The sequence below is a fragment of the Athene noctua genome, chromosome 2, assembly GCF_965140245.1.
Source record: "Athene noctua chromosome 2, bAthNoc1.hap1.1, whole genome shotgun sequence".
Lineage (NCBI taxonomy): Eukaryota > Metazoa > Chordata > Aves > Strigiformes > Strigidae > Athene > Athene noctua.
Genome location: NC_134038.1, coordinates 93,685,881 through 93,830,059, shown reverse-complemented (window position 1 = coordinate 93,830,059; position 144,179 = coordinate 93,685,881). Strand labels below are relative to the sequence as shown.

General features: G+C 39.2%; 2 protein-coding genes and 1 long non-coding RNA gene across 9 annotated transcripts; 2 read left to right on the top strand and 1 right to left on the bottom strand.

The window, feature by feature from the left end:
• The first annotated feature begins 35,954 nt into the window (after positions 1 to 35,954).
• Positions 35,955 to 71,411, top strand: ECI2 (enoyl-CoA delta isomerase 2). 3 transcript variants are annotated; one of them, XM_074899619.1, is made up of 11 exons: positions 35,994 to 36,061; positions 51,282 to 51,337; positions 55,494 to 55,656; positions 59,010 to 59,108; positions 60,715 to 60,906; positions 61,723 to 61,792; positions 63,619 to 63,721; positions 65,296 to 65,416; positions 68,481 to 68,570; positions 69,896 to 70,039; positions 70,865 to 71,411. In XM_074899619.1, exons 3-11 carry the CDS (start codon positions 55,534 to 55,536, stop codon positions 71,018 to 71,020), a joined length of 1,098 nt encoding a protein of 365 aa, XP_074755720.1. In that variant the 5' UTR covers positions 35,994 to 36,061; positions 51,282 to 51,337; positions 55,494 to 55,533; the 3' UTR covers positions 71,021 to 71,411. The 3 variants fall into 3 exon arrangements, with proteins under 3 accessions (XP_074755719.1, XP_074755720.1, XP_074755721.1); XM_074899618.1 differs by lacking the exon at positions 51,282 to 51,337 and having other exon boundaries at positions 35,955 to 36,061; XM_074899620.1 differs by lacking the exon at positions 51,282 to 51,337 and having other exon boundaries at positions 36,043 to 36,163.
• A 14,694-nt stretch (positions 71,412 to 86,105) lies between these two features.
• On the bottom strand, positions 86,106 to 112,069 carry PRP4K (pre-mRNA processing factor kinase PRP4K). 3 transcript variants are annotated; one of them, XR_012633150.1, is made up of 19 exons: positions 111,962 to 112,069; positions 106,939 to 108,132; positions 103,315 to 103,488; positions 102,885 to 103,040; positions 102,054 to 102,135; positions 100,359 to 100,569; positions 97,854 to 97,927; positions 96,306 to 96,396; positions 95,814 to 95,961; positions 94,455 to 94,592; positions 93,131 to 93,284; positions 92,053 to 92,167; positions 91,398 to 91,549; positions 90,837 to 90,923; positions 89,396 to 90,168; positions 88,837 to 88,882; positions 88,227 to 88,312; positions 87,360 to 87,405; positions 86,106 to 86,290 (listed from the first exon to the last, which is right to left on the bottom strand). XR_012633150.1 is itself a non-coding variant. In XM_074899617.1 (15 exons), the coding sequence occupies exons 1-15, from the start codon at positions 111,997 to 111,999 to the stop codon at positions 89,965 to 89,967; spliced, it is 3,018 nt and encodes a 1,005-aa protein (XP_074755718.1). In that variant the 5' UTR covers positions 112,000 to 112,069; the 3' UTR covers positions 88,631 to 89,964. The 3 variants fall into 3 exon arrangements, 1 of the variants encoding a protein (XP_074755718.1); XR_012633151.1 differs by having other exon boundaries at positions 88,837 to 89,530; positions 89,891 to 90,168; XM_074899617.1 differs by lacking the exons at positions 86,106 to 86,290; positions 87,360 to 87,405; positions 88,227 to 88,312 and having other exon boundaries at positions 88,631 to 90,168.
• Positions 112,070 to 112,175: 106 nt separating this feature from the next.
• Positions 112,176 to 137,084, top strand: LOC141957700 (uncharacterized). 3 transcript variants are annotated; one of them, XR_012633148.1, is made up of 9 exons: positions 112,176 to 112,448; positions 112,914 to 114,046; positions 117,185 to 117,302; positions 120,265 to 120,392; positions 120,523 to 120,625; positions 122,136 to 122,394; positions 129,320 to 129,452; positions 132,299 to 132,422; positions 136,126 to 137,084. It is a non-coding gene; the product is annotated as an uncharacterized LOC141957700 (long non-coding RNA). The 3 variants fall into 3 exon arrangements; XR_012633149.1 differs by lacking the exon at positions 120,523 to 120,625 and having other exon boundaries at positions 122,136 to 122,390; XR_012633147.1 differs by lacking the exon at positions 120,523 to 120,625.
• The last annotated feature ends 7,095 nt before the right edge of the window (positions 137,085 to 144,179 follow it).

Sequence of the window (144,179 nt, the reverse complement as noted above, 5' to 3'; positions counted from 1 at the left end):
TTTGCATTTAAACCCTTTCTTAAGAAAGGGAAGGAGTGGGGAGGAAAAAAAAAAAAAAAGAAAATAATTAAAAGGTAGAACAAAGAGATGTTTCCGTTGAATGAGAGCATATCACTTTTTCACAGCTTGGCATAATAACAATGATCCAGTTCTCAAGAAGACTGGAAGAGGCTTCATGCTGCTCCATAGCTCATTACCACAGCTGGAGGCCTCCAAACCCAGCCAGGTCTTCAGCACAGCAGTGCCCCAGCAGGAGCACTCCAGGCTCAGCCCACCACGGGAAAGACCCTGCAGAGCTCCAGGGGCTGAGGCCAGGGCTTCAGGGTGCATGAGCAATGAACATCTGTCTGATAAACACTGTCTTGGGTACATAAAAAACATGGTTGATGAACTCAGCCTCTACCAAATGAAATGTCTAGAGTCACAGAACTGTCATTTTTCGGGGGGGGGGGGGGGGGGGGGGGGAAGCTTCACAGGAAAATTTCCAATACGTTTTAACCAAAGATCCAGGGCATTTTGGTGACAAAAATCACCTGAATACTCTGGAATGTGATGTAGGAAAATGGTTCCCACTCTTCCAATTTTCTTTTCAAGACGGAGATATGCAGGAAAAAGCTAAACGGGTAACTAGATATTAGAGACCCACAAAATATTCCAGCAGGAGCATGAATAATACTGTGAGATGAAGTCAGCCAGAAATTTAAAGCATAATTTTGTTTTGTTAAAAATTTCTTCCAGGAAAATTGTTTTTCTTTACAAGGAATCAATTACCTGGAAAGACTATTCCCATTGTGTTACAGATACTTAAAGTGAAATAAAATAAAATAAAGCTATTAAAGTTGAGAGTACAGATTTGGGAGCAAGATTTTTGTAGTCTAACTGGTCAAAGCAACATTACTGAGAGGACTAGGTAAAAGTTTTCAAGAAGTGGCTCTTTGAAAGACTTATTAAGAACTGTACTTTCTAAATGATAGTAATAATAAAGATATACACCATGCCTAGGCATAAAGTTGTTTTCCTACTTTAAATCTGGAGATAATCACAATATGGCACAATGATTTCAATATGGCTGAAACAATCTGTTGTTCCCTGTGACAGCATTGCATATAATCACGTAAATTCCAAATAATTTCAGGTTTGGACAAAACCCAGTATTTCTGGCAGGTTTCACCTGATACAGAATGTATAAAACTCTGCATCTTCAGTCCATATTTAAAAAAAATCTACATTTAAGCTATATCCTTTTGCAGTTAAGTCCCAAAACATCAGTTCTCACATAACAGGATCAGGAGGCAATAAGATTGTGAAAGACCTCTTCTGTAGCACACAATCACTATCACAATGCAGGGCTCTGCAAGAGAAACTTCTGCAATTTGGCAAAGAGAAGGTGAGAAAAAGAGGAGAAAGACCTACTAAGCTGAAATGAATGGGATAAATGCGCAAACCAAATGCTCATTGCCAAACAAGTATGACCAAATTCAGGAAAGATGGAAACAGTTTCACAAATGGCAAAGCTCCAAAACAGTGATGCCTTACATAAGGTTCAGGGAATGTTTCCTTTGAAGATAAAAGGTACCCAAGTGTGAAATCTGTGATTAATATAGAAAGCAGAATGAAAAAGCAAACCAGCCACAAACAAAAATTCCTGATGGCATTTTAATTCCACATGCATTAGACAGCACCCAGGGAGAAGACCGATGGCTGCATATACTCTAAATAAACTGCATGTAAAATATACAAAGTGTTCATCTTTGATAGTATACATGTTTCCCTTATCAGTTAGGGACTCCTTCAGTTGCATTTTCTTTTTATTCTCTGAAGTCTTGAAAGAATGAGATTTTATAAAATTAAATGTCTACTCTTATTTGCTAAGTATGATTTTTTTATGAACATTCAGGAGCTTCATGTAGCTATAAATATTTGCTCTTGAAGCATTGAGCAACTTCAGGAAGAATCATCAGCAATTAGAAGAAAAAAGCATTAAATTTGTAATTAGATTAGACAAAACCTTGCACTATTCCCACTGAAATTTCTCAGGGTGAAATGTTTGCTGTGTGATTTCAAGAAGGTCTGGCTTCCACCAATACAAATAATCCAGTTAAGGAAAGCCTAGTGAATTGTCTGAAACAGCTTAAAACTGATTTTCCCACTGCTATATCTTTCAGAAATTAAATACTACCAGTCAGTCTCTTGGCTAGGGACAGACCTAAGGAACAAAGCCTGGCTCCAAAGATCAATTTTCCTCAAAACTTGGTGAACATTTGAGTTGGGTTTTCTGATTTTTTTTTCTGACGCCTGGAAATGAGATACAAAATTAGACATTTGAATATGATATATTTTAGCTCATGCCTGGTTTGTTGCCAGTTAGAAATGAGGGTGCTTCAGCACCTCAGCTGAACACATATTTAATACCCTGTCCTATTTTAAACATGTGAAGGGTCTGGTTGATTTTAATAGGACTACAGTCAAAATAGTATCTCGTGTGTCTTCTAACAAGACAGAGAACAAAAGAATGGCTGACGTGCCAGGGCAAACTCAAAACATAGAAAACAGTCCTTTCTGATGTTCATTAAGTCGAGTAGGCATGGCAGGAAGCTGTTTTGACAAATGTCATTCCCATTTGATGAAGAAAGATCTCGGAAGCTATGGACTGGTCAGTCTTATCTCAATCCCTGAGAAAAAAATGACGCAAATCTTCCTGAACACATTTCCAGACACATGAAAGAGATGAAGGTGATGACATGACTGGTTCAGTAAACATGGGGATGAAACTGGATGTCATTTACCTGGACTTTAGCAAGGCTTTTGCCACGGTCTCCCAAAGCATCTTTTCAGCCTATCAGGGAAGGTATGGCTTGTATGAGTAGAAAACTAGCTGGACTGCCAGCCTCAAAAAGCTCAATATCCAAAGGGCAGTCAGCTACTAACAATGTTTCTGAAGTGTTTATCTTGGTACTGGTATTGCTTAACATCTGCATTAACAAACAGCACACAACCAATCATCGTCTGTTACCTACACACTACTAGCAACAGGATGTGGTCTTGGTCATAGAGCGTCAAGGCTAGAGATGGACATAGTCCTGGTGCTATTACCTGGTGCCACTAGGAAGCATATAATAATTGCATAAACAACGTAACAATGCACATCCAATATGTAAAAAATTAATTTACTTGATATTGACATCACTTTATTTGCTGTTCATCTGCCTAGACACTTCAGAGCAGGGAAAAAAATCTACTACTTAGTTTTTTTGAGAACCAGCACCAAGAATCAGTAGTGACTGGGATCTCAGGGAACTATCACGCAGAGTACATTAAAGTACATACAGCCACAAATTAAGAATCCTTGCCGATTTCCAGAAAATGGTCTCCTTGGATATAATCTTAGAAATGCGATTTTTGATGGGTAGGTGAACTCATCAGAAATGTCTCTGACCTCTCAGATTTTTACTATGCAATTTAGGTGCCTAATTCAGATTGATTTCATGCACTGTTTTGATGTGCTTCTGTTCTAGAAGTAATTCCCAAATAACCTAGATGAAACTTGTTGCTTTCCCTTTGTCTTTCTTACTTGTCAGAGTATTCTCTGTGCCAATCTCTTGGGTCACTACAGATGTCCTGAAACTTTCTGAAATATGAGTTAGCACTGTGCTGTGCAAGTCAGGGCATCATGTTCCATTCTTTTTAACTTCTCTATTCCCAGCTCAAGTGACTATGCATATTTGTCTAAGAATGTATACTACATATACAAATATGAAGGATTTATTGCCATTTTTCCATTTATTTAAATATGTGAATAGTATTCTTAGAGATCCTATCAAATGTTAATATAAATGTTGGGAAGAAAATCTCTTTATCAAAATTCTTTTTTTAAAAACTAGAAAATAATTTGTCTGGAAATACTCTTTATTATTCCTAGGGGAGTATAAAGCATTTATAAAAACACCCAAACAACCAACCTGAAAAGATACTTCATGCCTCCTGTTAGTCACCGCCATGACTGAATAGAAGTTGTATGAGAGATTCCTGCATGATAGATGGCATTGTGCACACCTCTTGGCACATACCTCTTCATCTTCTGTCCACTGTAAGAGACCTGAACATACAAGGGCTTGTAGTCTATTCAGTTGTGTAGGTCTGTTTGATGGTACTGGACCATGGCAAGTTTTGCTTGTTCACTTTGTTTCTGCCCTAAGCCTACATGAAAAAACACATTGTGTGCATCAGATTAGCAACTCCTCTTATGCTACATGCATCTGGAAAGCCTTGAGGTGTATGCAACTCATCCCAGAGACACCTTTCAAGTCAAATACAGTCATCTACAATAAGACTTACAACAAATACCTTTTGATGATTTGAGGCTGATGGAAGGCTACTGTGGAGGGCACTCTGGATTAGAAGTATTGCATTCATATCCAATTTTAGGTCTGCTTGCTGACTTTGTATCTCAGGTATGTACTAATGCTCTTATAGATGAGATAAACCTTGGACACAAAACACTACCTGACTGAAACCATCTCTTTGATGCTGGATTATACTGGAATTCAGTTCCCTTAAACTATAAAATAACATCCCTCCTAGTTTTCCTATCTTGTCTGTAATTTGAACTCACTCATTCAGGAAGACATTGGCTCTGATAATAGTAAATGCAAATAAGACTCCTGCAACTTTCCACTAATAGCAAAACCAAAACAACTGCCCAGAAAAAGAAATTATAACAATCTTGAGGTGCACTGACTAATACATATACTGTAAACTACAGATTACCAAGATTGTGCAATGAATTTTAAGTCTATTTGAAGGACTGTGAAAAGCAGTTGCTGATCCCACCAACATCCATTGATTTCAACAAAAGTGTAATCAATCAGGACAAAGTGAAGAACATCTAAGCAAGTATACATTGTCTATCAGGAGCATGACTAGATCAAGACTAGAAATAACACACTGAGATTTTGTTCTAATCCAAAGAAAAAAGTATCATTTGTTACTGGTTTGCTCTTTTATAAGTAAATAATAAGTAGAACGACAGTCAAACAACACATATACTAAACACAATAGCTGCCAGGAATTGTTGGGGTTTTTTTTAAACTCCAACAGGGGAGGTTTGGGCTGGACATTAGGAAAAAAAATTTCACAGAAAGAATGGTTGGACAGTGGAGTGGGCTGCCCAGGGAGGTGGTGGAGTCACCACCCCTGGATGTGCTTAAGGGTCGTTTGGATGAGATGCTGGGGGATATGGTGTAGGGGAGAACTTTGTAGAGTAGGGCTGATGGTTGGACTTGATGATCCCAAGGGTCTTTTCTAACATGAATGGATGATTCCGAGTTCCCCTTAAAATGTGACTATATTTTGATCCATGCAAACCATATCTTATTATCAAACTTGCTAATTTAAGTGATATTCCATCAAAAAGAACACTTAAACTTCGGCTAGCAGAGTAAAATTTCCAGTAAAACTGAAGAGTATTGAATTTTGGATACTATATGAGGCTATGGATTTATCTTTAAAAATACTCAAGGACTGACTAAAGTAATCTCATTACTGAACATCAGGTTTTGTAATTATAGGTAGGAGATCTGTTCCAGCCTGTGGAGTTTGTTTTCAGAACAATGCCCTCTCAAATTAGTCCTGCAGTTTACAAAACATTAGTACACTTGACTTTTAATAACTGAAGTTCATAATATCTTTGTTAAAGGCATTCACTGCCAACTAATGGTTGGGGAGACAAAACAACATGCATTTGAAAAAGTAGTCGAGTTTACCATACTTTAAATATATCTGAAATTGACTTAAAGGAAGGCACAAATACCTTAACTTTTCAATATTCTGTTTTTCACTTGTTCAAAAGCTTGGAAGGGCAGAAATTGGTCTATGATTTGTTCATAAAACTATTCATATAAAATATAATTATTACAGATTTCAATAGCTGAGCTGAGTACAAGCCAGGTTCTATTTAGTTGCATTTATCTAATCCTTCTGGAGTTAAGGGCAAGTCAAAGAACAGGGGAAGTCAAAGAATTGGGCCTTAAATTTATCCAAAATATTAATAGTCCTGCAAAGCCAAACAACAAAGTAATCTGATTGAAACTATGGGATCATTTATAATAAAGTCTGCTGGCTCTCCAGATCTTGGCCCTGATTATGCTTCTACCAGCATCAGCGATGTGTAGTTCAACTGGAGGCCCTGTAAAATGAGTAGGCGAGACCACAGTCATGCCTTTTGAGTCTAGTATCAACTTCTTCACAACTTTTTATGTAAAACAAAAGTTTTTTTCCCTTGATTCATATTGCACTTTTCTTCCTAGAAATCCTGGCAGAAAAACAGTCTCTCTTATTCTTTCTCTCTCTTTCCTCTTTTCCTTTGAGGTACATAGAAATTACACAACACTTAGAGAAGCTGCCAAGGACAGCTCAGCTATAAGTGTCATAACAGGCATCCTATTTCACGCGTTTCTTAGCCAGCCTTGATGTAATGCAGGAAAGATCAGATGATCTTTGGCATGTGCAAGTGGAGGACAAACCAATCTGCCAGGTCAAAGCTACAGCAGGAGGAAGCTGGTATGAATGCAAGGAGTTTACTTCCCCGGAAATATTCCAGCCTTGAAACTCAGAGAAAGCCCTCAGGAAAAGTTTTAAAGCTTAGAAAGCTAGGCACGGAGCTGAATACTTGCATCTTTTGCACCTCCTGAATCTTTCTGTGGGCATTTACTGCCAAACTTGCACTGATTGCTTTATTACACATCAGGCTGACTCCTCACTTCTGTCTCCTGCATCCTCATGTACAGGCTGTAGAGTAGAACAAGGGTCGCCAGGAACCGGTAGGCCTGTAAAGAGGACAAGTCTATCAAAGGCCAGGCTGCTGGGAATCCTGGCAGGAACAGCAGAGAACCATGGTCAGTAACAAAAGGGAAACAGCAAAATGTCTGTGACCTCTGTTACAACTCGGATCACCTTCAACCTCTGCAATGCTGCATTACTGACAGCCAAAAGTGAGCATCTGGAGGAATCCTGATTAAAATAAAATACAAACTAGCTGAGCCCAGCCATATGCCTCATCACTCAGAAGGCTGGTCTGGATCCCTTACCCCATCGCTTCCTTTGTGCCTGTCAGACACAGTTCCATCATCAGGCTGTACCTGCTGTAAAGGCGGCTAAATCCCACATTTCAGGAAGTGGCAATTACTAGTGCCATGGGAACAACTGCAAAAATTTTGCAGAAAATTTGGAAGCCGAGTAGATAAGTTAAGAGAAGACAGTTTTTAAACTTTGGTCCGTAAGAACCTGAGCCAAAGCCCACCAAAGACAGTAGAAAAACCTGGTGCAAAAGCTCTGCTGGTGTTTTCAGATCTCAGCTAACATCTGTAATCCAGACTGAGCTACAGCCTACAGAGTGGCTCAGGGAACTAGTCTGTAGGTTGCTATGTTGTTATCTGTGACATAGGCAAGCTATGGGCACTGTTCTGAGATCGTACAGAGAGATTTCAAAGCAGCATTTGGCCACCACAGTGGTAGTCAGTTCAGCAGTTTTTTCCAGGAAACTATGAGAATTCAGGAGAAAAATAAGACTGTCCCTATATAGGTCTATTTGCAACACAAGTCCCACAGATTTTTTAGCATCTCCTTCCACTACAGATCTTAATTATTCATGTACCCAGCCTCATTTTACTGCATCTCAGACCCCTATAAAGGCTTTTGTACTCTTCTTAACTTATACTTTTAATAACAGTTTTCATGAAAAATAAGATTTTGGTCTGCTTACAAGGGTGTTCCTATGTGGAATAAGATTTTTAAAGCACTAAAAGTCATGCAAATTTTAAGTAAAATGTTGAGCAACTCACAATGAGTTCAGAGGTAGCCAGTTTCTGTTGTGACTCGCTCCTTTGCACAATCGTTGAGATAGATTGAGACAGGAAGGGCAAATTCTTACTGCACCAGGTAGAGCAGCACAGAGGCTCCAGGGCACATATGAAGTGATGGAGGGAAGAAAGGAAATGAAGACAGGGAGCACCTTTTTTCAAGACAGGAAAAGGACAATAACCTCTCATCTCCTTTGGAAGAGAAACACAGGTCTAGATGGAACATCATAAGTGTTGAAGTGTTCTGCTAAAGGCATTCCTGCTAACCTCAAGCTTATTCTATTGATGGCCAATTTATATCCATCTATTCTTGGGACAAGACTGGGAAGAGGCATATACCATTCCCTTACTTAAAACTCAGTGCTTGCTCGTTGATAATATAGGCAGATAAAACAAGATGTCTGTTTGATTCTTATTTAAGCAACCTTTTTATCTAATTAAATCCAGTTCTTATGCTTCTCTTCTTCCTTCCGCAAAAATCTTAAGAGAAAACCAAATAGTCAAGACCTTTTTTTCACTTTTACTTTGTTTTTTTAAAAAAACACAATTTTCTTCAAATGTCACTGAAAGCTAAAAATAGGAAGGTACCAGAAAAGCCTTTTATAGTGCAGTCATAACAGTACCACACCATTGTTGAGCACCACAATTAAAATGATACATTATGACAGTGATGTGATACATCTCTGCATTTGGTCTTTCAGGATGCAGCAAAAAATTAGTACAACTTTTGTTCTGTCTGCCAACCATTTTTCAAATGGTGTATTCATATACTCTGAGATGGTTAAGTATTCTCTCCTTTAGATGCTGTGATATGGGTATTTTTTTAACACATTTCTGAGGTGTTAAAGTACCATTATTGTACAGCCACCAAACCTGCTAAAACAAGAAAAGGACGACTAAGAAAAACTCTGGGATACATAATACTTTTAGCTGGACCCAAGAGCCACAGTTTGGAAGACTGTGGCCAGGATAGTTATGTTGCCTTTTGTGAATTAGATAACAGTTTCAGGTGTGAAAATACTTTTGATATTTAGATAATTAAATTAATTTTGGAGACAAATTCATGTTGACATTTGTAAATGTGGATGCTGCTACAGTTCAGATTGAAAATGAAATGTGAAAACCCTTTAAAGCTGAAGCCATATTTCTAAAGAGGTGTTTGTGAACTACATGAATACTGTTTTCTTTACAAAGAAGGACTGTCACAACAGAACTGTTTTCCTCAAAACCCAATTCTGTTCTAGAATGCATAAATGATGATAAGGGTCTACGGTACACTAAAATTTAAATCAATCTTAATTTATAACCAGTCTTATTAAGATGTTAATGAATATTTTGTTCCTTTTTACTATGTTAATTAAGCTCCGGGAAAACTGCAAAGTGAAATTAATTTTCAGATGCATTTATGAAGTAAATAAAAGGCAAAAAATTCACCATTGCACCAAATCTTGCACATGCAATAAATCACACCAATGAATATAAATCTAAGTTTAAGCACTCCTCAATATTTGCAGTACTGTGTTAAAAATCTATGAGAACCCCAGTGGCCAGCTGTCTTGGTTTCAGCTGGGATAGCATTAGTTTTCTTCCTGGTAACTGGTACAGTGCTGTGTTTTAGATTTAATGTGAGAACAATGTTGGTAACACAGTGATGTTTTAGTTGTTGCTAAGTCACACCCTAAATTAAGGATTTTTCAGTTTCCCATGCTCTGCTAGTAAGCAGGTGCACAAGAAGCTGGGAGGGAGCATGGCCAGGACACTGAACTAGCCAAAGGGATATTCCACACCACAGAATGTCATGCTTGGTATATAAACCGAGGGGGGTTCATAAGAAGGAGCAGATCACCACTCAGACATTGCTCAGTGGGTGGTGAGCAATTGCGCTGTGCATCACTTGTCTTCTCTTGGGTTTTATTTCTCTCTTTTTTTGTTACATTAACTTTCATTAAAATTCTTGTTATTATTATAATAATATATTATTATTATAATATTTTATCTTATATTATGTTAACACAACTATCTATCCTAAGTGAGGCCAGGAGTGAGGAGGGATGACTTGTTCTCCAGGACAGAGTAAGTTATTTCATAACATTATATCTGAAAAGGTACATTTATAGAAAAAAATATTTCCTGATGTTAATTGTAGCAGTAGAAACAGTTGAAATATGGGACACTGAAATATAAAGGCCATTTGTAGAAGCTGCACTAGTGGAAACACCCAAAAGTCAACTGAAGAATAAAGTGAAACTATTAGAATTGGCAGTTTTTCTATTACTTAGACTGTAACACCCCAGCCTAGGAAGAAGGACACTGTGCGAGACCTTCTCATCCTCCTGAAGTCAAAGTAGACAACATCCGCTGGTCCTTCCTCATCCATAGACCTAGTAATTTCATTATAACATGAATCAGGTTAGTCAAACATATTACCCTTGGCAAATCCACCCTATCTGTTCTCAGTGACCTTCTCCTTCATGTGCTGAGAATTGACTTCCAAGAGAACTTTCACCATAAATTTCTAGGAACATAAATGAGGTTGACCCATCTGATCCCACGAATATGTATGGGTTGAGATTTCTCAAGTGAACCCTGACTTGATCCTCCTCCACTACCAGTAGTTCCTCTCCTGTTTGAACCTGCTTCCAGGCACAAAGGCCTGGGAGATGCTGGTAAAGACAGAGGTAAAGAAGGTGTTGAGTACCTCAGTCATATTTGTATCTGCTACCACTAATTCACCCAGCACATTGAGCCATAGGCCTACATTTTCCTCATTTGTTCTTTTGTTGATAATGTAGTGGTAAGCGTGCCCTTGATATTTATTCTCAGTTTCAGCTCTAGCTGAACTTCTGCTTTCCTACTACCACCTAAGCCATCCTGGGCAACTTCTATATTCCTTCTTTGTAGTCTGTGCCGCCTTCTGCCTCTTCTATAAGTTCTTTTTTCACTGGAGCTCAGTCACACGTTCCCTGTTTGGTCAAGCCAGTCTTGTGATACGTATACTCATTTTCCCGAGTCCTGGCATGGACAACTCTTTATTCCTTAAGAACAATATCTTATGAGTCAGCTCTCTTGAGCTCCTTTGCCCTTCAGTGCTACCTTCTACAGGAACTCGCCTATAAGCTCCCTGAATAAGCCAAGTCTGTTGTTCTGAAGTCCAGAGTCTGTCCCCTGCCTACTTCAGCCCCCTCAGGATCTTGAACATCTCTGTTCCGTGGTTACTAGGGACAAGGGTGCCATTGATCCCATCAACAAACCACATAAACTCAGATTACAGCATTCGAAGGGCTGAAGTACTCAGACCTGTAATACACGTAGCAGACATCATTCCTCTAAGGCTGAAGTCCCAGGACTCAAAACACTTGCAGAGGAAGGTTCATTGTACAGCACAAAATGTGTTTATTTTCTTTTCCTTCCTAAAAAAAATTTAAGAAGTGGCAAAGGCTGTACTGTGATATGATAAGATTTTATTATTTAGGGGAATTTATATCAGCTTTTACAGGATACAGTTATCAATTCCAAGATGTCACATAAATACATTTTTTTATTTATAGAATAGGGTACTGGGGGATTTTGAAGCTGTGCTCTTATCCACTTTCCTTTAAATGCCCAGCAATGACAACTGTACCAGTCTCCTCTGAATTCAGAGGCAGCTGTTTATTTCTTTATGCTTCACTGTCTTTCTCCACCCTGTTGCCTCTTAAATTGTAAGCTCTTTGTGGCAGAAAAGCCTTTTGTTCATTGTTTTGTGGTGGGTTTTTTTGGGCAGCACCCAGCACAATGAGGAATGAGGTTCCTAATCATTACCATAATACTAAGCAACACATGTTCATCCTTTTTTTTTTTTTCCTTTTTTTTTCTTTCTGTTTTTATATCTATATAGATGATATTTTAGACCCTTTTTACCCAGCTCAGCCAAACTCCAGAAAGTGCTCCATACACATCTTCCCAAAGATAGTGGTTTCAGTTGCAGCAAGCAGAAGATTGTTCCAAATACTATTCTTCAAATACGTGTAATGTAAATACTGCCCAATATATCACCTACAGATATAATCAGCTTTCTGAAGAGAGAGACAGAGGCACAAAAAGATGACCAGTTATGAGCTGCTACTACCAGAGAGAGAAAAACAATCTTTGTTACAGTGAGTGGTTTTGTTCAAAAATAACTGAAAGACAAACTGGAAAGAACATTATATTGTTCTTCATGAGAGAGGAAGCGAGTTCTTATTAACTGCCACTGAAGAACTGGCATATTTGTACTTAAGTTTTTACAGTATGCACTTAGGCACAGAGGAAGGTTACTTTTTATTTCTGAAAGCTTTGGAACACCAGAACACCAGTGTTTCATCATGCCTTCAGTGACACACAGTCATGTAGAATAAACTTCACCTTTAAAAAAATTACACACTCCCCACAATCATAGGTGCATATTTCACAAATGATGAAGAAAGTAAAAAAAGTTTGTCTATAAAGGATTAGTTTTCTCTTTTAACAGGTATACACACTGCTACTTCTTCAATTAGTTGGTAAACTGAGTGTCTTCCAAAGTTTAGCAAGTGCTACCTAAAACTCCACTACCTGCTGGAGAGAGGCAACAAAATATATACGTCTTGCCTCCGGTCAACAGAGAGGTGGTCCAACTACCTGACACCTGACCCATGTTTTTCAGGCAGTTCAGTACTGACAGTGACTCTCATCCCAACAGCTGCAGTGTTTAAGAACAAAGTTTACAGTTAAATAGCCTATTCAACCATAATAAGAATAGCACAGGATTTCAGTAATACTGATGAATGACTCTATAGTCTCATTTGTATCTGTATGTCAGAACTGTTCCATTCTGGTGGTACTTTGGGTGGAAGACCTTTTTGTTCCAACAGTTAATATCTATTCTTAGCAAGATTTGAATAAATTAGTCTCTCCTTTCAGCTACTTGAATAAATTTCCCAACACTTTTAAGAAATGTAAAACAACAAAAAAAAAATTACCTTTCTTGAAGCCTGACTTGCATAATAATTTGTACTTTGTGTGTATTTTTCTTGAGACAGTCTCCCATGTTCTGAAACCCAGCTTTATGCCACATGAATCTGTTGAAATTTCAACTATTTAGGTCTGTAAACTCTATTTAATATGTCTGTAATAAACTCCTGAAACAAATTCACCACATTTACCATACACCATGCAATTCTATCAAAGGTCGAGGAACTAAGAAACAAGCCTTATGTCTGAAGTGCAGCTGTAAAGAAAGGTCTTGCAGCCTGCACATGCAAAACATTTAAGGTGTGCCGCTCAGAATTTGTTTCTTTTATCATTTAATATTTTGTTCCCAAGTCTAAGTTTTTCTGAGATGTTCATAATAATCACTTTAAGACATGACTTCCTTTTACTGCATGTGAAAAAGAAACAGCTAGATAATTTGAGCTCAATTTTAAGTGATTCTGCAAATTTCAAAGGATTCTCATATATTATCTTACAAAGCCGACTTTTCTCATTTGTTTTACACTGAAAATAGAGCCCTTCACATCTCTACTACCTTGCAGTACTCCAGGTATTTCAGCTGAGGACTCACAAGGGAAAAGAGACTAATGAAGAGACAGTTTTCTACCTCACCCCATCAGTACTGGCCATACCAGGACATCATTCAAGACAGAAGACTGCTGCCTTTTCCCAGCCAACATCAACTCCCTTAGAGTCACAAAAATGCAATGAACCACCAGTGGTGCCAAGTATATTTATAGGGGTTATCAGGATCTTATGGTATACAGGGTGGCTTTTCCATATGAGTAGCTTTTCTGAGATGGTCCCTGAAATCAATGCTGAATGCAGCAAACTCAGTGTTGTTCCTGCACCTATTGGTACTGCAATTATTTCCATAATGCTAGCAAGTAACTGATGCTGTTTACAATAATATTGAATGCATGTTTGAAGGACAAGTGCCAAAGGTATGGAAGTAGCAATAAAGGAGGATCTAGTGCATGCAATTCTAAATGAGAACATACAACATAAAATTCACACAGCTTCAGAAGATCCAGGTGTCCACCTAGTGTTACTCTAAAGCATTAATTTGTGGGATACTCTCCCAAAAACTCCCCAGAGTTTCAGTCATGTTGTAATTCCACATGTTGCTGGAACACCTGGACTAGACTTAAAACAGATTCAATGAAGTGCTGCACTCCTGTTCTCAGTGAAAAAGTGTTCAAATATCATTGTGTCAAAAGAGCAAGGCAGCTATAATTCCAGCTAGGAATAAATTTCTAGGAAGTGATGAATAAATTTCTAGGAAGTGATGAATAAATGTCATGTGAAACAACAGTACAGAGGGAGAATGTTGCTTCTATCAGACAAGAAACAAATGCTTCAAGGCATAAAGGAATCATGAAGGATTAATTACTTCACTGATATTGTCTACTTGAAGTGGGCACTTCAACCAATCAGCAGTACTTATGATGACATCTACCAAGAAAAATTTAATACCCTCTTTCAAACATATTCATTTTCACAAATCATACATTTACTGAAGCATTCTTTGCCTCCCCATGAGACTGTAGTAATGGAAACCTAATAGGTTTTTTGATGTTTCTCCTCAGTATAATGCCCATCACGTCCATATGAGTAGAGGCATCTAATAAAAGGAACTGGATACTACAAGTGTAATTATTAAGGGGTCAGAGATTCAAGGCACAGAGGGCCAGACAAACTGAACTATCCATGACATCCGTTTGTCTACAATGTATATACAATACCTTTGTCAGCTAGCCATGTGGTTGCATACAAACATATTGAAACAGAACATTTTTGTTCAGACTGCATTTCAAAGCCCTTTTGAAAGTACTGCTTTAATCCAGGTGGTAAATAATGCTTCTCAGACTTTAGGGGTTTTAAAAGGATTTAGTTTTATGAGAGGACTAGGTATCGCAGAATTGCTGACCACCAAAGCACTTGTAACAGACATTTGGATAAACACAGTACAATTGAATAATTAATCTGGACTCTTGCAGATGACAAAGGCCTGGGATTCAAAGAGATCAAGAGGATGTTTCGATCTTGCTCAAAATACTCAAGAACAACTGGATGGATCTAGCAAGCAGCGATCAGATGGCTGTTAGCCTGTGACACTAGGCCTGCCAGAAGTTTCTTTGGCTCAAAGAGAAGAGAGCTTCCAGATATGCCTTGAAAAAAAAACCCAGAAATGTCATAGTGACATGTCGACTAGAAATGTATATGGTTTTGGATCTCATCTGAAAGAAAAGGGTGCAGAGCTCTCTGGAAATGATGTTATAGTCAAACAAGACAGCTTTATTTGGACCAAGTTAAGTGCTGCTCTAATGTCCTATTTTTGCTCTGAGAACTGCCCTCCTCCTCCCATAGTAGGCTCAGTTTCTATAGATCACGATTCAAAAAACCAGAACGAAGCAATTTCATGAAAAGGAGCAGCAAAGAATGCAAGTCATGCTAAAACCAGCCCCAGACTGGGTTGGTATTATTGCTGGCATAAGTCTGAGCCAAAGAACAAACACTGCTAATAGTAATCTGCAGAGTTTGTGGAAAGTGCCTGGTCACCGGCAAAGCAAAACAGTGCAAAAACCTAGAACTGATGTGGTAATCCATACATGCTGGGGCATAGCAATAAAATGTGCTGACATGTACAACAGAAACTTAACAAAAATGTTTGAAGAACACAGCTGCAGACCACAATATGATAGATTAATACTTTTTTGCATAGCTTCATCAATGAACTGCCATTTATCAAATGCTTAACCAAAAGGACATTTAAAAATGTATTGCAAGCATAAGCATGATAAAGGTATCTACAATACTTCTATAATACTTAAAGTAGTTCGTCTCCTTTAAGCTAGCCAAAGATCATTGTGTAGGAGCCTAATTCCTCAAATTATCTGTGGAGGAGAGATTCACTCCTGTTATTTTGCTCTCAGTAGGTATAAATAAATTAGTCATTTCTGAAGACACAGATGTCCCTGTACTCCAGCCAGGGGAGTACAGCAAAGAAATCCTGCACAACATATCAGAAAAGGGGGGAGCAAGGGGAAAACCGAACCAAAGTTTACTAAGAGAGCATGGTCCCTTGGAATCAATACCTGCAAAACAGTGACCAGCCTTTGCAGGATTTCCGTTTACAACCTGCATCAGCAGTGCAAGGGAAAAATGAAAACACCGTAGTTTTTGTAAATGGGTGAATTTACCAGCAGACCTCTTTTGGGCTTGAGCAAGTCTGGAGTTTTCCCAGCTCTGTTTCAGAATTTGCAGGAATCCATATAGCATCTATATGTTCCTAAAAGTGCAGCAACTGATATTAGTGAAAACCATTAGCAATTCTTCTGCCCCAGAATGTTTCTATTCACTCCAGACAGCTCCTCCTGTGTACAGGCAGCTCTACCAGCTTGTACTCTATGTAAAAGTAAAGCTGGATTTGGGAGACTTCTGTAATATTGGCCCACGGTATCAGTTCCAGAAAACTAACTGGCTGGCTTGCAGGAAATGACCTAGAACACATTGCTGCATTACCTATAAACTTACACTGTTCAAAAGACCAGTGAAGTAAAGGGTGCTTAAGATCATTTTGAGGTGGACTGGTGGGAGGAGAATTATTAGGTTGTCTCAAGTTTACATTTAAGTCCTTATAATTAACTTACAGTACATCTAGTGATATTTCTTCATTAAGAAATATACTGTGTTTATTTATAAAACAATGGGTATGTCTCATATTACCTAGACTGTGTTAAGAAACTTTAATTACTAAAGCAGCATGGCTTAAGCATTTACAATTTGTGTTTGCTAGAAGAAGAGAGGGTAATGTCATCAAAAATACACATCAATGCTGCTATGTTCCAGGTTACCAAAGACTACTAAACCCTGGAGTAGAAATATATTTAAAAAAAAAAAAAATTATATTCCAAATGTAACCGATTGCAAATATTTCTGATCTTACTTCATTTACTTACTGGAGTTTCATTCAGCCCTGCATTTTCTAATATTTGCAACTTGCAATCTGAAAGCTATTCTAAAAGAAAGCAAGCATAAACAACACTCCTATTTCTCCACGCTCAGTTGCTTTAAGGATTTGACAGATTATTAATAATTTAATCAGCAGGGCTTTTTAAATATTGTATTCGATTATCTGTGCTCTTTCAGCGCGAAGGATACTGTCTTAACATCTATCTCGTCCTTATTTTGCAATGCTTTACCACCAGGAGGAGCTGTAAGGTGCCTTGTAACGAGGTAGAAAACGAAAATTTAGTTTTGAACACACACGTAGCAAGCGTTTGCTCCACACTCAGCCATTACTGGAACAAGTATTTCACCCAACTGCTTACAACAACATTTATAATCAGATTACTTAGCATGGCGGAAAATCAAAGGCTCTTGCTTCCTAAAATTATCCAATGTAATTCCTATTCTTAAAACAAAAAAACCCAAAAAAACCCCAACCAACCTAACAACAAAAAACAAAACAACCAAAACAACCCTCCCCCCAAACTTTTAAGTTACTAATAAAAAGTTAGCTATTATTCTTAGATTTCACTTCTCCCAAATGCAGGACGAGTGGAACCATCTGTTAGCACCAGGATTCATCCATAGGCACCTGTGTGTGTCTGTGCAAAGGACCCTTCTGTATAGGAGGTGGGTTTTTCAAGCAGGCAAGTCTACCACAAGCTGAAGCCTATATTAAACTGGCTGAGTTGTCTCCAGAGAAGAAGGGAAGATGGATTAGCATATATTACATTCTAATGTCTAAAAATTTAATGTACACATTATTTTTAAATCCTGGAGAATAAATTAGTAAAGAATTTTGTTTGAAGCCTATGGAATTTTATGTTATTTCCCACTCAGTTTTACAGCAGCTTTATTATTTAATTACTGAGATGTAAAACACCAATAGCATACTCTGAACATGCTATTCAAGGCAATAGTCATAACAAATATTTTACAAGCCAACCACATTTTGAAATGTTTTAACTTTTTTCCTAACTCAGATTAATGACACATTTCTTTATGAAGCAGAAAAGGATGAGAAAATTACCACAATCTTTTCCACCAAATAAAAGGAAATAAGTATATAAATGAAATAATAACACTATATCCCTCTTTTTTTTTTTTTTTTAACCTATTTTATGTGTTTCAGCATCTAGCCTTCTCTAACCTGAATCAGATACTTCAATCATTTGCTGGTATTTCTTCTGTCCCAACCTTTCCTTCACATTCTCTTTCTCCCTGTGTATAAGCAGTACAAATCAGTTGACTCTTCAGGTCTGTTCATGCATTTGCTTCTCTACTGCATGCTGTTGCCTATCAGCATGACAATTGGTGCTAGTGACTTGTATAATCTGGACACCTATTCGCTAGGATTTACAAGCAAGCTTGATCCAATTTCATCGTATGCCTCTTTAGGAACTGCATTTTACTGTGCAAAAGAAATCCCTAATTCGAAACTTGATGTGTTGTTCAAATACATCATCCCAAGACATTCAGTCAATAATTTCATTTTAATTGCAGGAACTTTAAAATTTTGCTTCAGTGATATAATGAACAGGATCATTTGGAGCACTGAGATGTTTCACTAATAGCTTTCATCATTTATGCTGAGGGTCTCTAGGCCCTCATATGAATTGGAGCTATACATAAAAAAGCTGCTGTCATGAATATAACTGCATACACCATGTACTCTTTCAATAAAATAACGCTGCATTTTCTTTGTGTATTGCAAAAACAAATCCAAAATCCACAACAAATATATTTAGGGTCTCCAAAGATAAATCAGATCAAATCTTCTGAGAGGCATGCTATGGCTCTGCACCTTCCAAATAAATTCTAGTTCAATGTTAAGGCAAATAGCTGGAAAACATTCTCCACACGTGACTAAAAGCACCTTTTAGGGCTGGGCAATGAAAGGGTATCCACTTTACATTGGAGGAAGAATGCTATTATCCTTTCCTCAACCAAGTGTTTCCACCATGACAAAGAGAGTAAGATTCTACTGACATTTCAACAACCCTAAATTCTTTGTCAGGCATGGTTTGCTCCTTTAAGAATAAGGCAACACTTATGGCTCACAGTGTTTATAGCACTGGTGGGATGCACAGATTGAGTGCATATGTGCAGGAAGGAGGCATTGTGTTTTTCACTAAACTTTACCTAGCTGTTTGAGAAACAGTCTTACTTATTGGAACAAAACGGGTGATGTTAGACTGAAAGATGCTAACAACTTCTACTCGCAGCTATGCTAAATCCATTTCATGCAGCTTGGGCTTCCTTTCTGAGCAGAAGCAGTCTTGCCTTTCATTTCACCTACAATTCAAGGCCATTTACTGGTGATGCTCAGGTTCTCTCAATGGGAAGTACAGTGCCCCAGGACTGCCCCAGTTCATTCAGTAAACAAGCTGGAGCCCAAGTTCTCACTTCATTCACAGTCATGAGATCCCCGATTTCATTAGTGGTGCTTCCATGCAATGGAAAGGAAAGTAGCAATGGAGGGTCAGATTATTGCCAAATGAATAAATGCAGGTAAATGCCTTGGTCTCCATTAGAACTACATGACTTAAAGGTTTTCTCCATGATCTTAGCAGCCAGAGATTTGCACCAAAACCAAAATATTCTTAAACATAATTGAAAAAAGGCATTTTCAGAAACAGTCCCCTCTAAGAAAAGCATCTTCATCATGTGGTTTACCCATGATGATTATAGATTACTATTGACTGCATTGATTCAAGCTACACAGGGGCAAGTCTGAAGTTGGAAGTGGGGTGGGGGGGAAAGTGGAGCACAAGAGAATAAAGACTGAGGGGATAATTTGAGAAAAGGAAACAGGATAAAGGGAAGAAAAATCTACAGGAAGAAAAGAGAGAAATTACTTAAGAGAAAGCAAAGGGAGACTAGTAAGTATTGAGATTTGAAAATTTTGACTAAGTATGGTAAGCTTTTACTTGAATTGACTCTGAAGTTACAGGATTCTTTAAAAGGGGGGGGTGGGGGGTGGGGTGTAGATTTCCCCTAGGAAAGTAGTGCTATTATTCTAATGATTAATAGAGTCTTTCTTTTATACAAACTGCTTATCAACCCAACTTAAAACATCAATAGTTTTAAAACAAATTTTAAAAATCCATAAGATTAGTTACACAATAGTTCAGAGTAACATCTCCCTAGTATCAAAGCATCTAGGTAGCAGGTATATTTCCTTAACCTCATAAGATGCATATGATGTAGAGGCATTTTGATCCATTCATACAGATGTGGAAGAAAGATGCATAGTGAACTGAGTGTTTTAATCACTGTTCAGCATAACACTGGTTATCATGGAAGTATCTATTATAACTATCTGACTCAGATTTTGACCCTGAGTAGAAATAAATACATTTGCATCTCTCTATTCAAACAAACTATTTTCTTCCTCACAGCTATATCACTTAACATTTATCTGGACTGAATTCACCTGCCTTTTTATCATCCAGTCACTCAATATCACTATGTCCTTCTGCACATCTTTGCCATTGGCACGCATTGTTCCTACTGTGAGTAACTCCATCAGGAGTTATCAGGTCAGTGGATGAGGAAAGAGCAGTGCATGTTTTTTATCTGGACTATAGTAAGGCTTTTGACACTCTTCTAACATCCTCATACACAAACTGATAAAGTACAGACTATATAAGTGAACAGGGGACTGAAAACTGTCTGAACCACTGGGCTTAAATGGTTGTGATCAGCTGCTTGACGCTCACCCGGAGTCCAGTCACTAGTGGTGTATCCCTAAGATCAATACTGAGACCTGTACCATTTAACCTGGATGACAGGACTGAGCGCACCCTCAGCAAGTTTGCAGATAATACAAAACTATGAGGAATAGCTGATACACCAGACAGTTGTGCTGCCAGTCAGAAGGACCTGGGACACCGGGGCTGGGACACTGGGCAGACAGGAATCTTATGAAGTTCAACTAGGTTCTGCACCTGGGACCATGCATCAAAGGAGACTGGAGGCTAAGTTTTGCAGAAGAGGACTTGGGGGTTCCTGGTGGACAAGTTGCCCATGAACCATGGATGTGCTCTTGTGGCAAAGGTGGCCAACAGCAATCTGGGCTGCATTAGAAAAAGTGTTGCCAGTAGGTTGAAGGAGATGATTCTTGCCCTCTGCTCAGCACTGGTGAGACACAGCTGGAGCTTGTGCCCAATTCTGGACTTCCCAGTACAAGAAAGACAGGGATATGCTGGAGAGAGTCCACCATCCAAGATGATTAAGGGATTGGGACATCAGATGTACAAGGAGACCCTGGGAGAAGAGGAAGAAGAGAAACCTCAGGGGGATCTTACCAAGGTGTGTAAATACGTGATGGAGAATGTAGAGATGATGGAGCCAGACTCTTCTCAGTGCCGGCCAGTGAGTGGACAAGTGGCAACGGACACAAATTAAAATACAGGAAAATCCATTTAAACATATGAAAAAACTTTTTTGCTATGATAATGGTCAAACACTGGCACAGGTTGCCCAAACATGGAGTCTCCATGCTTGTAGATATTCAAAAGCCAGTTTGACATGGTGCTCAGCAACCTACTCTAAATTTACCCTGCTTTATGCAGTGCAATTGAACTAGACGATCTCCAGAGGTCCCTTCCAAACTTAACAAATTCTGTGACTCCTTAGAAAAAGATATGCCAAAATAATATATCATATTTATCTGTGTCATTACAAATTCTATTACTTTTAAAATATTTCTATCAATCTCACATAATTAAGAGGTCTTTGTAATGTATACTGACTAAAATTGCATTTCAAACCTAAACTTGCCTTAAAGCAGAGACAATGCAAAGAATTACAAGGGGAAAATGTTACATATTAGGATAGCTTCCAAGAACATTTTCAACACCCCAAAAAAATCACGAGTTTAAAGAGGGGTGACCAGCCTCTGACCCCTCAACTTTGCAAGCAGTTCAAGCACAGCTGCTGTCAGGGACCTACATCAAACCCTTGTCAACAGGCTCGTGGTGGCTTGGAGCCTGCTAAGTCATCTAAGCCCTGGGCTGTGGGAGGAAATAAATGAGCAGGAGCCAGTCTCCAAATTACACTGGGTCCTAGCCAAATGCCCTGCCATGCTCACCTCCAACCCAGTTGTGATTTACTGCTAAAATTCCTTCTTTTCCTTGCTTGCTGATACATGTCTTCTAGCTTTCAGCTATATGAAGATTTTGATACATGACTATAATCATGGGAAGATCGATTATCCCTATACTAGAAGGTGATTCTTACACTTTTTGGATAACTATATAGAAAATATTAATTATTAAATATTTATATATTATGGTATTAATAGAAACAATAAGAATGAGAGAACATCATTACAAAACAGCACTTAAATAAACCTATACCAAGGTTGCTATGCTGCCAGCACACATGTATTTTATTTTGCTCAGCTGGACAGTCCCACTGAGATTAGCAAAAATTAGACAGCATGTTACAGTTCCATACCTTACAGGATTGATGATTTAGGAAAATTAATCAGTTGGAAATTATGAGCTATACAGCACAATTACAATCAAAAGAAAAAAATTGTAAACTTCAGTAAAAAAGGTTCAACCAAAATCTAGGGGTATTTTTGATTTTTTAAATGAATGCAGAAATCCTTACCTGGAAGGAAAACAAGTAACAGTTGTCTTCTCTTGAGCTTGCAATACAGGCCAAATCTGAACCAGCTATTACTGCCTGACAACTTGTTGCCATGGCCTCCAGCCAGCCCAGCTGTGGCTAATTTAATTTGTCACAGGTGCAGCAGAAATCAGCCAGCAGGAGCCAGGGCAGTAGCCACAGGCATCCTGCAAAAACCAGCCACTCACTGCAGGCAGGGAGCCTGAGGAAGTCAAGGCTGAAGGGACAGCTCAAAATGAATTTGCAGCTACCTCAAGGTACAAAGTTGCCTGGTTCTCTTTTCCATCTGCCCTATGCTAATTTTATTGCCATGAAAATTAGTGTAAGAGGACAGACTGTACATGACTTAAGTGCTGTGCAAACTGCAGAACACTAGTAAAGCAATACTTAAATACTTTTAAGACTCTTTTGTAAGACATTAAGGCTTGAACCCAAGCCTCTCAAGGCCTGGCTAGGTGCTTTCACCTGTAGGTATTGTGCAAGAAATGGGCAAAGCCTACATTTTCTGTTCCATCCCTTTCTCTGTTATTTTCTTTATTCCTATGTTAAAATAAGAACAAGCTCTTTAAAATTGAATCAGGAAATGAAGATAGGTACGTACCCTTGGGGGAATCTGATGGACACCATTCTTCATTGGAGGGTCATCCTGTCTGCAGCTTTAGAGAGAAATGGGACAGAAAGCATTCCCCTAAACTTAGCAATTCATGCTGGTGAGCTTTAGGAAGCTCCCTAAACAGCAGATAAATTTTAATCTCATCCTTCTGAGGTCTTTTTCTCTTGTATGAGTGCATGGGAAATTACAACATGGGCAACAGTAGGAGGCACTTCAATCCTTTTGAGATATATATCTCTTAAATAAAATGAAAGTATGTTATTATATATGTCACTTTTGGATACTGAACATATCAGCAGGTACATAGACCTGTATGTCACTGTGGATATAGAGACTGAGAAAAGTGAGAATGTTTTAGCAGATCGGGACCTACAATTTATTTTGTTGGGTTTTTTATTTTTCCATCTAGTTAAAAATTTGTGACATTTGTGTTCAGGTGTATCTACAACCACTTCCTCAGAACCTTTGTTTCACTAACCACTCCTAGTATCATCACGAGTACCTTTCAGAATGGATCTAGTTCTCAATGTAAAATAAATTGAGGCTACAAAAATAACAAAATGTACGTATTTTAATATTTGGTTTTGTACCTGACAAATATGAAGCACCTGACATGCCAAGACCATTGCCTGATCCTTTGACCAGTGTTTCGCTGCTATGTCTTGTCTCATTCATGCATATCTGTATGTTACCTCTTGATTTACAGTCTTATAAGACACTGTAAACCTTACTCCTTTTGATATGGAAAGTCTTCTTGTTTTGTGTCTGTACAAAACCTGTCACTATGGGGAGCAGGCCTTTAACTTGTGCTACCACAAGGCAAGTGTTAAAAAATGAAGAAAAAAAACTTGGGCTTAACAACCCTACAGAAGAGATGGATGCTCCACATAGTCCCCTTGAGAAATTCAGAGCTGTTCTGCGCTAAACGCAAACTAAACCATGCATATGTATTGACCATATGTATTGACTGATTCAAGCATGCACCTGAATAAATCCAGAATAATTAAAAATCACCTAAATCCAAATAAGTAAAAGAACTATGAGTGCTCATACTGTGTCATCTGGAAATGCCAGTTGCAATGCCAGTCCTCCTTTAAAAAACAATTAATTCCTTAACCTGAAATTCACTATCATTCAAGACCATTGCTAAGTAATAAATACGAAATTGGCTGGATTCCAATAAAGTGCACTGCACAAAACATTCTGACAAACATCCTTTCTGAAAAAAAATCCAAAATAACTCACACTAATAATTATTATTTTTCACAGATGTTGTTTGTGATTACTTTGGTTATCTAATTTAACCAAAAATATTTCTACAAGAAAGCGTGAGAGATGCTATCAAGGAAAGTGAATATCCTGGTGTAGACAAAAGCAGAGAGATTAAGGGTTGTGGAAGTGCAATGTAGATATCAACAAATAATCATCAGAGCACAGTATGAAACCTGTTTACTGAAGTGACATTATTTTATAGTCTAAAACGTCTGGTTTTTTCACCATAGATTAACTGACTGAATGTATTATCCAAGCCTTATGTCAGGAAAGGTGAGAAACTGCAGGAAGGCATTGTAACAGATCTAGATGAGTCAATCAGATTTGGTGAGAGAAAAGGGGATAGTGGCATACACTAAAAGTCAAAGTGACACATATGCATTTTGCTAGACTACAAAGTTATAGCTTGAAAGAACACCAACAGTTAAACTATGTTAGGAGACAATGTGATTACCTATGACCTCCTAAAAAATAATACAGGGAGAGATGGAAAAGGGTCTGCCCTCCCTCAAAAGAGAAGGACATTACTGTCTTAAAGAGATCCACAAGGAAAGTTTTGAGGTGAATTTTTCCTTTACTGGAACAGAATTTGCCCTAGATGAAGAAAATCAGATCAGAAATCCTCCCTTAACAAAAGGATATATTAAGTACGTGCTGAAGTATTTTGGGAACATGCAGACAAAAACCATGTTGAAGTACTTAGCAATCTAATTGAGACCATCCTGAAAAAAACCTCTGTCCTTGATAAGTAAACCAGTCCTGCACAACAGGCAGCCTGCAAAGCACATTACACACTGAGCAGCCAAAAGGCAGCACATACATCCTGAAGTCTGGATGCTCACTGAGCCAAACTGGGATTGCTGAAGTGCTGGAGTTGTAGGAGGTGCAGTCCAACACTGGTAAACCAAAGTCATAAATGAGTTAACTGCTCTAGGTTTATGTTGCCCTGAATTCAGCAGCTTGGTAGGAGTCATTAGGTAGTTCATAAATTTTTCACTAATGTTCATGTTAATAAAGCCAGGCAGAGATTTACCCCAGTTAGACCATGGACATCATATGGAAAATGAGATATACTAACCTAGTAAAGGAACTAAGTCTTACTAGACATAGTAACGTGGTCCAAGTACAAATGTTTCAGCAGCTGTGCCATCTTGAAGAGTGACTATGCTCTGAGCTGTGTCAGCTTCATTGTTTTTACAGAGAGAGAGTAAATCAAAATGGGAAACTGGTCCAGTTGATGGGTTTTCTTTGGTGGGTTATTTTTTAACTGGATCAATTCTCTGCTATGGTTCACTGCCCACACAAATACTGGTGGCAGCACAGCACAACATGCTATGCAAGGGTGAGCACAAACAAGCAGAGGTAGAGACTGCTGCCACTTACAATTCATCAAGGCCCAGAGAATCCCACACGTAAGAAAAGTGTTTACTATGACATTTGATAGAGGGTGAAGCTCATGATGCAGTCTTTTGCTTACTAGGACCATTAATAGTTTCACTTTCCTCTGTCAGCCAAAAAAAATGCGTAGGGACCTAATCTTCCACTAACCCTCTGTCAACTTTCCTTTCAACGTGCTAATAGATGCACATTACTATTGCTTTATAACTCACTTCCTAGAGGAGCAAGCTAACAGCCCCATTTATACCTACTTACAGAGATACTTTCTGCAATATGAGTGAAACATTTTAGCAATATAAACAGCCCAAGACAGAAAGCGTACCAAATCCTTCAGAGGCTATGACAGAAAGCGAAACAAATCCCTTGGAGGCAATGCATTGATGCTTTAATGTCTTAAGCTGATGTAACAAAGCACTGCTGCTGAAGGAAGCAATCTTACTGCCTGTCAGGCTCCCTTACATCTCCCTCCTTGGCACGAGCCTGCATTCAGCTGTGTGATGAAAAGGATCAGGGGTTTGATCTGGGTCACAATTAACCTTTATTCACTTACTTACTTGGTTAATTGTAACTCAGATCAAACCCCTGAACCAGTTCAATGCTTGGCCATGAAAACAGCTGCGTCAGCAGAAAAGAAGGCATGGGAGTGAACCAGGGGGGACTGAGGAAAATAGACTGCTCCTTTCAGGAGCAGTGTTTGCTTATCCTGGCTTAAAGTTTAAGCTGTGAAAGGATGGCCCAAAAAACTTTTTTTTTTTTTTTTTTTTTTAAAGTGCAAGTACAAAAATTAGGAGTGCCAGCTCTTTGGCAAAAGGGTCTGACAAGCCCACAGCCAACACCTGCATTATTTAATGGTTCAGGAAACTAAAAAGCACTCCAGCTTAGGAAGATTTCTATTCCTTTATTTAACAACAATTCTGTTGTAAGTTGATTCATATGTAAAATAAGACTCCTGTAACCACGTCTCCTGACTGAACTCCTGCCAATAATGTTTTCTTTCCCAGGTGCTTTTGGTGTGAAAAACTGATCCAACCCAACATAACACTTTAGATAAGTTCAAACAGTACCTTCTCATTTCCTGCATTTTGCAGATTATTTTTAAGTGGATATATTGCCTGTCCTGGCAAACATGATATGACATGTAACCTTTCACAAATAATGGTAGCACTTCAGAACAGCAGGATGAAAATGTACACATTCCATAAATTGTTGATAGGAATTGCAAATCTACAACATATTTTAAAACATGCAGGTCTTTCAAAAGTTAAATATATAGATTTGCTGGTTACCAGGTAAACCTCCACAAAATCTCTTTGAGAATGTTTTGTATGCTATTTCCTAAAAAAAAAAAAAAAAACAAACAACAACAAAAAACCAACAACTATCTGTAATTGCACTTTTATTTCTATTCTGGTTAAATATCTTAAGAATAATATTGCTATGCAGTTTAAATGTTCAGTCAACACACTGAGCAACCTGCTGAGGAAAGCATAGCAGTTTCTGAACACCAACACTAGTTACACAAGGAAGCATCAAAACAAGATTATCAAAAGTTTATTTAAACACACAACAGTGACCTCTAAGAGCAGCTAAGTGCTGATGATAAGAAGCCCAAAAGTTATTATGATTACAGAGTAAACAGCTTTCTCCTGTTTCTGAATACTGGAAGCAAATGGTGAATGACCAAATTAAAAAGGAATCTGCCCAGGTTCTACCTAAGGAAAATTGTACTAGACTCTGCACAACACAGACACCTCTTGTAGCTGTATTGTAAAGGGATCTGAAAGACTGTACAGTGAAACACTGAGAGAAAATATTGAGACACACTACAGCACACAGAGAGGACGACTAAGCAATAAAACCACAATGTGACAGCTAACTTTATGACACAAGTGAGGCAAGTCCTTCAGGAGCGGCAAAGTGCCTAAATAATTACAGTACTTTTTAGACATGAGGCTTAGCCCTTCAGATCCTCATTTGTGAAAATATTTCAGTGAGGTTGGTCTAAACTTGTAGGACAGCACATATGATCTTCATAAAAATGATGTGTGTTGTCCAGCTTCACTGAATTATGAAAGTTTTGGAAGGTTTCATAATTCAAAATAGAAGAGATGATGGGTTTTATTAGATGAGGATAATATGCAGGTAGATGGGGTGAGTTAATTTGCACTCATGGTAAAAGAACTGTAATGATTTGGAGTAGCAAGGATGTTTTTGGATGGAACGTTATTGCAGAGTGTGAAAAGAGAGAGACAACTCATGGCATACACCAGGTGGTCAGTGGAGGTGATTACTGAGAACTGTGTGCTAGGAACTTGGTATTTTAGATCCAGACTAAAGACAATGCTGCAAAAAGGCTATTCCTCCAGAATTACTCATAGCCTGAGAATTAACCAGCAATCCAGCCAAGAAAAGTGGAGTAGACCACTGTATAATTACTTAGCTCCAGATTAGAGCTCATGTTTATATTTGTCAATAAAAATCGCTGCTTAAGTAAATAGGTCCATCTCTAATTTCTTCTTGGGCGTCTGGAACGGAGCATACCTTTCATGCCAAGGTAAGAACATAGCCCACATAAACAGGGGTTTCCAAACCAGACTTACAAAGACATGATTAATGCCCTTTACTAACACTGTAGTTTGCTACATTGTAGCAGCAGAACTATGAGAATCTCTCCCCCACACGTTGGAAATGGCTTGTCATCATCAATGCAAAAACCATGATAATATCATGACACAAGTAAGTCCTGCAGGATTTAGTGGACTGATTTTCAAGGGGAAGGTGAATAAATCATCAAGATAACTTTCTGTTAAATATGTATTAAAGTTCCCTGTAGTGATAATGCAAAACCATTTGCCATGGAAATCAAATTCTGCATAATAAAGTACCCGACACATCTGCTTCCCAGATAAACAATTTCTATCAAAGAGAGAACAGCTGCCTTGTTGTGGTAAAGGATGACAAATATTAAACTCCTTAATACTGAGTTCAGTTCAGTGACATTACAGAAAATATATTTTAGAAAATCTATGGGAAAACAATGTCAAACACTCAACATAAAGATTGCAGAAATTATTGCAAAGATGCCAGAATTATCATTACAGCAAAAAAGAAGATCGTGCTGGTCAGATTGTAGAATATTTTGCAATCCTGAAGAAACTGAAGATGAAGATGATACAGTCATCACCTTGATGTATCGGAATCGGCTCCCATGATGTCAGAACCATTCCCCCCTTTTATGCAAAAACACTTTTTGCGTAAAAAGTGTTTGTTATGCTAAATAGTTTTTGTTCAGGCTTGTATCAACACTCAGCCTGATGGCGGAACTCAAAGAAGAGGTTGAGAGATTAAGAAGTATTAGGAAGTGTGAACGGGAAATTGACTGGTGGAGTAACACCCTAGCACCCCTGAAGCAACAGGAGCTAATGGAACTCCAAACGAGGCAGGTAATCCCTCACCCTCTTGCTATGAGGCAGAAGGAGGGGACCTAAGAGATGAGGGAGGCTGGAAACAGGTCCCTGCTCGGAGAGGCAGGAAAATCCTCTCCCCACCTCCCTCACCCCCCACGGTGCCCCTTCACAATAGATTCAGGGCACTAGAACTTTTGAACAAAGAAGAGAAGGAAGAAGAAAATGAGACAAACGAAGAAGACCAAGGTCCACCAAGGCCAGGTCACTTCAGACCAGGTATTAAAACCAGCTCTGAGAAGAACCCCAGAAGAGTCATTGTAGTGGGTGACTCCATCTAAGGGGTGTCGAAGGCCCCATATACAGACCAGACCCGCTTCATAGGGAAGTCTGCTGCCTCCCTGGGGCCCGCATCAAGGACCTCACAGCAACACTCCCTACCCTAGTGACACCGAAGGGTTATACCCTCTCCTGGTTTTTCAGGTAGGTAGTGATGACATCCCCAGGAGAAGGCCTAAAGCAATGAAGAGAGATTTTAGGTCCTTGGGAAAACTGCTTAAGGGGTCGGGGGCACAAATTGTGTTCTCCTCCCTCCCTTTGGTTGGGGGATGGATGAGGAAGATTACAGGAGAATTCAGCAGATGAATGGGGGGCTCCAAGACTGGTGTTAGCATCAGGGCTTTGGATTCCTCAGTCATGGGTTGGTATACAGGGCACCTGACCTTTTGACATTAGACGGGATGCACCTGTCCTGGAGAGGGAAGGGGATTTTGGGGCAGGAGTTAGCTGGGCTCATAGACAGAGCTTTAAACTAGATTTGAAGGGGGAAGGGGGCAAAACATCGGCCCATCCGAAGTGCACATATACCAATGCACACAGCATGGGTAACAAACAGGAGGAGCTTGTAGCCATGATGAAACAGGAAAATTATGATGTTGTTGCTATTACAGAAACATGGTGAGATGTCTCCCATGACTGGAGTGTGCCAGTTGATGGGTACAAGCTCTTTAGGAGGGACAGACAGGGAAGGAGAGGCGGTGGGGTGGCTCTGTATGTTAAGGACTGTTATGATTACTTCGAGCACAGGTGTAGTGAAGACAGGGTTGAGTGTCTTTGCATTAGAATCAGGGGGAAGGCCAACAGGGCAGATGTTGTAGTAGGAGTCTACTATAGGCCACCCAATCAGGACAGACAGATGGATGAGATATTTTATAGGCACTTAGGTGAAATCTCACAATCGCTTGCCCTTGTTCTTGAAGGCGACTTTAACTTCCCAGACATCTGCTGGAAATACAACACGGCAGAACGAGACCAGTCCCAGAGATTCCTAGAATGTGTGGGAGACAACTTCCTGAGCAGCTGGTGAGTAAACCGACCAGAGAAGGTGCCCTGCTGGATCTCCTCTTTGTGAACAGAGAAGGGCTGGTGGACGACGTGGAGGTTGGAGGTTGACTAGGGCATAGCGATCATGAAATAATAGAGTTCTCTATTCTTAGAGAGGTCAGGAGAGAGCTAAGCAGGACTGACCTCCTGGACTTCAGAAGGGCTGACTTTGTCTTGTTTAGGCACTTGCTTGAAAGGATCCCCTAGGAGACTGTCCTGAAGGGTATAGGGGCCCAGGAAGGCTGGGTGCTCTTTAAGAAGGAAGTGTTAATGGCTCAGGAGCAGGCTGTCCCCAGGTGCTCTAAGAGAACCCAACGCCAGAGAAGACCACCCTGGCTGAACAGGGAGCTTTGGCTGCAAGTCAGGGAGAAAAGGAGAGCTTACAGCCTTTGGAAGAAGGGGCTAGCCACTCACAGTGATTACAAAGAGGCTGTGAGGCTATGCAGGGTGGAAATCAGAAGGACTAAAGCCCAACTGGAAATTAATTTGGCCTCTACAATCAAGGATAACAAGAAAAGTTTCTATAAGTATGTCAGTAGCAAAAGAAAGACTAGGGGGAGTCTCCATCCCCTGCTAGATGCAGGAGGAAATTTGGTAACAAGTGATGAGCAGAAGGCTGAGGTGCTTAATGCCTTCTTTGCCTCAGTCTTTAATAGCAAGGTTGGTTGTATTGATGAAATCCAGCCTCCACAGCCAGAATATGGAGATTGGGAGAACGACCCCCCTGCAATCCAGGAGACAGTCAGTGACCTACTGCATCACAAAGACACACACAAGCCTATGGGACCAGATGGGATACACCCGAGAGTGCTGAAGGAGCTGGCTGGGGTGCTCGCCAGGCCACTTTCCATCATCTACCAGCAGTTCTGGCTGACCAGGGAGATCCTGACTGATTGGAAATTGGCCAGTGTGACGCTCATCTATAAGAAGGGTCAGAAGGATGATCCAGGAAATTACAGGCCTGTCAGCTTGACTTCGGTGCCCAGGAAGCTGATGGAGCAGCTCATCCTAAACATCATCATGCAACACATGAGGGACAACCAGATGCTCAGGCCTAGTCAGCGTGGGTTTATGAAAGGCAGGTCCTGCCTGACAAACCTGATCTCCTTCTATGACAGAGCGACCTGCTTATTGGATGAGGGAAAGGCTGTGGATGTAATTTACCTTGACTTTAGCAAGGCTTTTGACACCGTTTCCCACAGCATTCTTCTGGCAAAAATGGCTGCTTGAGGTTTGGATAATCGCACACTTCGCTGGGTAAAAATCTGGCTGGACGACCGGGCCCAGAGAGTTGTGGTGAACGGAGTTAAATCCAGTTGGCGGCCGGTCACGAGTGGTGTCCCCCAGGGCTGGGTTTTGGGGCCACTCCTGTTTAACATCTTTATTGATGATCTAGACGAGGGGATCGAGTGCACCCTCAGTCAGTTTGCAGATGACCCCAAGTTGGGTGGGAGTGTTGATCTGCTCGAGGGTAGGGAGGCTCTGCAGAGAGACCTGGACAGGCTGGAGCCATGGGCTGAGGCCAACTGCATGAGCTTCAGTAAGGCCAAATGCCGGGGGTTGCACTTGGGCCACAACAACCCCCAGCAGCGCTACAGGCTTGGGGAGGAGTGGCTGGAGAGCTGCCAGTCAGAGAGGGACCTGGGGGTGTTGATTGACAGCCGGCTGAATATGAGTCAGCAGTGTGCCCAGGTGGCCAAGAAGGCCAATGGCATCCTGGCTTGTATCAGGATTAGTGTGGCCAGCAGGGACAGGGAAGTGATCTTGCCCCTGTACTTGGTGCTGGTGAGGCTGCACCTTGAATACTGTGTTCAGTTTTGGGCTCCTCACTACAAAAAGGACATAGAGTTACTCGAACATGTCCAGAGAAGGGCTACAAAGCTGGTGCAGGGTCTGGAGCACAGGTCGTACGAGGAGCGGCTGAGGGAACTGGGGGTGTTTAGTCTGGAGAAGAGGAGGCTGAGGGGAGACCTTATCACCCTCTACAGCTACCTGAATGGAAGCTGCAGAGAGCTGGGGATGAGCCTCTTTACCCCAGTACAAAGCGACAGGACAAGAGGGAATGGCCTCAGGTTGCACCAGAGAAAGTTTAGACTAGATATTAGGAAGCATTTCTTTCCAGAAGTGGTTGTTAGGCGTTGGATTGGGCTGCCCAGGGAGGTGGTGGAGTCGCCATCCCTGGAGGTGTTCCAGAGTAGGGTCGATTTGGAGCTTAAGGATATGCTGTAGGTGGGAACTGTGCTAGGAGAACAATTGAACTAGATGATCTCCAGGGTCCTTTCCAACCTAGATGATTCTGTGAAATTCTGTGAAACATGTCAAAGAACCTGTAATTATGTTGAAACATACAGCACGTGGGTATACATAACAACAGCCAAACCCCTCATTCTGCAACCAAAACATCAGGATCCAGTGGTCTGAAAACCTACTGTGTGATTTTGTGTTTTGTAATAAGGGCACAATAGTTTTTCTGGCGTATACATAGCTTATAGTTATTATGACAGGACATATACAGTAAAATGCACTTATTCACATATACAGCACCCCAAAACAAAAGTATGTAACATTAAGCCATATTTAAATCCCATCCTGTGAGGTATGTGACAGTGCTCCCCCAAGATCCCATTTCCAGGAGTAAAAATACATTGCAAAGAAGAAACAGTTGAAAGCATGCTAAGGAAATAAATAATATCATGTATGTAAACAAAAGATAATACCACCAATAGAATAGAAAAATACTGATATGACATGCTATTCACAAAATGCTTTTTTAATATTTTAGCTCACCTGAGCAGTCAAATGAATGCTAAGTGACTAAGTAGTTGAAAGGAAGACAAGAAAAAATAGAAAAGAAAAAGAAACATCTGGAGGTATAGGTTTCCAGAGACAGACACACACAGCAGATTGCACTCTGCTAGACACAATACCTGGAATGTGACATGTATCTTACAGAGGTGATGAGAAAAAGAAGTCACTGCAGTTACCATTTCTCTATGCCCCTTTCTGGTGAGCACTGCATACAGCTAGTGTCTGTATTTAATTTCTAAAGCATACAATCCATCTTTGACTGAATGCAGAGATGCCTTTTTGCTGTCTTCAGGTAGGACTGGAAACCATTCATTCTCAGAAGTACCATGTGACTTTATTAAAAAGGCAGGCCTATCTAAACTGAAGTACATTCAACAGAAAGAAATTAAGACAAATAAAATCTAAGATATTAATCTCAGATATTTAACAGCAAAAGCTTTCTGCAAGTGGTATTGGGTGAGAAGGAGGCTCCCAAAAAAAGCACAGCTGCCGTGATTTGTATTCACCTGCAGAAAGGCAACAGAAAACATACTGAAAGAGACTCTTTTCTCTTGGGATTGAAATGGGTGAGCTGGATCTAATGGGTGTCTTTCATTACTGTTAGTTATCTTCAACTAAGCAAATATATAAAAGGTTCTTATGTTTTTAAGAGGGTAATACTTTAAAGGCAAGCAGAATTCAGAAATGTGCTTTTTCCTCCTCTTGTAGCTTCTAGACAGTAGCACAAAATGAGAAACTGTACTATTTTGAACTAAAGGAAAGAATATAAGAATTTTACACAGGCATTAAAATGCAGCCAAGAAAAACCCTTCATCTTACCATTAACAATAAAATGCTAGAGAGGGCATTGTCATTAGGGACTTGTTTGTCAAACAAATCTGAAGCAACTTACTAAATGAGTTCTCTAGGGAGTCCTCTCTAGAATCACTGAATTAGTGCTAACAATACTACTACAGTAAACTTTCTACTGATGTTCATTATATTACATTTCTGTAATGATTCTGGCCTTTTCAAATTACAAGACTGAAACTGCCATGTGCATAAAGTTTCTGTAAAAAAAAAAAAAAGTATTGTTATTATTTGACAAAACAAATGCTAGCATTTTAGAGCCAAATTCTCTTTTCATATTTGCAGAGCCTCATTCCTGTACCTCAGAGCAAAATTTACCAGTAGTTTAGTTTCATGCATTTGAAATACCGTCTCTACCTAACAAGGCACAATACTTAAAAGCCATGAGTTTTGCTTGATTAGGGCTAAGTAAGGACCAACAATAGCATTTACTACAACACCTTCGTGAGGGCACTTTCTGTGTTCTACAAACGTGAAATAATTTCACCTCACAGCCCTGTGTAGCAGAGAAGGAAATTTCCACTGAGAGACTAAAATGAAATAAATATCTATTCCAAGGTCAGCCAGAGGTACAAACCAGTAAAGATTGTCTGAAATTGAGAAATACTAAGCTTTTGGATCTGTAATCATAAGTAAAATTCAAGGTGTATCAAGTCCAAAAAACTCCCACCTGTACTGGAAATCCAAGGCTATGTTAGAAAAAGTTAGCTATGTGTGATTTGACCAGGGTGACACATCACGACCTTTGCAGTATGAGGAAAAAAAAAAAAAAAAGTGAGGTCTCTGATGCCTATGTAAACTTTCAGAAAACTGTAGTCAAACATTTAAAGAGAACCCCACAGTTCATTAACAGCTTTGAAACATCTATCCTTGAGAGAGATCTCAAAGTCTTAAATGCTTTTTTTTTTTTTTTGGGGGGGGGGGGGGGGGAACCCAACACCCCCCCACCCCTGCCCAAACCAAACCAGGACTGAAAGGTGATTTTATAGGATGTGTTTTGAAAGGAGACTGACAGAGCTGAGTATCAGAATGGTGAAGACCTTGGCAGCACCTAACCGAACACAGAAACATCTTTCAAAGAGCAGATAACATTGGCAAGGAAAAATTAAATATACCCTCAGGAGCTGAAGCTGAAAGAGCAAAAGCTCAGCAATAAGTAGTGGTACCTTTTACGTTGAATGGGGCAGACGTTAGCGTTTAGTTCACCCTTACGAAGCGCCAACACTACGGAGGTACAGACAGGAGGCTGTTCAGCAGCCCGCCAGGTGATCCGCGTGGAAAAACGACAACGCAAACATTTTGAAGAGTTACCTAACATGCAGAACTATAAAGATAGTACAAGTAACCGCCGTGATTAATAACGCGATGTCCATTACACGGCACTTTTGGGGGGCTGGGCCGAATCCACGACTTTTGCCCGTGGAGGGGCTCTGGTTTCAGGCCCGCTCACCCCCGTGGCCCGCCCTGGCGGCCTCCGTGCACCACAGCCCGGCTGGTTTCTGACCCCGAAGCGCTTTTGCCGGGGCGCGGCTCCAGGGCGCTGCCCCGCGCGTGGGGCGGCTTGTGGAGGCGGCTGAGGGGATGTGCCGCCCGGCGCCTCAGGGCTCCCGCCAAGCCCGCCCCGGCCCCGCGGCGGCTGCGGGCGCGGCGCCCTGCCCTGCCCTGCCCTGCCCTGCCCTGCCCGGGCCGGCCGTGGGCGGCGGCCACCGCCTCAGTCGGGGGCGCGGCGGCTCCGGCGGGGCGGGGCTTGCCGTCCCTCCTCCCGCTGCCTCAGTTATGGCGGCGCCGGCCCTGACCTTCGTCCGCAGGCTGTGCTGGCGGCCGCTCCGCGACATAAGGTGAGCCCCCTTCGCCCGCGCACCGTCCTGGGGGCCTTGGTGCCGTCCTGCCGCGAGGAGGCACCGCTCCGCCACCCGCCGTCTCCCCGCCGCGCTCCCGGGGTGAGTGACCGGCGGCGGGCCCCGGGCGGCCTTATTCTCCGCCGGGGCTGCCCGGCGGGGCCCCTCGCGGGGCCGGGCAGCGGTGGGGCCGGGGGGCGGCGGGAGGGCCTCCCCGCTGCCGCGGGCCTGGGCTGTCCCGTCTCCCTCCTGCTGGGGCCCGGCGGGGAACCGGGTATCGTCCTGCCTGTGCCGCTCGGTGAACGGGGGTTCGCGGTGTCTGTGCGGCCCGAAGGGACGTGGCTAACGCGCGGGACGAGACGTCGCTTTCGCCGTTGGGTGAGGGAGGTGGATTTATGCTGAAGATGGGAACGCTTCCAGCCATACCGCCCGCCTTTTAAGTGACTGAACACACTGTGGAGGGGGGAAGCCTTCACCTGCTATCTTCCTCAGGCAGAGTCTGCGTTCTCCTGTTTCTGTCTATTGAGGCAAATGTTTAACAACCAAAGAAATTGCCGGTCAGGCTCTGGGTAAGGCATCTGAAACTACTGAAATACAGAGAAGAATGTGTGATTCTGTGCTTTTCTTGTGGTTTCACCCATCAGTCCTACAAAAGCAAGCTTAACTGTGTGTCCAACTAATTAAGACTTCCTGATAAGACTACTCCAGCTTTCCAAATAGTGATATATCACCTGTGGTGTGCCTTTAATACGTATGACTTTTAAGCTGTTTCCAGATAAAGCATCATATCCAGTAGTGTGTGCTGTGGCAGCTCTGCACTTCCAGCAGGCTGAGGGAGTTGGGGTTGTTCAGCCCAGAGAAGAGAAGGCTCAGGAGAGACCTTATAGCAACCTTCCAGTGCTTAAAGGGGGCTACAGGAAAGATGGGGAGGGACTTTTTATCAGGGGGTGTAGGGGTAGGACAAGGGGTGATGGTTTTAAACTGAAATAGGGTTGATTTAGATTAGATACAAGGAAGAAATTATTTTCTGTGAGAGTGGCAAGACACTGGAAAAGGTTGCCCAGAGAAGCTGTTGCTGCCCCCTCCCTCCCTGACAGTGTTCAAGGCCAGGTTGGATGGGGCTTTGAGCAACCTGGTCTAGTGGAATGTGTCCCTGCCCATGGCTGGGGGGCTGGAACTAGATGGTCTTTAAGGTCCCATCCAACCCAAAACATTCTATGATTTTATGACTTGCAAGTAGTTTTAGAATTGCATGATTGACGTTTTTATTGAAAATTGGAAGTTCTGCTATGTGTTTCTTATTCATACACAGACAATTTTAAAGTATGGAAATTCATAGAATTTCCTCTTACGATCGAAAATACTTTTCTTTGAGTATTTATTAACTATTTGATGTGTTATGTATACTCAGTAAGCAAGTTCCTAAGTAGAATAGTGAAGCAGCAATCATCGTACAATAAAGACCTGTGATTGTTAAAAACATGCAAATTCAACTGTAACAATGCAGGCTTTCATAAGTGAAATACTTTTACTCAGGTATCTAAGTATTTCCATTAGACGTGAGTGCATCTTGCCCAGAAGACTCTAGGCATTTATGGATTAAACTGTAATATTTTTTTCCCAAAGCTTTGTGCAAAATTATTTGAGGTATGTACATGAACACCTTAAGATACAGGGAGCAACAAGCGAAGGCAAATTGTGTGATCAGCGTAACATCTGCCCTCGTTTTTTAAAAAACCAAATTCATTAGGCAAGCTTTCTACAGATAAATAACATTAATTTACTATAGCTAAATTGTTACAATGAGAGAGAGAAAGCATTTCTAGATTGGAAAACATGTAGAAGGCTGGCCTGCTGGATATGATTAGGCTAGTGGAGTCAGATGTAATTGAAGTGGCAAGATTCTGTATATGAAATAAGGCCATAAACCAACATTAATAACGGGTTAATGTTTTTAGTATATAATCATATAACACAGAAAAAGGGTGCAATTTTTTGTGGTGCGACAGACAGGCTTTATCCTCTATATCAGCAGTATACTAGCAGAATTGTATCAAAGACACTGGCAGCCTTGCTCTGCCAATGATTTTAGGAAGATTTTTTGCAGTCTGTATTGGAAAAAGAGGCACATCCTTGGAACACTGGGAGAGGAAGACTCATGCAAATGTAAGGGCAAAATGCAAGAATTCTTTTTACTTTGTGGTTTTGGTTTGTTTTTTTCCTAAGCAGGACATTCCAAATACTTTCAGACATGGAGTTGTGAGTTCCACAGTCCCTTCTCGCACTTCTTGTCCCGCTCTGTCGCAATCTGTAATTTTTCCAGGTTTGAGTTTGAGGAGGGGAAGCGCTGACACAAGTGCACAGTCAGAAGAGTTTTACTGGGGCTGTACTATTTGACTGTCTTTGTGCTCAGCTGGTTGAGATCGGAGGCCCCACAATTCTGCTGCTGTGGGGCCATATCTGTGTTTATGGCAGGTCAGACCACTGGGCGCAGAACGTTTGCTGCTGGGAAATCTGCATTCACGTTGGGGGATCCATCCATCGGGGGTTTCCTTCAGGCTAATTGTATGATTGCAGCACTGAATGCCTATCAGTGGCTGGAGGACATCTGATTTTATGTAGTATAGAAGGGATGTAACTTGTATGTGCCAAGATAGCTCTGCTGCACAAACCCAGGGGAATGAAGTTGGAAACCAGAGCACTGTCCTGGTCCAAACTAAGGCGGTAACATAGTCACACCCTAAATTATTAGTATGTTCCTTCGTATGGTGTGTTCCTTGGTAGAGGTATCTCAGCAGCTTTAAAGGCAGTCAGATCTTACCAAAGATCAATCTTTCCATGAGCAGCTTCTCTTTTATTTCTCAACAGCTCTGAAGAGCCTTTTTCAGAGGAGTGTTATTTAATGCTGTTTGGTTTTTTTAAAGTGGATTGAAAACCAGTTAATTTTTCTCTTAAACTGTTGGTTTGTCCTGGCTTATGTGGCCTTGCTGGTGTTTGCCCGTGCCTGGAATACTTCCTGCTTACAGTAAATCTGTCTTTACTACAGTATCTGCTCTTCAGCTTGGGAGGCAGCAGTCCTAAGAGTTCAAATTCACTTCCATCCTGGCTCTTGAGCAGTGTCCCAAATGTCTTTTTGGCTTCCCTGCATCATCTCATGACAAGACATCTGCGTGTTTATAGCCCACCCACACAGCAGGGGCTCAGGTGCTATTAAGTCCCAGCACAATATGCAACAGTCCTTATTCAGTCTGTGCAGCCCTTTTCTACTTCTGTCTGGGAATAAATTGAACCTGCTCTCTGAATTGCTTATCCTTTCCTTGGTAGTGCACTTGCATTCTTTAGTCATTATATCAAGGGTCCGTTGATACATTTACAGCAAAGCAGGACATCATAACCCTTGCATCTCCTCCTTTTCCTGTCTCTGCAGACCTTACAGCTCTTTTCTGCCTTTCTTCCCACTGTGTTAGCTAAACTAGTCAGATGTAAGGCCCTGGGAAAAGGCCCAGGGGTTTGTCTTTGCCCTGGAACTGTGTGCATTATGAAGAAACTCCTCTGTTGAGGGTGGAGGAAGAACTGATCCCTTGCAGCTGAGAGATTATTTCTGGCTGTGCTGTGGGGCCTCTTCCAGTAAGAAAAGGTTTGGTATTCCAGGTCATTCCCTGAAAATACTTCTTTATTGCAGTTAATGATCTCTTGACGACATCAAGAGTTTCTGTTTGCTTGTTTTTACTATGTGAGGAGGATGTAAACACTGCTACAGATATGCAATAGTTTCCTGCATTTGGGGATAAATCCAGATGTCAGCACACCCAGAACCCATATAGGCCTGGCCTTGTGGAAAACCTCTTTGAGACTACTATCATCGTGGAGATGACCAGTAAGTTTGGTGGTATCCCTTCTTCTGTCCTCTTTCTTTTTTCCGGGTTTGGCCACAAGGAGCTAGTCAGCTTCAGAGTGTGCCTAGTGTCCCTGTAGTGGGAAATGTCTAGTCCTTTCTGACAATCCTATTCAGATAGCTGGGGTTGGATACAGATGTGCAAATTTTAGTAGGTTTTTTTCTGATATTGTCATGCTGGCTGAGCTAAAAGGACATTATTGCCTCTTCACTTCTTACCCACTTTACCGCTGCCAGGCCCTATTTCTATATTGCAGCAGCTGCTTTCCTTCCCTTTCGTACTGTCCACTGTCACCCCCAGTCCAATCCCCTTTTATAAGGAGGAGGACTGGATTTTTGTAGTGTTGCTCTCAAGTAATATATCAGACTATATTCTTAAAATCCCAGTTTACTATCATTCCTCAGTCTTCTGTGGGTCTGTACCAAAACTCTGGTGCTGGCAGTAGAACTTGGTTTTATGCCTGAAACTTTTTCCCAGATGTTAGGTCTTACTTGAGTTGGATGTGGCTTCCCTCCTGATCTGTGTGGCATATGCAGCAGGTGTCCTGCAGCTTCCTGAATGTCTACCCACCGACTTCCCCACCCCTAGCAGTTGGGTGGGAATGCATCCTGGCATGTTGACATAGGAAATGTGTCCGTGTACATGGTTATGTTTTACCTACAGAACAAAATGTACACCCTGATCCTATACCAGGGTTGTGCTATGGGATATGCTTTTTACTCCCCATTGCTGTCTTACATGGGCTCTTGTGTTTTGGTTTTCAGGTCTCTTAAGTCATGGTGCTGTGTCTCAGGCTGTACTAGCTTGCCTCACTCAGCTGTTTGGTATTGCCTATCAGCCAGCCAACATTTGTGTGTGTGTATGTGACAGATTTCCGTTTATCAGCTCTCCTTGGCTTACACTGGATTTTGTAGGTCTCAGGTACTCTGCTCCTGCTGCTCAAGATAGCTGTGCTTGTCTTTTCAAACTTCCCTTCAGTACAGCAGGCATCTAGTTCTAATTGATGCTTGTGAGCCAAGTTGGCTTGCCCAACCTTTGACTAACTGTGGACCACAAATCCTTGCCTGACCACCAGAAAAGCAAGCAGAGCACGTAACAACCTTGATTTTAAATCCTTTTTTTCCTTTTTTTTTTTAACAAGCTTAGTCTTTTATATCTTGGTGCAGGTCAATAAAAAGTTTAGCAAGCTTGTCATGTTTCCTTTACCTTTTAAGTAGCAATAATTTTACCTTTATATTGAAAAAAAAACCCCAAAAACCCAAACAGTTTTCTTTCCTTTCTTGAAACCTTGTCTTATTTGACTTTTGCAGTAACTCTTTGCAGAATACTGGTAAAATCAGCTTCCCGTAATGATGTGATTGTAAGGTAATTTTCAGAGCCTTTCAGAAAGGGTTTCATACCACCAATGAATCTTAAATTTCTTTTTCTTTAAGGGCTGGGATTCTGAAACATAGCCATTAAACTCATCCACTGTCTTTTGAATACTGAGCCAAACTAGTCAATGAAAAATGAACAATTAAATCTTTTAATGGGAGGCTTTTTTTGCAAATATTGCTGTTAATTGCATGAGTTACTACATCTTGTTTGCACATGCTGGTTTACCAATATGGGGTAGTGGTGGAATGATTGAACAGTTGTCCAGAAAAGCATCTTAGTGAACTTAATATCCTTATTTAAGCACCGTCTTAAACTGTTTTGAACTGAAATACATGCAGCAGTTAAAATCAACAGAATGAAATCTGGAGCAGCAAGCTCACTTAACTGCATGTAATTGAGCTGGATTTGACAGGTCACAGCTAATATAAGGCTGAGGTGTCTAGAAGTCTTGAAGGTGGATCGGCTTGGAACACAGCTTTCTGCTGTAGTTAATTTGCTTTGAAGCAACTGTTCATTGAAGTCAGCGTGACCTTGTCAGCTTTGCCTGCTTAGGTCCCTGATCACTAGGTGGTTCTCTTAACAGCTTTGCTGCCGAGTTCAAAAGAATCTGATAATGTGAATGCAAATAAGGTGGTGGTTAACTACACTTTTTGTCATTGAATTTCGCTAGGCTTGAACAGCTGTTCTCTCTAAAGTGGGCTCTCGAGTAGCTCCTACTTGACTTGAGGAACCACTTCCTTTCTGCCCTTGATTTTTAAGATTTCTCTCACCGTTAGAAGTTAGTTATGAGTTTCTTGAGGAGAATGTAAATACATTTTCAAATGTGTGAGGACTGTTTAATATGGTGCTAGGAGTTAATTTTGAACTTTTCCTAGGGTAGCAGATCCTGTCTTTGAATAGTACCATTCTAAGAAGCTACTTAATTCTCTCTTTCCTTGTACTTCTCCCCCTGTGCAAATTATGTTCTGTCTGCAACTGTAATCTAGGGAGGAGAGCAAGCAAGCCATATTTCATTCTTGCATAGCAGGCCTCATGAGAATGGAAATTGGTGTATTTATTTCTAGCAAAATCTTTGGAACATGGCACATATGAAGAAATGAAAAATGCTTGAATGTCAGGAATTCAGAATTCCTAGTGCAAAGCATGACATTATATCTGGGCCTGATATGCAGACTTAACTCCCTGTAATGAACCTTGTTTGCAAATAACTTCCATTTATAGTAATGCCAAATGTAGACTCCAGAGGTTTCACTGGTAGTTTTCTTTCTGTTAGTGAACACATAGACAAGATGGAACCAGTTATGTCAGTCTTTTTTTCCACTTTATTGTTGTATTCAGCATAAGTATATTTGTGATTTTTTTTCCTTATTTCCTGACTGTTTTATTTTAAAAGAATAAGTGTTGATCAGTGTTAAATAAGCTGCCTAAAACTATGTATTGATATCCAGTTCAGATTGGATGTTTCTTCATTATTCTGATGTAGTAAATGGTTGAGCCTCTCTATTGTGATGAGCCCACTCATTACAGTGAGCATTGTACAAGTTCCCTTGAAATAAATTATAATAAAATTCAGACTGTAATCGGTAAACTCAGCAAAAACTGTGAGCGAAGATTTTAAAGGTCTTGTTAAACCAGTACTAGATGCTCCCCCAGAAAAGAGGAACCAAAATCTCTCTTGGAATGGATTCTGGAAGGCTTCTTTCTTCCATCAAAACTCAGGCTTTAAGTCACTGAATAAGCAGTGCTATTTATTTGACTTTGGAAAGATCTGGCAGTGATTAACACAGAACAACTTGATAATTTGCCAGCATCCTGGTTTTTAAATTATTCTGGCAGTAGTCTTTTATCACTGAAAGCAATGATATTAAAGAAAGAAGTCCCTCTTACAATTGTCAGAATGGCATTTTTGCACCTAGTGTTTTTAATATGAGCACTGTTAAGTAATGCAGGTTAGCCAGCCACAGAAGGGAGATTATAAGCGTTATCAGTGAGCTAATAACTTCATTATTTTGTTCATAAGCTACAGATGCTTCATGTTGACCTAAATACCTACAGAAAGGGTAACAGCACTAGATGGCAGTAGATTCAGTAGGTAGACAGATTTCATTTGTGCTGAAATCCAGAGAGAACTCATGTAATATTTTGTTGTTGTTTTGATATGTGTATGAAAGCTGCCTTTTTTTCTGATGATGTGGAGTACTCCAAGTGGAATTTTCTGTGATATGGTCAGTGAATGAAGTCTATTTCAATTGGAGATTTAATGGAAGTTATCACTGTGCTGGCTTAGACAGAAGTAAACACAACTTTGCCCTCAGTGCTCTCTGACCACATAGTTCATAGTAGCTTTTTGACTGTGGTAGTGCCAAGCCACATTTAAAACCAAACAAATTAAAAAAAACCTCAGCACACACCCCCCTGCCAACCCAAAAAATTCTTCCTATCTGAGTATGGTAGAGTCCTTTTAACCTGCTCACAAAATTGTCATCTTCTATTGACATCTGACTCCCCAGAGGGAGAGGGGTTTTTTTCTCTTCCCTGTCCTCTGACCTGTAGAGTCTGTTTTCTGCAACTCAGAGTTATAAAGTGGGTATGTTTACTCCGTTGCTGAGGTGCAAGGGGATTTCGTCACGAAGCTAGCACACCCGCAGCACATTTTACCAAAAGCTTAGAGTGTGGATATACATATTCATTGAATTATATAACACAAACATACATATACATGAGTAAGGCTGGGTTTGGTTCAAAAGGCTGGTGTCAGCAGTTTGTTATCTTTGCACCTGTGCATTGCCTCCTGATGGGCATCTTCAGAGGGTCTTTTGGAGGAAGGCTCGCAGTCTTTCTCACCTTGCACTTTTCCCTGGAGCATGCGTAGATTCTCTTAGACAATTTCTTGAATAACGAGAATGTTTTCAGCCGTTTACTCATTCTAATCTAAAAGTACCAGTGTATCAATTTCTACTGTCCATATATGGCCATCTTATTAATTACCAAGACTAAACTAATTAGAGCACATCTGCTTTCCAAGGACAAGAAGTTTTTGCTGAACATAGTAATTCTTGGTAAGACGCCACAGAAAGCTGCTTTGTTTTGATGAACACAATAGCAGTAGCCCTTGTTAAGCTTCCACAGAACAGTCAGAGCAAGCGGGGTTATTAATCAAAATTAGCAGTATTCAAAAATACTGTAAGTAATACTATAAGTTGCTATAAGTAAATAAGTTGCAAGGCAGTTTGCTATAAGTAAATAAGTCTCAAAGCAAGTAATCATTTCTCTGTATCACCTCTCCAACCTAACCTTATTTTTGGCAGAGTAGTAAAAGGGAAGAAGTAAGCCACACAAGAGTTGTCCCTTGTAGGTCCTGATGTGACTCTTGACACTTCACATATTTTGTCTGTAGCTAGGGTAGCTTGCAGATGAACCTCCTTCCTTTTGACAGAGAGCATGAGCACCCACCCTTCACCCCAGCCTAGTCTGTGATCGTCTGAGCAATGGCAAAGCAGGGGGATCTTTGCTTTTAGCGAGTGTTACCGTTTCAAGGCGTTCATAGTGTACTTTGCTCTGTGAAGGATCCTTACTAATTTAGGCAGTTGGTGGTTCTGGGAATTTTTTTTCTGTCATGATCCTGCACATTGATCTTTGAGTGGACATCCTGGCAACAAAGACTGGATGTTTACATTCATCTCAGTCCTGTTATTGTCCTGGAATGTAGCTAGATTTACAGAGTGAGCCTGACAGCTGAGAATTTAAACAGTCACAGTTCAATAGCAAATGTAGTCTTCCTATTTTCTGACTGTCCTAGAATAGATCATTCCAATTCCTCTCCTGAAACAGACTCTGAAGGCTTTCACACAAAGGCTAGAAGAGTTATGGTTTCAAAGTCTAGTCTGGAGATGAACTGTTAAAGTTAGTGGGATGCTTGTGTATTGCTTCAATAGGGCTAGCAGGTTAAAAGTGTTTGTTTTGCGTGGAATCGCAGACTGGTTGAAGTGGGAAGGGGCCTCTGAAGGCCATCTAGTCCAACCCCCCTGCTTGAGCAGGGCCCCCTAGAGCTGGTTGCCCAGGACTGTGTGTGGACCCCTTATGAATATCTCCAAGGATGGAGACTCTGCCGCCTCCCTGGGCAACCTGGGCCAGCACTCAGTTGTCCACATAGTGAGAGTTTCTGCTGTTGAGAGGGAACCTCCTGTTTCAGTTAGTGCTGTGGCCTCTGGGCCTGTCACTGGGCACAACTGAAAAGAGCCTGGCTCTGTGTTCTTTACACCCTCTCTTTGGATATTTATATATGTTAATAAAATCCCCCTGAGCCTGTTCTTCTCTAGGCTGAACAGTCCCAGCTCTCTCAGCCTCTCTTCCTATGTGAGATGCTCCAGTCCTTTAATCATCTTCATGAACTCTTGCCACTATGTCTGTGTCTCTCTTGGACTGGGAGCTCAAGACAGTAATTGCACAGTAATCCAGTTGTGGCCTCAGCAGTGCTGAGTAGAGGGGATTCCATTTTTAAGTGCGAATAAAAATCACTTTGGAAGGATTAGATTGTGTTGTATGGCTTCTTTGACTCTTTGGCCCTCCAAAAATGTGGCTACTGTTTTTGTAGTAAGGTGCTCTGATAATATTTATTCTGAATATATGGTATAAGAGGTATATAACTTGCAGAATCTGCAATAATTCTTGAATAATCTGGTCCTTAGAAGCCAACCATTAAAATGGAGTAAAAGTTTTTATTCCAAATATGCTTTCATTTTATACCATGATAAATGTGCTTGTAAAACACGGTTTCAAGCACATCAGTATAGTAAGCTTGTTCCTGAAACAAAAGAATCTTCCTGGTTAGTTTTGTCTTGTTTTTCTTAAGTGCCAGTAAGATACCAGAGTAAACTCACTTTTATTCTGGGGAAAAACTTCCAAGTTATTTGGGTTGCCCAGACCTATTGTTCCTCATAATTTCTAACAATGGTAGCAGAAGGCAATATGACTGTATATATTGCATCCCCACTAACTGCCATCATGCAGTGTAAGCCTCTGACCTCTCTTGGGAGCTGTTGCTATAAGGGCAGCCTTCTAAATGCTATGACTTAAGATTTTTACAGTGTTTTAGTAAGACATGACTTGAAGTCCCTTGGAATGTGTGTAGTTTTAATTTCTAAAAGTGACAAACATTCTCAGTGATTTATTTCATATGCAAGACTTACAGGCTCATAGACATGTCACACTAGTCTGTTTCTGATAAAACTAAGAGCAAGGTGTAAGATGGTATCTAAAGAGAAAGTTATCAGTTGGAAATTGATAAAACTTTTCAATAACATTCATAGAGCAGCTGTGAAGTCTGCGGTGACAGAAATGTATTTGCAAGTCTTGAATGTATGCAAGACCTTTAGCTCTAAACCCAAGTCACCATCAGAGATGTTTATTGAGTAAATTGGCCCAGGCCTTTACAAAGGACACCTGTAAGTTTGGCTGATTGTGGGTGCTGGAAGTAGTGCCAAAACCAAGAGCTGTGTGCTACTTTGTGCTTAAATCTAACTTGTTTAATTCTAAATTACCTGAAAGAATTCTGGATTTGGACAGGATAAGCTATTGACAAATACTGCTTCGATATTGTCATATAACTTGTTCAGTATTCTTTGTGTCCATCCCTACTGCATCCAGGGTATCATGAATTCAGTAGAGAAAGAAAGCCTCAGACAAATTGTTGAGTTTCTCTGGTTCAACTGAACTATCGGGACTGTCAGTGGGTTTCCTAATGTGGATGGGAGCTCCAGCTGCTGGTTGTATCCTTGCCAGAAAGCTACCTACCTTGGCCAAATGCTGTTAACATCAGAGTGTACACTTTCTTGTTGTCCATTCAGTCAGCAGGATTTGTCCCCAGAAGCCAAATAAAAATGGCTTTTTCCTTTCTCCATTAGCAGCGAAATTATTTTGAGTATTTGTTCATAACTGTTTCGCTTAAAGTCACCTTGGATAAGCATGTATAAAGAACTTGTTTGAGTTTGTTGCTCTCCAAATGCTACAATAAACTTCGAGTGATTCTCGGCAAATGTCAAATGTATGAGTATCACAGCTCTATATTTATCTGCTAACATTCATGTTTATAACGTTTTAATGTGTTTCAGAGGATATCTGTCTGTAAATCTTTAACCTGCAGAGATGTTGTACATGGACTGAGGATGTACAGGAAATTCTCTCATGCTTTAGTCATTCACCACATCCAATTAACTGAAGTCTGCTAGAGAGAGCTCTTGCAGAGATTTCAGGAGATGATCACAGTTTCCCTCCCAGCAGCTGTGATGGGAGAATATTAACTGTGCCTGTATATAGCACAAAGAGCAGACCATTTCAGATCTCAGTGAATGGTAATCTAGATCTTTGATTCTTAGCTGTTCTTTAATATTGGGGGGGGATCAAGCACAGCTGAGCTACTTACACTAAACAACAGTGATTCAGCACTTCAATTTGCCAGCAGACACATCATTATCTTCTAGTTTGTACATGTCAAAACAGCGTAGGAGTGTAAAATAGTAAAAGCTGATAAGGATTTGTACACCAAACTTGTGTTTAGAACAACTATTGAAATGTTCTAATGTAAAGGAAGAAATAATTTGACTTTCATTTTTTTTCTGTTTATTAAAGCAGCATTAAGTGAATTGGTTATAGAGTATTTTCACTGATCTTTTCTGCTAGCTAGATGTATTGGAAAAACCAGAACACTAGAAGCATTCCTATTACCTGATAGCAATACTTTTCAGGTACTTCACACTAGCTACAGTACAGTGAGGTGCTGTCAGGGACTGTACTGAGTCATCACCTCCTCCATGTTATCACCATGGTTAATAAAACCTTGTATTTCCCCAAGTGAAACAAATGTATTGATTTTGGGAGAATAAGACTTTCTTAAGACACTGTTTTTTGGTCTAAAGGATGATGCACTTGTTCCAGTAGATCTCTGGCAGGACCCTGGTGAACAGTAGCATTGCTTTACCAAACAGACCATCTACACTGGTTCTTGCTGCATGAAGAAATAAAATCCCTCTGGCTGCTAAGGTGGGGTTAACCTACTGCTAACCTGCTGTGACCTACTGACTTGGTTTACTACTAACCTACTGCCATGGTGCATGTTAGCAGGTGATACCAGTGCAGGGCTTAACAGTGACCCTGTGAACTTATGTGGGGAAATTACAGACCGCTTTGCATACAGTAGTTACTGCAAGTTAGTTGACTCGTTCGTTGTAAGATGTAAAGGTTGCTGTCATGAAAAGTGTGGCTTTTTCATTTTGTGTGGCTTTTTCATTTTAACTCAAAGGAGCAACTCCATTATTTATTCTGTTTCCCTTTTTTGTAGTTGCTACATGTTAGAAAATGTACAAGTTACTGAAATTTGAACAGGCAAAAATTGTTAGAGGCAATCTCTGCTTCTCCATCTTCTGAATGAAGACTGAATTTCATCTGCCTCGTTCTGAATTGGTTTAGTTTCAATTAATGGCAGAGGATCTTGAAAGAGGTGCATACAAATGAGGGGAAGTGGGAGTTTTCACATGGGATGGTTGTGGAAGCAGGTGCAGGCTTCTTCAAGATGACATAAGTTTCAAAGGAAGATGTTCATGTGTCACCTATGGTTACTCCACATTTCCCAGTGTAAGAGAAGCAACTTGAAAGGACAGGACTAGAAATTAACTGCTGAAGTAATTTGACTTTATAAGAACTGTCAAGCTGAGGTTTTAGTATGATACTGTCGCTGCCTACTACACAACTCCTATTTGTGAGAAAGTCTGTCTGTACCAGTTACAGGCATACTGTTTTCCACCTAAAAGTCTGACAAGATATTGTAACAGACATCATAATCATTTGATAGACACTCATGAAAAACAAAATAATTCTGCAGGGAGAAAAAAAAAAAGAACCTGAAAGGAGTATATGACAAGAAATAGTGTGTATAGTCAGATGATATAGTCAGTTCTTTAGGAAAAGCCTGTAACAGGATGGCATAAAGAAAAAGAGGGTTGCTTTGCTTCTACAGCCAGAACCTCCACCCAGAATTTCTGTATTAATTAACCATCCACCCCCCACATACCAGTCCTTTTTTTTTTTTTTTTTTTTCCTCCAACAGTAGAAGAGGAATGATTGCTGCAAACATGCCACAGGCTGCTCAGTTTGCTTTAGTAGTCTGGTGCTTCTTTTCCCAGCTCAGCTCTAGGTAGCTTATATGGAGAGAATAACTGAAGGACCAAGAGGTATGGTGGAAATTTGACATTAGCCCTCTCTACCTTCTTATATTGCTGTGCAAGTGCTCAGGCAATGTGAAAATTTATGAATCCTTTGTTACATTATTGTGTAGGTAAACACGGTTTGGATTTGGTAGTATAACTAATGGTGTGATGAATGGTGATTTGGGCAACATGCAGATTAAAATTTCTACTGATTTTTATGTTAACAATACAGACAGTAGCTTCCTCTTGCTCAGCAAAATGAAGTATAACTTTATTGCATGCAGAAAATACTGTAAGTGAATATAGAAAACAGTAACATTATTTTTCTAGTTTCCAAGAAGCTACAAAGTAGTGGTACTGCTGATACTTTGTTCATTGATAACTAAATAATGACAACCTTTCTTTTTCCTTTTTTTAATAATCTCTTTAGAGATTGTGATACAAAGTCTCGGGGACGAAAAAGAGAAGTCGGTGTCTCAGGTTGAATTTTTTTTTTCCAGATGGTCCACTTATTTTCTGACAGTTGCAGTTTAAATACTTGTTTCTATTCCCCTCACATGCCTCATTTCTGAACACTTTCTGCAATTGCCAACAGTGGCAACCTTTCCCACCAGCTCTGCTCCTGTGTCCCTTGATGTAGGTGAACTAATGATCAAAGGTTGCTACTCCTTCTCCAGATCCCTTTCTTTCTCCTCCATTGAGAAAAATCAGGATAATTTTGAGGGAGGATGAAAATGGGAGAAGTGCTACTGAAACAGGGGGACTGAAGCATGAGACTCTTCTTGGAGTGGGAATACTCCCTGGCCAGGTGCCAGCAGACAGGGACTGTCCTTGGTACCCCACCAGGCAGAGCCTGTGGTTTCCCCACTGTGGATGTGTTGTCCCAACAGCAGGACAGGGAGTGAGGAGGTCTCATTTGGTTGCTCCCCTGCTTGACCTCAGAGCAGCTTCTCAGAGCAGTGGTTGCTGGTGCCAGAGCAGACCCAGTGAAGCTCTTGGGATAAGTTTTGGACTCCTGAACCTTGTAGAAGAGTTAAGGCTCTGGCTGGTGCCTCAGAAATGGTGATGAGCTGAGCAGGGCAATGTGTGCTGTCTCCTTGTTGCAGGGACTCTGGAGAGGCATGGAATTAGAATCTTGTTTTTAAGTTAGAACCAAGCATTTGGTGCCTTGAGGTTTGTGGGAATTGATTGCTTTGTATCTAACTAAGAAAAACCAACGCATACAACTCTTTCTACAGTAGCAGCAGCAAAATGGTACTTTTTAAAATTTTCTCTTAAGATGGAATGAACATGAGCAGAAATACTGCCACTTGATGATGCTGTAATACCATGTCTGTGTGAAATGGCAAGGGGTAGTTACCGTGCTGCTCACTGTTCTGCACGAGGAATGTATGAGAAGAGCAGCACAAAAATCACAGCACCTTGAGATAGTGATCATGGCAAAGAAGAGATGTTATGTGTGTTATCTGAAGTATTACACATAATGTACAAAAGATATCCACACCTTCTATTAAACATATGTTCCAGGATTCATCCAAGTGACAGTTTAATGTACTGCTTACTTCTGTCTGATAACACTTCCTATTCTTTTTTCTTCCTTGTCTCTCTAAAGCTAGTTACAGTAATGTGAAATGAGGATTTTCCGGTTCTGTCAGGAGTTTCAAACCCACATGTTTCTAGCACCACCCGCTGCTTTTAATCCTAATAGGATTTTTAACTGCTTTTGTCTCTGCTTTATTTCCCCAGGATCTACTAACGTTTAAAGGAAAACCTTTATTAAGTAAATGGAAGATCAAGTTCAGGTATATCCATCCCTTTCTTTACTGAGCTTGTCTGATGTTTTCTGTGCACAGAGATCTTTTGGCTTCTGTTTAGTTTTAGTGAGGAAACTGCTAAGTTGTTTTAAAATAAGCAGCCAGCATTTTACAAAAAGTTGGCATTTTTAGCTCTACATAAAGTCCTTATGGAAGTGAAAGAACTACACTGTAATGAGGGGCCCTGTATTTAACAGACTTTGCAGTCTTTGGTTAACAGTAAGAAACTACTTTCACTGTAATTGACTTTAAAAATCTTAATTAAGAGCCTTATGTTTGAATGTTTATCAGGGAAAGAGCCATTTATGTGAACAGGTAGAATGAATAGGATGAGCTTGCGAAGCATCCCGAATGACTGAATGGGAACAAAGAGACGTCCAAGGCAAGGGAATAAATATTAAATGATTGTCAGCCTGGATGTTTCTGGTTCAGGCAGTGATGCCCAGGATTTATTTCTTTTTTTCAGAGTGTACAGCTTGTGAAGTACAAAGTGAATGATTGCAGGAGGGCATGGGCATTTGTCATGGACTTTGTGGCTTCTCCACCAAGTTGTGACTCCTCTTGCTTCTTTCTTTGAGAGCTGGGTTTTTTTACCCAGCTGGGGTGAGGTGCCAGACCCTCACCACTCTTCCATGGGTGCCAGTACAACAAAAGTAATTTGTAGCAGTGGGGCAGTGGCAGCTAATTGCCTGCAAGGTGCAATAAAGCTTTGTTGCAGCAAGTAGATTAGAAGGGGTTTTTGACTGCCTTTCTTAGGCTTCTTTTTCTAATTGGATTGAAACAAGTGCCAGTTTGACACCAGTAGTTTCTAGGTCAGGTTCCAGGTTCTCTTCCTCCCTTGTGTGGTTTCGGCAAAATCCTGGGCGGTTCAGTGAGGCTGCTAAAACAAGGCATGGATTTGTCTGGGAGGGAGTGAAGGAGTAAGAAGGTTTCAGTGACACAGCAAAGGAGCAGCAGGTGGAGGGAGTGAGTCTTCCCCATAGTGGGCTACAGCAGCCTCTCCTGCTCCTCGGTCTTTGGGATTGTGTCACAACATCACTGTGTGGCCCCAGAGATGGCAGTGCTGTTGCCTGTACTGACAGGTGGCAGGTCATCTCCTCGTTCTTTGTGATCTACGTGGGGTCAAGGAGCTCTGCTCCTCCTGTTTGTGTATCTCTCTGCAGAATGAGATCCTGCCCAAGGTTAACAAATTGTGAAATAGCTTAATTTTTCATTTTCATCCTTTTGTTATTTTAATAAAGAAATAGTAGCAGTCAGCTTAGCCTTAGCACATTGAGAACTGGTGGTCATTGCTAATGTATAGTAAATGTCCTTTGAGATCAGAAGGCAGAAAGAAAGGAATGAATTGTAGATATCCTGTAGAGAACTGAGCTACAAGCAGCAAGGAAGAACTAAAGAAAAGAGGCCTTTTCTTATGAACTTTCATAAACAGCTAAGTTGCACAATCTCCTGTTACAAAGCAGTAGGTAAGGAAGAAAATAAGAATGAAAGATGGAGTATTTGAAGTGGATAGATAACGTATTTTACGCAAACATTTTTATAGCTAAGAAGTAAAACTAGATATAACCCAAACAGCAAAGGAGAGTAGCTCCAAGTCTGAACTTACTGGAAGACCATTCTCCTTTTCCTCAGCCAGATTTTTTTAAGTCACTTAACTGTTTTCTCATTCTCTTCTAACTTGTCCACTTTGCATCCTTAATACGGAAGAGAACTTGTGACCTGCTAAGTGCCAAAAACCCCTAAGTGCCTATAACCCCAAGTATATGTGCATTACATACCTTCAGACTGACTGCTGTGCCATTCTTCTCTCCCCAGCTGCCCATCCTGAACTCTTATTGGTTTATGGTCACTATCAAATAGTATAAAAAAGACATTCTTAAAGCCTATTTATAATACTGGCCATAGCCAAGCTGAAGTCCAGATTGTCAAACATGTTGTAAACCCAAATATCTCTTTTTAAACATTGAATCCACTTCAGTATAGTCACTGCTTAGACTGGCAAAAAAAATTTGTCAGATACACAGCAGAATTCAAGTAGTTCTAAAGATGGCTACTAAAATTGGAGGGGGGGAAAAAACAAAACAAACCCAAAAGAAACCACTAGTTGTCTTCCTGCACTCTCATTTTCTTCCTGTAAATGTGACTTTAAAAACATGCTTGGGATTAGGATCTGAAAGTGGGTGTCATGTTCTATGATTGTGGGACAAACTAATCAGAAAAACTCAGTATTAAAAAAAATTTGTATCTGTTTAGGTACACTTTTTCCTGTCAAAGGGCTTTTATTGATGCTGGATATAAAGTCATCAAGTTGGCTAAATAAGCTCCCAGTTGGTTAATGTATAAACTTGTTAAACTGTGACACAGTTTTCTGAACACATCAGTTTGAATGTTAGTTCAACTGGCAGATGGTTAACCCATGTCTGTCTGGGTGCACTGCTGTGTTAATAAAGGCCTACACAGGATCAATTTAAATAAGAAGACTTTCTGTACCTGCAACATTTTTTTTATAGCCTATCTATTTCGTATTGTTCAGATTTCTTTTTACTAACATAAGATTTTTAAGCAGATTCTGGAATTCTTTCTCTTTGAAAGAATTTATTTATTTAACAGAAAATATTCTTTTCGTTTCCGTCATTCAAACTTGATAGCCCCAAAATACCGGAACTTAGAGTTTATTAATACAAAAGGGCTGTAATAGGACATAAAACCAATAGATCTTACAAATATTTTTACAAGACAACTAAAACCTTCTATCTGCATGAAATGAAAGAGTATTAAATTAATTGGACACAATTGACATTCTTTACACTTCCTGCATGCAACTTATAGGCTTGCAACAGAAAATAAATTTTATTTAAGAAATAAGAGCAATGAGGATGTTTTTGAAGTAGGCAGTAGAATTTTTCTAGAATTCTCATTAGGTGTGTATAAAAAGGCAGGATTTTCATGTTAGGTATGATTTTTAAATGATGATTCTGTAACTGAAATGTTAACAGATTAATGATTAAACATTATATCAGTCTGCATTTGAGATAATCATTAATTTTTCAAATGTGGCTAGTTATGAAATCTATCATATATGATGTTCTAACATGACAACTGTGTCAAAATGGGGAAAGTCTGTGGGTTTTTTTGCTCTTGCTAAAATAGAGAAGAAACATTTGATACATAAAACTGCTAACATCTTAAAAATAGTAAAAATAATGAGTATTGCAATTTAACCAAATAAAGCTGGGGTAACATCCTTTTGCCCTACTGAAACAAACCAAAATTATTAGACTTCTTGGCTTTTGTTTCCAAACTCTGTTGAAGTAAACTAGCTTTTACCCAACTCTAGAATGCTTTCTTAGGTTTGGTTCTTTGGAGTGGGGTTTGGATTTTTTGAGGGGTTTGTTTTGGTTTTGGGTTGGGTTTTTGGATGGAATTACCTTTTTTCTGGTGGAGAGTTCCTCTCCCAGAATATTGTGACTACCTGGTGGGTTTTTGGGTGTGGGTTGGGGTTTTTTGTTGTTTTGGGGGTTTTTTGCAAGTGTCTACAGGCTGGTGTACAGCTCATCCTTTTTGAAGTTAGCCTTCACTTATGCTGCCCTGACTGGAGAACCAGGCTTTCAGTTTGAAGTGTTTCTAGATGAAAGCACACAAACTTGAAAGGATAACAAAAAAACAGACATCATACTCGTTTTAATTCATAGACATATAAAGCTCTTAATGGTTTTAATCTCTGTATGAAACATTAATAAGTGTTCTATGTTTCTTATTTGTTTCTCATGGGCAAAACCTGTAGGGCTGTTCCAGAAACAGCAAAACATTAGTTTACCACTGCTGCCATTTAGTGGTCTACATATGATCGTCTAATATATTATGGCATAGTTTCTTTGTCATCTGACAGCATTAAATCTAGCACTATACATACTAGAGAAGGGTGTCATATTCTCCAAAGGTTATTTATGTTGCAGCTAAAGCAAACTTCTAAAGCAACTTTCTTATAATTTTTAGTATCCTGCTTTTTGTTGTTGTTTCAATCAGTGCAGGTACAAATACTTAATGTTTTACTTTAAATGTCTTTAAAAAGTGGTATATTTATTTCTTCTCTAGTCTTACACAAAAAACAATATATGGGATATTTTTTTCCACTTACTAACAGGCAAGTGCAAGCTGTTTGCATTCCATCAATTCATCTGCACATGACTGCAGCCACCATGCAAGTCAGCCAGCAAGACTTTGAAAAGGCTCAAGAACAAGTGAAGCTTTTGAAAAAGGATCCTGGGAATGAAACTAAGTTAAAGCTCTATGCTTTGTTTAAACAGGTAGGCTTGACTTATTTTGTTTCATAAAGGGGCATTTATAATCTGAGGGGATGGACCTGTAAAATGCTCATTAAAATGAGTTGTTCAAACGTGTTGTGTCTTAACAAGCTCTTAATTTCAAGTGTTCAAATTCTATTCTTAAAGAACCAGCCCCTCAAACCCTACCTGAATTCTGAGGGAGACCAAGCCTGTTTCATTGTATAAATCATGCTTTGAATAGAAACCTTTATTCAAAGGAATAGAGCCAATTTACATCAATTGTGTGATGCCTTCCATATAATATACCATATATTGATGCAGCTCTGGAAAATGGCTTATGCCTAGGAAAAAGAGTATGTCACATGCTTCCTCTTAAATTTGTTGTATCTACAATCAGTCAGCTGGGCCTATAATATAATGATGTTGACATTTAAAGGTTGATTTCTGAAACTTTTTCCCTTTTTTTGTGTGGTCGTTGTAGTTTTGGGTTTTTTTAATCCAAGGAGCTGTTCCTCTGTGCTTTGAGTGAAGGTTATTCTTTACTACAGCATGGAAGGAGACCTTTTCAGAAATAGTTGCAAGTCCTTAGTGGGGTTTGTACTGGTATTTGGGGCAGTATTTGTGGATCAAGATTGGTTGCAGTGTCAGTACAGGCTGTGGTTTGTTATATTGAAGAAGGCAATCAATTGCTGCTTTAAATAAAAACTTAGACAGCTGACTGTTCCAGGTAGTTTTACTAATTAGTAATAATGAGCTCATAAATGTATTCTTTCTTTCCTGCCCCCCATTTGAAATATTTCTCTCTGACAGTGTACTTTTCTTCAGGAAAACTGATCATAGAATAGAGAAGAGGGGCTCAGGAAAGCTGGTTAATGTTCAGACATCCTCTAAGCACAGAAGCGATGCATCCCAATAAAGAGGAAGCTGGATAAGACCACCAGGAGGCCTACATGTATGAATGACAAGATCCTGAGCAAACTCAACCACAAAAAGGAAGCCTACAGAGGGTGGAAGCGAGGACAGACAGCCTGGGTGGAATACAGAGGAACAGCAGCCAGGGATCAGGTTAGGAGGGCCAAAGCCCTGACAGAATTAAATCTGGCCAGGGATGTGAAGAACAACAAGAAAAGCTTCTATGGGTATGTAGGTGACTACAAAAAAAAAGGACAAGGGAAAATGTGAGCCCTCTCCAGAAGGAAATGGGAGACCTGTTTACCCAGGATATGGAGAACACTGAAGTTCAAAGATTCTTTTTGCCTCAGTCTTCACTGGCAAGTGCTCCAGCCACACCGCCCAAGATGCAGAAGGCAAAGGCAGGGACTGGGAGAATGAAGAACTGACCACTGTAGGAGAAGATCAAGTCAGAGACCGTCTAAGCAACCTGAAGGTGCACAAGTCCATGGAACCTGACGAGATACATCCATGATACTGAAGGAACTGGCAGATGAAGTGGCTAAGCCACTATCCATCATGTTTGGGAAGTCGTGACAGTTTGAAGTTCCTGCTGACTGGAAAAAGGGTAACATAACCCCCATTTTTAAGAAGGGGGGAAAAAAAAATACCCAGGGAACTACAGGCCAGTCAGTCTCACCTGGCAAGATGACAGTGGAGCAGATCCTCCTGGAAGGTTTGCTAGGGCACATGGAAAATGAGGAGGTGATTGGTGAAGCCAACATGGCTCCACTAAGTGCAAATCATGCCTGACAAATTTGGTGGCCTTCTACAATTGGGTTAGTGTTGCATGAGGGAAGAGCAACTGACATCATCTACTTGGACTTGTGCAAAGCATCTGACACTGTCCCACATGGCATCCTTGTCTCTAAATTGGAGACACATGGATTTAATAGACAGACCACTCGTTGGATAAGATAAGGAATTGACTGGATGGTCGCACTCAAAGAGTTGCAGCCAATGGATCGATGTCCAAGTGGAGAGGGGCAATGAGTGGCATTCCTCAGGGGTCAGTGTTGGGACCGACACTGTTTAACATCTTTGTTCGTGCCATGGACAGTGTGATCGAGTGCACCCTCAGCAAATTCACTGATAACACCAAGCTGTGTGGTGTTGTTGACACGCTGGAGGGAAGGGATGTCATCCAGAGGGACCTGGACAGGCTCAAGAGACGGGCCTGTGCCAACGTCATGAAATTCAACAAGGCCAAGTGCAAGGTCCTCACATGGGTCAGGGCAATCCCAGGCACAAATACAGGCTGGGGGATGGGTGGATGGAGAGCAGCCCTGCAGAGAAGGACTTGGGGATATTGGTGGATGGAAAACTGAATATGAACTAGCAGTGTGTGTTTGCAGCCTAGAATGCCAACCGTATCCTGGGCTGCATCAAGAGAAGGGTGGCCAGCGGGTTAAGGGAGGCGATTCTCCTCCTCTACTCTGCTCTTGTGGGACCCCACCTGGAGTGCTGTGTCCAGCTCTGAGGCCCCCGACATAAGAAGGATGTGGATCTGCTCAAGCAGGTCCAGAGGCCATGCAGATGATCAGGAGGCTGGAGCAGCACTCCTGTGAGGACAGGCTGAGAGAGTTGGGGTTGTTCAGTCCAGAGAAGAGAAGGCTTTGGGGAGACCTTATAGCAACCTTCCAGTACCTAAAGGGGGCTACAGGAAAGGTGGGAAGGGACTCTTTATCAGGGAATGTAATGATAGGACAAGGGGTAGTGATTTTAAACTGCAAGAGGGTAGGTTTAGATTAGATGCAAGGAAGAAATTCTTTTCTATGAGGGTGATGAAACAGTGGAACAAGTTGCCCAGAGAAGCTGTGGTTGCCCCCTCCCTGGCAGTGTTCAAGGCCAGGTTGGACGCGGCTTTGAGCAACCTGGTCTAGTGGAAGATATAGTGGTAGGGAGGTTGGAACCAGATGATCTTTAAGGTCCCTTCTAACCCAAACTTTTGAGTTGGATTCTGTGGTACTTCAGAATAACTTAGAGTTTTGCAGTTCAAGTGCTTCAGTGCCCTTGCTCACAGTAGGGCCAACTTTGAAGTAAGTTTCAGCTTAATAGATGCTATGCAATGGTTTCTTTGTTCACACAGCTTACAAGTCTTTAGCTTTCTTTTTAAGTATAAAACATCCACAGTTTTTGAGATAGGAGAACTTAATATGCATGGGTGTTTTAGAAGCTAGTGTCTTGTATTTGTTACGTGCTCCTGAAAGCCCAGCACCGGGTATTTGGAAATAGCCAACACTGAAAATTTCATGGTATGTGAACTGTCTGAATGTTGTCCAACCACTAGGTATTTCTTCTGTCTCAGAGTTGAGTTCTTTATCCTGATCAGATAAATATTCTTAACAGTCATCATCTTTTCTACCAAGACATCTAAACTTTAATCAGAGGTTTGAGTAAGTTTTGTTTTACTCTCTTCTCAGGCTACTGAAGGGCCCTGCAATTCTCCAAAACCAGGTATGCTGGACTTCGTCAAGAAAGCCAAGTGGGATGCATGGAATTCTCTTGGCAATTTGTCTCAGGTGACAATACCTATAATTTCACTTAGATACTTTGTAGATTACCTTAAGATGACTGATCTGTAAGTGAATGGCTGATGTCTAAACACATTATATGATAGTTGAGTGACTCTGCTTCAGACACCAGAATGGTTTGCACCATATTCTACAGTCATTTAGTTGCTTCTATGTTTGGAGGGGTTTTTTTTTATTGTGTAAGCCTAGTTCTACATTATTACTACCAGCTTGTACCAGTCTAAGATATTTTACATATGTGTTGACTTTCAGTAAAATAGTGGGTTTTGCATGATGTTCTATTCTGGTCTTCCCTTTAAGAAAGATGGCTTGAGCTTCTCAGTTCTTAAAGAGCAAATCTGTGAATCTAGCATATTGGTAACTTTCTCATTTTAAAAAGTCAGTCTCTTATGCCACTGACTAAAAGACTAGGAAAAAAGTGTATTTAGAGCCTCTTTTCTTTCTTTCTCAGTATATCTTGACATCTTTGATACCTCTCATTACTTTTAGAGAAATCTTTACTTCAAGTGAACTGAGCGGGAAGAATATAGATGCAAAGATACATAAGCAGGTTTTTTTTCATGCAGACTGTAGTAAGTCTGACCACAGTTTCTTCAGCTACTACTAAATGAAGGAAACATAGGCTTTACAAATCACCTGTGTTACTGCTGCATGATGTCTGCTGTTCAAGAGTAGTTTCTGAGGTCAGTCAAAGATATTACTTAATACAGAGGAGTGGGGTTTTTTGCATTTTTTCTTTTAAAAAGAAAACATCCTTGCATAATTTCATGTACATAACATATTCTGGTGCTGTTAGGGGGTTTTGGGGGTGTGTGTTGGTTTTTCAGGGGTTTTTTTGAGATGGCTCTGCAGCTTTTAGAATAGATAAACACTAAAGAAAAAACCTGTTCTTGAAGTAATAGTGGAGAGGGAATAGACAATTTCATGTGTTGCAGATTATAGATTATAGAATTGCTCAAAGTATATTATCCTTTCAAGAAAACAGGTTGTAACAAGCAAGAATTTACAGTTCTTTTAAATAACTGCTTACTGTAGAAATAGGGAGGCAGGTTTAGGCTTTTGAATGTCACGTTTGTGCTAAATGGAAATTAGTGTCTTGAAGCAATTTTAAAATGCCATAGACCCATTTCAGCACTCTAAATTTCAGCAACACATGTTCCAAAATAAAAAGTTTTATTTTTTGGGAGAAATGTCCAACTGGAAAGCGGAAACAAAGGATCTATAGAAATGTGTAAATGCTGGAAATATGACAAAGGTCTCCCTGGTAATCTTAGGCATGGATGGGGGCACTTCTCCAACAAAATAAATGTCATCGTCCCAGCCTCTATGCGCTTTTATTTTGTGGATCCATTGCTGATGCTTTCAAGATGACTTTAAGCACGATCTGCAGTGTTTAAATACAGCCTGTTCCTCTTCTCATCCTAATTAGAATGCTTTCTAAATGGAGATTTTTTTTTTCTTTTATGCTGAAGCACAGTCCCCTTCCCCTCCCACCCCAGTATCCATTTTATGAATAGCATAACAAACTGATTTCCATTTCAGTGTTTGATAATCTGGTGTGATTTTATTTTTATTTCCTTTTCTTTCATTACAGGATAATGCCAGACAGAAATATACTGAACTTGTCTCAAGTCTGGTCTCTGCAGAATCTGCTGACCTGAAGGCAGATGCTTCTCCAGAAGAGACCAGACATGGTGACTATGAAACAATACTGGTTACCACCAAAAGTAGTATCACAAAGATAATGTTTAACCGACCTGAGAAGAAAAATGCCATCAGCCATAAGGTAAAGAAAATAACTTGGGGAGGGTTAATGATTTTTTTTCTTCCCTGGGTAAGCTACTTAAATTTTTAAGGAATCATTACTACAGGTTTAGAAGAACTAACTGAAGCATGGTGGTCTGAATTTTTACAAGGGCTTAGTATCTTGACTCCAGTGACAACTTAAGGAATAATTATCCAGTACAAAATGAAACTATTCAGCTAAAATTTTATGGGTTGGGCTTTTCTGTGTCTCCTAGGGTTTTTTCAAATTTACACGATTATGGTCTTCTCTAAACTAAAATGGCAAACTGCAGGAAGACTAGTCTGTTTTGTGGAGACAATATTTGATGTAGGTTTATGGATAACAAAGCATGTGTGCAGCCTGCTTTGGCTCAGCACTCTTGTATGTATGTCTAGAGTCTTCTGGTTCCCATAGTGATCTTCATGAGTAAATCCATCCTGTGATCATTCTCTTTCACAACTGCAAAGATACCAGAACGTGGACTTCACCACACTGCTGCAAAATCTTTAATATATTATTTTGCCCCCTTAAACTACTCAGGTTTTAAAATTAGCTGTTTCTAGTTAATGTCTATTTTCCAAAGGACCTTATTTTGTCCTTTATTTGCATTGGATGTGTCGAGTATTACAGACATATGTCTTTATGGTCACAAATACCTCACATGTAATACTTAACTTTCTGTGGATGCAAATTTTTTTTTCATACTTAAAAGGACCATAGATAACCTGTCTCTCAAGTTTCTTGTTGTCAGTGTGAATCTCCTTTTTATGATCTTCTAAAGCACCACATTTCTACTCTGATTTTCCTCTTATGCAGATGTACAGAGAAATTATGAAAGCGCTTGAAGAAGCTGGGAAAGACGATTCTACCATAGCAGTTATTACTGGTACCACACTTCACGTGCCTCTCTTATATTTGTTATATGTTATGCCAAAGTATAGTACCACCATGAACTATCTGTCTGTATTTAGTCTAAAGATAGAATTGTGTGAGTGAGGAACTTCTTTCCTCTAGTATAGACCTGAGATTTTCCAAAGTATTTTTAAGGTGGTGTTTCAAATTCCTTAGCAAGCTTCCTGTTACATCAAAGCATCTTTCTGAGATGAGAAGATAGACATGGAATACTCCTAAGGGCCTTATTACTTCTGAGTAGATGATATATTTACTCCACAGCATCTTCACTACTGCTTTTGAAGTTTACTGATATGGGTTTAGTCAATTTTCTCTATCTCTGTGATACATTGGAACATACTAAAAGCAAGCCCTTCAAATCCTGTACTGGCATGGCTGATTGAAAGTTTACACTGCATATTTACCTATAATCATTGGAAGAAACTGATACTTTATGTTCATTTTTTAAATATTTTTTTTCTGTGGCTGCCATACAAAAGGATTGGCCAGGCAAGCTGCAACTTGGCTCAGCTGTATACATCTCAGTTACCAGATGTGTGCAGCTGGATGACTGCAGTGACAATGTGAAAAGGCAGCCCAAACTCACGCTGCCTGTGAAGTCTAGCTGCTCTGGGGACATGTCATTTGAATTCTCTAGAGAACCCTTTGGTCTGTCTCTGATGCTGACTGAATAATGTGGTGGAAGGGACAGAATAGCTGAGGACGGGTGCTGTCTGTGTGGCCCATCCTTGTTGCTGATAGGTGTGGTTTAGGAAATCTGCCACAGCTTGAGCTCTGGCTGGCAGCTAAGTAGTGTGGATGCAAGGTGAATTTGGACTTTTTTTTTTACTTATTACTTACAAGGTAATGGCATATGTATTCTTCTCCAAAGCACCTTGTATTCCCAGGATGCTGAATTTGCCTTCAGTAGCAATAACTAGGCACAACAGTCCTTACAGTGTGAGAAGGGTTGTTCACATGACTGGAATGTCTAATACATGTATAGTTAGGAGTCAATAGCGAACACCCCTGCACAAACCTTTCTGTTCTGTTTTACGTAGTTAGAAAGAGCACTGCAGCATAAAGTAATGGATGTGCTAACCAGTGAAAGGTCCATCCTGTGAATGTCCTAATGGAACATGGGATGATTTAGACCATTAAATCATTCAGTCTGTTTTTTAAATACTTGCTTTTTTGATGGTGCTTCAAACTCTTACACATTCACTAACAGATTATCTGCTTCTCACTGAAGAATATGTCTTTCAGTCCAGTAATTTCAGTGCAGTGCTGTCAGGCTTATCCTTAGAATGCCGTGTCTGTTACTTAATTGGCCATAAAAATAATGTGAAACTTCTACCACATATTGTTATTTTGTCTACTTTTCCTTCATCAGTTGAAGGGGGATGAAAGGAGATAGATGAACTTGCTTTTTTTTTTTTTAAACAGGAAAACAAAAATGTATCTCACATCTTACTATGTGAATGATTGAGTTGACAGAAAAATCCTGAGCAAGTAGGCAGGGAGAGAAATGATTTTTTTTTTTTGTTATGCTTAAAGAAAAATTAATTATTTTTCCCCCTCAAATCATTAAATTTAATGTTACTTGGCTTTTTACCCATTGTTTTTCAGTGAATTGTCAGTCAAAACTTCTTTCTAAACCACAGATGTCATTTAAGGTAGTGTATACTTTGAGATAATCCCTCTAATTACTTAATAATGTTAGATAGTTAGAATGAAATTATTTTGTACATCTAATAAATAGAAGCTTCTCTTACCTATTCAAAAATCATTGATGCATTTATTCATATGTGTTCTCTGCAGGAAATGGAGACTACTATAGCAGTGGAAATGATCTGAATAATTTTACTAATATCCGACCTGGTGAAATGGAGAAGATGGCAAAAGATGGAGCAGTATTACTCAAGTAGAACATCTTGGTTTCAGATATGAATAAGTTACTATAATGGGTAAAATACCATTGCAGGTGTTAGAAAACATGACAGCAGGGACCCAGTTATGCTACAACACGTCCATTTAGAGGACTGTGTCTAAGAGCTCACCATGTGCATAAATACAAAGATCATGTGGGAGAAGTAGTATCAATTGTATTAATTGAGGAAATGAGATGAGTAAAAGAAATATTTTTAAGTACAGTGATGCTAAAGACTTGATTTTATTTTTAGTCCCCAGAGTATGTGCAGATATAATGACAAAAGCATGATTTTGAAAAACGTGTGGGTGTTTTGATATCCAACAGTGTCTACACTAGCAGGACATGCCAAACACCTTCACTGTCAGACTTATTTGAATAGAAGCTAGATGTAATGAACTTGCTCAAAATTGCCCCCATCTTTGAGTCTGAATCAATCTGTTAAACTAATTTATCTTCTAGGGCCAAGGAGATCAGGGGTATCATCTGACACAATGGCTGAAATGTTTTTCTTGGGACAAACAACATGCTTGTTTCTTCCCTGTTTAGCAGATTTTGTCTTCTCTTTTACTTTTGTATGTCACTTTTGTATGTGACAATTACATGTGGGAGATGATTGCAAGTTGGATTACTCCCTCAAGCACTTGCAATTGATGGAAAATCTAAAATAATGTTTTTGATTTATATTTTAAAGATGAACTTCAAGTACTCAGTTTGCAGTTTGTACTTAGGCCAGCTGTCTGTGGATCACAGTTGCCCCTACAAAGTGATAACGATGCAGTCTGAATCTGTTGCGAAGATGTTACTCAGTGATATATGTCAAGCATTCCATCCTGCAGTGTTCTGTAGGGTGTTCAACACAGTGCCCAGTCTCATGTACTTTATGGCTTTTCATCTTGCTCTTGTGAGAAGACTTCATTTGCTATGCTGTTACTATTATACAAACACAGTGCTTCATTACAGCTGATGCACAGAGATGCTAGAGAAGTGGGGTTCTTACAACATGGTTCACTTCTGAGAAATGTTATATTTTGAGAAGGTATTTTATACTCCTTGGATGGAGAAGCAGCTGTCAAATGAAATAAAATGCTGTTTCTCAAACCTGTGCAGAGCCGCGCTAGGGAATTCTGTGTTGTAGTAGCATCACCACTTTGGTGCCTGCTGTGGCTTCACTGCAGAACAGAGTCTGTGAAGGGAATGGATATCCTATGGGTGGAGTTGGGATGGATGTGTAGGCAGATGGACAGACGGGGCAAAAGACTCTTCTTAGTGAGTTGTATTCAATAACTGTAGCTGAAGAGGACACCACTTTCACAACTTGATTGCAGGAACTAGGAAAGCTTTACTGACATGTACTTGTTTATTAATTGACAAGGAAATGCAGGTATTTCAAATAGTTCTTATTTTCTTTGTCGGAATTCATTTGGGAAGGGGCCAAAAACATGCTACATAGAACCTAGCTCATGGTTTCTGTTACATAGTATCTAATCATGTGTTTTGAAAGTTGTTTATATTTGATAAAAAAGACTAGGATCTGTTTCTTACATTCTGTCTTTCCTTCTCTTTAGAGAGTTTGTGGGTCATTTTATTGATTTTCCTAAACCACTGATTGCAGTGGTAAATGGCCCAGCTGTTGGAATCTGTGTAACACTCCTTGGACTATGTGACATTGTCTATGCTTCTGACAGGGTAAGTACATTACATAGCTGATCCCAAGGCAGTCTTTAAGCCTCTTTCTGTAGCAAACATTACTTGGCTTGGGGTAATCTGACATAAAAAGCCCTTACATTTGTGCCTTCTATCACGTCAAAGAACACCTATATTAATTACCAGCACAGGGGTGCATCAGCCAGTGGTTAACATGCATGGAATTTTCCTCCTGTAGTTATGGTTGTGAAGCTATTGACTGTAGTTTGGAAACTTTTTGCTGTATCACTGGGTGCAGTAAAGACTAGCTGATGTGAAACAATGGTTGTAAGGCGCCTTTCAGGTGTGGGATGGAGAGCAAAAGAATATTATGGAATGAAAGTGCACTAACTGGCATTTTAGCTAATCTGTGTTCCAAGGCAGCTTTGGAAAAGCTTTGATTTATTCCACTTAAGATTCCTTTTAAGATAACTTGCCAAATAGATAACCAAAAGCTTTATTAAGGCATAGCACAGAATCCCATTATGTGGCTTATTTTTTACGTTCACTGCTGTTCATTTGTATGATGTTATTAAACAGATACAGAACTTAACCCAAGGTCTTAAGTTTAGGCAAGCTTTTGCTTGCAGAAGTGTCTATGATGGGTTGTACTTTGACTCCTGCTTCAGCACTGTCAGATTTTTCCTGTGTCCCTACTGGATTGGATTTGTCACTATGAGACTTAGGAAAATTGAGCTGCAAGGAACCAACTCCTCCTACTTGCCCCATTACAGGATCAGCTAGGACCATGTCACTCCTGATGTATGCTTGTATAATGTGCATGATCTACTCAGTCTATTCTGGTCCTTAGATCTCTTCTTCTTTTACTAGAAAATCGTTAGGTTCTCCCTCTGCGTCCCAGGGTGAACCTATTGTTTCTCCCTCTGAATTTAAAGAAGAGTCTATTTTCATCCTCCCTTACAATAGCTGTAAGTGTGCTTAGCCATCAGTGTACTTAAACTGTTAGATATATCACAGGCTTACATCGGCTCTCTCAATTGTTTCTTTTTTTTTGAGCTAAACAGCTGCAATTTGTTCATTTTTTTCCTCATGTGGCCTGCAGTCACATTCCTCTGGACTCTTTCCAGCTGTTCTGTGTCTCTAAGCGTAGTGGTACAAACCAGACACATCACTCCAGCTCATGTCTTACTGATGAGAAGTAGGGCAGAAGAACTTCTCCACATTCTGCTGGCTCTGTTTCTGTTTTGACATCCCACAATGTTATTTGATTTACATACTTGTAATCTGCTGTAACACCTGGTCCCTTAATGTAGAGTTGCCAGTTAAAGTTGTTCCTGTTGTATACTTTATACCAAGTTAGTCCTGCCAAACTTTAACTTGTCCATCACAAATAGTATTTTCTTACTTGTATATCTCCATTTTAACACCATTTTGAATTCTAATCATTTCCCCCTTGGTGTAATAGCTCCTTACAGCTGTAAGTTAGTATAGACATAGTTGACGTTTAATCCAGTTAAGCATTATATATTTTGTCCTGTTAATATTATCCTTCTTTCTTGAATGGTTTGAGATTCATAATTGAACTTTCTTTTACTAGTTATACATAATCATTGGTAAATGCATCTTATTTTTGCCTTGTATTTCTATTTTTTTTTTTAATCTCTAAAGGCTTTTATTGGTTTCGTAATTGGTTGTCTGACATAGTTTTCACTTTCTGCGTACTGTATTTAAAGTCAGTAATGAGCTCATGATTTAACTGAGACAATCTCTTAGTACCTTCCTACCTGCACTGGGACAGCTTTTGCTTATGCCTTTGGTAACAGTTCTGTGAGGATTTCTGTAGGGTCTAACTTAGCCTTTCACTTAGGTTAGTCCTCATGAGAATTTTCTTATTAACTTCAAATTAACTAAAGCCTTCTCAAAGGTGATTGTTCTGTTCTTCCCTTTCCAGGATTGTGAATTCCCATGCAGTAAGGTCATTCTCATCCAAATTATTACTTGATTTCACATTCTCCAGTAGCTTGGTTGGAGTGCTTAGGCATTGATGTCCTACTCCAGAAGTGGCTGGCTTTGCTATGTCCAGGATCTGGTTTTATTCTTAGCTGGGTATTCCCACAGCAGATCGTTACCAGCCACATTTACGGGACGCTGCACAGCCCAATCTGACAACAGAGCAGCGTTTTGGGCGGTCAGTTAACATTGCCTTCTGCACTGGATTTTGCTCCAGTTCATGGGGTGCCAGTTTGTACCCCTGGTATAGTTAATCTCCTCTTGCTTAACCATGAACAATACTAGCCTGTATCCTGGCAGATATTGTCTAATCTTTTCTTACAGTGATATAAATTTCACTTTCTTTCCCAGGAAGTCTATTGATCCGTCTTACTGTATGGCCACCTAGAGTACAGTAACAGACGATTACCTTCTATTACACCAAAAGCTGCATTGGCGACTTCTGCACTCTTTGTGTATCAGTTCATATTTTTAAATGGAAATAAAGACAAGCATTTTGTCTTCCTTGCTTAAAGTTGATATGAGTTGTCAATACATAATTCTGTAGTTCAGTTATAGCAGTTATATAAAATTAGGGTATTGTTCTGTGATCCCATGATGCAATTCTGCCACAGGTTCTTTTGAAATTTGCATAACATTTGAGAAAAGATTCAGTGACTTGAATTTTTCAGGAGTAGAATAAACTTAGTGTACCTTCAGAAAGCAAAATAATGTTCACCTCAAGTTATTAGGGCTCTGTATTTAATAAATTTTTAGGGCAGATGTGTATGAACATCCTTTCTGTAAAGATTTTGCACAAGCAAATTAGTTTCTCTAAGTGCTTTATTCAAGTAAGCTAACTTCATCAATGGGGTTGTTATCATAAGGGAATTGAATTAGACAAAGTCAGCTCTTGGGTGCATTGAGAGGATGAAGGCAGTGTTACCGGATGGTGTTTAAAGCCTATAATGATAACAGTTCAGATGTATTTCTGGTGAACTCTTTCTCAGTAGAAGCTTTAAAATGAGAACTACTTTAGTCCCGTGCTCTGTTCTGAGGCTTGCTTTGGTTTTGTCCGTGTCTTTTTTTTTTTTTTCTTTTTACTCCTTTTTTCCAGGCTACATTTCACAGCCCATTTAGTGAACTTGGACAGAGCCCAGAAGGATGTTCCTCTTACCTGTTTCCAAAAATCATGGGCTTAGCCAAGGTAAGAATGTCTGCACTGTATGTGGGATCATCTGACCTTTCTGTGTTGGTATCCTCCAGCTGTATGACCAAGTGGAGTCGGAGTCCTCAAAGAGAGCTCCTGGACCAAAAATCAAGAAATGTAATGAGAGTGTCAGCACAGGCACCATAACAGAGTAGTGACCACTTCTAAAGCCATACAGTGATACGGATAAAAGTTTTCTTTCTTGTGGCTTCCGCCACCTTCTTGAGAACTTCTGTATGGCAAAAGGTTGTATCTTTCTTCCAGCAGTGGGAGGAAATGATGTAATGAAGTGTTAAATAAAGGAAAATAAGAGTACTCATAAGAAATGTCATCGTAGGCTGCTTTTATCAGATGATACAAAACTGAGAGGAATGGTTGATACAACAGATGTATTGCCATTCAAAATGACCTGAACAGGCTGGAGAATTGGAGAATCTCATGGGTTTCAGAAAAGGAAAAAGCAAAGTCCTGTACCTGGGAAGAAATAACCCCACCCACCGGTGCATGCTGGGGGCTTACTGGCTGGAAAGCATCTTTGCAGAGACAGACATGTGTGTCCTGGTGGACAATAAGTTGCCCATTAGCCAGCAATGCATCCTTGTAGCAAAGAATGCCAATGGTATCCTGGGTTGCATTAGGCAGGTTGAGGGAAGCAAGTCTTCTCCTCTGTTCAACCCTTGTGAGAACACAGCTGGAGTGCTGGGTTTGGGTCCGGGCCCTGGCTACAAGTTTGGAGCAGGCCCAGCAAAGAGCCACGGAGATGGTTAAGGCATATTACATGTGAGAAGAGGCTGAGAGAGCTGAGACTGCTTTTCCTGGAGCAGAGAAGGCTTGGGAGAGTCTTACCAATGTTTATAAATACCTGATGGGAGTGTGTAAAGATAATAGACAGATTCTTGTCAGTAGTGCCCACTGACAGGACAAGGGGAGAGAGGTACAAATTGAAACACAGGAAATTCCATATGAATATAAAAAAATTTACAGTGAGGGTGGTGAAACGTGGGAACAGGTTGTGCAGAGATGCTGTGAAGTCTTCATCCTTGGAGAAGCGTTTTGTTCTTGGAGATACTCAAAACCCAACAGGACACAGCCCTGGGCAGTCTTCTCCAGCTGACCCTGCTTGAGCAAGGGGATTGAACTAGACAGTACTCAGAGGTCCTTTCCAACCTCATCTGTTCTGTGATTCTGTGTTCTTTTTAAGAGGGCAGACACTAATGAGCAAGAGAGTAAAATAAATGTGGCTTGGAAGCTCGTGCCTTTCCTGTCAGGTTACTCAAGTCTTGTGTCTTGTTGAATCATGCTTTCTGCTTTTCTTTATACAGGCAAATGAGATTTTGCTGTTCAATAAAAAGCTGACTGCAGCAGAAGCCTGTGCCTGGGGACTTGTGACTGAAGTCTTCCCCGACAGCACTTTTCAGAAGGAAGTTTGGGCAAGATTAGAAGCTTATGCAAGCCTCCCCAAAAATGTCAGTATTTTAATTTTTTTCTCCACCTTCTAAGCCTGTAGCATTCCCAGTACTCCTGCCAAAACCTATCCTTTTACTTGATTTAGCTTTATCCTTAATTGAAATAACAAGGCTTAATATATTTTCCTTCAAGCACAGATCTGTCCCTGTCCCTCTGCTTCTGGGAAACATGTAGCTCTCTTCTACCTTGGCTGACTCTTAAGACAGTGCACTGTACACAGAGTTTCAGTGGCTGAAAAGCCTTAAAAGCTAACTAATTTGTCCACCTGCAGTCTCTGTGTATGTGTCTTGGATGTCTTCTCTTAGATGTTTATTTTAGTAATAGTTTAGGTTTAAAAGACTTACCACTGATTCTACAATATTAATTGTACTGTGTGCACTGTGGGTGCTCAAGATGACACTGGGTGGCTTTACATTTTGTTGAATTCCTTCATCCTGCTTCCTAGTTTAGGTTTTGCAAAACTACTTGAGTCACAGTGGTATTACATTACATTGGACGAGAGGAGACACTTGTGCCAACTGCTGATAATGTATGTTGCATTTGGCACTGCAGACAGTTGAACGGGTTTCACTTCTTATGTCCATCTACTCTGATTATGACCACTTAGTGGACTGCTGTTTTGCTTCCCTGTGAACCTCATCCACCCTATTAGCAGTCTTAGTAATTAAATGCAATAATTACTTCCAGCAAAAAGATTGTCTAAAAGCTAAAAAGTACAATACAACTGGGTTTGAATTCCAGTGTGTTTATTGTGGTATTTTCTGCAATGATAAATTAAGGTATATAAAGTATAACTTCCTAATGTTCCTCCCTCTCTCCTCCAGTCCTTGGCAGTGTCAAAGCAACTGTTACGAAATATGGAAAAGGAGAAGCTCCATGCAGTCAACAGTAAAGAGTGTGAAGTCCTGCAAGAGAGGTGGTTATCCGATGAATGTATGAATGCTATTGTCAGCTTCTTCCAGAAGAAAGCAAAACTCTAATCTTTACCAGTAGAATAATTCACCTTCTGGCGACAGCTTAATTTGCCATTATCGTTACAAACTTTCTCTTCAAATAATAATTCTCACACCTTTTGATGTGTTATATTCCTGTTCTGAGTACTGAGTTAAAACTGGTTCATAAAATTAATACAATGTTATGTGCCTTGGATCCATTGTGGACATTTAGGTTGGGGAAGAAAGGTTTGTTATTCTGTAGGAATCGGTGATGTTTCTGAATAATACTAAAGCAGTTTGTCTTCCAAAAGAACCAACAGCTTCACTAGCACCATATTTTGATAGCTTTCCAATAAATGTCTTATGAATGATTCTTTTTATTCATTGGTGGGGAAGTAAATACTGTATTAATGAAAAAATAAATAGAAGTATCTTAGTACTGTTGTGCTGATTCTTACTCTTCCTGTTAAACATCTTCAATGAGAGGGAAAGTAGTTCTTAGAGGTCTATTAATATAATAGTCTTGGGAAAAGTATTCACTTTACAAACTTGAAGATTCTCAAAGATGTTTGGTGGGAGCTTTATGGTTCTAATCTTAAATATATTTTTCCATTGCTTCATATTGCCCCTTTTCTGTGAAAATTCCCATTAAAGGTAGTATGACCTCTTGCTGTAGCCATTTTGGAGGTAAATTAACAGAACAATTATTTTTCAAATAATTTCTCCCCTGTTTGGATGTCTTTAGGTAGAGCGTGTACCAGGCACTGCAGGGGAAAGGGTGAGGCTGCTGGAAGTGAGTGGACATCTAGCTTGTGCCAACAAAAGGAAATCAAGGAGAAGCACCAGAAAAGCATCTCCATGACAAGGAGTGGATTATTGTAAAAACAAAACCAAACAAACCACAAAAAAAAAAAAAAAAACCCAAAACCCAAACAAACACAACCAAACCAAAGTTTAGTTTTAGTGCTCTAGACTGATCCTCAAGAGGGTTGACAGTGAGAAACCCAAAAGGCAACACTCCAGTCCTGGCCCTGCGTGCTCAGGCAGGTATGTACAGAACAGCAGGGGCACAGCACGTGCCTACGGGTAATGCAGAGGGAGGCTGGTGTCAGTGAGGCAGAGGTTGAGGTGGATGCTGGTTTCTCAGCTGGGTGGCGAGTGCCAGAGCGCTGGGGCATAGCATGGGGGTGGGAGCTGCTGGAGCTGCTCTCAGCAAGCCGCCAGAAATGCCTGACTTTAGGTGGCACCAGCGTGCCTTGGCCAAGACTTGTGGTGCCACTGCTGGAAAGTCGCCTGTGACTGGGCAGCATGGGCATGCAGGGTGCTGCTTGGCAGTGGCACTCTGCCTTGCAGGGTAAGCAGGTCTTAAAATCCAGACTTGCCTCTGATGTGGTACCTGGATTTAACTACTGAAAAAGAAATGGGATCAGAGAAAAAGAACAAGAAACATGCATATACATCACTCAGCTATGATACAGCAGTTAAATTCGATGCTAAGTATTAAATGGATTTAAGGTCCTCCTTAACCTTACTCTGTGAGAATCAATGCTGCCACATAGGATTGCAAGGAAAACCAACTCTGTGGTCACACACAGGATGGCAGAAGCAAGGCCAACAGAAATGTGGGGTGAGTGAAGTAGTAGAGTGGTAAAACTCTAGAAGGAGAGGGTAAAACTGCCAGGGAGGCCTAAGAGTTGGACCCAGCTGCCAGGAAAGAGGGAGACCAAAATAGTTTCCTGTTAGCATGAAATAACATTGGAAAGGGCTGCGGAGGGCACACTTCCAGCAGAGGTGGAATAGCCAAAGGGCAGCCTGGCTCATCCCCCTCCTCTCCCAGCACCCAGAGAGGGGACACAGCTCCAGGCCACACAACATGGTAGCCACCTGTAGCATGGCAGTGGTGGGTGGGGGAAGAGGACAGCTCTGCTGGGCAGCATTGCATGGGTGGTGCTTATAGGGTCAGGAGGGGCTGAGGCCCAAGGTGCTGAGTAAGAGAAGAAGCTAAGGCAGAGACCTGGGTGGGAGCTGAGTGCTCAGGGCTGTCGTGGCACCCTAGCCCTGTGAGGTGGTGGCCCCTGCCATCCCTCCTGGGCATCCCCTGCTGCAGCCAGGACATCTCTTGGGCCACTGGTGGGGTGCAAGGCTCAGTTCTGGCTGCAAAATGGTGGCAGTTGTCTTGGGACAAGGACCAGGCTGAGAGTTGTGGCCCTGGCCCAAGGCAGGCCCCCGGGTTTGGGGCAGCACAGAGGATGTGCCTTCAGGACCGGAGGGTGAAGCATGGCTTTGTCTTGCCAGGGCTTTTGTGGCATGCATGCTTTTTTAATTTTCACACTGCTCACATGAGCCCGAGTCCCTGAAACACTTTCTGTGGGGTTTTTATGGCATGACAGAGGCACCATAGTGGTCACCATTGTTGGTGTACTCAGGTATAAACAGCAGTAAGTTGTTCAGTCTTTTGAAAGCACTTTATCAGTGACAAGGTTTAGCAGATTCAGTAGTGCATCAGCTGTGTTATCGAGTGTATTTTGTGTGTGTGTGTGATGTACTTGTTTTCCCCAAGGAAAAATGCAGCTGTTAATAATTTGTTGATGGATGAAATAGAAGAAACAATGGATGCCAGCATATCACTTACAGCAACAGGAGATGAACCATCAGACATTTTGTAATGAATTAGATCTGTTGATTTTGTTGTTGTTGTTGTTCTGGCTCTCAATAAATCAACATTGCTTTGAGGGGATGGTACTCCTGGATGTTTTTAGTTAACTTTTGGTAAGGAAAATCATCACCTCACATCACTACAAAAGTTCATTTCATACACTTTTTTTGAACAAAAGTTTTCTGCCTAACAGCATCTCTCGTCATTTTTACACATTCTTTAGATGTCTGGTATTGAGAAGAACAAAACAAGCCTGATGAATCGCTTCAAACAATTTCTATTTACTCTGTACACCAAATCAGCAATTTGAGATAATTTCTTCTGAAATAGTAACTTTAAAATTATATTTTTTTATAATACGATTGTGAGGGCTACATCAAATGTTCACTATGTTCCCTTCAAGGTATTACCAGTGAGTGGTGTATGTCTTGCTAACACAGAGGTGCAATGTGCAATAGGATTCAGGTCACACTTTGCACAATTACACATGTGCTTAATAATCTGCCTCTATGTTTGTATAGAGTCACAGGTAGATAATCAAATATGTCACACAGAAATACTAAGGGCAACTAAACTAAGGGCTATCTAAACATGGAAAATAAGGTGTTCTAAGCTTACACTGGATATAAGACCTGCAACCATTCATTGATTATATTAACCATAGTTAGTGTTAATATAACACCTGTTTGACTAAAAGTAGCTTTGGGACCAGCAATTAAAAATCCGAAGTCTGCATATAAAGCCATTGTGAAACATTAATGATACACTCAGGGTTTTTTTTATCATAAATGATTCAGGATATTCAGGCTGCATAACGATGCCATCTTTTGTGTTTCTGACATGGAATTTACAGTTCAGTTGTACATGTCCTGCAACAACTCTGCTGTATTGAAGTGGCTCTCCCTTATTCCAGATGAATGTGAACATGTCCATAAGGGTAAGGTAGTAGGTCTCATATCTAAACAAGGACTTTTAAGGTTTTCAGACAAGTTAGAATTTATGATTAAAAACTCTAAACCATGGCCATTCTTAAAATGTTCCCTGCATCTATAACCTTTCCTAGATATTTACAGACAGACAGCTGTGCATGATATTTAATTTTTTGGTAGTAACTAAACAAACTATTTTCATTCACAAAATTTTCTTGGAGGATCAGTTTTCCTCTTTGATTTGCAACCAAGCAAACTTTAAAATACATTCTGTATTGCCAGTAACAGGTGAAATGTAGTATCAATACATTTTAGTCTTGAACAGGTGGAATAGGTCTAGATTGTTGCTAGAACGCAACATCTAAAACCTGGGGGAAAAAACCCAAACCCAAATCCTTTTGTGGCTTATTAACCACTTACCCGTTCAATATAATAAGATGTGTGTACAGCTGAAAGCAGTTTGTATAGACGGTTTAACATGATACTGCTTTAATTAAGTAGTTGTACACACCTGTGATAGCAGTTCAGCAGCTTCTCACCAAGATGGTTACACAGCACAGCATGATGACTAACAGAACTGGCAGCAAAGCCTGCAGAACTTTGCAAGGCAACCAGTTCAGGGTTTGCAGAGGGCTGAAGCAAAAAGGCTAAAATTGCTGTTGTCGTATTGCCCAAAACTTTGGGATTAAAATATAAATCTGTACAACTGGAAATTCATTAGTAGCTTGTCAGACAATATCTACTTTCTGTATCAGAGGGGTTTTTTTCTTCTTCTGACAGAGAACACCCAGACTCCCCTCAGGCCTTCACTCATGGTCACCCAAAGGTTGGGTTGAGAGCTGGTAGGATGCTGATGAGGATGTTACAGCTATTAGTCTGCCACAAGTGGGTACAGGTGAGAAGCATCATTTGAAGGAGTGCCAAGCTGCCTGGGATGGGGATGGTCATAGCACTGCTGCAGAGGGGCTGCAGCATAGCGTTTGTTCCTACCTGAATCATCTTGCTGTCCCAGGGGTGCCCTGGGCTCTGCAATCCAGGTTGAGATGTTACTACCTGGGACCTGCAAACCTTATGAACCAACATTTTTCCTGAGTGCAAAGTTTACGTGCAGCTATATGATGTTAGAGTTCTAAGTGTGCTAAGCATATGAACAAAACAAGGTTTGTAGGAAGATACCCTTTGTTAGCGTGGTTGGTGTAGTGTAAAAAGTTGGAAATTTTTCTGGCACATAGTTCTTTCTTCATGTGCCCTTAAAAGCACACCTCTTTTTCTCCAACTATGGTAGTTAGCCTTAGAGAAGTTATTTCTCCCTACCTAAAATCCTAATCTTTTTCAAATGCGGATACGACATTTGAGTTATGTTGTTAAAAGCCAAGTTCAGCTCATTGAAACTAACAAATACATGCTTGTAACAGGTTAAAACTTTCTAGAAAAAGATCAAAGAGAAAAAATAAGTGATAATTTCTGAGAAGTATTTTCACATGCACTATATCCCAGACTGGTTTGTTCTTTTTGCAGGACTTCCAGTGGATCTATTGCTAGATCAGAGGCCATCTGAAAAGTGTAGCACCGCACAGGTGGACTTCACTGGCCAAATAAATGAGGTATCCTGGTTTATTTTGTATTGCTTGTGCTCGTTATGAAACATGTTTCTGATGTTTAAAAAAACCTGCTTTCCTTACTTTAGCAAACTCAGAGTATCAGTGAAGAAGGAATGTTTTGCATGCCTGGAACAAGATGCATAATGAAGGCAAAATTGCTGTGAGCAGAAAAAATAATGTTTTAATAATTATATCAGATTAAACTGAGTAGTTAATGTTTTAGCCAGCCAGCCAGGCTAAAACAGGTGAGAGCAATGCCTGCAAAGACATGTTAGTGCTCTGTGGAATTAAATATCAACAGGTAATTATCAACCTATATATTTTCTAATTGGAGCCCTCAAAGGGCTTTTATGAATGGATGTAGATTTATTTTCATTAAAAAAGGGCACTTGGGAGGTAACAAACTGTATGTTCAAGTAAAAGCCTTCAGTGTCTTCTAGAGCATGTTGTTTTGTACTATAGTTACACCCTGAGGATGCCTGTAGATACCTAAGTATACAATTCATTAACTCCATTATTAGTGTAATTTCTTTAGTAGATTTTCTGTATACTCTGATGCTAGGTTTCATTATTAAAGGAGTAATATACAGCAGAGAGGTGAGATTTTTGTTGGGCTTTTATTCTTTTATTGGTAATGGACTTTCTCTTCCAATTTAGTTAAGACACTGGAACTGTAAGAACCATGTCAGTACTTTTGATTACAAACAACACTTCCTACACACTACATGTTGTAATGTGTAGGAAATGTTTATGCAGATTGAAAACTTTAACCTGAACTTTGAATAATTCACTTACCTTCTTTTCCCTAAATGTATATGTAATAAACTGATAGTGTCTCCAGTTTGTATCCCTCGTGATAGTATATGTTCACCTTAATTAACCTTTTGTGATGGGTAGGGTTTAATATTTTTCAGCCAGTAAGATATCTATTGCAAATGTATTTTTTACCTGTCATTTTAAATAAAAGCAGGATAACTGATCTTACAGATATGAAACAAGGAATTCTTTACCTATTGTTATGAAGGGTAATTTAAAAATCAGGAAAATACTTGGGTAGATTAAAAAAAATAGAAATTAAAGTAGAGAAATTCTGTGGAGTTTATAACAACATACCTAAAAGAAGATAATGAAACAATATGTAAGTTGTTATGATTTTTATCGATTGAAGGGATATTTTTGCTGTCTCACAGCATTGCTGAATATTGTTCTGTTTCTTTTTGACCTTTAAAGTGATTAGATTTGAGTAACGTGTTAAAACTTTTTTTAAAAAAGTGTCCCTTTTAAAAAGGGCAGAAGCTAACTTCTGATCATGTTGTTACATTAGCCCCAGTATTCTAAATATGTGTGACTTTACCTTTCTTTTGTGATACAAGGACAGAATGCTATTTTTTTTTTTTTAATCAAGGTCTGCTATTGTACAAGGAGAAGTAGCAGAAGGTACATTTAAGTACATAAAGTGAGTGGAGAGAGTTTCTCAGAAATCTCCCTACTCCACAGTAATAAAACAGAACAAAACATAGTCTATTTGTCAAGGACAAACAATATCAAACTGATCTAATTTCCTTTATTAGTGTGACTGGCTTGGCGTATAAGTGAACAGCAGTGAATGTAATTTAAAGTTTAGTAAGGTTTTTGTGCTGTTCTGCTATGCAGCTGCCATAAACAGTTCCAGGAAATGTGATCTAGATTAAATCACAATTGTAGAGTTGTAGAATTGGCTGAAACACTCAACTGAGCAGTAGTCATCAGGTTACCAAAGTGAGAGGGCATAGTCTGAGATCTGACAGGAGTTTATTCTGGTGTTGCTTTTTCTCAGTGTGTCCATGAATGAGTTGGATGTCAGAAAAGAACATTCTATTATAAAATATCTGGCTAACAGCAAGTTTCAGGGTCATCTTGGTGAGTTGGATTGTTCATGATCAACAGGCTGAATTTCAATAAAGAGAAGAACCTTTCCATTCAGCTACTACTGAATTATCTTTTGGTGATTCTACTGATGATTAGATTATCTTCTATTGATGCTGAAATGAGATACCCCAAGAACTGACATAATTGCTCTAAAAAGGTTACCTCCGAAATATTTAAGTAGCAATTATTTTAGCAAAACCTTAAGCATGTTAGTTTGAAAGATAATTCTCAATAATCTACCCATCAAGGGAGAAGAAATCCTGCCATACAGGGAAGAACCCAAAATACATGGAAAAACACTTCTGTTAAGCACTTCCCTTTCCCAAGCCCTTCACTTCCTTCATAGTTTTTCATTTATTGAGAATGTGCTCTTCTTTTGTGCTTGTTGGAAAACATAAAAAAGGTGAGTCTAACGGGGTAGAAAGAGGAATTGTCCCAAGTTTTGTCACTCTGTGCTTTAGCTAGGGGAGAGCACAGTGGTAAGTTCTTGAAAGGTTTTCAATATGCTTTTGCAAGCTTTTTGTAACCTATGTGTTTCAAAAGATTTAGGAAGAATCTCTGTGAGACTGCACTTCCCATTACAAGACATTCCTGTATCAGTTGCACCATCTGCTTATAGGAAATGAGGGAAGCAGTTAAATATGCTTGATTGTCTCTACTGGGAGTCAGCTGGAAACTAGAAGATGGTGGCTTCTGCCAATCTCTCCTTCCCTACTCCATAAAACCTTGTAGAAGTCCAGTGGTTTAAGCAGTTCTCAGTAAGGGCAAATAATGTATTACTTCTATGATGGATGGCAAACTAAGAAACAATTTACACTTTTTTTAAACTCCTTTCACTCGCATGTCATGCAAAATCAGCTTAAAACAAACCAGTTTCCATTGTGCCTTTCCAACTTCATTTCCTTTTACCACTCTTATTGAAGATAAATGCCATGATATAATTTTATTTTCTTCTGGGCAGTATCTTAACACAGGTATTTATCACAGGGCCCAAGGCTTCTCCTGGTTATTGGGACAAAGGAGTTTTGAGATAGAACACTTTCTAAAACAAAACCTGACTGCTCTGGTTTTTGTTGGTTTTGCCCATTATCTAGCTGTGTTATGGCAGTCTGGATAGTTTTTAATCCATAATGTTGCATCATATACTCTGAACAAGACTGTGCTTTGCCACACTAAAATTTCTTTCATGGAGGGTCAGCTGGAAAAAAGCAGAGAAACTAGAAGGTGATACATTGGCGGTAGTTTGTTACCTGTGTTCTGATGTTTTGATCTATGCTAGTGTTTGCTTTGTTCTGTAACTGGCGTCTGAGAAAAGGAAAAATATGTACTGTGTTGTGAATCCCATAGGAGCAGTACAGAAAAGGCCCTCTGCCTCCCCCTATCCCAAGGAACATTAGAAGTTAAACTTGTTGTGCACCTTCTTGTGGTAGCCTAGAAGAAACTTGGAAGTCTTTTACACAGGATTGGTTTCAGTCTTTGGAGCTGAACATGGCTCATGCAGACTACAAGAATGAATGTGCCTTTTGGGAACACCCATTTTCATGTAGAAGATAAAGAGCGCAGGACAACATTTTAAAAATAAAATTCAAGTTGCTTTTTTTTTTTTGACAGTAGTGTGGATGAGTTTCAAGTTGAATATGTAACACCCTGTAAAGCAAAACAAGATAGGTAACTCAGCATGACATTCAGCTTTTGATATTTTAATAAAAATAGCAATGTTGCATTTATACTTGAGTGAGGGAAGCAAGTTGTTTTCTGGTTGGTTTTAGGCACTGAAAACCAGTCTGAGCTGTTAGTTCACTATTACATGCTTAAATTAAAATAGCAGCAAATTCCAAATAAACCTAGTGGAGTACTGCTTTACTTCTTATGACATGGAATATCAACAGCTGCACCCTTAGCATACAGAGTACAGTGAAGGTCAAGATCTTTACGGGATTCAGCAGGGCCACTATTTTACCTTTAATACATTTTCTTCCTCTAAATGGACTCTCCAGTTTATTTCTGTCCTTTTTCCTTCCTCAGACACACCAGTAAGTCTTCAGTGGAAATTCTACCTAACATGATAATTCTTAAAATTCTTTGCTGTTAATCATGCAGTGGGAGGTAATATGAATATTAAACAGTGTATGAATATTAAACAGCATCTTATACCAATCTTCAGCAGACACCAATAATAATCTACTGGACAAAAGGAGACTGGGATATTCTATTAGTGCTAGACCTGAAGCTGTCATTTCTACCTTTGAGCCTGCTACTGAACGTAGTATTGAAGATACCCTCTCTGTTTCCAAATGTAGTTTTGGGTTACAAAATGGTAACATGGAGGACAGTCTCTTAATGGAAGAAAATAATGCGAATGAAAAGATAAATTACAGTTTGCCTAAATATTTCAAAAGCATGGATTTGAAGGTAAAAGCCATAAGCAATCATAAACAGCTAAGGAACTAAAATCCAGACATGAAAACAAAATAGTCCTCTCTCCTTCCTTCCCCACCATTCATTAGTCTTTACAAAAAGTAGTCTTTTCAAAACAGGATAATCACGACTTAGGTTTTGGTTTGTCCCCAGAAGGCTCTGATGTGAAACTGTTCTCTCATCTACTGGAAACGGAAGGAATGCAGCGTGTGGTGGTGCAATTCTTACCCCTCCCCACCCCTTCTTGTTGGGCTGCTTGGTGCTAGGTGTGATTCCACCCACCTCCCCTGAGCTATACACCAATCTGTGAAGATAAGGACGGCTGAAGTTAAGGCACCTGGCTCCAGTTATAACAACCCATCATCTCCTAAGGGCCTGGCACACCTGTGCCTGGGATGTGGTCAAATGGGAACAATAACAGAGTTGCACGTTCATCAAGTTCTTGTGCAACTGCTGGAAGGCACCAGAATATTTCATTGTTTGAGCTGGGCGTGAGCAAAGGGTATCTGACAAAAGTAAATTATCTTGGACGCTACTAATTGCAACCACAGGGGAGACCCTTGGAGCTCTCCTGGATCGCAGTGGGCCTGTGATCAGCATCTCTCTGAGCTGGGACACCTCTCAGGTATCAAAACCCCTAAGGTGTTGTCTTCTGTCAGACCTGACGGAAGGCCAGGGCAAAGTCAACCCAAGTCTCAGTTATCACCTGTTGAAGAATGCCAAGGCATTGTGAGTATTTACTCTAAACTCAAGAGGAGGGAAATTTTGCTTTGAGCTACCTTCTCTTTTACTACAGAGAACTTTCTCTGCTTACTAGTGTGTGGGTACGTACTTCATTCTACTGGATCCGAATACTTCTGTTTCTGTGTATGTGTTTGTGTATGTGCATGTACATATGTATAAGTTAAAGGTACCATGAAGTAAGTTTGTGTGAATCTTGTAATTTTAGAATCTGTGAATAACTCACTACTTTTTATAACGTCTTCTAAATTATTTTGTAAATGATCAATTGCTGTTATATATTAATAAATCTAAAATTCCTGTTAAATCATTACCATGTTAATACTTTCATCCGTGACACTGCCTACATTGCGTAAGACCAAGACCTCACAGCTTCTCCCCTGATGGTGGTCAGCAATTGACCTATCTCTTCAAAGTCCATGCATCAGTCAGATGGGGCTACCCTGGTTCTCCCTGTCTTCAGAGAGCTTTTAAATAAGAAAAAATTCCAGCTGCTGTACATATGAGCAGAGCTGTTCAAAATGTGTTTGTCAGTGCTTTGGGACAGGCAGGTGTGTATCAGAACACCCACTGCTGGCAGTTCAGCCACGAGGGATGTTAGAGCATCACGTGATGTTCCAGAGAGCTCTGAGATGCCCACAGTGTTAAACATATGCCTGTGAGGAGATCTTCGTTTTGCTCTGTTGTGGAACTAAGCTATCATTTAGCTGTTCTAGCAACTTCAAAGTTACAGTCACCAAACATTACTGCCACGACTTTTTCTTATACCATTATATATAACAATATAAGGCCAAAACCTCTTCAGAAAGAGATCAGTTTTGACTCTTTTGACTTTTGTCTTGTCAAAAAGGTAGAATCTCTCTCTTGCCATGTACCTCATTGGAACTGAACACAACTGTGCTATAAAAAAACAAAAAACAAAAAAAAAAATCAAATTTCATTGATTTTGTGTCAGGATCTTGAGACACCTTGTAAGACTTCTTTATGAAACTAGCTGACACATAACTGTCTTCCAGTGGGCTTATCCCTGTTACAATTACAGCTTTTTTCAAATATTTGTAGAATAATAAAATGTAGTGCACAGAGTGATTGTTAATTACAATTGTATTACTTAGCATAAATACATTAAAACAGTGTAAAAGTGGTGGAATGACAGGTACATCACTGGACCACATTCCAGCTGCCTAAAACTGGTGTGGCCAGAAAGCATTTCAGACTCCAATGGAATTACTCATCTTTACCTTGGTATAAATACAATAATCTGTAAAATAGCTTACTGGTGGCTTGACTTTTGCCTGAGAACAAATAGTGGGTGGCCTTGTAAATCAAATACATATGTGATATAAGTAAATACATTTACCCCTCTTTCAGTATGTAGGACTGGAACATATTCCTGTGGACTCTTGGAATCTGGAGGATGATAACCATTCTAAGAAAACCTCCTTAAACTTTTATGAGTAAATTGCATACTTGAACTCATCTTTTTGTCTATAAGAGGGTTGTTTCCATTAAGTATGTGTTTAGACTGCATTCAGTTCTCGGTCTGTGTACAGGAGCTTCCCACAGGTGAATTTTGCTAGCTTTTGTCACTTTAAAATTTGTCTGTTGCTTCAGGCATGCAGGTCTTCTGTGAGATATCTTAAATTGCTCTTAATTGCATATATGTGATTATTGTATAATTTACCACATGGTAAGATAATTTCTGGATTATTTTTAAAGAAAAAAAAAAAACTTAAGAAAAAAAAGCATGTTGACCTAGTCGTTATTTGGGATCCTCATGTAAGCACAGCTGAATTTTTTACTAAGCCTTTCTGAACAGAAATAGATTAATTACTTGCCAATAGGAGTGGACTTGGTCTATTAGCTTTAATGAGCTAGCAGAGCAATATGGGTCAGGTTGTGAAATCACCCGTTTCCTATCCTGTCAGAGTGCCTGGATGTTCTGTAAAAGAGGCAGGGAACTCCTGCCTAAATTTGCTTTGCTAGATTTATTTAAAGCCTCCCAGGGGAAGAAAATGGATAGGCATTGTGCATGTTTCAGATTTAACTTAAAAACTCACAGAAAAAGTGACTAAACTGCCATTTTCCTGCATGTAGAAGACCATTCAAAGGAAGAGTGATTACAGGCAGTCCTCTTCTTCAGCCATGACGAGAAATCTTCAAGAGGCCCAAGGGAATGGTGCCTTTACCAGATTCAGCCAGCTTAATCTATCTGGATATTAAATCCAAACTAAATTTTGTTAAATTATGTTCGGTATTGTGCGTGTTACCTTTCCAGTTGTCTAGTTAGATACATAAGTAAGCATGGTATGAAGGTGAGCTTGGCTTTAGTTGAGCAGAGCTTTGTTCTTTGCCATGGAGTCTGCAGCCCAAATGTAGGGCTGTTCTATGCAGAGTATCTCATCCAGATAATGTTTTTAGGATGAGCTTTAATTTAACATAGGAGATAGGTTTACAGAATGTCTGAGCTTTGTTTATTTAGATAAGGTAAAGCTCCTTTTATATGTAGCATGTGAAATTCAGCTTCCTTATTTGAGAACAAGGTTTAGGACCAGAAAGAATACAGATAAACTCACAGACTGGTTAGTATGACATCTCAAAGCCACTGTCAAGAGTACTTGCAAAAGAAACTTGTTTTCGTCAGAAATAATGAATATTAGTTCTGCTGCTCCTGCTTGTAATGTGTTCAGCACCATTGCTAGAGTTCAGCTTGAATGCAATAAATTGCAGGAGGAATATTCTTCAATTTATTCTAATTTAGGTTTTTATACATTGGGTGAGAATTATGGTAACAGGGAGGTATGGGACTTATGAAAGGATAAGACTTAAGCATTTGTATTACTTTAGAACCAAACCTTCATTCATTGCAAGAAACGGCATAAAAATCAGTGCTGCCAGTAAATGAGCCTTTACAAATGACAACCTCCCCCCTCAATCATAGCAGTCCTCTCCAAGCTATAGGTCATTTGGTCTTGCCCTGTGCTCAAAGCAGGGCCAGCTGCAGAGGTAAATTAGGTGGCTTGACATTGCGTCTTGTTTTCTGCCAACTGCCTCCAAGGATGGAGATTTCACAGCCTGAAGTAACCTTTTCAGGCACATGCTGCTGGCCTCCCGTAATTTTCAGCAGCCTGCAAGACAGGCTTCTTTCCTCACAGTATTTTCCTTCCGTTGTTACCTGCAGAAGCTGCACCAATCAATTTTCAGACCCTTATACTCCAGTCAGGATGCAAGGAATGAAGTGGCTGTGTTTCCTGCTTGTGTTAACTACAAAAAAATCCCAATTTAGCCAGGGAGTATTGCAAGTGGCAGTTAACAGTGGCTATGGAACTGTTAGAAAAGCAAATGTGCAGAATGTCAAAACCAGACTATTACCATTTATTCTGCTTAGACAGGGATGTCTTAAGGTGGTTACCAGTCTTTCCCTCAATGCAGAAATTCATCTGAATCTTCTAAGAAACTGTACTTCTGCCTGAGAATGTATCAGATTCTGTGATAAATCCAAGGGGACAGGTCTATTGTGGCTGCAGGTCTAACTAGGCTTTCAAAGACTTGTAGAACATGTCAAAGCAACAGTTTAAGAGTCTGCAAAAAGATCAATTTCTTATAACAATCCAGGATTAGGGTTTTTGGCATGTTACTGGAAATCAGCGTGCTTTCATTTCTGGAGATGGTTGGCTTGCGCCTTGTGAGTGCAGAGGGGGCTGGCTGGGGCGGGTACCGCAGGCTCCAGGTGCTGGCAGTCTGTCCTTGCTCTTAAAGGGAGCTCTTGGAGAGAAAGCAGCTCCCCAGAAATGCCAGGCACTGGACACTTGCCCTGGCAGAAGCGTCGAGTTTTCTTCCTTCCAGTAAGACCACAGATGCCTTCTTGCACCCAATAACTGCCTTTATCAACTCCCTCTTTCTTTTTAAAGCCATACAGACTTTCTTTGCTTAATATTCTTGGTAGCAACTATCAGTCCCATTCTTTTAATAACACGTATTGTAGCTGTCCTGTTACCTCCTCCTAGTTTCTTTTTACAAGAACACAAAGCCACAATTGTTGCATTCGCACTTGAAAAGTAACACTTTTGAAACTATAACAGTTTGGGGTCCAGACAGTGACTGTATCAGTATCTACTTTCTGGGTTATGACTTATTTATTTCTACCTGCCCATAAATAGCTTTGCATTATTTCTTATTAAGCTGAACACTGAGTCTTTGTCAGTATTCATCATCTGTTTTCACTATCTTATGATTAGCTCATACCTACTTTATAAATAATTATTTGTCACAAGTTTAAATTAAGTTTTAGTTATTTAAGTATTTAGATGAACAAAACTAAGACATGGAAGTCTGGGAGACACATTTGGTAGTTTTGCTTCAGGATACACATAATGAGTACAATGAATATACTTAGATAATAATTTGATACATAATTTACAAGTTAAGGAATGAAAATACACACTCCATCCCATCTCACCATGCTGCTTCTCCCATTTGACTAGTCTCATTTTTTTTTTTTTTCTTTCAAAGACTCCCCTATAAATATATCTGGCTTTCCTTCACTGTAATACTATGTAGTTCTTTCATCCCCTAACTCAGGCTAGCACCTCCCTATAAAAGATTAAAAAAGCCATTGGGAAAAACAAAGTGAAATCCACATGAATTTTTTGGCCCTGTCAGGGCTTCCAAAACCAGGAGAGTCAACAAAAGACAACTGCTCCATTTTACACATATTCAGGAAGACTTTTTTACAGATTCTTTAATACCTCTGATACCTAAGCAGACAACGCCATTCAAAGAACTATAGTTCGGTTTTAGCATATTTAAAAATTGTTTATATATTTAGCAGTTTTGCAGTATGACATTTGTAAACACAACAGAAAACAGGATGCATGCAGGTTTTAAGCGTACTTTATTAATTTCAAGCAACTGCCACTTCCCAACATCCTCCACCCAAGTTACAATTTTACACATACTGTAGAAGATCGTTCTATCTCCAGTAGTATCACAGACTGGTCTGCCTTCTCTGTACGGGTCAATATACACATAAAGGTTCTTCAGAGGTTTAATGCCACTTACCCTATGCATGGAGATAAAGTATTATTAAAAAGCTTTTAAAGGAATCATTATATTTTATCAAAAGCTCTTAAACAGTTTTCAACTCGTAAATTACAGTAGTATACACCAAGGTATTAAAAACACATTCTAACTGTATAGGGCTAGTATCTTGTTCTTTCTGCATGTTTGGCAAACTAAGTATGTTAAATGTGAATCTCCTTGTCACCATGATGGAGAAGGAAACAGAAATTAGCACAGCAGATTTAGCCAAACTCTCTACATGTAGGCCCTTGTGAAGATACAAACTACATCTTCACTTACAGAAGGAAAAGATAAATTATCCTCCCTCTTAGATCAGCTGAGAAAGAAAAAGTTCAACACGAACACTCTGTTGCACAGCTGTTCTGTTTGCAGCATGCTGCAGCCACTGGAATTCAGCTGACCGCAGTGGCACTACAGCTACTCTGCTCTCCTCAGACCACAGGCTACTGGGACAGGTATTGCCTAAGACTGGAGAGGTTCCTTAACAGTGTCAAAAGTCCTCAATTCCAACAGCTTCTGAAGCCAGAACTAAATATTTTCTATTGTTGGCAACAAGAAGTATCAGCTGCAGCTGATACTGGATGGAGGACTGAAATCCACTTGTTTTGAATAAACCCCGTCAGCTAGCCTCTGTATCAACAATAAAGTTTGACAGAATTAAAATGAATAAAGAACCTGCCAAACTTTAAAAGTGCATCATCTGCTTAATTATCTACTAGTTAAACCACATGTATTTTAACCAAATATAATGGCAGATTTTTTCCTAAATTTCAGAAGTTTTGTACTTATCATTCCATCATTTTAAGAAAACTGCATTTAAACAGCAATGCTTATTTACCTAAAGTTAATCACAATAAAAAAAAAAAATCTCTTCAACCACAAATGAAACACACACATCTACGTAACAAATTCTAGTACAGTAAGTATGTTTCAGGAATTAATCAGTGCTGCAGCAGTGTTAATCAATTCTAAATTGGAATGCTGGAAACCAGAAGATTAAGACAGAACTACATGAAGAGTATTTTTCATATCTTTTATAGGACAGAAACCTTTGTTCATGTCTTCTGGTAGCCATCATCTTCTTTTGAGCTGCACCTACAACACAAAGAACAAGTAAACGAGCAACTTTATGCTTCTCCAGAATAGCTTAAAACAGTTCTGTAGGCATTAAGGGGCATCTTTTCTACTGCTTTGTTTCTGTATCACCAACTCATTTCACTGTTTTATATTCCTATTTTAAGAATAAAGTACAAAGCAACAGAAAGAGTAAGCTATTACTACATCTGTGTAAAACTGCCCTCAGAAGTGCTGCCTATGTTGTGAAAAGTGCAAGTTACTTTCTGTATTTAATTAGCAAGCAACTAGTATTTCATTAAACTTGAAAGCTATTTATTTTTATTTCCTGTATGAACAAGGTACCTTAATATGTGGAAATAAGGAGAGATTATTTTTTATTAAGAATTTTACAATATAAATTGAGAAGAGACAGGTTGAAGGTTCCAAATAGGCATACAAAACCACCCATCTCCTGCTTGTTTTCGTAGTTAGTTCATTACATCTCCTCGGTGGGGTATTCCCCACCAGCAGAATGACTGCTTTGTGTCATTTTTCCATTCTTGAGTGCACTAAGAGTGCATGATTGTTGCCATTATGTACCTAGATGGATACAAAAATCCTTCTTAGTTCAAAGAAGTATTATAAAGTACGTGAAACCAGTGGGGTTTTCACAGCTTGTCAGAATATAGTAAGAACAAAGAGATGAACTTCTTAACATTGTCAAAAAGAGAACATTAAAACAGCAGTATGGACCTGAAAAGTTTGATTCTGTTTTCCTCACCCTGTATAACCAACTGAAATGTTTCAAGCTGTTTTAACTTGTTGCTAAATGTTTATCTACACATGCTGTCAGAAATAACCTTGTTAGGAAGGTGAAGTTGGTGTCTCAGCAAATCAGACCCATGGAGTAGGCGTTGAGTGGCCTGTGACTCGCTTTCCTTTTTCTCTTTCAGCACCATCAAAAGGAAAAGTGAGAAAAACAGCACAAACATTAGTTAAAGCCTGAATTTAATCCCATGTCCTACAGGAATAATTTCATTACAATGAAAGCAGACAGACAGTATCTGTAGGGTTTTTTGCTTTGGTTTTGTTTAAGCAGTGATAATTATATATCAAATTAACATAGCCTATAGCTTCCCCAAAGATTCTAACGTTTAATAATCCCTTTAAATTAAATGATTAATAGGAAATGCGGGGGTGGGTCTTATGAATTACCTGATTTACCATCACTGAAGACAGATTCTTTTAAAAATGGCTACAAATGCCTTGTTCACAAAAGACTTTATTATCTAATGATGCATACTGAAAACATACAGAAATCTGCATGGTCCACTTTACATGCAGCAGAACAATCTTCACTTTACAATAAGTAAGTGTCAACTGTTTTATGCAAGAGACAACACTTTAAAGTCACATTTCTTAAAGAAAAGCTTCATTTACAAAAGAAATAAAAGGTAAAGAAGCAATTACCGCTTTTAAAAAGCAGCTGCTTTGTTCAAGAGTGGAAGGTTTATGCCTGTATTGAAAGACAACATGATCACAAATAATGAAAACAATGAACAAATGAAACACTTTTAGCATAAAGCAGTACACTTTCAAAATGACATACAAATAGTTAAAAATTTCATTATGTTGTCTATCTCTCCTTTAGATATAAGGTCTTTCGAATGAGATCCCAACGTATGTAATTACTAAATGAAAACTCTTCTGTAAGTATTGGTTCTATGTCATAGTGAACTGTATTTAACAAAATGTATACAAAGTCTATAGCAAGTTGATTAAAAAAATTAAAGTAATAAGAAACAGTACACTGAAGGCGCTCTATCCATCAAGTGCGCACTCTCAAAGTTTTAAATGTGATGAACAGAACAGAAGTTGTAACTATGCCACGGTTGCAATGCCAGAAAATAAAACAAGATCATTTATCAAACATGCAGGGAATTCTGCCACAACGCTATTGTCTCTCATTTGTCAGTTGTTCCAGTAAAATAACAGCTTAAACACCGGTGATGTTGATGGGTTAGCTTACCTTCAGTGTACTGAAAGTTGTACACAACCTGCTTTAAAAGAGGAGACCATCCCTGCGGGCAGGCTCAAGAAGGAACAGACCCCCTTCGGCACTGACTACACCAAGGGCATGCTGCTGTGGCCTGCACACACACACCTAGGAAAATGTGAATATAAACAGCATTTATGCTGGCCATTTTTTAAAGACAAAAATGAAGCCAAGTCTGCTAAAAACAAATCAACCACCCAGTATTACTGCTCTTTTTTTTTTCTTTCTTTTTTTTTTTTATAACAGATGCTTTTTTCTTTTTATAATATATATGAACTGCAACCATATACATTAGCATTGTACTTCTGTGCAGTCTTGGCAATTAAAACAGTTCTACAGTGAAAATTTTCACATAAGACACAAAACAGAATTACTCTAACATTTCTAAAAGAAATATCAGCCTTGATGTTAATTCAAATGTATCATTTCTTCCTCAACTTTGCAGGGGAAATATTTATGTTTATATACATTAATAACTGCTGTGAAATTTCTTCAGTCTTTGTATCTTAATTACTCAAACCCTTTGAACTTCTTCATCTGGTTTAAATTTTTTCCTGGATGAAGGCGTGCTGCAGAGCCTGGTTGATGCTAATCCGTTTAGCTGGGTCTAACATTAGAATCTGGTCCAACAAGTCCTTTAGCTGGTGTACTTTTTTACGCTGGTCTTCAGGGAGTCGTTGGCACCCAATCAAGTCTGCTAACAGGTCCTTGGTTGGATTAATGGTGCTCATAACAGTAACTTTCTCCTACAAATACAAAAATGGCAACCTTGTAGAACAGAAGCATTGCACAAAACCCCTATCCCTTTTACACAGCTTCAGCAGCAATTTTTTTCCTGGGTTCTCTCATATTTGCCCTTCGTCATCATATGGCCTCATAAATCCTCACATGGGCAAAGGAAAAGAGTGGAAATAACGCTGTTGGGGGCAGGCCAGGCCACATCTTTCACCAACAGCAGGTGCATATGTGAACCTAACATTCCAGTTAACCGACAACATCAAAATTCCACGTGGAAAGTTCCAATATCTGATTCTTGATAAATACACTATGTTAAAAAATGATACTGAAAGTAATAGTGACCTCCTATGACATAAGCACATCATACTGAAGTTGGACATCCTGCTCTAAAATAAAGGCAGAATTTATTCTATTAGTAATTTAAGGATAGATATGTGGAGACTGTCTGTATACATACCAAGACTTAAGAGTGCTCTTAAACGCGTTCCTAAATTGTAGGAAAAATACTCTGTTGCCAGTTTATTACTATGTAACCTGTCTATACTGATGCAAAAGGACATTCTAAGAGATTATAAAATCTTATTTTTAATTAAGATGTCAAGATATGTTTGAAAGACCGTAATAGTAGAAAAGCTTGAAAAAAAGTAAAGGGTTGGTTGACACATAAAGGACTTACCCTTTCTGTCACTTTATCTACTTCTATATACATAAAGTTGAGATTTTGATCAAAGTGCTGATCTTTGAACACACCTTTTCGAATCATCTGGAAAACGAAGGAGAGGCAAGAGTTTCACGCAAGTTCTCTTTCTCTTACAAATTCCAGAATTAGCATCAATGTCTACTAACTTACTGCAACATGAATAATTTAATACTAATGAAAAATATATCAGGACAGCAAGAAATGTCTAGATTAAATAAAAAAACCACAGTTCAAACCAGTTGAAAAAACACATATCTTCCATTGACTTACGTATTTTTTTCAGGTCAGTGCTTAGAAGGTTTCTGCTTTCAATTTATACTTAGTCTATGAAAAAGAAGCTGTATACTTTCACTTCATAAGATTTTAAATCAATATAAATTATACAGTCAGAGCGATGTCTGATATTTACTTGCTGTTAAGAGAAGATGTACATGATAAGAAACAGAATTCAGGGAGAAGAAAGAAAGAAAGAATGTTTTACTGTTCATTATAGCAGTTTCAGATATTAATTAAAAATCATATACTTATTTTTCTTACCTTGTTTGGCATCTTTCCTTTGAGATCCATAGCTAGTTTCAACATGTGGTTATTGGTTTTGCCAGGAAAAAGTATTTTTCCTGTATAAAGTTCATATAATGTGCAGCCTACAGACCACATATCTATACCATAGTCATAGATTTTTCCTATAACTGAAACAGGGACAATTTCAGTTATTTCCATAAAGACAGCCTTAAACAATGTCATATCACAAAACCAAACAGATGAAAAAAATTCTGATTTGTAAACTGTATTGGTGCTCCTCCTCTTAGGAATAAGAAATCACCATAAAAGAAGGATGCAAACCTTTGTACAGTATCCCTATTTTAGAAAGGCAGGTTTTTACCTAACACCCAAACTAATGAGCATGAATTAAGTTAGTAAAAAACAAGAAGTCAGAACAATACCTCCAAATTAAAACATAACTATAATCAATCAGAATGACTTCTCCCTGTCCTCACTGAGCTGACCACCAACATAAATGAAGAGTCACACAAGCATGCTTTCAAAGTCTGAATTTTTGACTGTCATCATATTTCCAGAGTGATGTTTTGCTAAGACCAAAGAGAGAGTAAATTCAAGTCAAATTCTCATTTGCTAGTACTGGTATATCCTGCTACTGTTTGATACATGTAGCCAATACAAATGTACTTACTGATTTCTGGAGCTCGGTAAAATCTACTAACTAGATACGGTGTGATGTCATTATCTGCAACATGTGAAGCTGATCCAAAATCGCAAAGCTTTAATATCGTTTTAGACTCATTCACCTGAAAGTTAAACATAAATATTCATTAGCACTATTTGTAGACAGTATTGCCAATAGCACTGTAAAAGTGACAATACATTTAAATCAGAGATAAGAAAAACGTTCAGCCTTTAAACTGGAAGTTCTTCCCATATTTCAGTCCTTCCTCTCTGTATGCTAAAGAAATCGTAAAACTTTGTTGAAGTGACAGCTAATGTCTTCAGATGCTACAAAATAACACAAAAGGTCAGTTTCACACACTTTTCCCTTACCAAAATATCCTTGGTGGGCCCAGATTTCATTCCAGATACTGAAATCGTATCAGTTTAGACTTCCAAGTCTAACGTCCAGACTACCACTCATAAACCAGCATCTTATTCACATATCTCATGCTTACATAGTATTTACTGCTAGGATAGCAAGAGGAGAACATTTTCAATAAAATAAGAATCTGAGTTTGTCACAGGGATGACCACCGAGAAAACCAAAGGAAACCTGTTTGATTCCTCTGATGTAGCTCTCATGCCCTGCTAACCAGAATGTTTAATGGAAACAAAAGAGAAGAAAAGGCATTAAGGGCTTTTCCCCATTATCTCAATTCAATAAACAAAATATCCATCCAGACTCAAACAACCTACTTCCGTTTTGCAGAAAGCAAGAGCATTTTTCAACTCTTGATGGAAAAAGTCCCAAGATTTCTCCTAAGAAAGGATACTGTCTTTGGAAGATCTGCTTTCTATAAAGGTACCAAGTGGATGCATGTTGGTTTGAGAAAGATTGTACTAAGTAAAAGATTGTATTTAGATGCTCTGTTATATTTCTTACTATTTATACTACAATAGCATTTTATATCAAAACATGAACCCTTAACATTTTCAGTTAAACTAAATTTTGACTTCACCTAAATTAACAGTGCTACTAATTTCAAATACTTAATTTTACACTATAGACTGTGCAAAATAAGTTTCAATTATTTATTGCTTACCAAAATATTATCTGGTTTAATATCTGCATGTAGGATATTGCATCTTTTAAGAAGTTTTAAAGCCAGGAACAACTGCTGGCTGTAGGAACGCACAGCTTTAATATGGAGTCCAACATCTTTCCCATACTTCTTTAACACCTCTCGTAAATTCATACTATTAAAAGAAAGGGAGAAAGAATAGAAAAGAGCTTAACAAAGAAAAACATAGTGGCCTCCTAAACTTTAAGACGAACAAGCTGGTTAGCTTTAGACATTTTTGGAGAAAATCAGCATTCAACTTAACATGCATACCACTCTGTTAGCCCTAGCAATGACATAAAAATGCTGGTCAATCAGATCTATCCTATACTGTGGAATTACTAGAATGGACTTAGTTCAAAACACACCTTTAATCAAGATTAATCTGAGAAGACTTATTTGCACATGAACATAATTTTCTTAACAACTGTAAAGCCTTTGTACTAATTTTCCTCATGAATAAATAAATAGGGAAGTATGCAAAAGATACAAGTTGAGGAGGTGATTTTTTTGTGACTTAAACAGCAAATAAGAAGACCACAATTCCAGGACAAAACCATCATTGGATATAAATAATGTACAAGTATTCTGTAAAGAGATAGTACAGCACAAGAAAATAATTTGTTGTATGGCTTATTAATGAAAATAGTAATTTAATAAAATTTGCACTGCTTCAGCATAGAACTTGTCTTCACCTCAATTATGACGAAAATTAAAATATGACATACACAGAAAATTCAGTCTCTAAGCATGGAATGTCTCTAAGCAGGAATGGGACCTAAGGCAATTAATATATCCAGATCTATCATAAAACAATGTCTACAATTAACCTGTCAAAAGAGCTTAGCTATTCAAAGAAAAAGTGAGCATGCAAAGAAACCACTGTAACAACCTTCTTCCTCAGAATGCTGTTATATATTTGCTCTTCACAGAATATACAGCATTTGCAGAACGTCTCTGGGAACGCATTCTTAATCCAAACCCTTACAATAAAGAATTACAAAATCTAATAAAAATACATCCCCCCAAAAAGTAATTAAAAGCAGCACTGTTGAGATGACCATCTTTAATAACACATTATCTTGTTTCAAATAATGTTGAGGCAGAAAGTTCACAATGATGCTTTAAGTAAATCAAAACCAGTTCAGTACTCTGTAGATTTGTGCCTCCAGGTATTTTTTTTTAAAGTTTCTTTTGAATCTTGGCAATAAATGAGGTACCAAAACAATGGCCAAAACCAGAAAGGTAAAGATCACTCAGTAGTACTTTACTTTTTACAGAGAACTCCAAACATTTGTCATCTTACCTGAGTGGCTCAAATACCAGACAGAGATGTTGTTTGTGGTAGAAATGCCTGAACAACCGTAGACAATGAAACTTGTCATCAGGATCTGCATCATTAAGTTTCTTCAAAAATTCCAGTTCTTTTAGGCCAGTTTTTTGCCTAAAAACAAAGAAATGTGATTATAAAACAAAATCAGTGAAATTGTAACACTTTTAAAAAATCTAGACATTCACTTGCGTAGTTATAATTATCCAGAAATAAGAAGTGTCTTGTCATTACTTAATGTACTGTGGCTTCAAAAAACTCACAACAGTGGTTTGCTGTCAGTGTCTACACATTGGGTAAGTTTATTTAGTTCTCTGATCTTCACAGTGCCTTTGTAACCTACTCATCCTTTCCTCCTCCCTTCCGGTTGCATGTGAAGCTAGAATTAGATTTCCTCCTTTGTTACTACACTTTAGTTTCAAACAGCACTCATTTGAGAAGTTTACTTTTTTAATAAAAGTACTTAACCACATACATTATTAAAAAAAGTTTTAAGCTACTGACTATAAAGTACACACCCAACTGATTATATATACAACATTTTAAAATGAAATAGCTTATCATCCCCCCTCTTTTTCTAGATACCTATTTATATAACTCAAAATAACGCAGTTACACACAGAGAAAATCAACCTTTAAAACTTCCAAGGTAAAATGCATGGAAAAGATTTTCATTTATGTTGTCTTTAATGGAAGAGGACATAATACAATGACTAGAAAAACTGCAACAGATACTGAGAATTAATATTACAGACAAGTCCTCACATAATGTAGTTTAACAGATCCAACTTGTTAATGCTCACTTATGCTGAAAGACCTCGAGATTTTATTTCAATAGGGAGAGTCCCATCCCTTTCTATGTATCTTACATACATGCCAACATATAGAGAATATAGAAAACCAATTAGCGTACGGAGGTCTTTTTGTAAGTTGCAGATGATTGGTTAGGATCCAACCCATAGCGTGCCAAATTGATTTGGTCCATCAAAACAAAATTTTTACAGTTCACGACTCCCGCCTCAAAGATTTTAGGGCTGGGCAGGCCTCATAATTAACTGTAACTTTGTTTCTTGCTGCCACTGTTTCCCTGCAGTTTTGCAAATGAGAAAGTGCCTGATGAAAATGCAAGTACCCTTCTCCTGTGATAGCTGTAAAGAAGTGTGGATACATAGTCCTGAAGCGCTTCCCATTATCTGGCTGATATTAGCAGAAAAGGCAGGAATCACAGCTGTAATCTGTTACTTCACTTGAAACAAAGGGAGATTCAAATCACGTAATGAAAAACTTCCAGCTGTTACATATGCTTTATTATTATTAAACAAACCCATTACTTACATAAGTTCATTGTTCCTGATGATTTTAACTGCTACTTCTTGGTTTGCTCTTGCCATGTCCCTGGCTCGCACTACGTTACTGAAGACTCCCTGACCAGTGTAACCATAGACATTGTAACGTTTATCTAGAACTTCACCTATATTAACACCTAAAGGATAAAATCAAGCAATTTAAAGTTACGAGTGACGTACATAATGAAACTTTTTACGAAAAACAAACCATTCTGTCTAATTCAGAAAAACAGGATAAATAGTATAATCACTTAATTTCATAGTGTACAATGTTTTGTATCCCCTAGTTTTATGGAAATTATGGGGAAAAAACTGTGATGCTGTTAAGTCTGGAGTCTTTTCATAAGTGAGGTTAAAACCTGCATGGTCATTTCATTCATTACGTTACATTAGAAGAATATTTCAGTACTTTTACATGAGGATCTTTTCCATTCAGCACCCTCACTCCAGCTGTCCTTGCAAATCAACAAACACAACTTACGGTAATAGCCTTCTGCATCAGTCCAGTTATCCCTGAGATTGGGGTTTTCTTTGAAGTCTTTTCCAAACCCAGCAGCCCTTAGACGAGCACTCTGAAATAAAAACAAAAGTAACAACATTGCTTGTGTGCTCTTTTTCCCCTTGATGTTTACTTATCAAAAGCTCATTTTTTCCTACTGAAACACTGTTCCTCTCCACAGTACAAACACATTGATCTTGTAGGAGAGAGAAACTATTGAACACAAAATGCTATTTACATACCAGTATGTAAAGACTGATGCAAGGGGAGAGGATGAGATCAAGCAATAGAACTATTATTAAACATAAATGGGAAAAGTTTCAGTTAACACCCACAAGGAATCTATACAAGTCATGTTACAATGTAAATTTTAGAACATCTGAATAAGACCGTTACGCACAGTATTTTCGCAGTAAAAAAGTTGAGCAATTTGTAAGGAAAATGTAACCGTTTAAGCCTGGAATTTCTGTTCATTCGGCGCCACTTCACAAATTTCATACTATTATACTTACGATCCTAAAATTACTACAATTGCTGTTGACATCTCTTAACAGATTTGGCAATATATTATCACAGATTCAAGTCTATGAGTAGTAAAGAATATCTTCAATTGAACAAGAGTTTCTGGAAGGGGGAACTGCTCACAAGCCATGTAACTCCCTACTTGTAACATCCAAATTTTTAAAAATGGACCCCCTCACACTGTCCTTCAAGCATTTATCTTTTTCCAGGCCAAGGAGGTTTTGATTTTTAAAATTTTATTATCAGTGTTACTAGAGTGACACCATGACAGACTTTTTTCACCAATGCTTTTGTCGTAACTAAGTAGATTGTATCTGCCATAAACCAAAATTAACTGGAGAATTTCTAAGTTAAGAAGAAAATTTTTATCTTGACTTATTTCTCAGTGATCTGCATCAGCAACAATGAAGTAGATTTACAGAGAATGGCAAGTAAGATCTCAAAACTGGTCACTGGACTGCCAATCTTTGCAAGCCACTTCAGCACGTTTAGAGAAAAGTTGCTGGAATAGTGCAACAGTATAACCAGGAAATATCTCTCTTGATCCAAAAAACAGAACAACCCACCAAACCAACCACCACATCACTCCAACACAACATCATTAGCAAATTAAAATATCTTACACAGACACTTTTTAATTAACCATATATGAACCTCTGAAAAAAGCACTTGTTTAGAACAGTGCAGCATGGCAATATTAACATAAAGCTTATGCCCTTATTAGGTCCTACTCAAACAGCAGGTAAATTCCCCAACTGCTTACTCTGGTAAAACTCCCACTAATTTCAACAGGTTTTCTTTCACTGAAATACTAATTAAGAGCTACTTTGTCTGCCTCGGCTGATCAAAAGATTCAGAACATACTATATAATATAGAACATACTATACTAACATACTCAGTTACACATGCTTATACAAAACAAAGTTCCCACAAACCTCAAGTGACAGTAACTCTCAAGCAAAAAAAAAAAAAAAAAATTACACATTTAATCACCAAGAATTACCTACATCAAAGTATGCAGCGAACATATCATCTGATTCTGTGAACATATCAGGAGCTAGCAGTTTCTTCTGAGCTGAACCTTAAAATGAAATTTAGATTACTCAACATGAAAAAGACGACAAACTAATAACTCTGTTACGAGTATAGATCGTGACTGGTATCTTTACAATATAATCTAAGATCAGTATGTAGGCAAACAGGTAGCTCTACTAATGTTTCTAAGAAATACCATTTTACATTCTACAAATACAAAACTCAGATTGGTTAAGTTCTTCAAAGCACTCAAAAATTTATACCTCCTTGAAAAATTAAGTATAATAGCTTTCAAATAATTCACACAGCAGAAAAAAAAAAAGTACATACTTACATGATCCCTACAGATAATGACTATATTTATATATGCAGATAAAGAAAGATAAATGACTGTGTATACACAGAAAAAAATACAGACATGTTTTCTATGTACAATTTTGGGCTTTTCTGCTAATCCAAATACAAGGTATTTTCCTAAAAATTTGAAGTTGTAAAGCCGAGTTGTTTCTATGAAAAATGTTTTCTTCCACCCTGTCAAAATGGACTTTGTGTGTAGCTTTTAGTCAAAGACAATGTTAACTATTATGCTTAAGAGAAACTTTTTTAATGTGGGCAAGATTCTCCCTTTCTCACCTTTTAATCATCTTTAAAGTCTCAAAGACATTTTACTTGGTTGATAAAATAAAAGCAAAGAAATATAAATTAAGTACACATCAGTGAAAGCAAGTAAACTTCAAACTACTTCATAACACACATTATGGTAGCATCCCTTCGTGACCATGGTAAATCACAGACACTCCCTTTAGGGTAATAAGCAATGCAGAAAAATAAGTGGTCAACCTCAGATGCTTCAGGTCTCATGATGCATATAGGCAACCACTTTCATACAAAATAACTAGACTGAAATCTTCTGACAGCATCAAAAACTCCCATCCATCATGCTGACACTCTTGTTTCAAGGTATAGACTTGTCACCTGACACTATGGGGAGACAGGTAAACCTCTGTTTCAAGATACAGACCCAGCAACTTCCTCAAATTTTTAGTTCCGGTTACTCACACTTTCATTGGGCTACAATAAGTTATTAACTAGTTCCTCAGCAGCTTACTATCCTGGCCCATTATGAGGTCAGGATATAAATAAAAAATGGCTCTTATAAACAAAGATGATCCACTGCTTCCATATGTTGTTATAGCTACCTCCAACCAAGAATCCTACCAATATATGAAAATTCCCAGACTTGAGTGGAACTGATCTATTTTTGAAAACAAACCTGTTTCATGCCTTTAAAATATCTAGTTAACAGTTTAGTGGACAAAATTAGAAAGCAGTACATGCCTCGACAAAAAAGGAAAAAGATATTGTCTGTTACACATAAGAAGACTAAGTCTAAACTTGTGGTATGCTAATACAGGAAAAGTGCCTAAGATAGTTCTTTCCACCTACACTGCAGAACGATCTGAAAACATACTGCTCAAGGGAACACCAGGACAAACTACAGAGCAGTACAACAGTCCCAAAGAGATGCAGCTTTATTACTTCAAAGAGCAGCATCCACTAGAAGACAGCATATTGAGCCCCCAAGGATACATCTAGCACATGACATGAAATAGAAGCTAACCGTCCAACTACTTCCTGAGGGGTTGGGCAGGTTTCACAGCCCTTGTTAAACAGTGTGCTGTTGCAATTAAACTGAAAAGAGAAACTGAAGTAGTTAAAACTAGCTCAAGTATGACCACACAGCAACAAGACACACCTTTGACTATTTGGAAGATGTACAGTAACCCACTTTCAAAGACAAAAAAAAAAAAGCTGATTGTCAATATTACAGGGTGCACCGAGAAATTACGTTCCTTTTGCTGCAGCATGCACAAAGCAGGTTTTATAGAAAGCTGTATTTCATTTCAGTATTGCTGTACAATAGATTATGTGAAGGGAGGAAGAGGAGCAAACAGCTATTTCTACAGCAAGTTATGCCACTAAAATGGATGTACTAACATTGACTTTCAAAAGCCTTAATCATTCTAAATACCACAGACCTACCTAATTCTTCTGACACAGTGGCTCTGACCAAAGAAAGGGACAAAAGGGCCATGGTTTCCAACCCACCCCAAAATAAAGACTGGGACTATAATAAGCTTCTAAGAAAACAACAAGCATAACTGAAAAGAAAAATCTGGAAGTTAAAAAGGGTGATTCTTAACTATAAAGACGGACATTGTTATTTGCTCTTCCAAACATATACCATGAATTGTGTCAAGAGTTATTAGAAAAACAGAGAACATGTTCCATTCATACCATGCTCCTTACCAAGCAAGCATTTTAATGTTATGTTTAAAGTACCATAATATTTGTGGAAACATTCTCAAATTCTGCCCAAAAAGTCAGCCTTCCAACACTAGAAGCATATAAGGAAACTAAGCCAAATGTCTGAGCTTTCACAAACTGCATTATAAAGTGAGATTTCAGATCCTTACCATTGTTCTGTTCAACTGTCATAAGGTTGTGCTTGGCTTTTACTGATGCCTCAAATGTGTCCACATTTTCCCGTTCATACTCCTTAACATCAGCAGCTACTCTTTCTAGGATGTCGTCTGGCGAATTTGAGCGACTACGTGTACTGCTCTGAGGACTGCTTGGTTCAGATGGTACAGATATATTACTGTCTTCTGTCTGGCCTTTGTATTTCTAAAAAGTAATTTAATTATTAATCTCAACATCACAGCTTATCACAATTTAAACATTTTTATACTTGGTCTTTCAATGGTTTGTGCTAAACTTTAATCTTTGCTTTCATAATCAGCTACATCTCTAAAGGCAGCAGATTATTTGCAGAATGGGATACAGCTTTAAAAAACTCATTTTGCCACAATGCACTACAGCCCAAACCATAAAATAAGACTGAAAAATTCACATGTGTCCTTTAGGCTTTTACATTTCTGTAAAAAGTGATTTTGTTGTGCATGACAAAATGTCAGTAGCGACAGATTTATTACTAAAACATTCTGGTACACAAGTATTGAAACAAAGTCTTTAAGGAAAACATGATTTTATATCTTACATACTAGAATCATTCCCATTTTCATTACTGTTATGGTACAGAAAAGTAGGTTTTAGATTCAGGTTTTTTACTTGAATTGGAGGTCCTGTTTATTCATTCCTTCTTGTTGAAAAATTTCAAAGGCATTAAAAAAGTTCAAGACTACACCTTTACAAATTATTTTTTTCTAACTTAAGTAGTATGAAATTATACTTCCTCTCCCAAAAGTTAAAAATCAATATTAATAGATGCTGATACCACTCAGTTATCAAGGTTGAACGATTCAGTAATACAAGCAGCGGCTTCCCATTTAGGGAATGAAGCTCTGGAATTTGCTTTTTGCATGGACCAACAACAGGTGTAACCACCGGCCTTTAAAAATAATTTACTTTATATGGTTTTGCTCAGTCATAGTTCTGAGGGATTTTACAATGGGCTTTGCATAAAAGTCAAATGATGAACAGTGGTTTTATAACTAAATATTAAGTAAATACGCTACAGCATTTTGCTTACTATGTTCTAACTATGTGCCAAATCCCAGCTTTAAAAAGAGACACCTGACTTGTACTGTAAAATTACATCCTCTTTGGCCACAGCTCCTTTTCAGGGGTCTCAACCACATACTACCTGTCACTACCACTACCTTCTTACCAGGAATAAGAAGTTCATGGGAACTCACACATGTAACCGAATACATTATCTGCATTCATAAAGGGGGAACCCATGTCAGTGGCTTTATGAAGTTTTGGAAATGGACAAAGACAACTTCTACTTGAAACAAACTGACCACTTGAGTTAACTGATATGTAACAATGCTATATTGACACTATGATATCAATGATACAGCTACAAAGAAAACCTAGATAATTAAAGAATATTTTTAACATGTCATAGGACTGTCAGAGAACGTCCAACTGAAACACAAAAATGATCCACAGAAGAGTCGCTTCTGTCTTAAAAGCAATGCTGTTGCAATAGAAGTGTAAATTTTGAGGTTAGCATTCGCAATAGTTGGAAAAAATATAGTAATTACTGTCACAATGTAGTAACAGACTAAGAGCCTTATCACAACATTTTACACTAAAACCATAAAATTCGTTTCTGTAACCCACGTGATGATTTAACCATGTACCTGAACAATTGCTTGCCGCTGTAATCTTCTTTGTCTTATCTCTGCTTCTTCATCCTCTTCTTCTAAATCAAAGTCTTCAAGACTATAAAAATTATTTTTTATATAACATCGTAAGTGTAAGATTATTTAGTGAATTTTACCACATGCAGTTCTTTGGCACAGAAAGCACGCAATATGTTAAACAATAGCTGTTCAACTGACTCAAAAAGCAAAGGCGTATCAAATCCCAGTGTGTATATTTACATCTCCTTACAAAGAAAACTTATCTTTTGTATTTCATTGGGACTTTGTGTATTTCATTTTTAACTGCAAACAATTAACAGTAACTGTTTTTAAGAGGAAAAAACAAACAAAAAACCGTGTCGATTTTCATTCCAGCATCATTCTTCCTTAATAATTTGATTAAGAATGCATACTCTTGTTCAACTGGATTAAGTAGATATTTAGCAAATATAAAAACAATTTGCAGATAACAATTAATCCTTTCAGCTATTACAGTTTTTCCTCAAGCTTATTGCTTGAGAAAGTGGACCAAATATTTTCACAAGATACTGATCAAGCTGAATTTAGAAACCTAACAACATCTCATCCCCTCAGGTGTGATCACTAGCCAACAGGTCTTGGTATTTCTTGCATACTCCAAAGTTTTTCAGATTACCCCAACAGTAAATTTGACAAGATCACAAGTACTAAAAATGATTAAGGTTTTAGGTGACAACCCAAAAACTACACCATGAAGACAAATGTCAGTTCATTCTCAGTATCAATGTGTATTTTTACACTACAAGTGTATTTTTAGATTATCAACACAAGTTAGAAATTAATTCTTACTTTTCATCTGATGAAGACTCCTGTTCAGCTTTCATACCCTCAGAAAGACTACCTTTAAATTTGTCTTCTTTAACTTTGCTTCTGCTCCTACGTCTATGGCCACCACGTGACCTGGACCTCCTTCGAAGGCGAGATCTACTTCTTCGGCCTCTATCCCTGGTAACAGTAAGAGGGGTTTGGGTTTTGGAGGTTTTGATTTGGTTTGGCTTTTTTGAAGAAAAGGAGGAAAATCTATTCATCAAACACAAACATACAAAATGACTCCAAGTAATTAAACAAATTAATTAATGGAGGACAAAATGAATTCAACTATGCTAGCATATATAAACGTGGACATAAAAATGCATCTTATTTTTACACAAAAAAGAGCAATCTTAATTCTTTTAGTAATATTTTATAAAATATATTAAAAAACGTGGTGTGTCTTTACCTCCTCCGAGGAGACCTACTCCGCCTTCTTGGAGATCGGCTACGTCGAAGGGGTGAACGAGACCTCCTTCTAATGGGGGACCGAGACCTTCTTCTGGATGGGGACCATCTACTGGGTGGGCTAACATCTTTTGATCTTTCACGTCTAGACAAGATATCATCTCTGGTCCGTGTTCTTAAGATAGAGGAAGAGAATGGTAGTAAAATCAGGAGCAAGCTGAAAACAAAAATCACCATCTCCCCTAAAAGCTCACTTTAAAATCTTACTGCAGGTGAGGGACCACCAGATGGGCTTCTGAGGGAGGGGTGGATAAGTGTGCTGCAGAGCTGGCTGCCCTTCCTGTGCGTCTCCCCACCCTGAGAAATATGTGCCCATACACAGGTCTAGTTCAGCACAACTCTGGAAACAGAGATTGTCAATTACTCCCACAAAACTAAGAGAGGTTTTTAAACAAAACTTGTGTTTAGGTCTTACATAAATAGTGGCTGCTTTCATGGTTACCAAAAACAGTATTTAAACAATACATACAACCGAAAATCTAATTCTTGAGAATCTTCTCAGCAACTTTGCAACACGGTATTGAAATTTAGGACCATGCACCTTCACAACAATGACTTTAATGTCTATTTCAATTTGGGCACTAGAACTGGACACCTTCAACATTTCACACATTCTAATTAGTAGCTGAAAATTAAAATTCTTAACAAACATGTAAACTAACCTTTCTCAAATTAAAAAACAGTTCAAGTTTGACACTATATACTATTAATAATTTGTTCATTCTTGTCTGTACAGGTTCACAATTACTCAAGAAAAAAAACCCTTGATGGGACAACTACACTGAAGAGCTTCTTTGTATTCCACAACAGCAAGACTTCAATCAAAAATTGGAAAGAAGTTAAAAATATTTTAACAATTATTCTAATGAGGCTGCAACAGAAATTCTTGGAAAATATTTCCATACAATTGTTCAAAGATAATACTGCTACTCTATTCCCCCCCCCTTTTTTTTAAAAATCAAATTGGAACACATTATTTTAGGTGTTATATGTCATCAGTGAACAAAATCTCTTGGGTCTGAGAGATTAATTCCACCCATTCTGTAATGTTTTTTTGTTTGTTTTGAGACTGCTATATCAGCTTCAGTTATCTTAGCTATGTATAATGACCAGGCACATGGCACTGATGCAAAATAGTAAACAGTGGGTCAGATGGAAAATATATGCACATGCAGAAACACTGACAGTTTCTACAAGAAATTACTGTACTCAAATGCTGGAGCAAGCTGATCTCTTTAACCCATTTAATTTATGTTATGTTCTTGTGAACAATATTACAAAACAGTCACAGGATGAACTGACAGTTCTAGGTTTCCTGGCTAACAGAGTGGTTATGCTGCCAAAATCCAAACAAAATATCTGATTAAAAAAAAAAATCTGTTCAGGATCACATGTGTAAGATAAAAAGTAGAAGCTGATTAAGAATTCATAGTAACATCATACAATGAGTAACTTCAGTCAAAAACCTGAGAGGTATTGTATATGATTTGAACACTGTAAACAAACATGAAAGTAAAATTACTGGGATTATTTGTTAAAACTGTTCATTAAAGGTTCTGAAATTCTCTGGCAGCCTGAGTAATTACAGGTAGTTAAAACTCCAGCATAGTTGGAGTTAGTTCAGGATGTCCCACAAAGAAAGATTATTCCTGTTGATCTGCAAACACTTCCAGTAGAAAATATTTCTTAGCAGTCCCCCACTCACACGTTGCTCACCATGGTGTTACAGAGTATGAATTTGATAGCAAAATTCTAGACACATGCATCACTTGAAATAGTGTCTAGACAACTAATTCAAACTGACTGCAGTGAAAGCTGTCACAAGAAATGAAAACTGAAAGATGCAAAATGCTATGAAAGAAAAGTCAAATACTATCATAGAATCACAGAATGGTTTGGGTTGGAAGGGACCTTACAGATCATCCAGTTCTGACCTCCCTGCCATGGGCAGGGACATCTTCCACTAGACCAAGTTGCTTAAAGCCCCGTCCAACCTGGCCTTGAACACTGCCAGGGAGGGGGCAGCCACAACTTCTCTGGGAAACCTGTTCCAGTGCCTCACCACCCTCACAGTGAAGAACTACTTCCTTTACATTTAATATAAATCTATCCTCTTTCAGTCTAAAGACATTACTCCTCATCCTATGATTGCATGCCCTTCTAAGTTTGAAGTTCCTCTCCAGCTTTTTGTAGGCCCCCTTTAGGTACTAAAAAGCTGCTGCAGGGTCTTCCTGGAGCCTTCTCTTCTCAGGGCTGAACAACCCCAACTCTCCCAGTCTGTCCTCACAGGGGAGGTGCTCCAACCCCAAAGTCACCTTCGTGGCCTCCTCTGGACCCACTCTAACAGGTCCATGTCCTTTTTGTGTTGGGGTCCCCAGAGCTAAACACAGCACTCCAGGTGGGGTCATGCCAACACATTCCTGATTCACCAGAAAGCAGCCAGATAAACTGCTAGCGTTCATAATACTTGTTTAATCTGGTTAATGCCACTGGGGCCACCCGCCAAAGTACCTGCAGTATTGCTAAGCAGTAATACAGATAAATAAGCTGATAATGCGCCTGTAGAAGATACCCCATACTTGAAACCAGAGTAACCTTCAATGATGCAGACAGAAACACTTTGATATTTATTAGGTGCTTATTTACTGAGCTAGATCGTTGTTCCAATACGGTTTTAAATTAAGGACAAGGTATGAATTCTCGAGTGGGTGAAGCTAAACCCCATGATAAAGAATTTTAAATTATTCACTATCTAAAAGTAATGCTGAAATCTTCTGCCTGTTGAACTTCTTATATTTAATGAATTAACTTCCAAAAATGTATAGACTTATTCTCTACTTGGGAATTTACCATTGAGGCCGTATCAGCTTCAGAGAAGGAGATGCTAGCAATTATTGTCTCATGGTTTACATTAATTTTCAAGGTAACTGATTTCATAGGCAAAACTGTCTTTAAAAAAATGCCAAGACTAAAAATACATTAAAAAGATTTTAGTCTTTCATTGTAAAGTGTATACAAAATATGGTAATGATATACAACAGACCAACACTACCATACCTCTAGAAAACGAAAAATACAAAATATGTTTAAGAAAAAAATGACTGTGAGGAGGACATCTTGATACAGAAGATTTGCTTACGTTCACACATGCTGACTCTATCATTAGGGGTGTTTTTGAGGGGAGAAAGCTTCGCGTTAATTACCCACTTTCAGCCAACACTGATAAACACGGGACTCTCACTCCACAGAAATTTCTGAAAGAAACATAACTATTATCTAAGAAACAAAATAGAAGTCAAATTCTGAGTCCAAGCCAATGACCAGTAACGGTATGAGCAGCAAGTAACTGATGACTTTTAACATCCAAAGCTGAATTTGCATGTCTGACAGCTGGGGGGAGTATTTTTTAAAAACTGAATACATACAAAGTAAACTCATAATATAATGTACAATCTGATTACCTTTTTTAATAGCTATTTTCAGAATAAAAGAGATAAACACCGCACTAGAAGATAGTTCCTCCCGTAATGCACTTCTGCAGTGGTTCATGACATATTTAAGTTACCTGGGAGAAGAAAGCCGTCTCCTTTCTGATTCTCTTCTTTTCCTTTCTGCAGACCTACTCCTCACTCTTCTAACTGGAGACCGAGTTCGAGAGGGGGATTTACTCTGTTTAGATCTACGATCATTAAAGAGAGGAGATCTGCTTCTTCTTGACTTTTCACGTTGTTTGGGAGATAAGCTTCTTCCTTTTGGACTACGGCCAGGTCGTCTAGGGGATCTGTTTTCTTTCCCTGAAGAAGCATCTTTAGAAGGAGATTTAATTGGCTTTTTTTCTTTGTCAGTCTCTGATCTCCTAGGTTTCCTATCTTTGGACCGTGATCTTCTATCTTTGGATTTGCTTCTTAGTTCTGTCGGAGATTTAGATTTTCTGCCACGATCTCTGCTTTTGTTTTCATTTACAACTGGAGACTTTCTGCGATCTCTTGATTTACTTTTATCATCAGCCTTATTTCTATCCTCTGGGGGAGACTTAGACTTTCTGTTTTTCTCCTGAGATCGCCTTTTAAGCATTGGAGACCTAGATTTCCTTGCCTGATCTTGAGACTTACTTCTCTTATAAGGGCTTTTTGATTTCCTCCTCTCTTTTGACTTGCTTCTAGTTGTCTTCTCTTTGATTCCATCAACTCCTACCTTGCCTTTCTTTTTGTCAGATCTATGCCTAGTCCTTTCTTTTGATTCACTCTTACTTCCTTTCTTGGAACTTGTTTTATTGTCCACAGGTTCTAATTTCCCCTTAGTGTTTGACTTCGCTGTAGGTCTCGTTCCATTGCGCACTTTTTCATTGATCTCCCCCTCTTCTTCGGATCCTGACTCATAACCTTGTAATATTAATCCCATCCCAGACTGGACTTTTCCTTCCATTAATTCATTTTCAAGTTCAGCTTTCAATAATGCTCTTTGTTTCTCCAAGTCTTCCAGAGGAGCTAAAAAATCAATTTTAGTTCTTTTAGCTGGTCCATCTTCTTTGTCAGAGGTATCAGCTACCTCTTTCCGTTTATGTTTCTTATGTTTGTGTCTGTGTTTATGTTTTTTGTCCTTATCTTCTTCTGAAGAATGTTTATGTTTCTTGTGTTTACTTCGGTGTTTGTGTTTCTTTTTTTTGTGTCGGCTGTGTTTGTTCTGAGGTTGGTCTGCCTCTGATACTTCCCCATTTTCTTCATTTACACTTTTCTCTGATGCATCAGCATCTTCAACCCTGCAAAAAAAACCAACCCACAGATCAGTACTATCAACCTACTGCAGTCCTTAATCTTGTGTTGACAGTCTTTTTTATGATAGAAACTAACAGTATTTAATTATTTTATTTACCTTTGGGAGAATTAAAAATGTACGACTAATGTAACTAAGTTACAACAGCAGGTAAACTTCCTATGAACAGACAGCTATGACTGCCAAAACTAGTACGGAAGATACAGCAAATGCACTAACTAAACAAAACCTGTGGGTGGAATCAATGCTTATGCTTTCAGGTTCAATACAGACAGTATCTGTTAACAGTATACACCACTTTTGTGTATCTATGCATCCTGTCAGTCCATTATCTATCTTATTTGCTGCTCCACTCTGATGCCTAACCCAAGCTGTGTCTTTTAAAATAGTATTTTCAAATGGCAGAACACAGTTGTGTTCCAAATATCAAAACTTATTTCAAGGGATGACACTGACCACCTAATGAAACAATCTTGCAAAATTTCACATAGTTGACTGATTCTCTTAATTGCAATTTTTCTGTAAGTGTACACACCTGTTAGAAAATCAAGAACTGTTCTTATCATGCATTTATATTATTTATGCAATACAGGGAACACTACTGAGAAACACAATATATTAAGGAAGTCTAATTTCAGAAAAGCTTTCTGATAGCGTACAACAGTCTACCAGCTTCCCAAGAAAAAAGCAGTAATCGTTAGACCTGTCAGATGGCACTGGCTGAAAAAGCAGCAAGTAAGTCTACAGCAGGTCATTAAAATAACAATGTACAGTGTTTCTTCTAAAAAAAAAGTAATTTCAGTTAGCTAGTCACAGCAACCAGCAATTTTAAATAGTGTATGTAACTTGAGTCCTGATGTTATGCGTTCACTTACATTACCTTCTTTAGACACCGAAACTAGCTTACCAATAGCGTTTTTACAGTGTTTAGCAAATATCTCCTTCAGAACATGGATTAGTTACTGTCTGTGGCAAGATGGACACTTGCCTTTTGAAATCTGTTGCCAAATATTATAGGTGCTAGAGTTCACCTTTCTACAGACTCACTCCATCTAAACTACAGTTTCAGAATTTACTAGCTAACACTAATAACTTAAATATAGCTCTTTCTGTATCCCAAGCCTCATTCACTGAAAAGAAATTCCCTAAACACAACAATCAGGAGTGGCGGGGGGATATACACAGAAATGTAGAAATACCTTCTGAACTCTACTAGTTTCATATGACAGTTGTTTCTGAAGAATACGATCGACGATCCGATAGAATAAATGTATCGAAGGTATTCTAAGCCAGGCCTAATGGATAGCACGTCACTATAAATTTGATTAGTGTCTTCCTAATTAAGGATAGGATCTTCAAACATCGCAGTTACTGATTCTCTCCTGTTTGAGTTAATGCAAATTCTAGAACTAGTAATTGATCCAGACTTTTCTGCAACACACACTAAAATTATTTGCTAAAACCATTAACACTTCAGTGTTCTAAAATAAGAAAATTCCTAAGTGAACAGACTGTTTTGAGTTAAAAATATGCAATATTCAGAGACTTAAGTCAGAATGCCGTACGCTTTTTCTTTTACATCTTTACCACTACTTCTGCTTACTCAAAGCATATAGAAAGAAGGGTGTTTTTCTTAATTGCTTCCTCTTGCCACTCCACATGATTATGACAACAGAATATCAGAAAGAAACACAAGAAACTGCCCTAAAATTAGTTTGGTCTACATTGCATTTAGCACAAAAGACACAAAAAAATAGGAAAGAGTATTAAAATGTAAAACTTTTTCAACTTGGATTTGCAATCAAGAGCAAATGTGTCAGAGGGCAGAGACATGTCACAAGGAGAATTTGAAGGGAATTATGGATCTTTCAAGATTTTAGTCAGATACAAAATGCTGTGTAAGTCCCTGATTAACACATTAATGGTACTTCAATACACTATAAAACTCACATCTGTTCAAGCTGCTGCAGACAAGCCTTCCTTAATAGCAAAAAGCGGTACTGAAATTTATAAGGAAGTTATTTTGTTATTGTATGTATTTTAATGCTGCATAATAATTTCACCTTACATTCTGTAAAAGCAAGCTGGTAGTGGAGGCACCAGGTGAGGTACACTACCACAGCCACCTCAGGCCACGCCAGACCGCTCATGCAACCGCTGGCTTTTTGCAGTTGTACCTCAACTATGAAATTACTATTAACTTCATTAATATCCATTAAATATTTCAGAGTTTCTTCACATACAGAAATCTGTTTATTTCTAGTAATTCCATCAAAACATGGATAAACTTTTCCTTCATTTAAATACTTCAGAGGCACAATGACATGGATGAGAAACTTTTTAAGAATATTTCAGAAGGCGATGAGGCAGATACGTATCTACACATTTAAGTGCTACAGAGGAACTGTGACATGATATTGTTAGAGCCCCACTTTTTTTTACTTTTAAATTCAAGAAGAATGACAGGAAGTTAATGTAGATTTGCAGAGATTCCACCCATCTTTTCCTACATTCAGGCTTCCTGTCATCAGTTTTTACCTTGTTACTCTCAGTTAGGTTCCTCTATACAATACCAAACTCTCCATGTCCTCATGTGTTTTACATGGTTCACGTGTACATCCACTGATTTTCCTCACCTGTTTTCTACTCCCACGACTAACAAATAATAAACCAAGCCTTGAATCACAACTTTTTAAGGCAAAAAAATATAGAAAGCAATTAATAAGGCTAAAATATTTATATCGTAAAGAAGATCAATAAAGGGAGCTTTATTATACATAAAGTGAGTAGGTTTTCAACTCTGGGCAAAAGTTCCAGAGAAGAAAGTGTTCACGAGCTCGCGAGCGTCGACAAACCTAAACCTCACGACGCTAACCGGGGCGCCAGGGAAGCGCACCCCCGGTCCGGCGGAGAGGCGGCAGCTCTATCTTCGCTTCCCAACGGGAGCCGGGAGTTGCCAGTCATTTCGAGGGCTGGAAGGAGGGGCTGGCGGCAACAAATCGCTTTTTGCTTCCACCAGCAAAGGCACTTTTTATAACGCGAGAGCGACCGGGACTCGGGGGAGGTGGGCTCGCCGCAGGGCGGGCAGCGGCGCGGCGGCAGGCGGAGGGGCAGCCCCGAGGCACCCGCCGGCCCGGCTCCCCCTGCTTCTCCGGGGAGGCCTCGCTCGGACAGCCGCGGCGTGGCGGCGGGATCCCGGGGAGCGCCGGCCTGGTTTTCCCTCAGGGACGCCCGAGCTCTGCGCGCCGCCAGGCACCCGCCCGGCCCGGGAGGGCAGCGGCCTCGCAACCACGCGGAGGAAGAGGATCCCCCCTTGCCCCCCCGCCGCTTCCCGCCGCGGCGTACCCGCTCCCCCGGGGCGGGGCGGGCGGTGCGGGAGCGGGGAGGGCAGCGCCGGGCCCCGCGCCCCCCCCGCGGCGGGAAGGCGCACGCGGAACTGAGGACACGCGCCCGCAGGTCCCGGCTCCGCTTCCCCTCCCCCCGCCCCCAGCGGGCCGGCTCGCGCGCGCCCGGCTCGCGGCCTCCCGCGCGCCCTGCCGCCCTCCCGGCCCCCACCGGCAGGAGGCGGCTCCACCGGCCTAGCCCGGCCCGGCCCGGCCCCGCTGGGCCGGCGAGCGGCTCCTATAGCAACCCCTCTGCTCAGAGCAGCCGCCTGCCTCCATCTCCCTCCTCCTTCCTCCTTCGCCACCTCCACCCGGGCCGCTTCTCGTCCTTACGCCCCCCGCCGCCCGCCTCCTCCCCTCGCCCGCGCTTCCCCCTCCGCCTCCCTCCTCCCCAAGGCGCCATCGCGAGGAGCCTCCTAGCCGCTCTCTTACTCGGGCGCTCGCAGCTCGGGCTCCGCCGCGGCGGCCATTTTGAACTTCCAAACTCCTTCGCTGCCGCTGGGGAGACGCGGGGCCGCGGCGCACGCGCACGGAGGCGCCGCGGGGGGAGGGCGGGGTGAGGCGGGGGCAGCCGGCCGCCGGAAGTGAACCCCGCGTGCCGGGCAGGGACCGGGCGGGAAGCTCCGCCCCCGCCGCCCCCGCCGCCCCCCTCCGCCCCGGGGCCGGCCGGCCGAGGGCAGGCGGCGCCCTCTGGGCGGCGGGAGCGCTTCAGCTGGTGGTCGGCCCCGACACCCGCGTTCGCGGTGGCACCTCCTCACCTCCCGAGGTGGTCGGGCCGCGGCCCCGGGCAGTCTCCTCAGGGAACCTCGCCGGGGTAGAGGAGCCGCTGCCAGCCGCTCGGCTTCGGAGAGGGTCTGGCGACGGGAGAGGACAGCCAGGCGCTTCGGTGCGGGCGCTCCAGAGGCAGCTGGCGCATCTTGTAAGGCGTCGCTCTGCTTAATTTGCTTTTCCCGACCCCGTCTGGCCGCACGGAGCCGCAGGGAAAGGGTCAGCGGGCCTGTAGCGACGGGGTGCTGGGCTGTACTGAGGGTGCGCTTGGAAGGGGTGGGTGGGCCGGAGGCTTCCGTCTATGAGCGGTGCAGATTTCTCACCAGTGTCTTTGCTTTAAGGTTAATACAGCCTGTTTCTTAACAGGAACTGTTGTAAATTTAACACAGAAATGCCATAGTATTAATCTGTAGTTAACTTGTAATTTCAACAAGTGATTTGAGTAATCATTTATGGAATTATTTTTCTCATGGAAAAAACGTCACTTATTTAAGACAGTCTTAAAATCTGCAGGACTGGAATCTGAATCTAGATTTTATTGTGGCCTAGAGTTTTGATAAAAGACACTTGAAATCATAAAGTGCATTTTAACTGTTTTGTTTATTGTCTTTTGTAGATTTACCTACCAGCAACTATGGAAAACGAATGAATTTGAATACAAGTACCAATGTGTCCTGCTGACGAACCTGCATCACCCCGAGGAAATCACACATCCCAGTTGTATGCTGCTGTGCTTGGGGGTTTTGAAGCCCGGATTGCCGGCTTGGTGGAAATGTTTCTGGTGGAGGTATACAGATGCACGCTCTGCCGGTTCATGAGCAACATCAAAAGTAAGATCAGGACACATCTGGCTCGTATGCATGAAACAGATACAGCGTGTCAAATTTCAGGCTGTCCTAAAATGGACCAGGATGAAAGTGAGTCATATAGCATGGCAGATTACACTAACCAAGAAGATAAAGAAAATGAAGAAAATCTTGCAAAAAATGTCTGTCTTACTGCATGTGTATTAGATGCTTCAGAACGAGTCCCCACTGTTGTGACACAGGCCCAAGCTGTTAGAGCAGTGATCCTCATGCCTCTCACTCCGAACACCTTGTTTGGAGAAGCAGCAGCTCATTTGCAGCTTGAGGAGCCTTGTTCTGCAGTGCTGATTTCTCTTTCATATTCCAAGAGCAAAGATGAAGAAGCAGCCTAGTCTGTGCATCTTGGCCTCTGTTGTGTTTCCAGTGTTAGAAGTTGGACCTTAGCTGGGGAGATAAAAACCCTTAAAGCTGAAACAAGGTGTAAAAATTACAAAAATCAGAGGAAAGCTAGATGTGATGGTGAAGGGTTAGCTCATCCTGAGACAGATGTTTGTGCCTTAAAGCTGGCTTCTCAGAGAACTCGGTAATTCCGCAAGGTGTGCCACATAGCACTGAAGTTGAAAGATGCTCATAAAATCCATGAAAGGGGTCTTGATGTGGATTGTGGCTTTAAATGCGTTTATAGTCGCATGACTGTGTGGGACGTAATGGAAAATCATTCAAAATCACATAAGCAGATAGAGGAAATCCACCGGTGCTTCATCTGTGAAAGTGTTATGTCACAAAGTGCCTGGAAAGCGTACAGAAACAGCCATCGGAAGAAACCTCATCTCTTTCAGCACACAATATATTAATCATCTTTTGAAACTGAGTGAATAAGAAATATCAGTGTAGCTTGCCAGTATCAGGATATGTTTAAATGTCCACGCAAGTGATTTCACCAGTAAGTCAGATTTTGTTTTTTATTCTCATACAGTTGCCTCGGCTATAAACTTCTCCGTGCACATAACTTTATTTGATCAGTGCAAAATTTATTAGAGTTTAAGCATGAGTTGTAAACGCTGTCATGAGAAGCTACAGTAAAACATATTCATACTGGTTTAATCAAAGAAAGTAAAAGAATTGCAGAATTTCTAAAAAGCATTGTAAAGATTTGCTTTTTGATGATCCTTCGTTCAGCAAAATCCTGCCTCATTTTTATATTGTGGATTCTGAATATTTCTGGGAGTAGTTGACCATCATATGCCAATAATACCAGTATTACTAGCTTTTTAATAACGGTAACGTTACTGCAGATGTACTTCTATCAAGGTTGATGCTTTTATCTTTAAGTCTTGTGACATTGCTAACAGCTAAATATTATCTCCATTTGTAAATGGAGGACTTTGGCAGAGTAACATAATCTATGTCTCTTAAATCACAAAAGGACACAATTCTGATATTCTAGTGCTGTTCTCCTTTGCATTGACTACAAAAGTTGCTTTTGATACCAATTGTACTTTATTTAAGCAAGGAGGGAAAAACGTAAAAATGTTTCTGTTACTGACTGCCAGTGTTCTGCCCTTAATAAAGCCATGCCTGCAAGTCTGTAGGTAAAATCTTGAAAGATTTGTGTACAAAGGTAGGCTGGGCGTTTTTCTGTTTAATCATTCAGTGTTGCAGGTGATGGCAGTGATTGATTTTAGCAAAGTTTCTGTGGCTGCCACTGCTAATACAGAACAAATTCTTGTTGCCTGGGGTGAACCACTGCTTTGGTCTGATTGCTCAATAGGGCCAGTGCAAACCCAGGTAATTTATGTGAAATAAGATGATGGCTCATAGGAGTACTCTGGAGTTTGCGGCAGCGATCAGATAAAAAAACAGGCAATGTTCGAGCATTAGGGAATGTGGAATAACAAGGCTTCCTTGGCTGTAGCCAGGTCGGTCATTGCATCGGCGTTGCCGAGTAGGTTTTGAAGGGTTTAGATTAGATTGTGTGTTGTGCAGTCTAATTTTTGAAGTAGTTTTTGGCTTTGGAGGAGGTGTGGTTGTTCTGAGTTTTACTGTTTAAAAGGGCAGGAGATAGAATTTTCATAGGAGGTTATTGCAGAAGTTCTGCAGGAAAAGTTACTTAAAAAAAGGGTCATTGTTAGAACTGAAAGCAAAATTAGTGTCATATTTGCTTCACAACATACAGTGTCTCCACTTAACTGTGTGTGACTGTGAGCCGACAACCAGGCTGCAGTCTAGTCTTTCTTTAACAGGTTGGGAAGGAGAGCACATAGAAAGACAACTGAAACTCACAGTATTTCAAATTAGGGATGGCTTACAACGGTGAAAATATTTATGAGTGCTTATACAAACCGTTTTCTTAAGTGAAAGAACTGTTTCATGTTGACAAATTATAAATTGTCTCTTGAATGAGTTAATTTCTTTCCTTTTGGGGAAGGGGACAGGGAATCTATCTTCCTTACAACTGTAGTGAGAGAACAACCTAGGACTGTGTTTTATGGGATACTTTTTTGACAGTTTCCATCACGTCTGGGGACAATGAATTTTGAAGATGATAATTTACCATTCGCTGTTATGTTAACACATGCAGAAAGTTAACTTAATTTTAGCTTCCTGTTGAACAATATAGTAGAGTAAATACTTAACTTTTAAAGCTATTGGTAGTATTATAGAATTGTAAATATGTGTTTTGAATATTGTTTTCATTTTTGTGATAAATGTGAGCAAAGGAAGCCTTTCTAAATATCTATTTAACACTGTGCTAATTTCTATGCATTTTTGAGGTGGAGAAGAAACATTAAAAGAAATTGTGAGAAGTCTTCAGCTTGCTAGTATTCTTCAGATGTTAATTCCGTTAAGGAGAGCTTTACTGTAACATTACAAAGAACCGCTGTCTGCCAATTTATTCTGCTTGTGGAGTGAATGCAATGGGTATGCAAGCCTTTTTGCTTGCTATGGGGATAGTTTTTGAACTGAATTTTAACTGTAGTTTCTTAGGACTAAGCTTGTGCTAAGCACTAAGTACTTAGTGTCAAGTTTTAGCTGTAATTGCTAACATTATTTACTACAGTGTGCTTTTTGTAACTTTCAACCTACATGAAAGCCTCACTGGTTAATTGAAAAAATGTACAAATTGCTAAAATAATTCGGTGGAGTATACTGAAGTTTCTTCTTAATTTCTTATTTAGGGCAAAACTGTCAATTTGTCATGCTGAGAGATTCTTGTATACAATTATGCAATGTTATTTTTTGTTTACTTGTCTAAATTAAAACAGTTGTCAATAAGCTGTATAGTGACAGTTTACCATCTGCATCAGGTTAAAGAGGCAAAAGACCTGAAAGACTGATCACACTACTTGTTATCATTTTTGGTCTTTGAATCTTAAACTTTAAAAAAAAGTCCAGAAGTTGCTACAAAGTTGAGTGATTCTTATATTAAAAGCTTTACAGGAAAGGGTCAGTGATCTTGATTGCATTTCCCACTAAACAGAAATCCTCTATGCAAAACCCACAACTTCCAGCCAGTACTTTCTCCAGACCAAATTTAGACTCTCAGCAGATGTGTTTAGAAGAAAATGGACGAGTAAAATGTATTGCATCTCACTGCTAAAAATAATCCTTTGAAACTTGGGTATGTTGATGTTTCCTAAGTATCGGTTCCTTCAATGTATTTCATATGCTCCATAATTCACATCAGAATAACTCTACTTCAAGTATATATTTTGCTAACTTATTTTAAATTGTGGTTTTAAATCTTTGAGAACTGCTTGTTATCCTGATGTTTTCGTTGTTGTTCTGTTTTGACCTCGGGGGAGAGGAGTGCATTGAGCATCCTTAAGAGCTGAGATAACCTTGCTGTTGCCACCAGAGCCCCCAGGGTCAAATTCTGTCTTCATAATTTAACAATTCCTTTCTTCTCAAATTTGGTGTCTCGGCCAAATTCAGACTCATACTGTTTAAATAAGCACAAAGCACTTTAAAACTACATAGGAGTTAAGGTTGAACTCTTTTGTTAATAATTGTTTAATGTGGAGGAATGTGTCTTCTATTTTAAATTAATGTGTTTAATCTGATTTTAACCTATTATTAGAAACTATGGCTTCTAATACAGCTAAGGAATGAATCAAGGTCTACAAGCATCTGTGCAGCCATGATTACAAGTTCAACTGCATCTGTGTACTGAATGTGAGATAATGTTTTTTCCAAACGTAAGTGAATTTTTTGTTTACTATTCCCCCCCGCCCCTCCCGCTTCAATAAGTATCTCTAACTGCTTCGTTTATAAAGTGCAACAAATGCTTTGTAAATACTATAAACATGTACTGGATTTCTGATTAAATGTTTTACTTCTGTCTGCTTTTTATAGAGTGGAGGTGAATTTCTCAGTGCTAAATATTTGCTTAATGCGAGTATATGTACAAACAAATTTGTTTTAATTGGTGGAAGAAGGCTTGAAAATTTATTAAGCTAGATCAAAACTGTGGTTTGAAGGGGGTAAAAGGATTAGGGACTTGTTACAGTTTGCCTGAAGGCGCTAAGCAAGGATCCCTGTTTTCAAAGGCTGTTGGTGGTGGTGGTATGTAGCAGTTTCACTGAGCTCACAGCTGAGCAGTTGTTAGGTGGGTAGAGGAGAAAAGACGGCAACACTACTCAGTGCTGGGAATCTGGATGCAGGGCATGGAGATGCTGGGATTTTAGATATTTTTTTTTAATGTTGATTTGAGTTTCTGATGGGTTTATTCTGGCAATTGGTAATTGCTTGATTGGATAACCTGTTAATTTAAAAGGAAATGCTTTGTTAAATTAGTAGCAGCAAGTTTATCCTCCTTCATCAGTCTTGCTTCATCTTACTCAGTGAGAGCTTTATTTCCATCCACAATAGGTAGAGATTCTTGCTTCATATAAGAAAGACACTGTATTACCTCGCAGTTTTACTGTTGACATTTTTTTGTTATCAAACTGTGCCCTTCACTTGGAGGGAGGGGGTACTGTACTGCTTAAAACATCAAAGCTGAAGAATACTTCAAGTCTGGAGCTTTTCAGATTTTGTGTCAGTGTGACTGGAAAAACACCAAAACTGTAGTACTCTGAAAGATGGCCAGCCAGGTTCAATCTACAGTTTAGATCTTTTTTGACCAAGAGTTTGGTCTCTGATTCCTTTCTGGACATTTGATGATGTCAAAAGTGCGTGTTGCAGCTCATACTGTTAGGAGCTCCAGTTTCTCAGACCTTGACCTACAAAGTCCTAGACTTGTGGCTAGTACAGAGCTATGTGGAGAGACTTGTCCCTGTGTCTCTGATTTCTTACTGCTATCTTCAGTTAACCTCATTAAATGAAACAGGGTGAATCTGATGGGGAAATGTATAGCAGCCTATTAATCAATATATATATTTACTTCAGTTCCATCAAATGAGCAGTGCTTGTGGCTAACTTCAGTGCTTCTTAAATTCTAAAGCAACTTTTAAAGGACTATTCAGCTTTGTCTCTTGCAGGGTGAAGAAAAGGGGGGTGGGGGGAAGCTGTGCATTCCTTCACCATCGAAATTGATTTCGTAATTTAACTTTTAATAGTGGTAGAGGCTATATATCTCTAGTAACAGTTCCCCTTCATGTTGGTATATGCTTTCCCCAAGATTAAAGAGGGCCCCTTCATCTGAAAACAGAAATTTAGTGAATATGTCTGCATCTCTTACATTTATATATCTTAACTGCTTACTTCATATTTAGTGTTATAAAACAGCATTTCTTTTTTTTTTTTTTTTTTGAACTGTTGGCTAAAATTTCTTACATTGTTCTTTGCCTTCAACTGATACTTTTCTTTCAAAAACAAATCACCCAAAATTATTCAACCAATTTTCTAGAATGCATATGGGGGAAAAATTTCTGTTCATAATGTTTTCAAGTGGAACCAGTAAGACTGTGGATACCTTTTATTTAAAAAGCCCTAACAGTCCATGACTTGCAGGAAAGATCTAAGCCTCTTTCGTATGGTGTCTTATGTTAGAATAGATGAAAGGCATGCTCCTGATGCAAAAGTCTGTCAAGATTTGACCTCTTCGCAGCCTCTGAAAAAACACAGTGAAGATACATTACTGCAGGAAGCTGATTGTGCTAAACTGTTTTAGGGAGGCAGGAACAGGAACTAAGCAAACTTGCCAGTTTTCTTTGGTGCTTGGCTGCAAAGTTTTGAATTCTTTCATAGAGACCATATAAAAAAAGTTGGATACTAAAGACCAGAGGGGCTGAAAAACCTGTGAGAAGTTGGTATAGGATGTGATGAGAAGAGATGAACTTGAGGAGCATTTGGCATGTTAGGAAGACTGCCACTGGGACAAGCTGCAGTGGGCAGAGAACAAAATAGTGGGGAGTCTCAAAGAATGAAAATAACTTAGGCAATGGGGTGACCTGATGTGGACAGAAAGGATTTGGAGTCCCAGACACGTGAACCAGCATTAAAATAACAGGGTACACAATTCTATTTACTGTTGTTGTCATTACTCAAATGGCAGTTAGTTCAAGCACCGAAGGTTTCTGGTATGTTGAAGGGTTTCAGCAATGCTGGTCAGCCCAAATACAGTTCTGCATTGTGAGATCCAGAATTTGGTTTAACTTCTTAGGTATTTTGTTTCAAAAACTAAAGCCTAAAATATGTTAAACATGTTTTAAAAAAGCCCACAAAAATTCAAGAAAACTCGCAATAAAGGTTGCAAAGTCAAACATTCATCTTCTGTGTGAGTGGGTACACTTGCAAAATCTTCAATTGCCTGGCTTGACTGTGTACGGATTATTTTTTTTGTCCCCCAAAAGGATCCTTCCAAAATTCAGTGTGTAGAATGGGTAGTGCTTCATTAGCCTTGGTTTATTGTTTAGTGAACATAGAGTATATACACACAAAGCAACAAAATTAAGGTTACCAAGGCAACTTTAATTTGGCAGTTCCTAATTTTTCTTTCTTGGTTTAGCAACCTTAATGAACTGGGATTTTATTTGGTTTTTAATACAGGATTTATTTTGTGTTGTAGGTAATACATTGGAAATCTAGCTTAACATACTAAAATAAATTACCAAAAATGCTATCATCTTTAGCAGTATGTGCTGTATGCCCTTAGTTACTAGACTGTGGGACATATGGTACATTGCTGTATGAAAGTTCACATATCTCTTTCCTTAGGCCCTGTGACATCTAGACCCTTTAGGGTCACTGGCTTCAGCTCCATCCTAACATTTATTGTGTTGCTGGTGATGTACTGACCGCTGAACCACGCTGGAGAAGCTGGTGTACGCTGAATGGAGGGTCAGGTGGGTGTTTGTTTATTCGTAATGCTGTCTTGAATATACCATCTCAGAAAACCGTAAGAGGCTTAAAAATTGGTTTTTTTTATCTGTAAATGATCATAAAACTGGCAATTTATTCTCCCTTCTCCCCTAGTCACTAGAGGCTCCATAATCCAGCAGCGTTTGTACCTGATGCTTGCTGTGCCATCTCATTGAAAGGAATTGACAATTTAATAAATAAGGCTTGATGACACTGGGTGAGGAAAATATTTTTTAATTCCTTCAAACAGCAGTGTGCTGAAATGTCTTACATTACCAAGTTCTTGTGGGGAGCATTTGATACATTGCTTAAATTGATGGATTTTACAAGTCACCTTCAGAGCTGGTGCAACTGTTTTGAGATTGATTAATTTCCTGTAACAAATAACATCAGCTTTTATATCTCGTTTCTAGGCTTTGGGGAGAATGGGAGTGTGAAAAGAGAATTTTTGGTACTTTGTTACTGAAATAGTTAACTCATACAAAAGCAGTAATATGTAAGTCAGGACCAGAAAGATTGAGTCAAATTAAGTGAATCTCTGCCAAATGATATATTCTGTGGATGAAAGTATTCCACTTACTCTGAAGCAAATGCTGGCTATTTTCTCAATAATCTAACAGGTTTATTTATTTTTTTTTCTTAGTCTTACAAAATACACTATATATTTAAAAGTGTGTGCAGCACTGTGTTTTTTTTAAGTATGTATTTTAGGTTGGAAGTGACTGTCATTTCACTGATCTTGATATCAGTCTTAATGTAGTAATAATTTTATGCTATTTTAACAACAATGTAAGAAAGGAAACAATATTTGGATACTCCTGACATAATAAAAATAAATCAATTCCTTGCAATGTAATAGCTATATTATAGAAATATGTTGCTTGTTCTTTATCTACAGGTATAACCATCACTGGAAGTTTAGTCGAGGAAATTGAGAAAAGACAACTATTTAAAATGTGCATTGTTAGATAAAACTTTTGTATGATAAATACATTGTAATCTGGTAAACCTAATGGATTCAGGTCAAATGAGATACCTGAAAATCAGGTTTCTCCTTGCTTTGTCACTTTTAAAAAACAGGGATATTTATTGTGGTGGCAAGTGTGTCAAACACAGTAGCAACTTTTCAAATGCTATCATTTTTATTATTATAATTTGTGCTTATCTAATTTTGTTTTTCACTTTCTTTGTGCTGAGCAGCACTGTGGCAATTTTATACTGAAAGTGTGCATCCAAGAATGATAATCTGTGCTTTTAGGGTGGGTGTGAATGGCAGTTAAACACTGCTGTAAGCTGTCTGTCTATTCATTGTATTTAAAATATGTGCAAAAGTGAAATAGAGCAGTTCTTTCCTCAACATTACCTATATTTAACAACTTGGATCTAATTCTGCCCTACAGTTTCGGGGTGGGGGGTGGGGGGAAACAACACCAAGAAAACCCACTAAACAACAAAAAAAATGAAGCAGAAAACCCAACCCAAATAAGTGGCTTGTCTAGCTTTTTTTGAGAAGCTATTTTCTTCCTTTTGTGTGTGTGTTTCACAAACATAAAACAGAATGATCAGTGAGGTTTTTCTCTGTTAGTAGACTGAATTATAAGGGTTACAGTATGTCAAAAAACCCTCTACAAGTTTGTCTTTCATCATATCTCAAACTCTTAAGTCTTTCAGTCACTGATGGTAATATAGAATATTAGTTGATACTGTATTTATTTCTTAATTGTCAGTCTAGAGAAGAGTTGAAAAAGCATATGGAAAATCACAAAACTTCTACACCCTTCTGTCTTCATTTTGGGATCAAGTATTCAAAACCAGACGTCAGGTGAATGAACATCACAAATCCATCAAGAAAAAACAAAACAAAACATCAAAAAACAAAATGAAGGAGAAGATAAGAAAGAAGGCTGAAGATAATCCTGTGTGCTCCAGCCCAAAAGCAACTAGAAAGAAGGATTCCAGTTAATTAACATGCAGTATCTACAGTAGGTATGACCTGTATTATAGCAAAACTTGCCATTTTGTTTGTTATGCTCCAAGTGCTTCTGTAGATCTTCATTTCAGAACAACTTAACATGGCACATTTATTTATTTACTTATTTTTACAAGAAAGTTGCCCATAGCCTGAACAAAAATAAGGTACCCCATTCAAATAGCTGTTCTACTTGGTTTGTGATAGTACCAGTATTTTGAATAAAGTAACTAGGTGCTGATAAAAGGGTGCTTCTAAAGGCTTTTTCTTACATTTTATTATAAACAACAACAAAGGAGAGCCACTGAGATGTGCTCTTTGAAGAGCCAAGAGATGTGCTATGAGACTTCTTGGAATGTTCCACATAAACTAGATTAAAAAAAAGTGACAATCTACAGCTTCCTTTGCAGTCATGGCTACGTTTCTAAGAGGCATAGTTACTGAAGCACCAGTTTTATCAGTTATCCTGGTTTCAGCCAAGATAAAGCTAATTTTCCTTCTTACTAGCTAGGATAGTGCTGTGGTTTGACTTCAGTATGGGATTTGGTATAGGAATGTTGATAATACACAGATGTTTTTAGTTGTTGCTAAGGTCTTTTCAGCTTTCCATGTCCTGCTAATGTGCAGGTGCATGTGAAGCTGGGAGGAAGCATAGCCAGAGCAGGGACCCAAACTGGCCAATGAAATAGTCCATATCATGAAACATCATGCTTAGTATATAGATGAGGGTTGGCTGGGAAGCTCTGGCTCTTCTGAGATTGTGGCTTCAGGATTTTCCCTCCTCTGGGATCGCTAGCCAGGAATAGACTAGGCATCAGTCGGCGGGTGGTGAGCAATAGCATTGTGCATGACTTGTTTGTATATTTTGTTATTGCTGTTGTTATTATTATCATTATCATTATTATTTCAATTTTTATTTAATTTCAGTTATTAAATTATTTTTATCTAAATTTATGAGTCTCCTTACCTTTACCCCTCCAATTCTCTCCTGAAGTGCGAAGGCTTGGACAACAGGCCCAAGCCAGAGTTGACCTCTATGACCAGATGAATCCTGTGTACTTTATAACTGTTAACTATTGTGCTAGTAGGTATTGTACTAGGTTAATACAAGCCACTTATGCAGGTGTAAAAAGTGCTAAAGTGTTGAATTATTGAAGCCAGAGCAACAGGCGCAGAGCTGAAGCTGCTAACTTAGTATGTAATAATTAGTGAAATATGTATGCTCATTAATGAAAGATGTATCTTAGATATTATAAAACGTGTCTGTCCTGAATATATCTTTATCCTTCTTTGTGTGTGGGCAAGTTAACAGAGCCATGGGAGCCAGTTGTCTGGCCTTGGAACCAGCTGTGTGACCTTGCTCATAAATAAATTAGATAAGCAGGGAAGCTCCCTTAGCTTCCTCCGTGAACCCTGGCCAGACTCTGGGGGAATCTAATTGAAGAGTGAAACCAGATGTTTCTGCTGAAAACAAAGGTGCCAGGTATTCTGGCTTGCTGATTTTTGATATATAAGGCTGGGCCCGTTTGCAGCAACTTTGGGTGCCTCACCTGTGGGTGGACGCACCGTGTAGGATTTCCCCCTTGCCGGGACAGGCTCTGCAAACCCTCGCTGTAACCGGGGCTGCCCAGCCACTGCGGGTCTGGATGGTGGTAACATATGCAAGTGCTGAGGGATCTTTCTTAATCGCTGTTCTCTCTCTCTCAGGTAGTAATGATTTGATGCCTTCCCCAGTATTTTCCTATTTGTTTGCTTTTGAGTGCATTATTCTGTCTTTTCTTACTGCATGTTTTCTGTCTTACTCTGTTACATTATTTAGTTATCCCCAGTAAAATACGCCTACTCTTTTCACTCTGGTGTCCGAGTTGAATTGGTATCCTTAATCAGCAGAACATCTCCCCCATCCCTGGGGGGTGACTGAGTGACTGTGGATTTAAACCGTGACATCAGTTAATGAAAAATTCCACTTATCTGCAGTTGTAAGAGTTAACACTAAGGTTTTGTCTGATCTCAAGTGCATCTTCTCTTCCAAAGAGATCTTGAGAAGGCATTTGATACTTCTCTGTTATTCAGAAAAGGACTTTTTTTCTTTGATAAAGAAGGTAGTAATCTGTGGTAGCCACACATCCATGAGTTGACATCACACAATATTCTAATGGTAGCTTTTCTAGTATGTAGATAGAGAAGTTAGTGTACGTTTCGTTTCTCTATGTTTCTTCTAAGTATGTGAGTTTGGGTTTGGGGATGTTCTTTTTGTTGTTGTTATTGATTATGGCCATACCTATGTCTGTTACATTATTAGAAGACTTTTTCACAATCTACACCTTCAGTTTAACTATAGAAATCACTTTCTGACTTCTACAGTTGTGTATTTTAATTAATTCAAATTGTGAAAGCTTTTTCCCCAAATATCTTCTTTACCACGCTGTTTACTAGGACTGAATTGTCTATACCCAATCTGGATTCCTAGTTTGAAGTTGTCATTGCTCATGTGGAAAGAAATAAATACCTGTTGTAGTAGCTTGCTGAAATGGGTGTAATAAAAAAGAAAAAAAGGAATTTGAGTTTGGATAGTAAATTAGCAGCTTTTCTAGTAGGTAGGGAGTAGAAAGGGAGTAGATCGATGTGCTTATGGTGTACCTTTCACATAGGCATCTGGGTTTTTTTCCTTCTTTCTTTTTAAATTTAGTCAGTTAACAAGCTGTGTCATAGTCAAAGCACAGTTCAGTCATTACAGATTCACACAGCGGGTAGAGAGGTTGCTCCCAGTGTTCACAGTGAGGTATTTTGAAATAACTTGTCTCAGTTTTAAAGAAGTTGGAGAAGTATAAGGTTAAGCACTTTACATCATTATATCATTACAACAGTTATTTTTGAACCAGTGGAGTTATGACTATCTAGATTTAGTCTGAGGTTACATACGAAATGTGTCATTATCTGATGAATACATTTCTTTCTGTTTCAGAAGTAAAAAGAGCATTTACAGACTAGAGCTCTGGAGCTCTCTCTGGAATGATGCCTGTAATTACTGCAAAGATTAATAACTAACTTGAACTTTTCATACCTACTTCTGACTTGAGTTTTGCTGGGCTATCTGTACAGCAAAATGAACTTCATATTAACACTGTTTCTTTCTTGCAGCCTCTTTGAAGAGCAAAGTAATGAAACAACCAATTAGCCATAATACCGGCCTGTGGCTGTCTCTTGTTTCTTTCACTAAAGGCCTTGGCCCGGTGGCAGAACAGAACCTGTTGTGAATCGCAGCCAGGTCCGTGCTGTGTCCGGCAGCATAGGTTGAATAGCTGATGCCAGAATGGTGTAAAGATACTGCTGCGATGGTGACTGCGACTCTGAGTGCGCAATCTGTGCTGCTACGCAGAGCTCCAGAGTGCCAAAGCAAGTAGCCTCATTTTCTCCCCAGAATCGTCTCTCATTACACCTAAGTTAACAGAATCATTTGGGAAATACATTTTTAGAGTCTACTGATACTTTAAAAACTGGCTTTGAACTGAAAAAGATCTGCTGTCACAAGGTTGTTATCAGAGAAGTGTGGGTGAGGGTACTCAGGGAACAACTATTTTCCTGCTGTCTGTGGTGCATTTTTGTTTGTTTTGGTTTTCCCCAGACGGGGGCAGCAAATGAACAACATCACACTGGCTTTTAGTTCTCAAATGCTTGTTCAGTGTTGCCTTTTGCCTATAGTCCTCAGTGTAGACTACCTGCTGATGTGAGAGTTAAAAATTGTGGTTTCTACCTAATTGCTACAAGGCTAGCTGGAATGTGTGAATTGTAAGTCTTCATTCTTTTCAGTATTAGGTAGTAAAATTTATTTAGTAAAAGCTATTTCAAGTTTATGAAAAAGGCAGTTCTATATGAAGGTTTAAGTTTTTTATAACTATGGCATTAGATGTATGTATATTTTAAAGGATAAAATAGCTGAACAACTGAACTCCATGACATAATTAGATAACGTCACCTAAGTCTTGTTTAATGTCTTTCAAATATTTATGTATTTCAAGTTAAATTAATGCAATATTACAATTCAAAATTATTGTTCTTATAGCCATTGTTCTCCATCAGGAAATAAAACTGAGAATGCACTAAATATAGTGAAGTTTTTAATTCACGTATTAATCCATTCATGTACAAGGATGACTTGTGCATTCTGCTGACAGTGCATGTGAGTTAAAGACCTCAATTCATAGGGCATACTAGTGATACTAAACTATATTACCAAATTTTATTGTCTTGTTTCAGCAATGGAGTACAGTTTTATCATGTAAAACTTTATGGAGGCATACATCATTACTGGAGTATAGGGGTTTTTATGACTATGGGAAAGTGCTGATTAATACCTATCATTGTGAATTTCTTGAAAGTGTGTGGCCCTAATTCTCAAGTTACAGATCAGGTAGTTAGCATGAAGCCGCAGAGAGAGGGCAGTCTAACCTTTTCTGTTGCTGAGTTTTATCCAATAGTTGATATAAAGAAGGGAAAATCGTAGTGGCATCAGTGAGTATCAGCTGCCTATAATCAGTGTTCAAAAGCTAACTGGGAAGAATTAAACTGATTCCTAACAAGACTGATTTATTAGTAGTCTTGCCTGTTTCATTAAAATCGTGTTATAATGCATGTGGGACCTCTGTGGAGCCTAAAACTTGATCAAGAGTACTCAAGGCCCTTTGGTCTTAATGGGTTGGAATTTCCCACTGTCTTAGATACACCTTATTTATATCTGAAGGATGAAAGGTTCCTTTGGACTTTCACTCCTTAACCTTAGAAGATGGAGCCTACCGTCGTAGTAATTCTTTGTTTTTCTCTCTTCCCCCCCCCCCACCCCCCCCCCCCCCAGTATTCTTTCCTTTTTCCTTAAAGAAAAAAGAACACATCAGTATTTGTGGGCAGTTTGCACCACAAGTGCTGCATAAGATAGGCACTGCCTGCAACATTATCAGAATTCTGAAATCTCTATTTAAAACTATTAAATATGCTGGAAATAGGCAGCTATGCTTATACTTCTTTTAAGGAGTAGTTCAAACAGGTAGAAAATCCAAATAGCTCTACTTTTCTACAAAGCATTTAATCCCCTAACAAAGGAAGGTTGTTCTGCTATGTCATTGTGAAAGACATGTCCTTTAAAAGTGTAAAAAGTACAGTTTTCATTCTGATTTCAAGGAGTAGAAATGGCAACAAAGAACATTTTCATAGCTTGTGAATCAGCACGTTGTACCTTTGAACTGCTGTACTTCTTTTGAATTCACAAAGATATTACAGAAATTAGTCTCTGCATTTTTGGTCTCTGCTTCATAGCTCTAAAAATGTTCCGTCTGTTCTGTAGGAGTTTAGAATCTACATGTTTGACAGGGTTTTTTTTGTTGATGGTTTTTCCTCTTGAAAGATCACAAATGTTTAGGGAAGAGGGGAGAAATTATTACAAAATAATTATTCAGAATGGCACAACTTGCCTTTCAGAGTTGGCTTTCATATTGAAGCCCACTGTTTAAATCCCAGATTTTTTCCATATAGGTCCTTGGTTCTACTGAGATCACGTTTTTAGCTTTCACACCTTCTATGCATCGAACACTTCAACTCCCCTGAGTATTTCAGTTCCTTTATGCGAGTTAAGGGCTTTTATTCTTTGGGCAATGGAAGCTTGATTTCTCTGGTGCAAGAAAGTGTTAATCCACACAAATAATTGAGGATTAAATCTCCTTTTGCATCTTTTATGTTTTGAGTACCGTTGCATAAAATAACAGCTGCATGAGTCACTCTTAATTAAGAATTAGAAGGAATACTTTTACCAGTAGAAGTCTTGAGTATAATATAAAGCCATTTCATTGTTTTCTGAAATACTTTGTTTTCAAAATAGCAGGTCTTTAATTACCTTCACAAATGTCTCATGAAAATGTGTTTTCATTATAGAGTGTTTAAAGAATGACTAATCCTGTTTATTACATCTAATGTGAATGAAGTGCATGTATTTGGGAATAGTATTTACTTAGTAATTAATTATTTACAGGTGTGATTTGAAAGGATGTTGTTTCCTTTTGCTGAGTGCTGATCAATAATCTGGATAGAAACGTAAGCACCTTTTAAACCTCCTATAGTTGACTACCACAGGATAAGGATTTTAAATTTCTTCCATGCTTGTATTTTTCCTTTTGAAATGATTGTGCATGAAAGATGTGACCTTACAGCATTATAGACTTGTGTTTCAATTTGTGACTAACCAGTGCTTCTTCTCTTGTTGCTGAGTTTTGAGGAACTTTAAGTGCTTGAGACATAGAGTTAAATGGTTTTGAGGTATTCTAAGCATGGTGTGGGGAAGAATCTGGAAAATCAAAGGATTTAGAACAACCGATCTGTGATCTGTGTAGGCCTTTTCAAACGTTTTACAGTTTTGTTCCCTAGGAATCCTCTCTTTGTATATAAGTGTACATATAATTTTCATATGCATTAATTTTCCATTTAAATACATTCTTCTTGCAGACCTGAAAGAGTGGCAGGTCATGCAGCGGAGAAGGTAGAATCTACCTTTCTCATCCAGACAATAAATTTCTAGAAAACTTAGGTGGACCATTCAGACATCAAAATATAACAATCCAATATGATTATGTAGCATTATTCAATACTGGCTGCTACTAAATTACTTCAGCACAGCAGAGTATGTAATTATGGGAATATAAATAAATAATTGAAAGATAATAAAATAATAACTGAAGTATTTGATTGCAGACAGGTCTGATAGGAATCTTTGTGCTCTCATCTCTCCCATAGTGATATCAGACTTTCCTGACTAATAGCCTTAAATACTCCTGATAAAAGACATTAAAAGCCTAAATTAACACAGGAACTGTGAAATGTCATCCCTTCAGAACACTTACACAGGAAGAATAGATGATGATTTTCCAGCCGTGACAAGGTTCATTTCTTTTCTGACAGGAAGTGTTCTTATAGTTAGCTCTGCAGAAGCACATGGGAACACATGCTGGCACCAAAGCCTTCCACTGCCAGCCCTGCGAGTACGAAACCAGGCTCAAGGCCTCTCTGATACAGCAGATGCAAATGCATACAGGTAGGTTACATCTATTTCTTCTTTATGTTACCACTTAGGTTACCACTGCTTAGAGAGAAAAAAAAAATGGACTGTACTGTTGAATATTGAATGCTGTGTAGGACATGAAAAGGATTTCTAGAGAAAAGGGTTATTTTTTTACCTATTGGTAGTTCTCCCTCTTACACTGAATATGCAAAAAACAAACACTGTGACCATGATTTAACAAAACTGGCAAATTTTTAACCTTTTTTTTTATGGCATTTAGGGATATTGTTCTTTAAGGATATGTTTGATCCTGGTTTAGGTCTTATATTCAGAAGAAGGTTATATAAAGGTATAGACAGTGCAAAGACAAGGACAGCTTATGTCCCTGTCTCCTTAACCAAAAAGGATATCTTTGCTAGCTCAGAAGGATGTAGACTTCAACCAGTTCATAAATTTTTTTCTGTACTGGTACTCCATGGCCAGGAAAGAATGGGAATGTCTTCTTAAAACTTTTTAAATCAACTTGCACATATTAGCATATTTCAAAATTTCTAATGTAATAGATTGTTGTTTGTCCACTTTGACTACATTCCCTTTTGCTTTCTGGAAATCTTCCTGCTTCAGTTTTCTGTTTTAAATGTTGAATCTCTATCAAAGGCCCAGCCTCAGAGGCCCAAACCCCCAGACTGATGCTCTGAGGTTCCTTCTGTCTTGGTCAAGTGATTTGTTTACATAGACTTTGTGTTGCCATAATTTAGTCCGTCATTCTGCCAAAAAAGGCACTTGCATTAGAAATTCTGAATTACATAAAAGAATGTATGTTGTAGCACTGTCTGCTTGGAACTGTTGGTATTTAAAAAGTGAAGCCTTTCTCCTTTCTTCTGAACTGAGCATTTTACAGGATTAGAAAATAAATTTAACTGAATGAATAGGATGGGAACGTGCTATGTTGCGTTAATGGCCTTCTGAAACTGCTGCTTGATGTGTGCAGTGACTGGGTGGACAGGACAGTGGGGAGCCAATTAGCTGCTTGTGATAATATTTAAATAAATCATCTTGTGGAGAACTCGTCCTATAGGACCCAGCAGTGTAGTGAACAGGGAATATCTGCCTTTGTCTCCACTGGCAAAATTAATGTTTCAGCAAGTTGACGAAATAAAATACTCTTGCAGTGGTTTGGCAGGAGTGCAACGCTCCGATACTTGAGCGATGTGGGTGGTGCTCCGTCCCTCAGCGCTGGAGCCATGGCATCACACGCGGCGGCGGAGGAGAGGAGACAGATGTCTGGCAGGAACCATAGGTGTGAAGGGGGCTGATAGACTTCTCATGCTACTGGGACAGATGGCTCTCAATCTCTGTGGCAGCAAGTATGCCATGTCTTCAAAGACAGACATTTGCTCTATTAAATATTCTTAGCTTATGTAGAAGGCAACTGACAGGGCTTCAAAAGGTGCAAGAAAAGGAGAGATACCCGAAGAAGAGATAACTGACTTCTCCTAGGAAGCGGACCAGGCAGTGTGGCCTGGTGCTGTTAATGATGATCAGGTGTATAAGTAGACAAGTGACCGAAACAACACAAAATAAGTTAAACTCTTGCAAAAACCAAAGACAGTGTCACTGTCTAGAAGAAGGATTGCAAATCCAGAACTCTCTCCTATTCATTGTTCTGCTGCTGACCTGCTATGTAACCTACATATGTAATGAGTTTTAGCAAGGTGCTTATTATCTCTGAAAAAGCAACTTATTATTGAGGTATCAAGCCATTGACAACTGGGGGTAAACATAGAAAATGCTTTGAATTCCACATCATGCTAACTATGCAATTGTCACACAATGTGATATCCCCTGCATTAATTCTTAAAAGATAATTCTAATAAAACTGGAGCTCGAGAGTTACTTGTAGTAATGTTGTCATGAAATGTCTTGAGAAGAATTATTACTATATGAGGGCTGGTGTTAGGACTTAGATTGTTGAAATATTTTAATTTTTTTTTTTTAAACTCAAATGTATTTACTTGTTTGGTTTGTGGGGTTTTTTTGGTTTTGGCTGCAAAAATGGAAGTAAGTTTGCTTGTTTGGGCATAAGACCAAATGACTTCCAGAGGTCTAATTCAGCCTTGACCATTCTGCGATTCTGGTGTTTTTTTCAGTCTGTGGTTTCATTCTGGTTAGGTTCGTTTCAGGTTCACCACTGTAAGGCTAATATTTCAGAATTTTCATACATCAGAAAAACATGAAGATAAATATTTTAAATTAGAAATTGTCAGTGGGAATGTAGATGAAAGGGAAGGCTAGTCCTTAAGACTGTACCTCTCAGTGTTTTTGTTATTGAAAATCATAGTTTTCCTTTGTGTTTGTGACCTAAATGTTGTCCTTGCTGTCTTTACAGAAAATTCTTTGTGTGTTTTCTTCATTAAGTTAAAATTACTTTTCCTTAATGTAATTTCCTTTTGCTTCTTGAAAATTTCCTGTTCTGCTACATTTCCCCTTTCTGGGGGATTTTTTTGGCTTTTGTTTGTTTTTAATTGGTGACATAGAGTATGCTGGAAGTTGGCCCTCTGAACTTTGATTCAGGAAAAAGGATCAAAACTAAATTTGGAAATCGTTCTGGCCAGTTTTTCTTGATTAGACTTATGGTGGAAGACAAATTCAGATGCAGGAGGTCTCCTACTGGTAAAACAGACTATAACATTCAACCACCTATACCATTATCTAAGATCATGCTTTATTAGCAATAAGGTCATGCGAAAGATAAGCTGTAGCTTTGAGGATATGCTCTAAATGCTAATTCACTGATATTCTTGTGAATTTCTCACACACACTTTGTGTTCTCATAGAAGATAAGACAACCTTCATATTTGCTTTCCATTTCCTGGTAGGTGAAAAGGTTTTCAGATGTGAGATCTGCCCTTATGCCTCCATTGGTGCAAGCTTTCTGCAGCAGCACTTCCGAACATGTGCTAGTGAGAGGCCCTACAAATGTTGACTCTGTTCATATAGTTGGTAAGTGTAAATAATCCCTCTGTTTACAAATGCTGTAAACCTGTTGGCTTTCAAAAAACACCGCCACCCTACACTTTAAGGTTTGCACTCCTACCCATTAATAAAAGCCAAGTCAAGCATTTAATTATATTCCCATTGGGAGCTTGGCTCTATGAAGGCCAAGGGGCTTCATATTGTTTTGTTTAAAGGGTTTGCTTTCTATCCCCTCTTTATGGCTCTTTCTGCATATAAGTACTACATTGACTATGCTGGAAGATGTATGAACACTGATGTGATAAATACAAAAACATCTATTGGAAGGTGGTGTTAGTATCTGTGTCTGCATGTGAAGCAGTACTGAACCAAACGGTAGTGACTTGTATAAAAAACAAAAATGTGTTCTTCACTAACTGTATGTCTTAATTTGCTGTATTAGGTGTGCCATGTTGCTTTTTCATGCTGATTTTCTCTGCAGCTTTGCTTGTAGTGTTTTCATTCCACCCTCCCTCCTGCCCACCCCCACCGATTGAGGAAATGATCACATTTCTGACAGTGTTAACACATTTCATTTTGCAGTGTTGGCAAAGTGCATCATGTGATGAGCGGGAGCATTACTTAGTCTTAGTGAAGCTGAAGTACATGTTGAAAGTATGTACTTAGCAGCCTTAGAGGCTGTTTAAATGTTAAATTCTTGTGTATTTAAACTCTGTATGCCAAATGATGTGCGGTTTGTTTTGGGTTTTTCAAACTGGAAAGGTTTAAACTAAAATAAGCTAATGTCCACCAGTCACTTGTTGAGAGATACAGTGGTTGGTGGAGAGATGACTTGATTAGTTTTGATTTGCTACTTATGTGGGATAAAGCTTAATTTACTCTGTTTCTTCATCTGTCATAATAAAGGTAATTCTGATTACAATACTAGTGCTCCTTTTGGAGAGTCTTTTAATGCCAGAATTAAAATCTGGAAATGCATCTATCAGAAGTGATAAGATACCTTGAGCCTAAAGTAAATTCCTTCACTGAGAGCTTTTCAGTATCTAGTAATGGAATAGCAGGGAGAAAGGCCTTTTTCCTAATTTTTGTGGTGGCTGTGTAAAAGTGCAGAATTGTAAACATTATCCAAATGTTGTAACAAAAAATGAGGGAAATACATGTAATGGAATGGTCACTTACTGGCCTTGTTACAAAGACGGTATTTGTTTGCAGATGCTTACTTTGTAGAAAGTATCGTGTATGTCCTGATACATAAGCAGGGGAAAATAATGGTTGGAAAATTTGAGGGGAATGGTAGTGGTGAACTCCACAGATGCAGTGTAACACTGGTAACCTTCATGCATTACTGTAGTAGGCACAAGTAACCCAGTTTCCTCTCCTGTCAGACAGACTTTAGCTATAGGAAACAGCTAAGCATCACAAGGGACTGTCATTAAGTTTTGTATTACTGAAAACCTATTTTTTAATAAAACATTCTGTAATACCTGTCATAGGTATTTTTGCAATATTACTTTACAAGCATATTCTTTCTAATTTATTTGTAACAAGTCAGCCCTGCTTACAGGTATCAAAGATTTTGTTGCTTGCAAATTAACAGTGTGCCTCCTGTCAGCCTGTTTTGCCCTGTTAGATGCACATTAGCCATCATTATGTAGACACTCGCATGCTTAAATTTTGCTGTGGAACTAGTTCCATCGAAGTTAATAGAATTGCTTTTTAATAAGTTAAAAACTTATTATGTAATGAGAGTCTCTGGGATCAGGAAGTGAATGTTTTAACCAGTGTCTGTAAGAATAAACGATAATACTGTCTGAATCTACTCTTGTATGTAAAATTTGTACTTACAAAATACCTAGTTCCTGTCATCATAGTGGTAATTGCAAATGCCTGCATAGTGTTCCAGACCTAAATAGTTTGGATGTTTGAAATCGCCACTTGTGAAACAGTTTGCCTGAATTGGGTAAATACAGCTAAGGGATTTTTTTTCTCAAGTAATCTACTTCAGGTCTGTAATAGTCTTAAGATTCTTAAGCACAGTAGAATGTAATACCCTCTATTTCTGAAATTGTATCAAAAATATAACAAAAGGAGGAATATAAAAGAAGAGAAAGTGAAAGGAAAAAAACCCCAACAAACCCAACACCCTTTTCCAGTCCCCAAGTTTATATTTTACACCCACATAGAACCCATGGACTGATTCATTGGGCTGTATTCAGAAGTGAGGTGCAAAGGGTAGAAATCACACATAGACACACAGATCTGAGTGTAAGCAGGACTAAGGATGGCATAACTGCAGTGTTGAAATATGCAGAAAAGTGTCTTCTCTAAACTTTTCCAGTATTGTGATTTAGTTTGTGAATAAATATTTATTATTTACTCAAATTAGAAAAGTTTCATTATGCAGACTGTTACCCATTAAGACTGTTTGTGCTTTTGAGTTTACCAGTAACATTGAATGTAAGCTGATACAGTGAAATATGAAGTGGCAACTGCTCATCAAGAATCAGGGTTACAGTGAAATGCAAATTTAAAGTGTATCTCCATGTATTGATATACATACACACACAAATATATGTACATAATAAACTCAGGAATTTAAATGTGTGTGTTACTGGGCTGTTCACAACTGGTAGAGGCTTTTTTAAGGCTTTTGTCATTTCAAGAGCTCAGAGCTATATAGAAGAGGAGATTTAAATTTGCTTGAGATTTCTGCCTTGCTTAGTGAGCGTGAAGAGTCAGATGAGTGCTTCTGATGGCACAGAATCTGATAAGTTCACGTTTTTGGTAGTTTTGCTGTCAGAAGACTGCAAGAGGATTTCCTGGAAGTTGTGCTTTCCTGACGATTATACAGATAGGAATTTATAGAATTCTGTGCTGCTTTAATAAGAATGTATGGGAAAATATTTCATCTTTTGTGTAAATCTTAACTTGAAAGCGACAAGTTTTTCTATGCCTGTGTAGTAAAATATTTTCTCACGTGACGAATCAGCCAATTACATTTTTTGTTAGGTGTGATCGGAAATAGGGTTTAAGGTATGTTTTTCTGATTAAGCATATTTTAAGAAAGGATAGAGTCTTTTGTTTGTTGCATCCACTTAAATAACACCACCACCTAAGTACCACAACCCTGAATATAAAAAACCTGTAAATATTTCCAGCACCAACCGTGAGTTTTTTAAACTGGTATGGTGTATACAGTGCTAAGTCTAAGAATGAATTTAAGCCAATTTAGCTGGTTGTTTAATCTGGCCTCTCTGTGGATCCCCTTCTGTACTCAGTGGAGAATGATGGGCATTCCCACAAGACGTCTTAATATCATATGAGACGTTACTTAAATGGGGGGGCTAATTTGCCCCCATTAGGGTGACTTACTGCCTGCTTACAGTTAACTTTACAGAGGAGAGCTAGAAGATAATGTGCCTGTTTGCTAGCATCATGTAGGATGAATCCTACTGTACGTGATTATTTTCTTAGCTGATAGGGCTGCAAATAGTTGTTGCCAAAATAAACAGATCCTCAATATCTGTTTAAGAAAAACCTTAAATTTGGAGAAGCTTACATTACAAATTATTAAGTTTTGAAATCTGATTGTTTGATGTTAGGTAATAAGTGCTGAGACTAACCCACAAGTCTCTGTCTGGGTTCTCTTACAGCCTGTATATGGTTGCTTGTGCAGTGCTCACTGCTACTGATGCTACTAATGACTGATAAATTTTTAATTTTTTTACAGCGTTCGGAAGAAGAGCTTGGACTCACACGGGTGAGGCATTTGACTGTAGTTTTTGATGCTGTTCTTCCCGTGACAAGCAACTTCTCCAAAAAAACATTAAGAAATATCATCTGGGTTCAGGAACCTCATTAACCAGTTCCCAGCCCACATTTACCCTCAGATCACTTCCTGTGGAACACTAGGTTCTTCATGCTTAAACTGCCACCAGAGCATCCTGGCAAATAAAGAAGCTATTGGCATTGTCAGACTTTTCTGCTGAAAGACAGGGATTATCTGGAAAACAAGAAGAAACAGTCCTTATGTGGTAGTTAGAAGCACTTAGAATCATCTTCCCAAAAACGTTCTGTGTGCGTTATGATACAGGTTGTGACTCTGGTTTACTGAGAGGCACACGAAGACTGGTGTGGCACAAAGGGTGGACGTGTTGATTTTTGTTCTGGTCACCTCTTGCTGATATATTTCACTTACTTACAAATGGAGAGTTTGGCATTTCAAGGTAGAATCTGTGGAAATGTCCAAAGCTGACATTGAACCCTACAGGTCATTTCCATACTACATCTCTCATTTTTAATACAGGTCTCTATATAAAATAATAAATGAACAATAAAATCTACTGATGCCATAGCAGTCATAATGTGGTAAAAAAATTAACTAAGTCTCTTCATGGTTATTTTTTATAACAAATCGTGTCTATTATCTAAAGCTAATCCAGCACTGAAGTAAAAATATAAACTATTGATATATGACATCAAATAAAGTTCACTTGAAAATTCATTGGTTAAATACATCTGTACCTTATTTAGCCAAATAGAAATTGCTTACTTTAAAAAAAGATTAAATTGGAAGAATGGAATACTTTCTAAATTTAGGTTGTTAGAGGACTGGTTTTACTCTAAGACTCCACATTTATTCTTTGACTACGGTGGTTTTGTGGATTCTGTTGTTAGCTATGGGTGTTACTCAGGAAATGTACTCTTGCTAAAAATAAAAAACCTAACATCACAACTTCCTACCAGACGGAATCAAATAGTGACTGAAGTGTGCCTACACTGTTCTCTTAAACACAGTTGTAAAGAATATACTACTTCAACAGGATAGAGGTTTCCCTTCAGGTAAGTTTTAGATTTCTTGATCTACAGGAAAATATTACTAAAAGAGTTATGTGGAGAGTAGCTACTGGCAAATTGTAGGTAGAATCTTTATTAAAGAATTAGAGAAACTTTTTTCAGAAAAGAAAATTCTCATAATGTTAGAAACTGATGAGCATCAGAGACCTCTTCCTGTTGTACAGTTGGAATATAAAAGGTTGGAAATGCATACCAAACATAAACGCTTGGGTCCTCTTCATCTGGAAGTATAATAGTTGGACATTTGCAACTGAGTACATACATAATTACTAATGGGAAGTATTTTCTTTCCTTAGTACAGTTTCCATTGCAGCATTTAGTAAGACCTTTGACACTGTTTCCCACAGCATCCTCCTGGCGAAACTGGCTGCTTGTGGCTTGGAAGGGCACACGCTTTGCTGAGTAAAAATCTGTCTGGATGACCGAGCCCAAAGTGTTGTGGTGAATGGAGTTAAATCCAGTTGGCGGCCGGTCATGAGTGGTGTCCCCCAGGGCTCAGTTTTGGGGCCACTCCTGTTTAACATCTTTATTGATGATCTAGACGAGGGGATCGAGTGCACCCTCAGTCAGTTTGCAGATGACCCCAAGTTGGGTGGGAGTGTTGATCTGCTCGAGGGTAGGGAGGCTCTGCAGAGAGACCTGGACAGGCTGGAGCCATGAGCTGAGGCCAACTGCATGAGCTTCAATAAGGCCAAATGCCTGGGGCTGCACTTGGGCCACAACAACCCCCAGCAGCGCTACAGGCTTGGGGAGGAGTGGCTGGAGAGCTGCCAGTCAGAGAGGGACCTGGGGGTGTTGATTGACAGCCGGCTGAACAGGAGCCAGCAGTGTGCCCAGGTGGCCAAGAAGGCCAATGGCATCCTGGCTTGTGTCAGCAATAGCGTGGCCAGCAGGGACAGGGAAGGGATCTGACCCCTGTACTCGGCACTGGTGAGGCCGCACCTCGATTCCTGTGTTCAGTTTTGGGCCCCTCACTACAGAAAGGACATTGAATGACTCGAGCGTGTCCAGAGAAGGGCAACGGAGCTGGTGCAGGGTCTGGAGCACAGGTCGTACGGGGAGCGGCTGAGGGAACTGGGGGTGTTTAGTCTGGAGAAGAAGAGGCTGAGGGGAGACCTCATCGCCCTCTACAGCTACCTGAAAGGAGGGTGCAGAGATCTGGGGATGAGTCTCTATAACCAAGTAGTAAGCGATAGGACAAGAGGGAATGGCCTCAAATTACACCAGGGAAGGTTTAGACTGGATATTAGGAAGCATTTCTTTCCAGAAGGGGTTGTTAGGCGTTGGAATGGGCTGCCCAGGGAGGTGGTGGAGTCCCCATCCCTGGAGGTGTTTAAGAGTCGGGTCGACATAGCGCTGAGGGATGTGGTGTAGTTGGGAGCTGTCAGTGCTAGTTTAATGATTGGACTGGATGATCTTCAAGGTCCTTTCCAAGCTAGTGGATTCTGTGATTTTTAACTTTTTTGCACAATAGTCTGATGGTTCTTTAACTTGAATTACTTGAATGGTAAGTACCCATTTATGACAACAGCAGTATTTTACTTTGAAGGATTCCAGCAGCTTTTCACCAACTTTGCATTGGGGAAATATTTTGATCCTTGTTGATGTTAGACCCAGAGGACATTGACTTAACATTTTTGTTGTTTAATAGCATTTAGCAGTAGCAAAAGATGTGATCTGCAGAGGGGATGTAGATATGTGGAATTTAATTAATGAAACTGGAATTCAGCCAAAACTCAGATCAACAGTCCCAATCTTGCAAAAAGCACAAGAGGACTTCTAATAGCTGGTAAGTGAACTGAGCTTTCATTTTGATGTCACCTTGACAATTGTGGTGTAAGCAATCTAATACCTACTTTTCCAGGGAAATTATTCAGCAATATTGTGAAGGATGGTTTATGCCACTTATTAAATTACTAGTAATTACAAGAGATTACTTCTGGTAGCATTCTATCCTGTTTTCACATCTTTCATATAAGCACAAAGCTCAACCTTAGCATTTGAGCTTTACAGCTTGGAGTAGCAGAGATGCAGGCATAGTATGGTGCAGTTGCATGTCCACTAGAATTTTTAATGTGCTGATTTCTTTTTTCCAATTTTTTTCCCACTGTTGTTAGTGCAAGCTGTATAGTATTCTTCATAATTTAATTAAGAAGGGGTTCTTGGATATAAAATAAGTGCTTTATTTCTTTTTTACATATTTATTAGCCTATTGTAAGTGGGCAGAAATAGTCAACATTAGTCAGTTTATTGAAAAGACTGACTGCTGATAGCAGTTTTTATATGTATAAGGTATGATTTATAGAGCCAAGTTCTAATCTGTTCTTTATACTAGCCTCAGGCGGTACAGTAATTCTGCAGTAAAGTGAAGGATTTTGATGTGTCCTTGTTAGTAATCCTTCAATATAACATGATCGATCAGAAATACTACCTTGCTCTCTAGAAAAGGAACAGAAAGTAATAATGTTTCTTGTTTGTTGTGTAAGACATCTTGGAATACTAGCCTTTTATCAAAAGTCCACACACCCTGGTTATTCAGGAGTAGCTCCTGATAGAAGACTAAAATGGCTATCATGCAAAACTATTGTTTATTAATATGAAATATTTTAAATATAGTTAGATCGGTAAAAAATTAGTTTCTATTTCAACGGTCATACATATTACACATCTTCCAAGTCTGCTTCTGGCTCCAAGCACAATTTTTCTAGGAATATCTGAGTTAGTTTTCTTCCTGTGTAAACCAGTAAACAGTGATTGGGGGGGGTGGGGGTGGGGGGGGTGTTAACTTATGCAAGTCTGAGGGGAAACTGAGGCAGGTTTTCTGTGTGACTGTTATAAAACTGTTAAATGAACTGTGCTTCCTCTTGAATAAACTGTCCCTTGCGTTCCCTTTCCTTCTTACCTCCCTTTGCTGTCAGGAAAGATCTTTCATAGAGCAGTAGTTCCACAGATTGCAGCCTCAGCATAGGTTAGAGCCTGTAACAGAGTTAACAAAGGATTCTTTGGCTTGTTATATTCAGGCAAAGATTCTACTGCTATAAATAATGCATGTTTTAATTGGAAACTGCAGATGGAAATATCGGTCTCTCCAGTCTTCTTGGTTTCAGTATAATGTTAGGGGTAGATTCTGCTTAACATGCTGAGCACACAGCACATTCCCCAAAGCTGTGGTTAGTTGTTTTTATTAGTATTACCTGCCCTAGTGAGTTCCATCCTATAAATTAAGATAAATGTCATATCTAACTAATCATCTGGGAATTTCTGTCACCATATATTATGAAAGTTGCCTAAAACACTATTACCCGCTGATTGGGTACCTACCCACTGATGTTAAGAGTTCTAGGTTCCATTTCCCTTGGTCAGTATTAACAGAATCATGCACCGTTCATACTGCAAGTAAATTTAACTATTAGTAGAGGATGAATTTAAAAGCAGATACTAACCATACTCATTTCTTACCAGATTTCCCTGGGATTAATCACACTGTGCCTGTTGTTAGACACAGGTTTAGGCTTGCATGCACAATTACTGCAGCTAAACTGATACCTGGCTAATTCATGAAGCTGGAACACTAATCACATCTAGGAGGATGAGCACAACTTTTTGTACTGTTTTAATTAAATTGGTTTAAAACCTCACCTTGAGGCCTCTTCTACCAACTTCAGTAAAGGTGTCCTAAAGGTGTCCTTAGGTAACTAAACCAGTTACCTAAATCATGCATAAATGTGTGAATACAAATCTGTGTGAAGGCTATTGATTTGCTTTGGGCTAGGTTGATTTTTGCTTTAATTTGGATCATTTCTATTTGCATGCATTCACCGATCTTGTTTTAAATTAATTTAACAGTGTCAAGATAGATTTTGCACGTTAGAGTTTATAGATATGAAAATAGTAAATGAGCCTCCCCAACTTTCAGAACTGTAGAAAAAGGGGAAACAGATTAGGGTGGCCCAATGTAATTTTATTGCTGTCCAGTTTGGGCACCCTCATCTCTTGCTGTTTGTGGGCAAGCCTGAGTAACATATACCTAGAATGCTTTAAAGAAGTGGAATTCAGGGTTAAAATAGGTTTTAAATATGTAGAACTCATAAGTGATCTGGAATCCTTCCTGAAGTGACTGAAAGCTGATTTCAGAAAAATACTGTAGGAACCCAAGCTTGGAGTGCCTAGAGCAACCCAGTGTCCCAGCATGGGTATATATTGAGCTACAGGTGAGCTAGGTGCTGCAAAGTCCAATCCAGAAGATGCTGACATTGACCAGGGGAGCCTTCAAGTTAAGACACAAGGCTGAATGTAGGATTGAGTTTTACCCCTAATCTTCAGATTTGGGTACCTCCAGATGGTCATGATTCACTCGTGAACTCTTATCTCCTTGTCTGATGGCTGGAGTTTGCTTTGACAAAACAGAGTCAGGGAAAGTCCTGGGGCCGTTGTTTTAATTTATTTGCCTGTGTGTAGGTAATCACGTGGCAGTTCAGCTTACTCCCTTGCACAGGAGGACAGGGTTTCATATTCTGTGTTTAAAGAGGGTGCAGAAGGGTGAAAACTTTTGGAAATGAGTCTTACTAAGTGTTCCTATGAAAGTGTTATTTATTCATGAGGAGACCAGGATTCTAATTTCTCTTTCAGAGAATATTTCAGTCTTCTGTATTAAATGGAACAGGGATTAGATCTGTCATGGTTTAAACCCAGTTGGCAGCCAAACATGGGGCTGGAACCCATGACCCTGAGATTAAGGGTCTCATGAGGGGTCTCCTGAAACCGGGACAAGGTCTAATCATTCCATGCAGCATGTCTTAAATGCTGTGCTGTATAGACATTCTTTTTCTGTTGGCTAATAATTACTGAATTAGTCTATGTGCATAGCAGTGGTTTCAGATGTTCTTCTGTCTTTATGATCAGGGCTCTTTCTTTAGGGGTGATGGGGATATCATCAGGCAAAAGAGTGTTTTTTGAATTTTTCCTTCACTGAGGTTACAAAGCAAGTCAGGGGCAGAAGTTAGGCAGGCAAAAATAGTTCTGTCTTATGCATCAGTCTTTTCAAATATACCTGTCCTTTTTAGGACAGTCGTAAAAATAGAGAAGAAAGGTAAATTCCTTCCCTTCTTCCCCTAGGAGATTCTTGTGAAAACAAATTCAGGATAGCTAATAAAACTAAAAAGGTAGGAAGGAGAAGTCTGACTCGGAACATGATTTTTGCTGGAAGACCAGTAGTTAAAGCATTAACTCTATGTTCTGTAAGGTAGTGCAGTGTATTAGTACATTATTCCTTTCTTGATCATAACTAAACAGGGCTTGGTGATAAACATGATATACATTCCTGGATTGCATTGCTTGAAAGCATCTTGAATAATTTTTCAGTTTTATTGAAAACCTTAATCAGAGTTTTTAACTTGACATTCCTCTTTTCAAAAAAAAGTAATTCTGCATATAATGGGGAATGCAAAAGGCCGATAGAAATAAATTGGCTACAAACACAGCAGAAGTGTCAGCAGAAAATATCTCAAAAACATTTATGGATTATGTTTCCTCGTTTACAATGTATTGATTATTTTCACAATAAGCAGCTGCCTGTGGGCTCCTAAAGAAAGCATGTGCCAAGAGATGGCATTTGAAGATGAACCAACAGATTTGGGGCAGGTAAGAGTTCCATGCTGTAAACTGATATTTAGCATTCTTTTGGGTCATTGTCTTGTTAACTCCACACCCAGTGAGTAGTATGGTCATATGTCAGTGACAAGCCACTGTAGCCCAGGGAGAAGGAAGCTCTTTTTGTGTCCCTAACCAGGCATATTCAAAGGAATGCCCATAAGGTGTGCTGGCTACATCTAATTGGTGTTAATTTATTCTGGTCTGAATTGTACTGATTAATAGCTGTTAGCAGGAGCAGAGGAATTTTCCTCTTTGTAGGTGGGGCTCAGAGCCTTGTCGATTCAAGTCTTGCCGGAGAACAGTGTGCTGCTGTAATTATTAGTAATTCTTATCCCTGGGGAAAGGAATCTGTAGCACTCCTCTGTCGTGTCATGAGGAATACTTTGGCCAGAGTTTTATTATTCTTGCCAGTATGCGTTGGCAAGGAATCATGGCTCCTTATCTTCTCTGTCTCTCCAGTGGCCATGCCACTGGGGTTATATGCACTAGCAGCTGTTGTCCAGAGTGAGATTGTTCAGGGGGTCATTTCCAGATTTTTGCCACTGACATACTTGCTGTGAGACAGCATCTCTCTCTGCTTCCTAGGTTTTAGGGGTGGGGTGTCCAGTGTTACTGTTACATGATTAGAAAATGCCATGCAATGGTAAATAGCTGCATTATGTTTATTGTCATTATTCTTTGTTCATATACAAATACAAGGAAATAACAACCTAATATAATCTTTTTACATTGTAAGAAGGCATCACGTCCTCCGTGATAGTTGTTGTGACTGGCTAAAGACGTTTGATTGTTGTCTGAATTTCAGAAATGACGTCTTGGTGATTGGAATGCCTTTTCTTCTTTGCCAGCTGCTGCGTGGAAGTGCAGCAGTTCCATTTTCACGTGGCAGCTTTAATTTCTGTTTCCTTAACAGAAAGTGAGCAATGCAGCACACCTTTCACAGGATGCAATTAAACCTTAGTCACTGCTGGAGGAGCAGGCAGAAACAGTTCATTTAATAAAAGCTGTCTCTAATAAAACTGAGACAAATATGTCCTGTTAATGATTTGGGGAAATCTCTTCAGGCAAAAAACCTGCTTCCTAAGGATGGACTTTGCATGGCCTTCCTTCGATTGTACTTTCCTTCCTGTAGATGACACATATGGTTAAATGCTGGTAGCAGTCATGTTACTGAGAGTGAAGCCAGGATTTCATGTGCCACGTCTGCAGGCAATGGCTTTACTCCCCACCCTGCTAAAAGGAGTCACACTGGCTGCCACTGAATCTTTCCAACCA

What these genes read in the sequence shown, in the direction of transcription:
- PRP4K (XM_074899617.1), bottom strand. Translation starts at nt 111,999, where the DNA reads ATGGCCGCCGCGGCGGAGCCCGAGCTGCGAGCGCCCGA. An exon ending in GAGTCTTCATCAGATGAAAA is followed by an intron (nt 102,136 to 102,884) that starts GTAAGAATTAAT and finishes TAATTTTTATAG; the next exon opens with TCTTGAAGACTTTGATTTAG. An exon ending in CTGGTATTTGAGCCACTCAG is followed by an intron (nt 93,285 to 94,454) that starts GTAAGATGACAA and finishes TTCTTTTAATAG; the next exon opens with TATGAATTTACGAGAGGTGT.
- ECI2 (XM_074899618.1), top strand. Translation starts at nt 36,000, where the DNA reads ATGGCGGCGCCGGCCCTGACCTTCGTCCGCAGGCTGTGCTGGCGGCCG. An exon ending in CGGCCGCTCCGCGACATAAG is followed by an intron (nt 36,062 to 55,493) that starts GTGAGCCCCCTT and finishes ACTTACTAACAG; the next exon opens with GCAAGTGCAAGCTGTTTGCA. An exon ending in GATGGAGCAGTATTACTCAA is followed by an intron (nt 63,722 to 65,295) that starts GTAGAACATCTT and finishes CCTTCTCTTTAG; the next exon opens with AGAGTTTGTGGGTCATTTTA.